At 38.3% G+C, this 144,179-nt stretch overlaps 1 protein-coding gene and 1 long non-coding RNA gene across 2 annotated transcripts in view; one reads left to right on the top strand and one right to left on the bottom strand.

Moving 5' to 3' along the window:
* Positions 1-5,770, top strand: part of TH (tyrosine hydroxylase) — a 66,892-nt gene extending 61,122 nt beyond the window's left edge. Inside the window, exon 12 of the mRNA XM_056798776.1 lies at positions 662-5,770. Coding sequence (XP_056654754.1) covers positions 662-821 — 160 coding nt within the window. The 3' untranslated portion in view covers positions 822-5,770. The remainder of the gene's footprint in view (positions 1-661) is intronic.
* A 33,467-nt stretch (positions 5,771-39,237) lies between these two features.
* On the bottom strand, positions 39,238-101,932 carry LOC103097173 (uncharacterized). The gene is made up of 3 exons (XR_472545.3): positions 101,835-101,932; positions 82,007-82,188; positions 39,238-40,154 (listed from the first exon to the last, which is right to left on the bottom strand). It is a non-coding gene; the product is annotated as an uncharacterized LOC103097173 (long non-coding RNA).
* Between the last annotated feature and the right edge of the window lie 42,247 nt (positions 101,933-144,179).

Genomic DNA, 144,179 nt, shown 5'->3' with positions numbered 1-144,179 from the left:
CCCAAGGTGAAGTCCTCCAACACTGAAGTCCAAAGAAAAAGATCCAGTAGCAGTCCTCCAAGAAGCAGTCCAAGAGCCAAGGTCCAAAGTCCCTGGACAGGAAGTTCAGGACTTTTTTTGGTCTTTTTCCCACATCACTTCCTGACCCTTCCTCCACTTTACAGGAATCAATTGCAATCTTTAAATTTGCCTAGCACTGCCCAGGAGCAGGGAAGTGGCCTCTGGAGTTGTCACCCACTTTAGTGAATAACTTGAGAACTTGCTTACTTAATGTTAAGTAGGGGTGTTTAAGTTACTGATTGATAGACAAAGAAAATTTGATTCACTCTTCACACTAAATAAGTTTCCTGGAACACGAAGAGGTTCCAAAACTTGCTCAGGGTCACACAGCCAGGATGTATTATGGGCAGGACTTGAACAGAGGTCTTCCTAACATTAAGGATAGCTTTCTATCCACCACAGCATATTACTCCTCAGTATCTGCTCAACTTTCCAAAAGGATACACAACTCAAATACTTCCAAAATATGTTATAAATATTATTATTTTATTATGAGAATCATCATCATCCTCATATCATCGCTATATGGGAACATAGTTTCTGTTTTTAGTTTCTGTTTGTTCATGGGAGACTGACCTTGAGCTTTCTTTTTTTCTGTTAGAAAATATGCTCAGAAGATCCAGAAACCCTTCTCAATCCACTATGATCCTTTCACTTGTCGTGTAGATGTTCTAAATTCAGTCCAGAAAATCAAGATGGTGTACCACCAAGTGAAAGAAGACTTGGAACATCTTTGTCATGCCCTGGAGAAAGTATCTTAAGTTTCCACTGTATTCCCTACTCAATCTAGCTCAGTACTACTTATGTATAGGTGGTTCTCTTGGGATTTTCTCAAGGGCCAAGCCAAATAGCTAAAAGATAGTTAGAAAAATCATAAAAGTATATTTGGATAATTCCATGTTCAAGGGTCAGATTATTTTCAAGGCAAATGATATATTATGCTTAGTTGTATACTTTCATTCTTTAAGTTTCATGTCAGAGGTATTGAACTAAAAAAGAAATTGGGGTCTTAGAATCAGAAAGACTTGAGTTCAAATCCAACCCCATATACTTACAAGCTATAAGACCCCAGGTAAGGTGCATAACTACTCTCTGATTCAGTTTCATTTGTAAAATGTAATGATAACAGCACTTACCTTCCAGAGTTGTAAGGATCAAATGAGATAATGTTTGTAAGGTACTTAGCACAACACATTACATAGTAAATCCTGTTTCCTTTCTTCCTTTTCTCATTCTTTCCTTTCTTTTTCTATCCTTTTTTCTTTCTCTCCTTCCTTCCTTCTTTCTTTCCTTTGTTTCTTCTTTCCACAGGTAACCCACTGTGTGGACAACAGATGGCATTTAATGTCTACTCTTTTAGTTTTCAGGGTTTTATTTAGATTTGGATTTTTAGACTTTGATATTTTAAAATGCTCATTTCACATGTGCAAAATTGGGGATATCTTGCTAGAGAACAGTTTGCCTAAAAAAGGTCTGAGAATCTTGGCTGATTATAAGCTCAAAATGAGTCAAAGAATGATATGGTGACCCAAATCTCATGTGATCTTGGGCTGAATTAAGAAGGACATGCCTTCTAAGAATGAAGAAATTCCAGTTCTCCCCTACTCTTCCCTAAACAGACCATATATCAAGTGGTGTGTTAAGTGCCAGGCAACACATTTGAGGAAGGATGTTGGTAAAATCAGATGAGATGGCCAGGGTAGGGAAGCATCTGAAGGTCATGCCATACATCTGGAAGAGAGAATAAACTTTCTCTGCTTTTCCCTGGAGTGCAGAATTAGGAATAATGATTAGAAAATGCAAAAAGGCAAGTTTTGACTCCATGTATAGAAAACTAACTCTTAATTAGAGCTGTCCTAAAGTAGGCAGCCTTAAGAGGTGGTGAGTTCTCTATCACTTGGAGGAACTCAAAAAGGACAAAATGATCATTTGTTGAATATATTGCAGAGAAGATAGTTTCTTTTTGTGAGAATCAAATGAAATAATGTTTATTACTTTGTAAAACTTGTTATAATACAAACATCAGTTATAATAATTTCCCCCAAACTATTTTGCGTCACTTCTCAGAGTCCAGGACAAGGTAGGAGGAGGGAGGTGTTGATGTCCCCTCCTTCCCCTCCTCTGTATTTTTACAAGCCTATTATTTTTTTTAAAGCCTGAAGGTAGTTTCTAAGAATAGGTTTGTTTAGGTTACTGATGAGGTCCTTTGCAACTTCAAAATTCTACAATTCTGGAAACAATGATAGAAAGTAGTCAGGCAACTTCTGGGACAACCCATCCTGCTTTTGAACAGCCTCAATTATTTGGAGGATCCCCTGTTCTCAAGCCTCTATATGCCCCTCATTACATCTTCCACTCAGTTCCTTCTGGAGCATCACCTTCTGAAGCAAATCAGAACAAGTCTCATCCTTCCTCTATATGTCAAACCTTTGAATACTCGAAGGAAAGTTAACATGTCCTCCATGAGTCTTCTCTTCCTCAGGCTAAATGACCAATTCCTTTAACTGACCATCATATGAGACCCTGCTTGCCTCTCTCTACCTCTTAGGGTATGATCCAACTTATCAATATCCTCCTCAAGGTTGAAACTGTATTGGCAGCTGGACTAAGCCAGGTGGAGGGTAGCTGATGGGCTTTAAACCTTTTGGGGATCTAGAAGATGTCTACCCCAGGCATGTGAAGGTTTCTCCCAGTGGAATGGGCAGGTGAGGATAGTTTGTTCCAATGGCCATGAAGGTGGTGAAAGCAACTCTTGTGGAGGGCTTAGAGCTTGGTGAGACATTGAAGATGTCAACGTCATCCCCTGCATCCTGGGCCATTGCCAGTCATCCTGATTTTTATCTTGCCACTGGATTTCAATGACTGGAAGAGAGAGTGAGACTGACAGTTTTGTGTAACTGCCTCCCTCATATCCAATTCACAAGCAAGTCAAGACAACATTCATCATGATGTCATTGGTCTTCTTTGAAAACAAAGAGTCAACAACAGTAATCCATCTAGAACTATGATGCTCAGAACTGAACACAATACTCCAGATGGGGTCTGATCAGAGCTGAGTACAGAGGGAATATTACCTCCCAGTTCCTGGAAGTTATGCCTCTCAACACAGCCCAAAATCTCATTAGCTGTTCTGGCTGAAGTATCACATTTCTGACTCATAACGACCCCCTGACAAGTGGATATCCAACCTATGTTTGAAGGCCTCCAACAGCGAGGAACTCACTACTTTCCTAATCTGACAATTTTCCTTTGTAAATCTCTATCTCCCATGATGGGAATGCTTTCTCTTCCCACCTCTGACTCTTAAAACCCCTAATTTCCTGCTAGGATCAGCACAAGCACCACCTCTTTCATGAGGTCTTTCCTAGGCCCTGGGGCTGTTGGTGCCAGCCTCCCTGAAGCTACCTTCCTTCTAGTTTTATTTTTATCTTGTAACTACACACACACACACACACACACACACACACAGAGTTTTATCCATTAGATTACAAGCTTTTGCAGGATGAGAATATTCTTGCTTTTTCCCTGTATCCCCAGGGTTTAGCACATTGCTTGACATGCAGCAAGGACTTAATAATTGTTCATTTTAATCATCAGAAGTTTTTTCATTATATAAGTACCTTAAATCTCTACCCCTTCCATCCCTCACTCCTAGTTTTGCCTTCTGGGACCAAATAAAACAACTCAAATCCTTTTTCTACATCACTCTAAAAAAAAAAAAACTCTTTAATCAAGAATGTCCCTTTCCCAATGCAGATCAGCCACTTTGGTATATCTAGTCTTAGAAAGTTGCTAACAGCATACTAATTTGTTACTTGCCCAAGGCCACTAAGCCAGTATGCAGCAGAGACAGCTCTGAAGACCATTGTTATGCCATAGCATCTCTCCTAGGTCCTTGGGATAGATAGACAAAGCACAACAAAAAAAATTCCTTGCCTCTGGAATTTATATTCCCCCCTCTCCCTCCTCTCTCTCTCCCTCTGCCTCTTCCTCCATCTCTGTCTTCCTCTGTCTCTGTCTCTCTCTGACTGTCTCTGTCTGTCTCTCTGTCTCTGTCTCTGTCTCTTTCTCTCTTGCCTTCTGACTTGACCTAAGATTTCACTGGTATAAGAAAAAATCTCTCTGCCAATGCAGGTTGGCACCCTCTCTGAAATTTATAGTCTTACAGAGTTATTTAGAGAACTAATTGGTTAACTGACTTGCCCAGGGTAGCATAGATAGTATGTTTCCAAGGAGGAACCTCCCTTTCTACAGTTTATTATTTTAGATAATATGTAGGGTTTCTCCTAACCCTAGTTCTCTGCTACTTAAAATAATACTTGTACCTGAATTTCATTTTCTGTCAATTATTAGTTCTGTGAACTTAGACTAAGTTCCATACTCTTCTAGGTCTCCATTTCCTCATCTGTATAATGGGGACAACTATAATAAACTTATCTTTCTATAGTGTTTTCAGGTTTACAAAAACACTTACCCCACAATAACTATCTGACAAGTGAAACCCTTTGGCTCTCTCTAACCTTTATAGAACCAGGGTTTAATCTGTTAAAAACACTGAGAATGAACTGGAGGAGGTTACTCATGGTATTTGGGTAAACTATCAGATGGCTTAGCTGACTTCTCTGGCTTTCTTTAAGTCCCAAATAAATCACCTCCTACAGGAAGCTTTTTCTTACCTCTCAACTCAAATAGAACCTTCCTTCTTTTAATTATTTTTTATTTATCCCGCATATAGCTTGTGCATATTTGTTTGTTGTCTTTTCTGTTAGATTATAAGCTCCTTGAGGGGTTGGGAATGTCTTTTGCTTTTCTTTGTATCTCCAGAACTTAGTACAATGTCTGACACATAGTAGGTGCTAAATAAACGTTTATTCACTGAGCATGTGAGGATGGATAGGTTGCTATGTTCCAACAGAACACTAGAGGACAGTCTAAGCTTGAGCACCAACAACTGACTACTGGAACCCATGTTAAAAAGCTGGATTTTGCCTGCTTGTTCTCTTCTCATGTTTTCCAGGGTTTTCTGTGTAGGGATGCAAATCCCTGTAATAATTCATAAATATCTCATGGCTCATACCTACTCTACAAATCTCTAATTTCTAGTGACCAGAAAACATTATTTGTTCAGAAGTATATTAAATGAACTCTTTATGACAGTGAAAATAAAATGAAACCTGTTAGCTTTAGAAGAAATTTCTGACCAATGGACACTTCAACAATTCTAGCAAAATGCAAAGTCTCAATTGCTCCCACCAAGTCTTTTCTGAATAGTAGCTTTTTGCCAATCTCCTATCCCTTACGCAACCATGTTGATAGAAGGTTGTTGGTACTCCTCTGCCCCTACCCCATAAAGGCATTTTGGCCTCCTAGTAAAGGATCTGGAAGAATTTTTTTTTAATTGGCTCACTATATTTGCCTACTATGCAACTGCTTTAGTAATGACCAACAACCAAGAACTTTATGGGCTTTTCATTATCCTTTTAGCTTCGACTAGCCTTCTTGCTTCTGGCATTAGCCTGGAGTTCTTATAAAGACTCAGAGAAGGGAATTCATTAGTCAAATATGCTAGGGAACATTCCCAAATTCTTACCCCTCAGAAAACAAGAGACTAATTCCAGAGAGAGAAAAGGAAGGAAGGAAGGAAACAAGGGAGGAAACAAAAAAAGAAGGAAAGTGGGATGAGGGAAGAAGGAAGGAAGGAAAGAAGGAAGAAGGGAAGGAGGGATGATAGGAGGGAGAGAGGGAGGGAGGAAGGAAGGAAACAAAGAAAAAAGAAGGAAAGGGTAATGAGGAAGGAAGGGAGGGAGGGAGGGAGAAAGGAAAGAGGGAGGGAAGGAAGGAGGGAAGGAAGGAAGAGGGAAGGAAGGAAAGAGGGAAGGAAGGAAGGAAAAGGAAGGAGGGAAGGAAGGAAGGAGGGAAGGAAGGAAGGAAGGAAGGAAGGAAGGAAGGAAGGAAGGAAGGAAGGAAGGAAGGAAGGAAGGAAGGAAGGAGGGAAGAAAGGAAGGAAGGAGGGAAGAAAGGAAGGAGGGAAGGAAGGAAGGAAGGAAGGAGGGAAGGAAGGAGGGAAGGAAGGAAGGAGGGAAGTACCCATGGTTAGAAAGATGATTGGCACCAACTATTGCTTTGTAATTCCTGCCATAGTTTCTATTCTTTTCTGAACCTCTGACTTGGTCCTCTCCTAAACACTTTCCTCCCTTCCTCTTCAATTTTATCTTTCCTTTAAATCTATAGAAAATGAAGGTGAAAATGATAGCTAGCAGCTGGAATGGGAGTAGCTTCAGATATAGGTTACAGAAGCTTGTTGTCAGAATCCCATAATATAAGTTGTATAAATCTCAACATAAATGTCAGCAATTATTATCCTAACTAGAACACACATATTTGGAAGAGATCAGAAAGGAGTGATTTCTCATGTCACCAGAAAACTAAATAGTCTCTCTTCAATTACTTGGTGGCAGCAAATTGGCAATGGTGGTTTAAAATATGATGTAACCAGAGTAATAAATGGGTAGTACAAGATTGAGGGGATGTGGAAAGGCAGGTACACTGATGCATTATTGATAGAGATATGAAGTGGGCCAAATATCCTGGAAAGTAACTCAAACATTATCTATTTTTGATTGAGAGAGGATGTCACATGCCAAAGAATTACTTTCAATCTCAAAGTATCTACAAATTTGTAGAAATGGCTGAAAGAACCGTTTAAGGTTCTGAGAGTTTAGAAAGTTTATCTAAAAGTTCATAACTGTTATCAGTATCAGCAGTATCAGAGGCTTCACTTAATCCACATCTTCCTTGAAGTTAGATGAATTAGAGGATAGAGTTGAACTTGGAGCTAGGAAGATCTGAGTTCCAATCCCGCCTCATATGCACACCAGCTGTGTGATTCTGGGTAAGTCATTTTAACCTCTCTAGGCCTTAGCTTTCTCATCTCTTGTACTCAATGGCCTCTAAGTTCAAGCTCTAAATATGTGATTTTATGACTCTAAGCCCAGCTCCCTAGCCATGTATGATCTTGACATTAACTTTTTATGTATTTCTTTATTTAACCCAGTCACTGGAAGGACAATATAACCTGTAAAGGACAAATTCCTCCACTATCTCAGAATCTGAACCAACTGAAAACCATGTCCAAAATTATAGTATCCAAGCTGTGACGCTTCAAGCAGTTTAACTTGAATTGGTTTCTCAAACCAATATTAGAGTTGTACTGTGTTCATGTCTGTCTGTCAGTATCTCTCTCTCTCTCTCTCTCTCTCTCTCTCTCTCTCTCTCTCTCTCTCCTTTTCTTTATCTCTCTCCCTCTCTACTCTATCTCATTTTCTCTGTTTCTTTACCTCTCTGTCTCTCTGTCTCTCCCTCTTTCCCTCTCTCTCTGTCTCTCTGTCTGTGTCTCTGTCTCTGTGTCTCTGTCTCTGTGTCTGTGTCTCTGTGTCTCTGTCTCTATCTCTCTGTCTGTGTCTGTCTCTCTCTGTCTATGTCTGTCTCTGTCTCTTTGTCTGTCTGTGTCTCTGTCTGTCTGTGTCTCTGTGTCTGTCTCTCTCTGTCTCTATGTCTCTGTGTCTCTGTCTGTCTCTCCCTCCCTCCCTCCCTCCCTCTCTCTCTCTGTCTCTGTCTCTCTGTCTCTCTGTCTCTCTTTCTCTCTCCCTCCCTCCCTCCCTCTCTCTCTCTCTCTCTCTCTCTCTCTCTCTCTCTCTCTCTCTCTCTCTGTCTGTCTCTCTCTCTCTCTCTGTCTGTCTCTCTCTCTCTCTCTGTCTCTCTCTGTCTCTCTCTCTCTGTCTCTCTCTCTCTCTCTCTCTCTCTCTCTCTCTCTCTCTCTCTCTCTCTCTCTCTCTGTCTGTCTCTCTCTCTCTCCCCCCTTCCCCCTCTGCCCTCTGGGTGTAAGGACCCATCTCACTTTTGAGCAGCTCATTTCCTCCCAGCTTGTAGCAATTTCTCCCTGAATTTCCTGCCAACTGGTTCACAGGCAAAACATGTTTGATGCAAAACAATGGATCACTTTGGGATAAATCAAACCCTTAATAAAGCCCGGCTGCACTTCGGCAAAGCATTCTGCTTCTGAGGGCCCTTTCATGGGTGCCAAATTATTAAGAGGGGGAGGGAGAAAAAGGTAGGCGCTTCAGCCTGTGAAAGGAGCAGACAGATGGAAAACATGTTTTCTTTGAGGCCAGATTACCTCCATCAAGGCCTCATGGTCTTTTCCCATGCAGTCCCTCTGAAATGCCTGCAGTTGGATGTGAGACTAGAGGTTGGCAAAAGTTCAGAGTAGACCTATGTTTGGAAGAAATGAGAGATCTATTTTGCCCAGAACCTCACACTTTCCTTGGAGAGGTGCCATGGCCGCCCACACACCCTTGTCTTTTCCAGTTCCTGTAGAGAGAAAGAAAATGAGAGGGAAATAGGGATGAAGAGAAGGAAGAAAGGGAAGGGGAAGGGGAAGGAGAGGGAAGGGAAGGAGAGGGAAGGGAAGGAGAGGGAAGGGAAGGGAAGGGAAGGGAAGGGAAGGGAAGGGAAGGGAAGGGAAGGGAAGGGAAGGGAAGGGAAGGGAAGGGAAGGGAAGGGAAGGGAAGGGAAGGGAAGGGAAGGGAAGGGAAGAACAAGGCCTTGTGCTAGTGCTGGCCATATAAGAACAAAAAAAATTGTCTCTACCTTCAAATATGTATTTTTAAATTTACTTTTCTGGATATAAGTTTATTTCTCCCAGTGAAAAGTAAGCCCCTTGAAGGCAGGGACTTTAATTCCTACCTCTTAGAATCTTTAGTTTCATTTAAAGCTTAATTTATGCTTTCCCTTTCACCTTTCCTGATACTCTAAGATCTAGTGCCTCTTTCTACACAAATTACCTCATATTTGTCTGATATACACTTATTTCCATGTATGTTATTTTCCCTCGTAGAGTATAAGTGCCTTGAGGGCAAGGACTGTTTTGTTCTTGCTTTTTTTGCTTATTTTAGTTTTAGCACCTCTTAAAGCTTCTAACAAATAGAAGACATTCATTTTTTCTTTTGGAAAATTGTGTTTAATTTATTCATTTAGAATATTCTTCCATGGTTACATGATTCATGTTCTTTCCCTCCCCTCTTCCCTCCCCCACCCCATAGCCAATGCTCAATTCCACTGGGTTTTACATGTGTCATTGATCAAGACCTATTTCCATATTATTGATATTTTCACTAGGGTGATCGTTTAGAATCTACATTCCCAATCATATCCCCATCGACCCATGTGATCAAGCAGTTGTTTTTTTCTGTGTTGGTATTCCCACAGTCAAATAGAAGACATTCAAAGAATGGCTATAAATTAGTTGATTGCTTGATTGAGAAGCACCATGGATTAATGAGTGGATAGAGAACTAGCCTCTAAGTTAGGAAGAATTGAATTTAAGTCCTACTTTTGGCTGTGTGATCCTGGGCAAGTCACTTCCTAGGCCCTCGGCAACTCTAAGCCTGTAAGCTAAAGGTCAGCCCCTATAATAGAAACTTCCTGCCTGGGAGTTCTTCCTATACCAACAAAATCACACTTCTGATACATATATATACATACACACACACCCATGTAAAGATCTTTTAGAATCACGACTGGAACAAAAAAGAACTCTAGAGGCCCTTGAGTCCATCGCTCTCATTTTACAGGAAATAAAGCTGATGTGTGGAAAGGTAGAGTAATTTGTCCAAGATCACATAGTTAGTAAGAGTCTAAGCCATTATTATGTTGGTGAGATCTGGCTAGAAAGGCAGGTGGAAGGCATATATCCATCACCCACATGCTTCACCCCATTTTACCCTGGTGTGGTCTGGACCCACCACCTGATGTCCCTCATTGGCCAAAGTTTCCTGAGCAATGCCAGCTTTCAGACCTTTCTTTCCATTCTCCTTTTTCCCAACTTCCTTACTTCAGTAGCTGAAAGATACCTCATAAACTCAGCCAGACTAAGCCATCAGATTTACCCTTCTCCTCTCACTAGGTCTATTTAAGTTTTTGGAGGGGCCAATATCCCCAATATAAGCCTAAATAATGGAACATTAAGAAAGGGTGTGAAGGGGTCAGGTTTCATCTCTTGGTTTAGAGGATACATATTTTTAGCCAGGCGAAGTTTCCTCATAATTCCTTAAATCATGCTTATAGAGTCTGAACCAAATTATCTAGGCTCATATGAATGACTCCACTTTGGATATAGGTGAAAGAAGAGAGGGTTACTTTATTCCAAAGAACACAGGACTATAGACTTCACTTGGTAGGATTGAGAACTCTTTTTTGGGGATTCCAGACAGCATCTTTTCTAGCCCCTTTCCCTGTGAGTCCAGCAGGATCTCCATAGGTAATAGAATAATGAAACTCAGGACCTGGAGGGTATATTATACGCCATTTGGTCCAGATCCCTTATTATATGGATGGAGAAACTGAGGTCTAAAGAGGAGAAGTGACCTATGACATATGATATCGAATTTCAAGGAGCCTAAGAAGCCATCTAGTCAAAGTTCTTTTGTTTTATAGACAAGTAATCCATTTATATTGAAAGAGGGGCACCAATCTTCTTAAGGTCAAACAGCTATTGGCAGAGGTAAATCTTAGCCCCTTGCTTCCTTCAGGACTAAGTCCCTTGATTCTCTATATTTATTTCAGTTTCATAAATTAAATGCTAAGAAGGATCTTCAAACCATGACTTTGGACCTGGAAAAGAACAGAAAAAAATATTGATTACAATCCCTTTATTTTGTTATTTCCTAATTATTAAAAGGAGGTTGGACAAGGAAACTTCTTAGAAACTTCTAGCTCTAAATCTAAAGGGTACAAATTATTTAAGATCTTTTTGCCTCAGTTTTCCAATGAACTTAATGAGGGGGTTGGATTAGATACACTGCAGGTCATCTCTTCCTGCTATAAATCAATGACTTAGAAATTGTTCAGTTCTATGTGCCTCGGTTTCCTCATCTGAAAAATGAAAGAGTTGGACTAGATGACCTATGAGAATCCTTGAAGTTCTACGAACTTGCCTATGAGAAAATGAAGCCTACCGAATTGAAGTAATTTACCCAAGATTACCAGCGCAGTAAGTGATAAAGCCAAGATTTGGACCCAGGACCTCTGACTCCAAATCCATCTTGCTTCTCACTGTACTACCCAGCACACCACTAACCAGCAAGAGAAAACTCTTGCAAAAAAACAACAAAAATGCAGTGCAAGCTGAAATTTGGCATGTGGCCATGTCCTCACTCCAGCTGTTTTTAATCAGCTTCAGACACCAGGACATATATATTCATTGAATAAAGAACTTGTAGTTAAAAACCGTTTTTCATTTTCATCTCGCTGATAGTTTCCCAAAGAGAGGAAAAGGAAAAAAACCCATTAAGCATCCACAAAGGTCATAACCCACCGATGTCTGAGGACATGACCGCAGCGACAGACTTTGAGGCCAGAGAATTGAAAAGATTATCAGAAGAGCTCATTAGAAGAATTTTCGTTAAGCTCTCCCAGCCTGTTTCACTCAGGTTAATGGAGAACGCAGAGTTTGGGTTTGGGGCAATGTGGGGGAAAGTCCAGAGCTTCTCGGCATGACACCATTCAAGATAGCTGAGTCTGGGTAAACAACTGATTCCACTAATCTCTGAGGCCTCCCTCTGGTGTCTTATAAGCACAAGCTTAAACCCAGAATTGGAGCCTTCATTCAGCTGAGCTCCCTTATGAAATGCGATGCTTGCTGTAGGGCTGGAAAGAGTATGGAACTGAGTAAGTGGGCTTTACGGTCCAGGGTTGTGCTCAAGCTTTTTTCAATTAGGCAAGTCTGCTCTTGACTTCTTTTGTCCAGTGTTTATGAGGGTTTTCTTCCAGTCACTAATGGCCTCAACAGTCTCTCTCAACCAGTTATTTCAGAGATGTGGTCCTGCTCTTCAAGTGGTTGGTGTTCATTACTTTAGTTCTTTGCAAGTCATTAAATGTGGCTTGCACATAGTAGGCTTGGAATAAATGTTGGTTGCGTCAAAATGAGTTTAGCTAAGATTGACTTCTGGTTTCCTCCACCTCTCCCTCAGATACAAATATAAAATGCACAACAGCCAGTAGTCTCAAAGAACCCATCTTTCATTAAAAATGATTTTAAAAATTCTCTCAAAGGTCTAGGCAACTCTCTAAATTGGTTGAAATTTGTACAGCGGCTGGCACATAATAGTTGCTTAATAAGTGCTTACTCTGTTCTCTATTCCCTAAATTGTTGAAAAAGTTTCAGCTGCTTTAGCAGAGGAAATTTTCTCATCTGGGAGTTCCTTCCAGTAATGAAATCACAAATCCAATTCCTATCCTTTATACTTACATGGATAAAATCATCTTACTGTATTTAGTAAATACAATAAGTTCCTCCAAAATTCTTCTTTGTCTTCTGTACCATTCTCAATTAGGATGACATTTAACAGAGATAAATCTATTTGAGATAAATATAAAATATTATGTATTGGCTCAAAAGCAACTTCACAAGTACAAGATGGGAGGAAGGACTATGGCTAGAATGCGTTTCATCTAAAAAAAATCTGAGGGTTTTAGTGAATTATAAACTCAATTTGAGTCATGTTATGGTAGTCAAGTAAGCTTAAGTAATGGAGACTGTATTGAGAAAAACCTAACCCATAGGACTAGAGAGGATGCCCTAATCCCACTATACTCTGCTCTGATCAGATCAAATCTATATCACTATGTTCAATATTGGGGCATCATCTTTTAGAAAACACTTTGACAAACTAGTGAATGGGGTCTTGAATTCATGCCATATAATAAAAGCTAGCATTTCTATTAAAGGACTCTTAAAGGTTTGCAAAGTATTTTACAAATATATTCTATCAACAGCCTGGAGTCATAGGTGTTCTCATTACTGTTGTTTACAGAGAAGGAAACTGAGGTAGACAAAAGTTTAAGTGATTTGCCAAGGGTTATGCAGCTCAGATGGGGCCTAAGGTCAAATTTGAACTCCAATCTTGTTTCCAGATTCGGTGCTTATCCTCTGTACCACCTAGCTTCCAAACAGGATTGTTTTAAGGAATTAGGACTATTTAGTTTGGCAGGACATGGCAGCTATCTTCAAATATCTGAAGAAATTTTGTAAGGAAGAGGGATTCGATTTATTCCAATTGGCCCCAGAGAGCAAAATTAGAAGAAATGAGTAGGTGTTACAGAGAAACAGATTTAGTGCCCATATTTGGGTGAAAAGCATTTCAGTGAATTGGGATAAGACATGATAACTGTAAAATTTTGAAAGGTTACCACAAGGAAGAAAGATTTGATTTGCTCTGCTTATCCCCTGAGGGCAGAAGTAGAAGCAATGGATGAAAACTACTGGGAAGTATTATCCGTTTATGGGGAAATCAACCATAATAACACCAACAAAAATTTAGAGTTGTCCAGAAATGGAGCGTACTGCCTCAAGAGGTGATGATGGATTTTCCTTCATTGAGGTCTTCAAGTAAACATTGGATAACCACTTATCAGGGGGATTTCTGTTCAGTAATGGATTGGATTTGACAGCTACTAGTGTTCCTTCCAATTTTCAGATGCTTTGTTCTTTAGATTTTCAATGACTGCCGTCCTCCATGGATAGCAATCAACTCTGACAGACCCCAATGTGTTAGATGTTGGATATTTCATTCTTCCTTCTTTGGTAAAGCACTGGGCTTTTCCCATTGGAAATTAGAAGGCTTGGGTTATCTGATCCTAGACTCAATTATATTACAGAATGACCATGTTAATGATCAAAGATGTCTTTTGACTATTTCCAAGTCTCATTTTTCTTCTCTGTGAAGTATTTACTCTTTCAAGTCTTATTGCTAATACAATAGGACATAATAGGTGCTCAATAAATGCTTCATGATTGTAGGAAACTGATTTCAAGTCCTATCTCTGATGCTTATTGCTTGTGTGCCTTTAGACAAGTCAATTAGCCTCCCTGAGCCTCAGTTTCCTCATTTGCAAAGTGATCAGGTTAGAATAGATGACCTTTGATTATATTCTAGCTCTCTATGATTGACTTAGTTGATTAGCATTGTAAAAAGAACTTCATTATCTCCTTTTCATCCTCTTATCCACCAAATGAAGTGACAGAAACACTACATTTCAGAGTTAGAAGAGAAGTAGCTTTTTGGTCCAACCCATATCCCAAAGGAATTCCCAACTATAACACAGCTGACAAGTGGTCCTCCAGGCTCTGCTTGAAGACTATTAGTGTGGGAGAAACTTATTGCCTCCTGAGGCAGCCTGTTCCAACACTTTTGGACAGCCCCAAATGATTAGGAAATTTCCCATGACATCAAACCTACATTTGCCCTTTTGCAACTTTCATCCGTTGCTCATTTCATTCCTTTAATTTATCCTTCATACCCCTCCCTCAGCATATTAGAGCCATTCCTTAAGGAATGCACTCAAAATGTCAGCAGAAAAATTAATGATAAAAGGCACTCCCTAAGGTTCTATCCTCCATCTTCTGCTCTCCTCTTACTGCAATTTCTCCCTCAAAGTCCCCCACCCCCACCCCAGCATAAAATATTTTCTCTATGTGGAAAGCTTCTTAAACTCTTTCCCAGACTCCAGACCCAAATTTCCAACTGCTTAATAGACATTTTCCTTTGGATGTCTTGGGGCTATTTCAAACTCAATGTATCTTCCACTTCCTATGCATGTGTCTTGAACAAACCTTCATATATATATATATATATAATATTATATTATATATGTATATAATATATACAAATAATAAGAATGTAAACTGTGAGGGCAGGAATTTTTTTTAAAAGTTGTTCATGGGAAGCATGTAAAAAATACTTGTTGATTGCTTACTCTAAAATTGTACAGTGTCTTTTCCCCAAACCTGCTTCTCTATTTCTAGTCTTTCATCTAGTGTTACAGTCTGCACTTTTTAGATTTCTTCCCTGTTTTAAGTTCCTGTTTTTACTCTTACTCCCAAAGACAATAAGAGTCTTTGAGTCTTCATTCATGCTCTCTGATTTGTGTTGATTTAAAAAAAAATTAAATATGTTTTCTGATTATGTGTAAAAGGAATTTAATATTTGTTTTCTTAAATTTTGAGTTCCAAATTCTCTCTCCCTTCCTCCTTGCCCCCTACACTAGGAAGGCAAGCAATTCAATATACATTATAGATGTTCAATTCATGGAAAATACTTTTCCATATTAGCTATATTGTAAAAGAAAACACTGACAAAAATTAAGTTGAAAAATGTATGCTTCAATTTGCATTCAGACACCATTAATTCTTTCTCTGGAGTCAGATAACATTTTTCATAAGAATTGTCTTGGATCACTGTACTGCAGAGATAGCTAAGTCACTCACAGTTGATCATTTTCCAATATTGCTGCTGTTGTGTATACTGTTTTTGTTCTACTTACTTCACTTTGCATCAGTTCATGTAAATTTTACTGAAATAATCATCATTTCTTACACCACAATAGTGTTCCATTACAATCACATACCACAACTTATAATCTGTCATTCCCCAATTGACTGGCATCTCCATAAATTTCCAATTCTTTGCCACCACAAAAAGAGCTGATGTAAATTTTTTGTATATAAATGTACTTTTCCTTTTAAAAAATCTCTTTGAGATACAGACCTAGCAGTGGTATTGCTAGGTCAAAGGGTATGCATAGTTTTACAGCCTCTTGGCCATAGTTCCATTGTTCTCTAGAATGGTTGAATAAGTTCACAACTCCACCAATAGCTCTATGGTGTCCCAGTTTTCCCATATCCCCTCCAACATTTGTCATTTTTCTGTTCTGTCATATTAGCTGATCTATGGTACCTCACAGTTGTTTTAATTTATATTTCTCTAATCAATAGTGGTCTAGAACATTTTTTTCATATGACTATAGAGAGCTTTAATTTCTTCATCTGAAAATTGTGTCTTCATAGCATCTGACCATTTATCAATTGGGGAATTTCTTGTATTCTTAGTTTAATTCAGTTCCCTAGATATTGTCAAAATGAGGCCTTTATCAGAGAAATTTACTGTAAAAATTATTTTAGTTATGATTATTGTGTATTTTCCTCCATCTTATATTCCTCTTCCTCTCCCTTCTCTCTCTTCCTCTCTCTCTCTCTCTCATCCCCCCTTCTTCTCACCCTGTAATTCAATTTAAACTAAACTATTTTGCTTCTGATCATTATCTCCACCAGTTTATGCTCTCTTCTATCAGCTTTACTCTTACTCTTATCCCCTTCCCATCCTACTTTTCTGTAAGTTAGGGCAGATTTCTATATCAAATTGAGTGTACATGTTATTCTCTCTTTAAGTCAATTTTGATGATAGTAAGGTTCAAGTGTTGTCTGCCACCTTTTCGTCTTCCCCTCCACTGTAAAAAATCTTTTATGTCTCTTTTATGTGAAATAATTTACCCTATTCTACCTCTTCCTTCTCTTCCCCCTTAATTGTACTTTTTTTAGATATCCTATCATAGTCAAGTCATATCCATGCCCTTTGTCTATATATACTCCTTCTAACTGCCCTCATAATGATAATGCTCTTAGGAGTTATAAGAATCATCTTTCTATGTAGGAATGTTAACAATGTAACCTTATTTCTTGTTTACATTTTTATGTTCTATTCAGTGGACTTTTGTGCCGCTTCTACTATTTTCTCTATTCTATTTTAACGGTGTTATTTCCTTCAGTATTTTTGGTGCCTCTTTTACCTAACTGTTGACTCTTCTTTCATGATTCCCTTGGCATCACTTTCATTTCTCCCCCAATTTTTTCCTTTACCCCACTCATTTGATTTTTAATATCCTTTATTTAGCTTCTCCAGGAATTTTGTTTTTTTGGGGGGGAGTCGTGAGATCAATTCACATTTTTCTTTTGGATTTTCATGTAGTGCTTTGATATTGTTGATTTCTTTTAAGAGTAGATTTCAAGCTTCCCTAGATTTATAGTAACTTTATATGGTTAGGTTCTTCTTTTGTTGTTTGCTCATTTTCCAGCCTATTTCTTGGCTTTTAATTTTATTTTAAAATTGTGCTCTGTGCCAAAGATAGAGGAAGCATTTCCCAAGCTTTGGATTTTTCATGCTACTGTTTCATGAATTAGTTCTGGAGCTCTATAACTTTTCTTTCTTCCAAAATGGTATAATCTAAAGAAAAGTTTGGTCCCTTTCTTCCTGGTCTGTGAGCAACCACAAACATTCTTTTCTGCTCTGGAACTGTGACCAGGGTCCTTATTCTTGCAACCATTATATTGCATAATCCTGCTCCATGCCCTGAGTCTGTAACTCAAAGCCATTTTTTGAGCAATGCAACAGAATCCTACACCTAATGCCAGCAAAGGATCCTTTGTAATCTCCTTCTGACCAGTTGCATGATTCCCTTACTACCCATGGGCTGAGAGCTCTAGAAACTACTACTATTAATTTAGTTACTTCCAGGCCTATTATTGACTTGCTGGGAGTTGGTCTATACTGGATGATTCTCCACCCTCACCCCAGTGAAACAGACCTTTCCTGTTGACTTTCTAAATTGTCTTGGAGAAGAAAATTATTTATCATCCATTTGACAGTTTTGCTACTCCAGAATTTGTATTGATTTGTTATAAAAAACAAAACAAAACAAAACACCTCACCTTTCATTTTAGAATCAATACTATATATTGGTTCTAAGGCAGAAGAGTAGTAAGGGCTAGGCAATGGAAGTTAAGTGACTTGCCCAGGGACACAGATTTGAACCCAGGACCTCCCATCTCTGGACCTGACTCTTAATCCACTGAGCCACCCAGCTGCCCCATAGTAATTCATTTTAATTTGGAGGAGTTATTTGGAGGAGAATTTGGGAAACCTCAAGCAAATCTCTGCCTTTACTTCACTATCTTGGCACCACCCCTCTAATTTTTATTACAAGACTTTGAAGGGGACATATTTTTTCTCAGTTTCTTCATCTTTAATATGTAGATGATAATAACACCTACCTCTCAGGGCTTCTGCAAGAATCAAATGAGATAATAATGGTAAAGTGCTTGGAAGTGTCTGATATATAGTAAGAAGCTATGTAAATGCTATTTGTTTATTATTATTATTTTGTTATATTGGAACAAAAGTTTAGAGAATATTCTTTATGGAATCATAGAATTGGAAGTCCTTGTTTCTGTTTGTTTCCTTCAGCCAAGTAGGATCTACCCTGTTCTCTTAAATTTTCATCTTCCATCTGGAATCACAAATGCTATTCATGGGATTGTAGATTTAGAGTACAAAGGAAAGAGTAATAGACTTGAAGTTGAAGGATTTGGGGTCAAATCCCCCTTCTTATGGTTATGACTTGTGTGACATTAGGCCTCTTGAGACTCAATTTCCACAGATGTGAGTTAAGAAAGTCAAAAGAAATGAGCTCTGAGATCCCTTCTCCACTAGACTTGCAATTCTGTGATTCTCACTGCCAGCCTACTAGTTTGAGTCCTTCATTTATGCATAGACTATTGATATATTTGTTTATCTACACATACATACATATCTATACCTGCACACACATATATGTGCATGTGTGTGTGTATGAGGTTATGACCAAAGACACTTACCTTCTCAGTGCTTTAGACAACTACGACAACACCTTAAAGAAAAGGTATTAGCCTGAATAATCAAAAGAGTTTACTTACCAAGGAAGTATCTATACCAATGTAATGATAGGTCCTTATGCTTATCCCTATATTAAGAATATCTACTTGTGTAAGGAAATCTAGGAATCAGGAAGGAAAACATGGTAGAAAGCAATTGGGTTAAGATCAATGGAGGCAGAAATAGAAGTGATATTTTTATTAGATTGTTCTACCAAATACCTAGACAGACCAGATAGTGGAGCTAGGAGCAGTGGGTATGAGAGAGATGTCAGCTTGAAATATTTCTAAAAATTATGATTGCCCAAAGGTACAATCATCTTTCTGGAAGGCTTTGGAGGTTTTTCAGAGACATTGGATAATCATTTTTCCAAGAAGTTAAGAAGGGATTCCTTCTCAGTCACTGATTGGATTAGATGACTCTCTGGCCCCAGTTTCCTCCTTTCTAAACTGAAGGGATTGGTAGATGATATCTAAGGGTATCTCCAACTTTCAGAGTCTCTGATTCTGTGAGATAGGGCCCTTGATGACAAGTAGCTTACCTATATAATCTAATGAATAGGACAATATTAGAGAAACAGTAAAACAGATGGAAGAAAACTGAGCTTAGAGCCAGCATATCTGGGTTTGTGTCTTGCCTCTGACGAGAGATCAGAATTTGGGCCTGTAAGATGACTCAAACTTTTCTGTTCCCTGTGATATTTATCATTTCTATCAATGACTTGTGCAACAGCTTGGATTTCAGTTTTATCAGATTTGCATATGACACCATGCTGGGAAGAATAGCTAATATTCTGGATGACAGGATCAGGATCCAAAAAAATGTGAGCAGACTAAAGCACTGAGCTGGACCAAGTAAAATGAAATTTGAGAGTGATAAATGTAGAGTCTGACACTTGAGTTCAAAGAATTAACTTCCAAGTACAAGATGGGGGAGGCATTACTAGACAGCAGTTCATCTGAAAAATATCTGGAGCTTTCCCAGACCGCAGACTCAAAGTGAGTCAACCGTGTGACATGGAAGCTAAGGAAACTAATGAAAACTTAGGCTTCTTTGAGAAGATTAGTTTCCAGCAAGATCAAAGTGACAGTCATACTCTTGTCTGCCCTGCTCAGGTCACAGCTAGAGTGTGGTGTGCAATTCTGGACACCAGATTTTAGGAAAGGTAGTTAATATGGAGAGTACCCCAAGGATGGCAATCAATGACTTCCAGTTCATGGATCAATTGAAGGAATCATGGATAATTCTACATTTTCCATTTACTGTTTGTGTTTTTTTTGTCTCCTATGAAAATGTAATATCTTTAAGAATAGAAGTTTTCTCATTTTCTTGTATTTGTATCCCTACTGCTTATCATCATTCCTGATACACAGTAATTGTTTAATGAATACTTTATTTATCAATCTTGTGCAATATTTACTTATACTGTTTATTAACCCAATTGCTCAAGGTTAGCAGGTCTTCCCATCTCTTTTAACAAAGCGCATAAGTTTTTGTCCCTTCACTTTTGCTCTCATTGTTCCCCATATCTAGAATACTCTATTCTTTATTTTCTACCTATTCAAAGACCTAACTAACTTCTTAGGTAAAGCTCAGATTTCCACTTCCCATGAAGCCTTCATTGTTGACTTCAACTTACAAGAAATTTCCTTCCTTTGACTTGTATAATACTTATTTATATATACTATTCATAACATAATAGTAACAATAGCTAGCTATTATTTATACTGAACATCTTGTGCTATCAGAGCTTAAAGTTGTCCTAAGACTTTTGGGATATTGTAAGTGATACTTTAAGGTTTGCAAAGCACTTTACAAATATTATCTCATTGGATCCTCAAAAGAACTTTAGGATGTAGCTAGTTATTATCACAGTTTTACAAATGAGGAAATACTTATCCAAGGTCACACAGATAGTAAGTGTGAGAAGCCAGATTTGAACTTAGGTCTTATTGTCTCTAGGTCCAGTGCTTTATCCATTGTGCCATCTTGGTATATCAGTGCCATACCCTTTCCACTTAACTTTATCTTGCCTGGTTCTTTTGATTGGCATTTCCTTTATCATGCACCATATCCAGAGTAACCTATACATTACATGAGGGCTACGATGGAGGCTTAAAATTCCTGGGGTCCCTTTCAGCACCCAGGACAGTGACTCAAACATAGTGGGTGCTTAAGCTATGAATTGTTTGTTGATCAACCCAAATATGTGGAAATGCTTCAAAAATTATCCAAACTTCTAAGCTAATGTAAGATATTGTCCTTATTGTTGTTATTATTTTAGCCGACACTATTGAACCTGTGACTTCCTCAATATGGGCACTACCAACAAAGTTGGAGTTATCAACTTCTCCATGTCTGCTCATTCTATGAAACTATCATCCTTTTCCTCTTTAACAGTTGTCTACAGTGCAGCTACCCAACATGCTGAAGGTTTTCCTCCCATTTTCTTGACAGTAAATCAATATCAAGGGGTCACATAGATTGTCCTTTGGTTAATCTTCATTCTTATTATTTTTAATGGTCCACCTTTCCACCTTTTTTCCATCCTGGTCATACAAACCTCCAATGATAAAGCTATAGTAACCAGCTTGCAAGCTCTAAGGGGAAGATATCATGCCTAGTGGAAAGAGAACTGAATTGGGACCTAAATTCAAAACTTAATTTCCAAGTTTTATAGCCTTGGGCAGATCCCAGAGGTCTCAGTTTCCTCCTTTATAAAACAAAGGGATGGTACTAGATAATCTTGAAGATCCTATATAGCTCATGAAATTATATGTCTGTCTAGCTGACCTCACTTTCCTTTCCCTCTTAGATTCCATAATGTTCTTATTTGCTTAATGCCTTTATATCTATGGCCTCTGCTCTCCATATACAGTATGCATGAGTTCCTTAAAAGTTAATTGAAAAAAAATTGCATATGTGTATACTCAGTCCTCTTTTTAATTTAACTTAAATTTTTTCTATTATTTTATTTATTTCTATTATTATAGAGAAATTAATATAGAAATGGGACCATCAAAATGGTCCCAAGTCATAATAAAAATAAGACTTGAGAAATGCAGAATGATACCTTAGATTCATAAAACAACTGACCATTTTGTTATAAAAATGTAATAAGGATTTTCAAAATAAGTGAATTAGAAAAGGTATTTTCTAAAAAGGTACTAGAAATGACATGGAACCATGAAATGAGAAGTAGCGGAGAGTAAATGTACTTCTAGATTTGAATGATTTTTCTCCCTCACCTCCAAATGTCTTATTGCTTCTCATTTCACTTCCAAAGCCAATTTTCTCTCTGGGTTTGCTCTTCACACTTCTTCAATCATTTCAGCTTGAGTATACTATGGTCCTATGGTTCATTTTCACTTGGTGGCCTCTTTCCAAATATCACTGGCCTTGAGTTGGAATTAAAATACCCAGAGGGGAAAAGCAGAGCAGGTCTCCTGTTTCCCCCTCTTCTTGTGGTTGTTTCAGTCCTTCAGACTTTTTAACCATTCCTTGCCTGTTTCTTCTCTGTAAGATAGAGGCACAGACCAGGATTCATCTGAAACATTTTAAAGAAAGGTAATGAAAAGATGGCAGTGTTGTTTTTGACCCTCACTTACCGCCTTTGTAAAGTCAAGTGCCAGAGACATAAGGAAGATCATTCATGACCAGGATTCCTTCCAAGTTCAGAGCAATTGTTAAAGCCTCAAAAACAGATGTAAATATGACCTAAAATTCCATTTGGATAAATTTTATCGAGATGAATGCCAAATATTGTTCACTGAATCATTACTCCAGAGCTAGAAAGGACCTGAGAAATCATCTTGTCCAATGCTCTAATTATATATGAAGAAACTAAAGCCCAGGTAGTAAGCAGCAAAGCCAAGATTTGAACCCAGGTCCTTTGATTCCAAACCCAACACACTTTCCATTGTGAATCCATCTTAAAAATTGTTTTATAGAAACATTCTGTATACTGACATATCTGAAATGATGAGATGACTGTTTCAGCATACTTTACCAATAGCCAAAAGGAATTAGTCTAGGTGTTATTATCCTTCTTTTTTAATGGTGGAAAAACTGAGGTACAGAAGGGTTATATCATTTGCCTATAATTAGTTAACCAGCACTAATGGAATATTTATTATGTTCTAGAGATATACTAAGGACTGAGGATGTAAAGAAAGCCAAAAACATAGCCCTTGCCCTCAAGGAACTCCATTCTAAAGAAGTAACTCACATTCCAAAGAAGTCACATTCCTCCAAGTTGAGCCCTCTGAAGCCAAGTAGAACAAGTATAATTCCTCTTCCATTCAATAATTCTTAAAATACTTAGATACCACGATCATCCCTATCTTCCTTCAAATCTTCATTTCTCCAGGCTAACACTGCCATTTTCTTTATCATATGGCCAGATATTTAGACCTTTCATCTTTTTGATTACTTTCTTCTGGTTATTCTCTGGTTTATCATTGACTTTTTGGAAATATCATGTTTAGAATCAAACATAATACTTTAGAAATAGTCTGACCAGAGTAGAGCATGTACTGCTACCATTTGTCTAATCCCAGATACGCTATCCCTTACTGCATACTTCCCCACCATATTCTACTGATTGTGACAGCTAGGTGGCATAGTGGATAGAGTGTCATTAGAAAGACTTATGACCCTGACTGTAAAGCTGGCCTAGGACACTAACTAGCTGTATGACTATGGACAAGTCACATAACCATGTCTGACTCAGCTTTCTCATCTGTAAAATGTGCTAATGCAGAAAATGGGAAACTACTCCATTATCGTTACCAAATCCCAAAATCCCAAATGGGGTCATGAAGAGGTGGGCATGATTGAAAATGATGGAACAACAACATCCATTTCTTTTCACATTTTCCTTTGCCTAAAAAAATAGGGCAATATTTGTAATCCAGTCCCACAGTCACTTTGTATCTTCCATGATTTTTTAAAGATGATGGATGGTAGATTAGCCATCATAACTATCTATCCTTTCAGAATCATGGCATGTGGCTTATTTGGTCTTTGCCACTCAAACTTATCAGTTGCCCATTCACTATCTCCTTACCTAGGTAAAAGTTACCTAGTAACAATTTTTGTTCTATGCTTTCCAGTTCAAAATTCATTCTTCTTGGGAAAAGAAAAGGGAAGCAAAATAAAATCTAGGCAGCTTTGTGTCCTCTTTTTTGCCAGTTATCATTCCATCCACCCCAAACAGCCATTAGTTCTCTAATTTATTTCTGTCCTTTTCTTTCTCCAATATAGCTAAACAAAGCCTTTTTTCCCTCTGTCCTTAATTTTCCCCATCAGACTCAGCTCATTTGGAGCTTTTACTCTCCTGGCCCTGTTCTTTCAGGATCATGAATTGCTTTTATATCCATCCTCTATTATTTGTACTTGTTTTTCTAGAAATGCTCTTTAATTCTTAAAACTATCTTTTTATTATTATCAACTTAACAAGTAACAAGTATTTCTTTATGTAAAGAACAAGAAAAAAAAGAGGTTCATAGCTTCATATATTTAAAACTGGAAGGGACCTTATAGGCCATCAAAACCAATCTCTTCATTTTAGAGATGAGGAAACAGACTCATGAAAGTTAAATGACTTGTCCAGGGACATAGAGCTAGTAAGTGTCTGAAATGGAACTTGATCCCTAGTTCTTGTGACTCCTACTTAACAGTCTAGTCACCATTCTGCATTGCATACAAAACTCATGAAGCTCCAATATGTATGACATGTTTATTATTATCATTTTTCCATATCTAACATTGTAGTTCCAAGTGTCTCACTTGCCAGCTTATGGCATATTCTCAGAGCTGTGGTTTCATGCAACTACGGGAAACTTGGGGATTCCTGCTTCTAATTATATATGACTCATCACTGAGGGGCTTGTCCCTTGAGATGATGAAAACCCCTTATTGGCTGGAGAGTCTGAAGAATTAATGGTTTAATTAATGTTAAAAAAAAAAGGAATTGCCTGACCTCATTCCTCTTTTCCTTTCAGGCTCAAAACAACAAGGTCAGAGCTGTTTGAAGTTGCTTCCAAAGAGGAAGGGGTGTGGGGTGAGGGACAGATGTCCTTTTCTTGCCTCCTACCCCAGCTTCCATGTGGCCATAAGCACATGGCATTTAAAGACCATATCTGCTTGTGTCCTTTCCAGAATTTCTTCTGTTTTTGTTTATTTTTCAGTAAACCATTGATGCTTATTTCTTACTTCATCATTTCAAAAGGCAGGCCCCTCAGTGATGAGTCACACATAATAAGAAGCAGAGATCCCAAAGGTTCTCCCATGAAGTAGCATGGAACCAGGACTCTAAGCATATACTATACATGGTTCCCTTTACCTTTTTTTAATGTCACCATCATTATTTCCTTCTTATACATCCATGTTCTTTTAAAATATCAGTTGATTCATTTCCTGTGGATCTGTGATAATTTCTTTAAACAAATCCCATCTACCCCCTTTCTTTCTCATATGAATTGTTTCTCTTTGGGTCTTCAGAATTTTAGTCTTGAGGGCTTACCAGACCTCCTAGACTGAATTTCTATATAGAATTTGAAAACAAAAATTCCAAACCCTTTGAAATTTCCTTTCATGAAATCTAGATTTTATTATATCCAGATTGAATAATATAATAGCTATGATATATATCACATCTAATAGACAAGATAAAATATCATACATTCAAAGTTGGATTCTTGTAACATTGTATCTTTTAAGAACAGGTCTGACTCAGTGAGCAGACAACATATCAAAATGTATGGGATATAGTCAAAGATGTTTGTAAGGAAAATTTTATATCTCTGAATAGTTATATCAATAAAATGGAAAAAAAAAGCAGATTGGGTATTGAGTATACAACTAAAAAAAGAGGAAAAGAACAAATTAAAGATCCCCAATTAAAAACTAAATAAAACTAAATTGTAAATGCTAAGAATCAACAGATAAACTAAGAAAACTGCAAGATAACTATTGAACTAATAAATAAGAGCAGGAGTTGCTTTTGTAAGAAAACAAATAAAATATATAGAACATTGGTTAATTTGATTTAAAAAAGGAAAGAGGAAAATCAAATTACCAGTATCAAAAATAAAAAGGGTGAATTTACCATCAAAGAAGGGAAACTTAAGCAATCATTAGGGACTATATTGTCCAATTATATGAATATAAATCTGAAAATCTAAATGAAATGGAGGACTATTTACAAAAATATAAATTACCCAGATTAACAAAAGGGGAAGTAGAATATATAAATAATCAGAAAAAGAAATTGAGGAAGTCATCAATGAACTCCCTAAGAAAAAATCCCCAGGTACAGATGGATTCACAAGTGATTTCTATCAAACATTTAAAGTACAATTAATCTAATTATTCTATAAACTGTTTGACAAAATAGACAAAGAAGGAGTCCTACAAAATTCTTTTCATGACAAAAATATGATGCTGATACCTATGCCAGGAAGACAAAAATCAGAGAAAGAAAATTACAGATCTTTTTTCTTAATGAACATTGATGCAAAAATCTCAAATAAAATACTAGTAAAGAGACTACAGCAATATATCACAAGGATTATCCAATGTGACTAGTTGGGATTTATAACAGGAATGCAAGACTGGTTTAATATTATGAAAACTATCAGCAAAACTGACCATATCATTAACCAAAATAACAGAAATCACATGATTATCTCAATAGATTCAGAAACAATCTTCAACAAAACACAATAGCCATTCCTATTAAAAACACTAGAAATATTAAGAACAAAGAGGTCTTTCCTTAAAATAATAAGTAGTATCAATCTAAAACCACTAGGAAGTATCATCTACATTGGGGATGTTCATAATCACCACTATTATTTAATGGCATGCTAGAAATGCTAGCGTTAGCAATAAGAAAACAAAAAGGAAGTGAGTTAAATTAGGCAATGAGGAAATGAAACTATCACTTTTTGAAAATAAAATGATAGTATACATAGAGAATCAACTAAAAAAACTATTTGAAATAATAACTTTAGCAAAGTAGAAGGATACAAAATAAACCCACACAAATCAGCATTTCTATATATTACCAACAAGGCCCAACAGCAAGCGATAAGAGAAATTCCATTTAAGATAACTCTAGATAATATAAAATACCTGGAAATCTATTTTTCAAGATGAACACGGGAATTTCAGGAACACGATTACAAAACACTTTTCACATAAATAAGATTAGATCTCAAAAACTGGAAAAACATTCATTTCTCATAGCTACACAAAACTAATATAACAGAACTAGAAAAAATAATAACAAAATTCATATGGAAGAATAAAAGATCAAGAATATCAATGGAATTAATGAAAAAAATGTGAAAGAAGGTAGCCTAGTTGTACCAGATCTCAAACTGTACTATAGAGTAGCAATCATCAAAACAACCTGGTAATGGCTAAGAGATAGAAGGGTAGACCAATGGAATACATTAGGGAAAAATGACTTTAGCAATCTAGTGTTTGATAAACTCAAAGATCCAAGTTTTTAGGATAAGAACTCCCTATTTGTCAAAAACTGCTGGGAAAACTGGAAAACAGTATGACACAAATTAGGTAGAGATTAGTATCTCACACCCTATATCAATATAAATCAAAATAGGTATTTGATTTAGATATAAAGGATGATAATGTAATAAAAGTAGGGGAACCTAGAAGAGTTTACCCAGCAGATCTATGGAAAAGGGAAGAATTTTTGACCAAACAAGAGATAGAGAACATTACCAGATATAAAATGAATAATTTTGACTATACTAAATTAAAACAGTTTTATACAAAGTAAACTAATATAATCAAGATTTGAAGGAAAACAATGACCTGGGAGAAATTTTTTCATAACAAATTTCTCTGATAAAGGTCTCTTTTCTTAAATATATAGAGAATTAATTAGTTTTATAAGAATACAAGTCATTTCCAAGTTGACAAATGGTCAAAGGATATGAATAAGCAGTTTTCAGATGAAGATGTCAAAGCTATCAGTAATCATGTAAAAATATTCTAAATCACTCTTGATTAGAAAAATTCAAATTAAAACAATTCCAAGGTACCATCTTATACCTATCAGATTGGTCAATATGATTGTAAAGGAAAGTGATAAATGTTGAAGGGGATGGGGCAAAATTGGGACAATAATACATTGCTGGTAGAGTTGTGGATTGATACAACTATTCTGTAGGGCAATTTGGAACTATACTCAAAGGGTTATAAAACAACTCCCACCCTTTGATCTAGTAAATACTAAGTCTTTATCCCAAAGAGATTTTTTAAGGGGGGGGGGCAAAATAGACCTATTTGTACAAAAAATTTTAATGTGTTTGCTTTCTTAGATGAGTTTGTTTAATTTTTCCCCTTTGTTTCTTTTTATTTCATTTTATTGTCATGCAAAACAGACTTCCATATTGGTTGTTATTGTAAGAGCAAAGTCATACATAAGTAAAACCCCCAAATAAAGCCAAAGATACCCTGATGTGAAAGATGACTCCAAGAATTCTTCTTTGGAGGCCAATAGCATTCCCCATCTTAATTCTTTCAGGATTGTCCCAGATCATTGCATTGCTAAGAGTAGTCAAGTTTCCACAGATAAGCATCACCTAATATTGCTGTTATTGTGTACAACATTTTCCCAGTTCTACTTATTTCATTCTGCCTTGGTTCCTGCAGATTTTTCCAGCTTTTTCTGAAATCATCTTGCTTATCATTTCTTATAGCACAAGAGTATTCTGTTACTAACATGGAACACAAATTTTTCAACCATTTCCCAATGGATGGACATTCCCTTAATTTCCAATTCTTTGCCACTACAAAAAGAACTGCTATAAGTATTTTTATAAAAATAGTTACTTTCTCCTTTTTTATTATCTCTTTGGGATATAGACCCAGTAGTGGTATTATCAGATCAAAGGGTAAGCACAGTTTTAAAGCCTTTTGGTTATCCTTCTGATAAATTTAAGTCATCAGAGGATGTTAATGTTAAAATTTATTCAGGCCCTTCTATGGCTGTTAGCTTTGCAGTGGCATCTGCTCGATCATTTCCCCTAGAGACAAGGTCATTGCCACCTGTATGAGCAGAGCAATGAACTACAGCTAGGCCTTCAGACAGCTGGAGAGCAGAAAGAACTTCATTAATAATTTCTGCATTAGCTATAGATTTTCCTGCTGAGGTTAAAAATCCTCTCTGGAGCCATAGCATTCCAACTGAGAAACAAATGCCAAAAGTATATCTAGAATCCATATAAATTGTTGCCTTTTCATCCTTGGTAATTATACAGGCATGTTTCAGAGCTATGAGTTCTGCACCTTGAGTGCTAATATTAGAGGGCAGTGAAGCTGACCACTCAGTGGCAAATTCTGTGACTACAGCATCTCCAGTGTAGCATATGCCAGCTCTCATAAAAGAGGAACCATAAGTAAATAAGACCAGATCTGTCTTGTCTAAGGGAGTGTCCAAGAGATTATCTCGAGGCTTTTCTGCCATGGACACTTGTGTTTCACAACTGTGTAATGGTTCTCCTGAAGTTGGTAAATCTGGAAGCAAGGTGGCAGGGTTATGGGTTGTACCGCATTTCAAGGTAATGTTTTCGCTATTTAACAAGGTTATTTCATACCTTGTAATTTGCTGATCTGAGAATGCCTGTGTTTTATGCCTTAGCAACAATGATTCTACCTCATGTGGGCACATAATTGTTAATATGCATCCCAATACTAGATCAACAATTTTTGTCACTAGTAAAGCTGTAGCAGCTACTCCTCTCAGACATAGTGGTGCTTTTGATACTATGAAATAGAGAAGGGTAGACTGATGGAAACTGATTCTTGTTGCTGTAAATGACTATGCTCTGACTGGCTGTGACTGAAGAACTGCTAGAGAGGAACCTGAAACTGCTTAGTTGTAATGGAGGTAGGAATGAGAAATGCTGAGGGATGCTAATACAGGGATGCTGCCCCACAGGGGAACTGTTACACAAGAATACTACTTTGGGGTTTGCCTAATAATCCCTATTGATGGCTGATGAATCAGTATATCTTTCTAACCTCCTCCCCCCTTCACTCCCTCCCTTCTCCAACCCTCTCGTTTCTGCCTCCCTCACCTCCCAGTTCTTCTTGAACCCTTTGGCTTCTTCCCTCCACCCTTGAATAAATTATAAATATACTCTTTTCTTTTCCTTTTTCAAGTCAAAGGGTTTATTGGGATAACAATATAGGAAACTGAGGTAAGAGGCATGAGGATGCTGCAAATCTAAAATGAGGATTATGAGGGCTTGGGAAGTCACAACTATGACAGAGATGGAGGACAACAGCTTTTAAAATCTTTCTTCTTCTTCTTCACAAAGTCAGCAAAGTCTCTTAGATTAACCACAGAGAGAAACAACTATTGGTCAATAAAATCTCAGAGAGAGACAGAATCAGATCCTCCTTTGGTCAAATAACTCAAAGTCCAGTCAAGCCCCGCCACAAAGGTCCTTCAGCCAGCTTCAACCCGAGAGAAAACAAAGTCCCAACGTTTCTCCCCTGGTCAGCTTCAACTGTCCAAAGCCAGAGAGACAGACCAAGTCAAAGCCAAGTTTTTTCTTCCTCTCCTCTGTGGCCAGAAACCCCCAACTGCCACTCCTGGGAACATTCTGTTTGGAACCTTCTCCTTGATTGACAGACAGGTCCCCATACTTGAATCTTGGATCTTGGTTTGTCCTGCAAAACCTCTCTCTCTTCATGTCTCTATCATAACTACTAGGTTCAATTGGGCATAATAATAAGCAATTGGGCACTGAGAAAGTCCCAAAGTCTGAGTTAAAACACCTGAAGCTACCCCTATTCACTCATGTACATACAAAGTAAATTGCTTGTTGTAGTAGGCCTACATTGGAAGAAGATGCAGCCCAAAGAGACTCTGGTATATCTGCACTTCTCTCAGAGAGCCAGGAGGCAAAAGAACCTCCCACCTTTGAAATACCTACAGATATACCAGAGTCTCTTTGTGCCACATCTTCTTCCAATGTAGGCCTACTTAAATCATCTATTCCTGTGCAGATAAAAACTAAATGTAACCAACCTCCTTCCATTCCTCAGTATCCCCTCTCAAAAGAGGCAATTGAGGGTATTACCCCAGTAATAAACTCATTAATTGTCAAGGGAATAATAATGCCTTATAAATATGAATACAACACCCCCATCCTGCCCATTAAAAAACCAAAAAGGGGGCCCAATGGCAAGCACCTCTACAGATTTGTACAGGATCTGAGGGCTGTGAACAACCATGTTATAAAGAGACACTCCGTAGTTTCCAACATACGTACAATTATTTCTTCTATTCCTAGCACAGATATCATACTTTACTGTAGTAGACTTTTGCTCAGCTTTCTTTTCCATACCAATACATGAGAACACCAAGCATATCTTTGCTTTCACCTAGAAGGGCTCTCAATTTACATGGAGTCATCTGCCAAAAGGGTTTGTGGAAAGTTTATTTGCACAAATTTTGAGCCAAGACACAGATAATATAACATTTAAAAATAGCAAATTAATCAAATGCATAGATGATCTACTCTTGGCTTCAACAGATGCAGAAGCATGTCAGGAAGATAGTAAACACCTTCTTTTGGAATTGCACAAAAGAGGGCATAAGATCTTGAAGGATAAAGTTCAGTGGAGTATCCCTAAAGTAGAATATTGGGGGTTCATCCTGACTATGGGTGCCCACTCTATTTCTCCCAAATGAAATGAAAATATTCAAAATTTAAGCACTCCTACCACTAAGAAAGAGTTGAGAGCAATTTTAGGAGCAACAGGGTTTTGTAGACAATGGAATCCTTGCTATGGGGAAATTACTAAATCCCTTATGGCACTAACAAGGGATTTAGTCCCTGAACCCCTCAAATTAGAGCCAGAACACTTGTCAGCTCTATCAAATCTAAAACAGGTTATGTCTTAGAGGAGTAGCTGCTATAGCTTTACTATTGACAAAAACTGTTGCTAAAGTTGTTGATTATTTCCACTAGCTTTTTAGTTGATTCTCTAGCATTCTTTAAGTAGACCATCATATCATCCACAAATTTTAATACCTTGAATTTCTTTTTCTTCTCTAATTGCTACTGCTAGTGTTTCTAGTACAATGTTAAATAATAGAGATGATAATGGGTATCCTTGTTTCACTCCTGATCTTATTGGACATGCTTCTAGTTTATCCCCATTGCAGATGATACTTGCTGATGGTTTTAGATATATACTGTTTATTATTCTTAGGAAAGACCCTTCTGTTCCTACACTTTCTAGTGTTTTCAATAGGAATGAGTGTTGTATTTTGTCAAAGGCTTTTTCTGCATCTATTGAGATAATCATGTGGTTTTTGTTGATTTGCTTATTGATCCAGGCAATTATGTGGATGGCTTTCCTAATATTGAACCATCCTTTCATTCCTGGTATAAATCCCACCTGATCATAATGAATAATGCTCGTGATCACTGGCTGGAGTCTTTTTGCTAGTATTCTATTTAAGATTTTTGCATCTATGTTTACATTTTCATGTTTTTCTTGATTTTTGTGTTTGAATAGCAAAATTTCTACTTAGTTCTGGTCTTTTCTTTGCAAATTCTAGTCTTGTGAGTATCTACCTGCCTCAGGTGTGTTTCTTGTAGACAACATATGATAGGATTTTGGATTCTAATCCATCCTCCTATTTGTTTTCATTTTATGGTTGAGTTCATCCTATTCACATTCAAAGTTATGATTGTCACTTGAGTATCCCTCAGCATTTTTATATCCTCACCTAGTTCTGTCCTTTCTTCTTTTGCTATATCCTTTCAAACCAGTGATTTACTTCTAATCAATCCCCCTAATACCCTCCCTTGATATGCTTCCCTTTCTGGCCCTTCCCTTTTTGTTCCCTTCTTGTTTTTTTTTTTAGGGTCTGTTAAATTCCTTCCCCCTCTCTTTCCCTCCCTTTTTGTACTCCTTTCCCCCTAACCCCCTTAGTTTTCCATTCTCACTTTCCCTGTAGAATAAGATAGAATTCAAGACCCCAAGATCTAGATGCTTTTCCCTCTCCCTCTGATTTCAATGAGGGTAAGGTTTAAGTATTACTTATTAGTACTCTCTTCCTCTCCTTCTTATAAGAGCATTCTTCCCCTCCCCTTCCCATGCATATCTTTGTGTGATAAAGATAATCCTATTTATGTTATTTCTTCAAGTATCTCTTGGTGCCATCTTTGATTCCTCCCTCCCTTTTTCTTTTTTTGCATATCATCTTATAGCACTTATTGTCCCAATCTCTTCCTGTGAATTATTCTTCTAATTACTATAATGGTGAATATAATTTTGAGAGTTACAAATAATATTTCCCCCATATATTAATATATATAATTTGATCTATTTGTAGCCCTTATAGAAGAAAGTTTGAATAAAAAAACCATTTTTTCCCTTTTCCCTCCCTTTCTTATTTACCTTTTTATGTTTCTCTTGATCTTTTTGTTTGGATATCAAACTTTCCACTTAGTTTTGGTCTTTTCTTTACAAATACTTGGAAATCTTCTATTTTGTTGAATGCCCATACTTTCCCCTGGAAGTATATAGTCAGTTTTGATGGATAGGCGATCCTTGGTTGAAGACCCAATTCTCATGCCTTTCTGACTATCATGTCCCAAGCCTTGCGTTCCTTTAGTGTGGAAGCTTCCAGATCTTGTGTGATCCTGATTGGTGCTTCTTGGTATCTGAATTGAACCTTTTTGGCTTCTGATAGAATCTTCTCCTTACCTTGAAAGCTCTGGAATTTGGCAATTACATTCCTGGGAATTGTCTTTTGAGGATTTAGTGTACAGTGTGTTCTATGAAATCTTTCAATGTCTATTTTGCCCCCTTGTTCAAGAACATCAGGGCAGTTTTCTTGGATGGTTTCTTGTAGTATGATGTCAAGATTTCCTGTTTATTTCTGGATTTTCAGATAGACTAATGATTCTCAAATTGTCTTGTCATGATCTGTTTTTCTGATCTGTCATCTTGTCAGTGAGATATTTTATGTTTTCTTCTATTTGTCAGTCTTTTGACTGCTTTATTAATTCTTGCTGTTTTGCAAGATCATTTTCTTCCAGTTGCCAGATTCTGGTCTTTAAGGACTGATTTTCCACTATAATCTTTTGATTTTCCTTTTTGGTTTAGTCTATTCTGTTTTTCGTGACTTCCACCTGTTTCTCCAATTGGGATTTCTTGTCCTTGAAACTGTTATTTTCTCTTTGAATTATTTCCCACTTTTCTTGCCAGAAGTTTCCATCTTTTTGATAAGCTCCAATTTAAATTCTTCAAAAGCTTATGGACAATTTCCATGTTTTTGGAAGGTTTGGGGTTTATTTGAATTTCCTCCTGTATTCCCTCTGTAGCCTGGGATTTTCCTCCATAAAAATTTTCCAGGGTCCAACCCTTCTTCCTGTTTTTCTTGGAGGGAGGTTGTTGCTCCTGGGCACACTTTGCATTAACTGTGGAGATTTTTCCTTTCCTTTTTAGTCAGAAATCTGAGTGAGATGGGCAGGTTCTCTGTGTATGGAGCTAAGGAGCAAGGATTTTGCCTGAGTCAAGCTCTCAAATCTCCACAGATTCTGCTGTTTTCTGCCCTTCTATGTGCTATTTCCCCACGAGTGCCCATGGTCTGTGCTCTTCAGACTGCTGGGGTTTCAGATGTGACTGCTCTCAGGGGTAGGTCTTTGGTGGTCTTAGTCAGCTCCCAAGGACTTAGAGATGCCCCTTACTCACTCTAGAGGTGCCCTTCACTCACTGATTTGGGCACATGGTGGCTCTAACTCTGGCTCCGTAGGTGTAGTGGGGGAGGGTAGTTCAGCTCATGGTTTTGGTGGGAGCTTTTTCAACGCCTTATAGTGTGGAAATGCCCAAATTCCATGTACCTTCAATGCTGTACCCTACTGTAGAGTCCCTTTGTTCTCATGAATTTGGTTTTTTTGGTCTTTTGAGGTAGTTTATATCAGTGGGTGTTGAGGAGAGGACGAGTCTTGCTTCTAGACTGCTGTCATGTTTACCCGGAAGCCACCTTGACTTTGCTTTATTAATTCTTGCTGTTTTGTGATATCATTGGCTTCCAAATGCCCAATTTTCATCTATCAAGACTGTTTCTTCCACTATAATGTTTTGATTTTCCTTTTCGGCTTGGTCTATCCTGCTTTTTGTGGCTTCGAGCTGTTTAATTGTGTTTTCCAACTTATCCATCATTTCATTTGATTTCTGAGCTTCTTTCTCCAATTGGGAGTTCCTGTCTTTTAGATGGTTATTTTCTTTTTTTAAACTATTTCTAACTTTTCTTGCCAAAACTCCCCCATTTTTCCTCAAAATCTCATATTTAATTTCTTTAAGAGCTTGTGACCAATTTCCATTGTTTTTGGAAGGTTTGGATGCATTTAATTGTTCATTGTCCTCTGCTGTTTCCTCTGTAGTCTGGATTTTTCTCCATAAAATTTATCTAGTCAAAGCCTTCTTCTTGATCTTCTTGGTGGTTGGAAGTTTTTTTCTGGGCATTGTTTGCCATCGTTAAGCTGGTTTTCCCTTCCCTTTCCAGTCAGGAGTCTAAGTGAGGAGGGCAGACTCTCTGTATGGAGCTCAGGAGAATGGTTTTTGCTTGAGGCCTCCTCTCATGTCTCCACAGCTTCTACTATATGCAGCCCCTCTCTGTGCTATCTCTGTGCCCAAGGCCTGTGCTCTTCAATCTGCTGGGGTCTCATGTCTAGCTGCTCTCAGATCTAGAGGAGCCTCTTGCTCCCCCACTGATTCTAATGAGCTGGCTCTGATCCTGGCTCTGTAGGTGGGGTAGGGGAGGTTTGATGAGCTTGCATTTTGGTAGGAGCTATTTCACCCCCTTATGGTATAGAAATGCCCAAATGCCACATATATTCAGTGCTGTGCCCTACTGTGGAGACTCTTCATTCATCTGAATTTTTTTTTGGCCTTTTTGAGGCAGTCTATATTGGTAAGTGATGAGGAGAGGAAGAGTCCTGCATCTAAACTGCATCCATGTTAACCTGGAAGTACCCATTCTAAAGGACTTATGACAAAGAAGGGCACCCACCTCTAGAGAAAGAAGTGTTGGAGTTGTAATGCAGATCAAAGCAAATGATTTTTCACTTTAGTTTACTTGGGGTTTTTTTGGGGGGGTTAGTTTTGTATGATTATTTTCTTACAAAAATGAATAATATGGAAATAGGTTTTGCATGATAATACATGTATATCCCAAATCACATTGCTTATCAGCTCCAGGAAGGGGAAAGGATAGGAGGGAAGGAAACAATATGGATCATATAACTTCAGAAAACTTATGTGGAAATTTATTTTTACATGTAATTGATAAATTAAAACATTTTTATTTTTTTAAAAGAATAGGTCTACTATGTCAGCTCCCTACTCAGTAAACTCCATTGGCTCTTATTACCTTCAATAGGAATTATAATGGGGACAGGTCAGTGGCACAGCAGATAGAATGCTGGGCATGAAGTAAGGAAAATTCATCTCCTTAAGTACAAATCTGATCTTAGATAATTATTCACTGTGTGATCCTGGGCTAGTCATTTAACTCTGTTTTCCTCAGTTTCTCCATATGTAAAATGAGCTGTAGGAGGAAATGACAAGGCACTCCATTTTCTCTGCAAAGAAAACCCCAAATGGGGTCATGAATATTTGTACATGACTGAAATGACTGAATATCAACAAACAAAAAATCAAATATGAAAGTCTCTATATGATTTTTAATACCCTTCACAACCTAGCCCCTTCCTACTTTTGTTAGACTTTTCTTTACATAGTTAACAATCCAGTGATACTAACCTCCTTGCTGCTTCTTGAACATTTGAGCACTCCACATCTTAATACCAAGTTTTTTCTTTGTCTGCCATGCCTAGAACGTTCTGACTCCCCTTTTCTGATAGCTTCCTTTGGGACACAGCTTAAATCTCACCTTCTGTTTGATGGAAACCTTTCCCAGCCTCCCTCATGCTATTGCCTTCTCTGTGAAATTTCCTTTTGTCTTTTCATTTCATCCTTTTATTTACTGTATCTACCTTGTTTGTACAGAGTTATTTGCATGTGGTCTCCCCAATTAGACTGTAAGCTTATTGAGGATAGGAACAATTTTTTGTCCTTCTTTGTATATACCTAATGTTTAGCACAATGCCTGCTGTGTGGCAGGCACTTAAATATTTATTTACTGATGGCATTGAAGTAAGATACCATTACAAGGACATATAGGAATTTTTCTTTCTTTTTAACATTGTTTGTAGCTTATTGAAAGCAAAATAAAGTGAACTCTTTAGGGAAAGAAGGATGAAGGCAAGAAGAAAAAATAGTTCTGATAATAATTCATAGTAATTGTGCATCTTCCATCTCTGGCTCTTAGGCCAATTTCTCTTTAGATACTTTCTATGATTCTTTGAAAAAAAATACTTTCAAACTCTTTCAGACTTTACAAGTAGGACCTTTATAATAACTGACATAGAAAGCCTAAAGGTCTAAAAGTCTAGCAAAGAATTTAATATGCATTACATCATCTTAGCCCAGCAAAACCTTGTGAGAACAGTATGACAAGGATTATTATCCCCATTTCACAGATGGGGTAGCTAAGGTTCAGTGGCTTGCAGAAAGTCACATGACTAGTAAATATCAAAGGTAGGATTTGAACCCAGGTCTTCTTGACTTCAAGTTCACTACTTTTCCCATTATCTAATGATCTTCTAGATTAGGTGACCATAGAGATTATCTAGCCCAACTCATTTTATAAATTGTATAATTAAGTTAAATTCTACTTATGCATATATATGTACAATAGATAAATATAGAACACATATATGTGTGTATATATCCATATATAATATTAAAGTAGTTTTTTCTGGATACTTATTCATCAAATAGAGCCAAGTATGGCAGAAAGAACCCTATATATCATATATGTATGTATGTCTCTATTTATACATATACATGCATATGCTATGTGCTTGACCCATGGTAGGTGTTTAATAACTTTTTTGAATGAATAAATGAGGGAAATGAATCCCAGAGAGATGAAGTTATAAGTCCCAAGTCACATAGACAGTAAGATAATTCAGATTTAAACCCATACTTTCTCATTTTAATTCTTATGACCTTCTGACTCTTGAGAGAGAGATGATAGATTCAAAATGAAGAGGCACATTTTAGAATATTGACATCGTAGGAATTAATTTTGTTTGCACATGTGTATTTTTGCTGTATAAATATTTCCTCCCAACCTCACCCCTAGTGGAGAAGGGGGAGGTGGGAAAGAGAGACAATAAATGCTTATTAATTAAGAATGGGATTGAGAAAGAAAAGGGGAAATAAATAAATCTAGTGTTCTTTCTGTCACACTTGGTTTTCTCTGATTAATAAATATCCAAAAAAGAAGTGCTATAATTTTCACATTATGTAAGACATTGAGATGAATATGGAACAAGTATAACTGTGGTTCTTACATTCAAGGATCTCTTTGTTACAGTTAATTTGTGATAAAGCAAAAGATGGGTTGCCACAGCTGTGACTTGCTGTGTCTTCATCTTGGCCGGAAAAGATGAACTAATCCGTGAAACAAGAGTGAATACAAGATAACACGTCGTCAAGTACTAAATTATTCCGTACAATCTGGGAGTTCTCTAGGAGTTCAAAGAAGAGAGAGAGGTCATGAAGATCTAGAATAGTCAAGAAAGAGGCTTACAGTAGGCTTTAAAGATTTTGTAATATTTTGATAGGTAGAGGGAAGAAGAGGCAGGGGATTTACAAAATAATCGATTTTTTAGAATTGGAAGATCATTGGTTTAAAGTTGGAAAGGATCTTAAGGGGCAATGAGTCCAACTTGTTCTTATTTTACAGATGAGCGAAACTGAGGGAGAAAAGTTAGATGCCTTGCCAAGGTCACATAGCTTATAAACATGTGAGGAAGAATATGGTCCCATATCTTACAGACTTCATATCCAATTCCCCATCCACCACGCCATGATATTGCCATGTTGGGTCTCAGCAGAGGGTCATTTAGATTAGTCTATTTTCCAAGTATTATTCTTACCATAATTTCCTTGGGAAGTGGAAGACTCCTAATAGAAGAAACGTGTATTGTCCTGAGACTGTCCATTGTACTCTGAACTGTTATAATTGTTAGAAAATGTTTTGTTTTGCTTTCCTCACATCAATCTTGAATTTTCCTATTTGCAAACTCCACCCACTGCTTTATGTTTGACCCTCTGGAGCTAAGCATATGATCCTTCTGGTTCTTGAGAGAGAGAGATGATTGACTCAAAATGAAGTGGCACATGTTTAGAAAATTGCCATTGTAGGAATTAATTTTGTTTGCACACATGGGTATGCTGTATGAACATTTCCTTCCTCCTCACCCGTAGTGGAGAAGGGGGAGGCGGGAAAGAGAGAAAATAAATGTTTGTTAACTGAGGGTGGGGTAGAGAAAGAATCATAGATATATGATTAGAAGGGACCTCAGAAGCCATCTATTCTAATCTCTTTATTTTATATAGGAGGAAACTGAAGTCTAGAGAGTAATGATCTTCTCTGTAAGTTGTCCTGGTTCCAGCTGAGGAATCTAACACTCATCCACTTACTTGAACAAAACTATCTATTCCCACCTCCTTTTCTCTTGACTAAACATTGTGAAGCTTCCGTTTATCTTCATATGACGTGTGTGTGTGTGTGTGTGTGTGTGTGTGTGTGTGTGTGTGTTGTGTGTATACCCTGGAATGTAGTTTGTTTGGGCTTGGTGACAAATTCACCAGTGTCCATTTTTGCTATCTCATTACTTCTCTTGAGTATCATCTCCCTACAAGTACTTTTTGTTTGGTCCAGTCCAGTCCAAAGTTCATTCTCCATGGTAGGGGGAAACTAGGAAATAGAAAAAAAGCAAAAGAAAAAAATAGAAAAAAAGAAGCAAAAATAGAGAAAAGAAGCAAAATCAAAGTCGAACAGCTCTGCTTCCTCTCTTTTGTCAGTGATCTACTCTCTATGCCACCTTCTTTCTTCCTACTTTTTTATTTTCTTTTTTTGTCCCCCACTATATTTAAACAAAGTCCATTCTCTGTCCTTCAAATCTATCTCCAGCCTACCTTTCTAGGATTTTCACAAATAACTCTTTTACAAGCTCTATGACACAGTCAAACTGTACTCACTGACTTCTGAACTCAGCATTCAATCTCTCACCTGTGTGTCTTTGCCCAAGATTCCCCTCATGTCTGAATAGACTTCCTTCTCATCTTGGGCTCTTCAAATTGTTAGTTTTCTTCAAGGGTAAAGTCAAATGCCTTCTGTTTCTTGGATTGGTCAAGTGCCTCCATGCTGAAATTACTCCATATTTACTTTCATATATAGTCTATATTTAGCTGTTCCCTCCAAAAGAAAGTTAAGTTCCTTGAGAGCAGAGATGGTTTTGTTTCTTCCTTTTTATCCTCAGGGTCTCACAGGATACCTGCCATGCGACAGATACTGTCAACCTGGAAAAACACAGAACTACTAAAGTAGTCAGCAAAACCAAGTCTTTAATCAGGAAAAAGATAGATCCAGTAATGTGCTGCTATCACAGAGGCAAGTGCCAAAAACTACACAGAGTCAAACCCCTGGGGTTCTGGGGACAGTATCTCTGGAGGGATCAATGCACTAGAAGACTCTCCAAAGAATAATAGAACGTGGGAATCTTAGATACTTTTTGGGAAACTCAGGACATCAAACCTACACCGACAGGTTGTAGCCAGGCTTAGGAAAGAGGCTGTAGCCAGGGGCTGGGGTGTCTAGGAATGGTCTGCTACAATGGTACTAAAAGGATGATTCCTGCACATGTGTTGGTCTTCTTGGGAACAGGTCTCTGATACAATGGGGGAAACTTCTAAGACTAAAAGGGTATGTAACATTTGATTAGATCTACTAGCCCCACCTAAGTTGGGATCATCAAGTACTTTAAGGATAGCTAAAATGGGTGAGTCTGGAACTTCCCTCGGGTGACTTCTTATGGGACAGAGACAAATTTGGGGCTCCCCCCAAAATCCCAGTTGACAATACTTAATTAGTGCTTACTGAATAAATGGAAAAGGTGGTAGGAAGTCATCTCAGATGTCCTTCAACAATATGAGTCCATATTTTGTTTCACTTAGTATATATTTACTTTTAATATAAGAGAAATCTGTGGTAAGTTATTGTAGATTCTACCTGATGGAGTTGGTAAACCCCAAAAGAATTGGGGTTAAAGAAAGCACTGAATGCTGGCCTCTCCCCCTCAACACACACAAAAAGCAAATCACACGAGTAATTCAGTGTGATCTATACTTTGGCCACAAGATGGTAGCGGAGGCTTACCATTTAATGTAAATTTGGCTAATATTTGCTTTCCAGTAAATCAGAAAACAAGTTATTGAACCAAAGTCGGCAGCTATGGTTATAAATCAGTGTCGTTGTTTATGATTAATTGTTGATTCAGAGTACATGGACCACTGGCGAATGGGAGCACTGCTTCATACTAAATAAAGACAACGCAAGAACCCACTGTTCATGATCCAGTTTCCTAAAGGGAACTGGGAAAATGGGACCACTTTGGTTATCTAAAAACTTAGTACTGAAGCATAGAAATGGACATTTCTCCAAAATACTCCCCCTCTACATCCCCACTTCTATGAATCCCCAGATTCCTTCAAGGTTCAACTTGTGTTTTCTTGTTATTGAACCCACTAATGTATGGTACCTTTATGATCACAAAATCAACTTGTACTTATAAAAGTAAATATTTTTATATTTATTAAAATGTGGATGTGTTGCCTCCCTTCTTTCTCTACCTGTATCTGTACCCCATGTGACCTCTTTGTCTACCTTTGTCTACCTCTCTCCACTAAGAGTATAAAGATCACATGAATGAGTTGGTCAAATGCCTTCCTAAAATCCAAGTATACGCCATGTATAACATTGTCACACTTTTCCCAGTCTAGTAATTGTGTCCTTAAAGAAAAGAAGACCTTAGCCTGAATTCTGAAAAGTACTGTAGAAGTCTTCTAGCCCATTTCTCTCATTTTACAAATGAAACAACTTAGGACCAAAGAGGTTGGCTACTAAGGAATAAGGGGATGGATTGGATTTGGGAGGATGAGGGTTGAAGTGTCAGAATTTGAAATCAGGTCCCAGGATTATCAGTTAACTAGTCTTTCCATTAAACTTCTGTTTCTCAAGGTTGGAGATATTCTTTGATGAACCAGAGAATGTTCTCCAGAACTGGTTTTGAATGTCCTTGTTTACTTCAAAGTACTACACAAGTATTGTATTCTAGACAAGGCCTCCCATGCCGGGTACTTAATGCTTTCTCCTTCTTGAAATTAGTTTGCATTATCTTATATGTTCTTTGTAGCTTATTTCTCTGGAACCAAAGAGCAGTAGAATACAAATTCCTTGATGATAGGGATTATTTCCTTCCTATCTTTATATCCCTAGGGGCAGGCAGGAAGGAAGGAAAAAAAAAGAGTTAGCTTATTGTTTTCGATGTTTTTCCCTCAATTCAGTTGGTCACTACCTCTTATCCAGTGTGGTAGAAAGGGTGCTAGATCTGTAATTGGAAAATCTAGCTTCAAATTCCAGCTGGACTATTTACTATGTCTGGGCAAAAAGACAAATCATATGCCCTCTTTGACTTCAGTTTCATCCCCTGTAAAGTGATGAGGTTGAACTGTTGTTGTTCAGTCATTTCACTCACGTCCAACTTTTTGTGACCCCATTTGAGGTCTTCTTGGCAAAGATGTTGGAATGGTTTGCCATTTCCTTCTCTATTTCATTTCACAGACGAGGAAACTGAGGGAAACAAGGTTAAGTGACTTGCCCAGTGTCACACAGGTAATAAGTGTCTGGGGCCAGATTTGAACCTATGAAGATGAGTCCTCCTGACTCCAGGTCTAGTGCTCTACCTACTGTGCCATCGAGATGATCATAGGGTTTGGACTAGATGTAGCATTTTCTTCTCAGATATAGATCCTCCAGTGTTCCTCTCCCAAGTACACACACACACACACACACACACACACACACACACACACACACACACAGAGACTTTGCCATCTGTGAGGTTTTAAAAAATTATTAAGATTTTTTGTCATTTTTTAATGACTATGAATACAATTTACAACCTTTCTTCTTCCCATAGCTCTTCGTATTCCTTTTAAGTAGGGCTTTGAAAGTCTGTGGTTCAACAAAAACTCTTGCCACAAAGGGTGAGAAAATCCAGAAAAAAGACCATTTCCAAAGGTTTCCTAGTGATAAAAAACAACTCTGTCCCAAAAGGCCATTAATTAGGAAAAGAATGTCATAGTGACCAGTTCCACCTCCTGTACTTTTCCCCAACAATGCTGAGATGAAGATAATAGTATCACTTTGCAAATATGACTCATCAGGAAAAGATGCAGCAATCTGTGCTGAAGGTCACCCAAGAAACAGAATGAGGACTCCCACTCAACCAGCACAGTTCACTGGCCTTTTTGGTAGACTAGCCTCACTTACCAAAATCGAAATTTAGAAAACATTGATTAAGTGCCTACTGCTTGCAAAGAGCACTGATAAGTATGAGGAAGTTTTGAAGTTGAGACCCAATAAATATTTATTAAATAGCAATTATGTGCAAGGCACTTTTCTCAGTGAAATAGACAATTTCAAGGAGATTTTATTTTTACAATTTTACAGTTTTAATTTATTTTTCCATATTCATTTTTGTAAGTAAATAATCTTATAGAACTAAAATCCTAAAAAACAGACAAGGGATAAATCCTGCTTTCATCTGCATTTCTGCTCCCACAGTTCTTTCTCTGGATGTGGATAGTGTTCTTTCTCATAAGTCCCTCAAAATTGTCCTGGATCATTGCATTGCTGCTGGTAGAGAAATGCATCACATTTGATCATTCCACAATATTGCAGTTGCTGTATGTAATGATCAAGGAGAAAGACTTTGATTTAGAATAAAGAAAAACTAATAATTAGAGTTGTCAAAGGCAAAGGTGACAAAGATTATCCATTGATTAGGAAATGGAGGAAAAGTGTGATATGTAAATATAATGAAACATTATTTTTGTTACAAAAATGAATACAGAGGAGCATGAGGACAGCTATATGAGCTGTTGCAAAGTGAAACCAAGCAACTAAGCAAAACCAAGGGAAGAATATACACGATGACTCCAACTATTTAAATGAAAAGTATAACAAGAACATAATCAAAACATAGTACTTTAAAATTATGATGACTTAAGCATGTACCTCCCCTGCCCCTTCAAAGAAAACTCAGCCACTTCTTTGCAGAGCTAGGGTCACAAAACTATATATAATAAGATTTTAAATAATCTTTTGGTTAGTCTTACTGTGGAAGAGAGAAATTGGGAAGCATACAAAGAGGCAGAAGCAGTGGCTGAGTGGTAACCTGTCAGTCAAATGAAGGTTCTATTTGGAATGTTACCAGGAAAAATAGTTGGAGGCAAAGCCAACTGCTGGCTGGACCCTGGTTACCTGGTTGCCTTGTATCAGGGAAGAAAGAAAGAATTTTCCTTTCTTGGACTTTGGAGATGGCCTGGTGACTTTGAAGGCAGAAGAAAGAAGGACAATAGTCCAGCTAGCTCTCTGACTTGCTCTGTTGATGATAGTGACTGAACTTCCAGACCTATCAGACATTTCTTTCAATTTGAACTATATTTCAACATCGTCCAATCAAAGACTCATTGTAAATTAGGGAAATCCCCAACCCTCTTACCTCCATTCTTTATCCTTGCCTGTCTTCCCCAAATAAACCCCTTACTTAAGATGAAGAAGAGAAAGAGTATTTCATGTGAAACATCATAAACTCACACTGAGTGATGTAGAAGAAGAAGGAAGGGATGAGGGGAGGAAAGGAAGGCTGAAGAGAGGGAGGAAATGGGAGGAAGAGAGGGTAGACAGAATAAAGAAGATAACTGCCTGATTTTTAGTTATCAATCACCAATCAATATACTCTATTATTATTACACCATCTGGTATTCCTTCTGATTCTGAGTCACTGAATTCTGTAAACCTTATGTTATTCATTGGATTTTGTTCAGTGCCATGTAAACTTGTGTCAGATGTTGTTAACTCTGGCTTTTTGTGTTGATCTAACCCTATGTCACCAGATTTTATATTTCCCAAATCTATTTCTGGTTGTTTCTCATTGCTAAGCTTTAGATTATTGTTTTGAGGTATTATCTTTGATGGTATTGGGTTAGTTTCTTCTTGCAGATATGCAGTGCTGTTACTAAAATTTATAGGTTCTACTCTATCATCAGCCTGAAGGTTTTGTTCATCTTCCTTCTCTTTTGACTGTGTAGAGATAGAAACCTCTCCCTTTATGATGTTATCTTCTGGGAATAAGTTTAATACATCAGCACTTTCCCCTGCATCCCTGGGATGTGTCCTTCATTCTTATACATTATACATTATGCATACACCCACTTATGGAGGTGATCACATATAATGCTTACTTCCATACATGAAGAATAACTAATGAATTAGAATGTTGGTTTCAAGTCTGCCATTTGAATCCTTGGGTGTTCTTTCAGTTAGTAAGTCTTCCATTCCATCCATCCGTTCAAATTTAACTGTTATTTCACCTCTGTTACTTTGAATATGACTATTATTTTCAAATGTAATGTCTGCTTTAGTTTCACTAAATTTTGTATTGTTTAAATCACTCAGTGCAGGATGGAAAGTTTTTGCTTCAGGATTCAGATTAGGTGTTTTTTTTCCTAAGGAGAACTGTGCCATATAGCTACTTGAAGAATTAACTGAGTTTTGTGGGATCTTGTACAAATCTGTGAATGTTTCCAAAGTATTTACATCTCCATTAACATTAACCTCATTGGTAATAGTAAATTTGTACTTTGATTTTCTGTTACAGTCATTTTGCTGCAGGGAATTGAAATTTTGTTTCTCTGTATCTCTCACTAACTCTTGTTGGAGTTTGTGACTTTTTCTGACTTTTTCTTTTACAAAATTCAATCACTGTGCCCAATCTGCACTAAAAAAATTATTCCAGGAATGTTTTGACTTGATTTGTACTTTTTTCATGTGTGGTTACTATACAGTTTTTCTCTAAGACTCTTATCTCTGTTGTTATTTGAGAAATGATGTTTTTAATTTCTGCATCAAGCTGTTTTACTTGTCAATGCCTGTCATGTGGTTTGCTACTTGGTTTATATTTCTCATTACTCACAGATTTAATTTCTTGTACCCCTTTTTCACTGTTTCTCATCTTTTTTCTCCTAAGTTTAACAGCAGTCTCTTTTTCACTATTTCTTCGATCTCCATGTACCAAACTACATACATTATAATCCTTGCTTCATAATTCTCTCCTAATCATATCTGAATATTTGGGTTTAGCTCCTGATTTTATAGCATCTTTCATTCCTTGCAAGTCAATTGCCTGTTGTGTGGATTTCAGTGTACAATGAGCATAGCACGTAGGGATTTTCTTATTGTATTTTACTTTTGCGCTTTTGTTATTACTAACTTCATATTTCGTTTTTAGGAAACAGTCTTTGATCAGATGTCCTGTCTTATGGCAGAAAAAAATATTGCCTAGTCTCTCTCTGCACTGTTCTTGGCTTATAAGCAGGTTTTGTGTATATCCTAACAGTATTAAACTTTTTAATTTCTTCAGTCTCCTTATCTCTTAAAAATTTCTGTGATTCTTCTAATTTTTCCTTTAAATCTTGCATCTGTTTACTCTGATCTATATGATTGTCATGAATGTAAGTTGTCATATCCTGTAATTCAATTGAACTCACTGTGTCCTATTTTGGAAAATAATGTCTAAAAAAGTTTTTTAAGTGTTGTGTGCATCCTTTCAAAAATCATTTCCTAACATGGGGAATAGATTCCTTGGTATCTCTTTCTACACCCATTATAGCTTCCTCTGTCTCTGAAAGGCGATCAATAAAGGAAGCTGGATGTTCTCTTTTATTTTGCACCAATCTGACAAATTTTCCCCATGCATTTGGTTTAGAACAATACATCTTAATGGCTTGAAGCAAATCCTCCCTGCATTTCCTCAGGTAGGTCATGCTGATGGGATTAGAGAAATCAAAGTCTTCCTTTTGTTCCTCCTTGGGCCAACTTGTCAGTGAAGTTTCTGACCTAGTCTTTTCAATGAATAGGTGATGCTCAAGGGGGCTAAAATGTTCTGACAAAAGAAATTCCACATCCTGAAAATTGGGTTCAAAATTTCAGAAAGCACATTTAAGCTCCTTCTGAGTTTTATAAGGCTGGTCAATAAACTTTGGGAACCGTTTCTTCAGGAAATCTAACTCCTGGGTAGTAAATTGCCTATGAACCTTTGAATGCAACACACCAGCTGTACTTGATATCTTGGTAACATCTTTGAGTGTAAACATTTTCTCAGCTTCACTATTTATCTTAGTGTCCTTGTCACTGTCATTGCCTTGTGCATTTTTTTTTCCTTGGCCTTTCTGTCTTTCTCTTTGGGTGCAGTATATGCATGACCATTTCCCTTATCCTTAATCTGATCTAGCCCTTTTGCCTTGAGAAATTCTTCAAACATGTCCTTAACAAGAGTCTCCCAGTTTGTATCCATTACCATAATCTTTGCTATATGTTTAGGGATCACAAATCTGTAAATTTTCTTAAGATATGTCAGTGTATTGTAGCCACAGAAATGATGTAGATCTGTGTCAGAATTTGCCAGAGAAGGGTTTCTTTTTGGAATGGCATTTGTAGTATAAACATCGTGGTATTGCTAATGTATTCCACTGAATCTACTATCATGTTAGTCATTTTACTATATAAGATGTTATAGATCCAATAGCCTGTATTGGCTGCCAGCACAATTACCCCACAGATCCCTTTTTAAAACATCTTTGCTGTTGTTTTAGGGATTGTGAATTCCAGTCAGAGTGCCAAATTGTAATAATAATAATAATAGACTATATTGATTGGTGATTGATAACTAAAGATCAGGCAGTTATCTTCTTTATTCTGTCTACCCTCCCTTCCTTCCATTTCCTCCCTCTCTTCAGCCTTCCTTTCCTTCCCTCCTCCCTTCCTTCTTCTTCTTCTTTCTTCTTCTTCTACATCACTCAGGGTGAGTTTATGATGTTTCACATGAAATACTCTTTCTCTTCTTCATCTTAAGTAAGGGGTTTATTTGGGGAAGACAGGCAAGGATAAAGAATGGAGGTAAGAGGGTTGGGGATTTCCCTAATATTACAATGAGTCTTTGATTGGACGATGTTGAAATATAGTTCAGATTGAAAGAAATGTCTGATAGGTCTGGAAGTTCAGTCACTATCATCAACAGAGCAAGTCAGAGAGCTAGCTGGACTATTGTCCTTCTTTCTTCTGCCTTCAAAGTCACCAGGCCATCTCCAACTTGAGTCTCCAAAGTCCAAGAGAGGAAAACTCTTTCTTTCTTCTCTGATACAAGGCAACAACTATTTTTCCTGGTAACATTCCAAATAGAACCTTCATTTGACTGACAGGTTACCACTCAGCCACTGCTTCTGCCTCTTTGCATGCTTCCCAATTTCTCTCTTCCACATTACTGATGTGTTCTTCCCCTCCCCCCCTTTTATTCTTTGTTAGGAGGAAGGCAAAGGTCTTTTTTATATCATTGGCAGTATGATGAAGCCTTTGAAACCATTCTCAGAATAATGTTTTGATACTGATATTTATTATTAAAAGAAATGCTAAATTTCAGTTAGAGGTTGCTAAAAATAAAAATGTAATTTTCTTTCCATTCAAATTCATTTGTTATTCAGTCATTTTTCAGTTGTATCTGATTCTTTGTGATCACATTTGGGGTTTTTTTTGGGGGGGGGGGGCAAAAACACTGCAGTGGTTTGCCATTTCCTTCTCCAGCCCATTTTATAGATAAGGAAACTGAGGCCAACAGGTTAAGTGACTTGCTGGGGTCATATAATTAAGTAAGTGTCTGAGGCTATATTTGAAATGAGAAAGATCAGTCTGCTGACTTTAGGTCTGGTGCTCTATCCTCTGTGCCACCTAGCTGCTCCCTAAAATCTATATATGGTCCCCTTTTTAAAAATATCTCTGCAATAAGAGATTGCTCTCTGGGAAGTAAAAAAGAATATTTTAGGTTATATGTGACATAAAAACTAAGGGTATCCATAAAATTTTGCTTAAAATAATTAGAACTTTGTATCAAAGTAGGTGCATCATGTAAGTCATGATAGAGCAGAATTTGAAGTCACAGGAGTCCCATTTGAATTCTACCTCTGCTAAGTCCTTCTTGTGTGACTTAAGGCAAGACCTTAGATAAGACCTTGGGCAAGACCCTTTTTGGGTCCCAGGAATGGGGTTGGACTAGATGACCTTTAAGATAGGTTCTTTCCTTATACAGACCAGACTGTGGAACATATTGAGAAGCCAGAGATTGTATTAAATTACCTCCATAGTTTTTTTCCTAATATGTCTATGAACCCATGAACATGATCCTTTATGCTTCTTGGGTACCACTTTTTAGTAAAATGAGTGTAGTGTGTTGGGGGTGGGGTAGGTGGGTAGCTCAGTAAATTGAGAGTCAGGCCTATATACAGGAGGTCCTGGGGTCAAATCTTGCCTCAGACACTTCCCAGCTGTGTGATCCTGGACAAGTCACTTAACCCCCATTGCCTAGCCCTTAGCACTCTTCTGTTTTGGAACCAATACATAGTATTTATTCTAAGGTGGAAGGTTAAGGTTTAAAAAAGCAATTCGTGTGTTTGGACTGAGTAATTATTAAGGTCCCTCCTAGCTCTAATTCCCTTCTGGATCTTGGATTTTTAACTGTAAAATTAAGTAAGGTTCAAGTAGAAGACCTCTATGGTCACTTCTACCTCTGAAGTCTATGAACCCAGGATGGCCATCAAACTATAATCCAAAAGGCTTTTGAGGGTTTCTGTGGTTAAAATTTCATCATAATCCTGGTATTTGATCTCTCCAAAATCAGCATTCTGGTCCTTGTACAATACATATTCAGCCCACTGTTACACCCGTATTCAAAAGTCTACTCACACCAAAAATAGAGGAATAAAAGCACCTTGCCAAACTCCTTCTAAAAATAAGCAAACCTAGAAGGGGTAAAATGGAAAAAATAAAATATAGACCTATATCACTAAGAATAGGGATGCAAAAATAGTACATAAAATGTTAATAAAAGCCTATAGAAATCTGTTTAAATGTATTCACCATGATCAGGTTGGATTTATACAAGGAAGATAAGAATGATTCAACATTAGGAAAAGTAAACATAAAATATCATACTATTAGCAAAAATAGCAGAAGTCACCTGATTATGTAAATAGATGCCTTGAACAAGAATAGTTTATTTATTTTTTTAATTTTTGATTAATTAATTTATTTTTGTCTAAGGTCTTGCCTTTGGATGAAAACTGGAACCTTTCCCAATAAGAGATACAAAAAGGGAGCCCACTGTTTCCACTGCTATTTGATAGGGTGTTATAAATCAATAATTGAAGAAGAAAAATTAAAAGTTTCAATATAGCACACAGTCCTGTCCATGGGTTTTAAGAAAGATTCTCAATATTCTAGGTATTTGGGGGTAAGTTTACTTTGCAAACCATAGTTCATAAGCCTTCAATGATATGTTGACTTTAATTTGTCAGTAATAGGATATAAAGTTTTTAAAAAAGTGTTTTTTGAAATACCATGATAATGAAAATAACAATAGAACAGGACATTCCCACTGTTCTCTAGCAGCAAAATCCTGGAGTTCACTGTTAGATGAAAAATAGATAGATGGATGGATAGATAGATAGATAGATAGATAGATGGATGGATGGATGGATAGATAGATAGATAGATAGATAGATAGATAGATAAGATAGATAGATAGACAGACAGACAGACATAGACAAGCAGATAGAGAGATAGACAGACAGACAGATAGATAGATAGATAGAAAGTATGAGAGACAGAAAGAGCCTCAATTGGAAGAGTGAGAATGCATAGTTCTGTATGACTATGGCCAGGACAAGAGATGGAAGTACCACTCATTTCTATAGTGCTATAGAGCTGCCAATGTCTTTTGATGATGTCAGTACATTGTTCTCTACTCAACTTGGTCCCTGCTGGGATCCCCACCAGGTAGTGCTCTTTCCAGCCCCCTTATAGGCATCACTTATCTGCTTCAGCTGGTTTTCATCTATCTCACTGTTCTCAGTGCCTGGAAAACTCTACCATATACTGGGGTGTTGCTGTGATTAGTAAGCCTCTTCTCCTTCACAGAAATCTGCAGGGTTTTTTTTTTTCCCAGTCAATGGCCAGAAGCTTTTTTACTTCATCATTTTGTACAACAGAATGTTGCAGATACCCAACCTCAGATGGTGTCTGTTCTCTGAGCTCCTCTCCTTTGCCTCAACTAAGATTCATGCAGTCAAAATGTCATTAGATGGAGTCAAAAATCTATTTTAGTTCTTAGTTTTCATCATTGACTACCAGATGACATAAGTATTGCTAGAGCCATGCTTCCCCAAATGGAAAAAGAGCAGAGAGAAAATATGTTAAGAAAATTGCCTTTAACTTCCCCTATTATGTTCTACTCTGTGGAAATTGCTACATCTGGACTGGTTAGAAAATATTGAAAAGTTGGGTGACCTTTGTTCTACTTTCTTCCAGTTACAAACTATAACTCAGTCTTCCTCTGCTCTCTCTAATCAAATAAATTAAATCTGTTTGCTGACATTATGGTGATTTACTTAAAGAATTCCAGAGCAACCAAAAAAAAAATTGGTCAACTATCATGTTAGTGCAAGAGGAAGACAGGACATAAATAAGTTTCATCAACCTTTCTACATTCAACTTGCAGGAGGAAGAGGTAGGAAGAGGGATTCTCTTTAACAAAATGCATTAGGTATATGAGAATTAACCTACCAAATAACAGAAGAAATTAATTTAAAAACAAGTATGATTGATATGATTCTTTTACATAAATTAAAACAAAAATAATTTGAAAAACATTCAATGTTCCTGGGTAAGCTATGACAAAATAGTAAATTAGATAATATTTAGTTGGAAAAGGAAACAGTCATGAGAGTATTATTTTTTAAAAATTGAATGGAGGTGAGTTTGATACTTTTGCAGATCAAAAAATACTATAAAACAGTAATTATAAAAACTTTCTGAATTACTCAAATTTTTTTAAAAAGTAGATTAATGGAATAGACTAGATAAGTAAGACCTAGAAGCAAATGTGCACAGCAGTTTTCAAGACCCAAGATGACAAATGACCACTAGAGTAACTACTTTTTTTTATAAGAACTTCTGAGAATAATGGAAAGCAGCTTGGCCAAAAAACGGTTTTAGATCAGTATCTTATATTTTATGCCAGTTATTTCTAAATAAGTAGATAATCAAAATAGAAAAGTATTAAATAAGAATGGAAAGTTACATCTTTTACAATTGAAGGGAGGTGGTAAATGGAAATAGACAAGGATCAGAAATAATGAAAGACAAAGCACACAATTTTAATCACATGATTATAAAACCTTTTGAACAAATAAAATCAATGCAGTTCACCTCAGAAGAAAAGTTGTGGATTAACAAAAAAAAAAAATATATATATATATCTTTGTATTGCATGCTTCTTATGCCAGTCTAAAACCTATAATTTATGAAAAAAAAAGTCTTGAATTTAGAGTGAAAGGACTTAGGTTAAAAGGCTAATTCTTTCATTTACTCCCATGCAACCTTGGACAATTCACTTAATCTTTCACTTATCAGGGCTGAATACAATAGAATCTCCCAGATCCTAGATTTGCTGGCTAAATTTATATTTGATTTCCATATGATTAGACTATACCAAAACTAGTTTTGTATATGGGCAATAACCTCAAGTTTTATTTTTAATAAAAAGTATAATAGGATCATAGATTTCTAGCTGGTAAGAACCTCTAAAGGTAAACTAGTTCAACCCTATCATTTAGCTTATTAACAAATGGGCCTGCATGCTTTGCCTGGGAAAGGGAAAGTTGGAAAGTGTAAAGATTTATAGATAGATATGGAAATATCTCACCCTATGATTCCTTTGGAATTCCTTGGTAGCTGTGGGTTGGGGGTGGGGAACAATCCTACCCACCACTTGAAGAGTAATAGCTTATTTCCAGCCAGCATAGCTTTCCCTCCCCACAAACCCATTACACAAAAGACAAAAATCAATAGAAGTAAATATATTTATCAAAGCTGATAAAGCATACATCCATGGGAATCCATACAAGTTAACCAGGAAACAGAATGCTCAAGCATTGAGATTATGCAACCCAGGGGCAAAATGAAATCTCAGCTCAACAAGGGAAAGAATGATTTCATACTATAAGGATTCTAGCACTTTTTGGAGTGAGTAGGCACTGGGAACCAAGGTACATATTGGAGGTACTGGCTCTTTTTTGCATGCCTGGAGCTGCCTATTGTGCTCTTGCTTTCTCTCTCTCTCTCTCTCTCTCTCTCTCTCTCTCTCTCTCTCTCTCTCTCTCAGTCTGTCTCTCTCTGTCTCTCTGTCTCTCTGTCTTTCTGTCTCTCTGTCTGTCTGTCTGTCTGTCTGTCTGTCTGTCTGTCTGTCTCTCTCTCTCTCTCTGTCCTGTCTCTGTCTCTGTCTCTCTCTCTGTCTCTCTCTCTCTCATATCTTCTGTCACTCAACAATGTCAGTCTTTCAAGAGTCACATTTCCCTTGAAATTTTCATCAGATTAACTAATGAATTTTCAGAACCTGACAGTCTCCATTCCTAGTTCTTCTACTAAAAGAAGAAAGTATGGGGGAACCTTCCTAACACTTAGTGAAACATGTCTATTAGCTGTTCACCACACCAACACACAAGAAACAAATTTAGAAAATAACTACTGTTCATCGCCCACTTGACTTAAGGGTCAAATCTGTTCAGGGCATGTATTTCAACCACATCCACTCCAACAAGCATTTATTAAAATATATGTGACCTCAACCCTTCCTTCTTCCTTTATTTTTCCTTCCTTCACTCCTTCCCTCTCTTATTTCCTTCCTCTGTTCCTCTCTTTCCTTTCTTCCTACCTTTTTTCCTTTCTTCTAATACACTCTCTCTCTCTGTTGATCTCTGTGTCTCTTTTTTAAAAATCTTTCTCCATGTCTCTCTAAATCTATTGTTCTAGATAAAATTCTTCTATGTGCAGGTCCTTCTAATATTTGAAGACTACTATTTTCCCTTTAGTTTTGGTTTTAGTTTACTGTACATGTGATTTCATAGATATAAAGAACTCTTGATGAAAATTTCCTCTACTGAGAAAGAATGTCATCTTCTTTCTAACATATAGTCATAGACAATTGTCTAGGGAAACTGGGAGGTTAATTGATTTGCTGAGGGTCATTCAAGCATTGATGAACATTGATGAACAAACAGATGAACTTGAATCTAAGGCTTCTTGACTGTGAGATCAGTTCTCTATCCAATATTTTACATTATCTCTCCTCTTATCTGTTATTACATTATCTCTTTATAGTTTCTTATCCATGCTAAATACACATATTTTACCAGTTTTTTCCAAGCAATTTGTAATATGATTTATAGATCAATTCCTCTCACCACCATCTTTGCAGTCCTCTTCTGGATACACTCTAGCTTGTCAAGCCCTCTCTTTTATATTACTATTAAGGTTTTGTTGATTCTTTTTTCTCTGAAGTTTTTTCCTATTGCACTATTTTACACATAAGTTCTTACTAATATTTCCTCACTTAGTCCTGTCCTTGTAAAAAAGAAAACAAGGTAAGCAAAATCAATGAACAAAATGATCTTGGCTGTCAACTGATACCACATTTTGAGCCTGCACCAAAGTCAGGTTTTATTGTTTGTTTTCCAAGGCCAAGATTACTTATTGTAATTAATCTAAACTTGGTTGCCCTTTTCCTCATGTTCATTTACATAAATTATAGTGCTTCTTATCATTTTTCTGGTTCTGTTTTCTTCACTCTGCATCAGTTCACACAATTCTTCCCATGCTTCTATGATGTTTCAAGGTCCCTCTTAACAAGTGGCACAAAGAATTGAACCTCACATGTGTGCTGGGAATGATGGGACTGTTACTCCCTACGAGCTGAATACCAGTAATGCACTTCAAGGTTATGTTAGCTTTATTAGCAGATGAATCATACTGTTGGCTCCCATGAAGTTTGTGGTTAAAGCAGCCTCTTTTATATCAACTGCTGCCAAGCTGGATCTCTCCTTTCCTGTATTTGTGCAATTGATTTTTTGGACTTTTAATGATTAATTACCTTTTTCTTTATTCTAACTTTTCACAGTCCTTCACATTTTCTTGTACAAATTCCAATAGAGAGACAAGCAAACTCATACAAATCCTTGTGTTTTCTTTTAAGAAATGTGATCTCAACTCTTCAATGCACCATGATGGATATCTCCTTTCTGAATTCTACATGAAACATAGAAAGGGCATCTTTTTGGATGAAGGCTCAGTAACCATTCAGAAGAAATGTTGTGCCAGAGGTCTGACTTCTATTCTTCTAGTGACCCAGAATAGAAGGAAGGGGAAATGGAGCAATGGTGTTAAAATGCCAACTGCTACTGCAGGAGAAACTCTTTCAAATGCTGAGATAGCAAATTCTCCAAAGTAATAAGGAGGTCTGCTGGGCAGTTAACTTGACAAACTAGAATAAGTTATTTTTTAAAAAAATTCAACTTACTGGAAATTTTTTCATTTGTATGATAAACTCTCAGGTCTGGGAACTACATGGGAATGTTCCATTATCAGAAAACACAATCCTTAAGCAACTTATGGTTCCAGAAAAACTTACCCTGTTTTTCCCAGAATCCTAAATTTTGTTATGATTCCTCTTTTCCAACGTCCATGTCTCTGGGCTATGCTTATTGGTCCAGGGGTCTCCTTTAGATCTGAGGACTGGAGAGGTCTCTATCACCTTGCTCCTGAGGCCAGGATTTAGAAATTCTGTGGCTAGGAATGTAACCAAAAGCCAATACTATAGTTCCTTTTTATGGGAGCCTACCTGGTCCTGTAAATAATAGGATAGAAAATATCATAATACCAATAACTGTAGGAGTTCCCTTACCAAGAAATCTGATTCTGAATAGATGGACTGTTCTTGGGCCTGGACGATAGCCTTGAAACACAGCTTGCTTATTCAATAGAAATAGACCCCCAAATGAGCATCATACTGAGCAGAGAAGGAAAACCTTAGGAAGTAATGCTACCATCTAAAACTTTTCAATGAAACCACAGCTCTTAGAGATTCTTCTGCCATCCAACACCCAGGCAGCCAATCATAGCAAATCCTCTAACAAAGAGGCTGGTAGGTGGAGCCCAATGTCCCCCAACACCGGAGTTCACAAAGATATCGGAATATTTAAAAAATCATAGCTCATGGCTACCCCACTGCCATTACTGGTGGCAGATGGGCTGTGTGTCTACAATCACCAATTGCTTCAATGAATCCAGTAGGGGGAAAAAGAAAGAGAGAAGATTAGAAGAATTACCTCAAATGATTAAAAAAAACAAACAGCCTTACTTTCCCATTTTAGAATCAATACTTTGTATTGGTTCCAAGGCAGGAGAAAAATGAAGACTAGGTAACAGGGGTTAAGCCACTTGTCCAAGGTCACACAGCCAAGGAAGTTTCTGAGGCTATATTTGAACACAGGACCTACTGTCTTTAGTCCTAGTTCTCAATCTGAGCCACCTAGCTGCCCATGGACAATTCAAATAACTTTTTAAAAATTACTACATAATATAAAATAATCAGTTGGATTAATTTATAACTTACTTTCCAATCACTTGTTCCGATTACAAAAGGCAACCCTGATCTATGCTATGAAATATTCCTGCCAGAGAAGAGACTCCCTCACCTCACTAATATATTAATATATAGACAAACACATAAACACAATACAATATTACATGTTATATATACTTATGTGTATATGCGTATATATATGTAGTTGGGGGAAGAGGAATAAATATTTATATAGTGCCTATGATGTGTCAGATTCTGTCCTAAGTACTTTCAAATATCAATTCATTTGATATTTGATCACTTAAATCATGAACCCCCAAAATGGGAGCCACTGGCCTAGGGCACTGAAGGGTAGGCGATATTTTCAAGGATCACTCAGCCAATCTGTATAAGTTTTGGACCTTGAACCCTTCTTCCTGTCTTTGAATTCTGTTTTCTATCTATTATGCCATGTGTTAATAGCCACATACACACATATATATTTGATACACATGTATATATGTCCATGTATGTGAGTATATATTGCATAGAGATAATATACATATGTGTATGTATGTATATTTGTCCAAAACTGTGATGTCATCGGCACAGGGAATTCCCAGTGAGTAAACTCCCTCCAGTACAATGTACAGATAGTATAAAAGATACAAACACAATTCTATCCTTCATCTCTATTGATGTTTAGACTGGAATCTAGATTTGTGGGAGTCCCAGTCACTGCTTTCAAGTATTTGAAGAGTTGACATCTTAATGAGAGATTACATTTGTTTTACTTGGTCTGGTCTTTGTTAAGAGATAGGTTTCATCAAAATATAAGGAAATCTTCCCAAGTAAAGCCATACCAAATTGGAATGGGCTGCCTTTGTGGGATATTGAGTTCTCCATCTTCAAATTGAGGCTGTTTGTCCACTTGTAGGAGCTTGAAGGAAGGACTAGATTAGTTGGTCTCTGAGGTGTCTTGCAAATTTGATCTATAAAATATGTCTCTGGGGGGGCAGCTGGGTGGCTCAGTGGATTGAGAGCCATGCCTAGAGATGGGAGGTCCTGGGTTCAAATCTGACCTTAGATACTTCCCAGCTGTATGATGCTGGGCAAGTCGATTAACCCCATTGCCTAGCCCTTACCACTCTTCTGCCTTGGAAGCAATACACAGTATTCATTCCAAGATGGAAGGTAAGGAATTTGAAATAAATAAATAAATAAAATAAAATCTGTCCCTACTTTTTTTGAACGACAAATTTATCCAATTTAACAGCAAAATGTTTATCAGAGAAGGTATACATATGAAAATATATACCAGATAATACAGAGTGGAGGAGCTCTCCTGTGATTTAGGTACTACTCTGATAAATGAAAGAACTTCCTTCTATTCTACTGAATCCTCTATTCAAGTGACATCTTCTTCATGAAATCATTCCTCATCCTTCCTAGCAACTAATGCCACCCCAAATTCCTGTAAAGTATTCCAAAGACTGGGAAGTAACAGCTCACTTAAGAGTGAATGCATGTCCTTGCTGTCCTCTGGGTTCTCAAATTGGAAAGCTCATTAAAATGGAAGTTGGGAAACTAATTCTAAATTATTGACTTAGGCTCATGGGCTAGGTCCCAAGTGCCCCTTCCCCTGGAGCATTTTGATCTCATCATGGAATTGTTAGGAAAGTGATAGATTTGGATCAATCCATAGCCAGGCTTTGTCACTTATTACCTACATGGAATTACTCCAGTCATCTTTCTGGACCTCAGTTTCTTCACCTGCAAAATGAGAAAGTCAGACTAGATCACCTCTAATATTACTGCAAGCCCTAAGTCTCACATTCTGACTCTACTGTTTAAGTGAACAGGAAAAGAGTGTAGCATCTCAGAGTTTGGACTTCCTTCATAATACAAATCATGTTCATCCTAGACAAGTTGTAGACCTTATTTTATACTTTGAAATAAAGAGCGAATAGCTAGAAATCTGATGTTATTAAAGAGATTGAATCCTTGCTCAAAGAAATAAGTCATGATTTTACAATTAGGTATCATACTGAAGAAAGCACTACTTCTCAGTAAGCAATTATTAAGGTACTTGGAAGGGTATTTGCTTTGTTGCTTGGGGGGTAACCTGTGGCTTACATAGTTTTCCAAGAAAGAGAAAGGTAGAGGTAGAAGTCAGAGAAGCCCTTCAACTAGAAATTTCCCATTATAGTAATTTTTACAGAAGTTCATTGTGAGGGGAGTTCAAATTCTGGGGACTGGGGCAAACTATCATGCCTGGTTTTTCTAGTTCTCCCTCTATCGCTTCTCCTCAGAATTCTGATTGAACCATAAGCTGCCCAAGAAACCACTGATTATTCCTTCAAAATGCAGTCCACTCTCATATTAAATTTTATTTTGCTATATAGGAAATGGAAATTTTCAGTTGGAGGAAAGATAAAAAGGATGATATGTGAATGATGAGAAAGGAAAGTAATGACAAACCTATACCACACTAAGCTCCTGTTCCTTTTTGACAGGGTAACTCTATTGGTACGTTGGGAGAAAAAACATTTATTCCTGCTGAATTTCAGCAAGTCATTTGAGGAGTCAGATGACCTAAGTCAAATCCAAGCTCTGTCTCTTATTACCTGCGTGATACTTGCCAAGTTAATTCATCTTTATATTCCTCAGTTTCCTCATCTATAAAATGAGAAAGTCTGTATCAAAATATCCTTGTGGACAAATTGTAAAGATAAATATTAGTTTTTGTTGTTGATGTTCTTCAATTGTTTTTCATTCAATTCTGGTTCTTTGTGACCCCATTAGGGGTTTTCTTAGCAAAGACACTGGAGTGGTTTGTCATTTCTTTCTCCAGCTCAGTTTATGAATGAAGCAACTGAGGTAGTCAGAGGTTGAGTGACTTGCCCAGGGTCACATAGTTAATAAGTATTGAACTCAGGTCTTCCTGACTCCAGGCTCTTGGGTACATACTGGGCAGCTGTGTCAGTTTCTAACTAGTTGAATGACCTTCAGGAAAGGATGTAGCTCATGTGAATAGTGTATGCTTTGCATGTATGAGACACCATACATGCAGTTTTAATTATTGGGAGTTGAACCTTAGGTTAGAAGATAATTTCCTTATCTAAGTGCCCCAAATGACACTGAATAACTCTTGGCTAATAGCCATGTTGATGATACACAAAATGGGACTTGGATGAAAGGAAACTTTGAAGTGCTGGATAGAGCACTGAACTTGGGGTTGGGAAGACCTGGTTCATACCACACTAATCTTGGGCTCCTTTTATTGACAGGTTAACTAGACTGATTGGGGAAAATGCCATTTATAGTATATTACTAAGTGTGGATTTCAGCAAGCCATTTGGGGCCAAATCACTATATCCTTTTGAACAAATTGGAGAGATCAGTCCCTTAAAGCCCTAACACCATGATACCATGCTCTTCTCTGAACCTCAGTTTCTTCATTTGTAAAATGAGAAGTCTGACTACATGGTCACAGAGATGCCTTTCAACTGTGGCCTCTGTTTACTCAACTGTAAAATAAGGGGCAACACTAGATAACCTCTGAGATCATTTCCAGGTTTAATTCTACGATGACTTAAAGGGATGTAAGGCTTATGGTGGACTCTTGCCTCCAAATTACAGCAAAGGAGACAAAATAAATTTCTGACTCATTTCAAAAGAAGATGGTCTCTAGGCGAACCCAGAGATACCTGTTTATTTGATGAACTAAGTTACTAAACAGTTTTCCAGAGCCTTTGAAAAGTGATTTGGCTTCCCCTGGGGTCCATCTGACTCACAGCGACATGTCTCCCTTTTATAGGACAAGGCCCCCTCTTCCTTCAGGGAAATCCGAAGCCCATCCACAAATAATGAAGCCAAAATGGGCCACTTGAAAGTGCACAAGAGCTCAAACACACGGGTCTTCAAAGGAAGCCAGCCAGAAACAGATGCTCATTTGAGCTACGATGAACTAGTGCTTTGTTGGCCCGGCAGTGAGAAAGGATTTCAAAGGCAAGGGCTCTCCTTGGGAAATGCTTTCCTGATGACCTCTCAGAATGAAATGGCTGTTTCTCATAATACAATTAGGCTGTAATCCGCCTGCCCTCCGCTGTGAATTCCTCCTGAGCCCCTCAGCCTGGCAAGGTATGGCTGGTGGAGAAAGAATATTAGGAAGGGATGAATGACCACATCTCTCAGGCCAGAACAGCCTTTCACTAATTAACCTTGTGCCCTGAAACCCTTACTGCAGAAGAGACCAGTCTTCTTCTGCGAGCATCTAAGCGCTGGGCGATCGTTCTGCTGTCTTCTAGACACATCTTTCATTTTGAGAGAGTCTAACTAAGTCTGAACTCCTAAGTAGTTGCTGGGGGTTCTTCAGGTCTGAGCCCCAATGTCTGCTTCAGTAGCTTGGAGAGTTTGTTAAATGTCTATTATATTAACTCCTTTTGAAGTCTTTGAGCTAAACAAGGCAGGCGTCCAATAAATGAAGACGCCACTCACCTTGTTTTAGGCTAATATTCTATGAAATGTGGGAAATGTTCTTTGTACCAAGGGCTTCACATGTCTTTAAGAGGGGGGGAAGACCAGCTGTATTTTATCAATGTAGGGAATACCCAGAGTGGGAAAGGCTGAAACTCTTTAGCAACTGGTCTGTAAGTATTGCTTTACCAAATCAGGCTAGCCATTGAGAGCGTAAGTGACTTGACTGGGATCCTCTAGTTAGGGGTATGTCAGAGACCACATCTAGATCCAGTGTGGCACCCGACTGTGGAAAGGCTTTGAAAGTCAGAAGACCTGGTTCTGCTACTGACTGCCTGTCACAGCTCTTGAGACCTTGGGTCCCACTTCTCTAAAAATTAGGGGATTGGGGGCAGCTGGGTGTCTCAGTGGATGGAGATCCAGGTCTAGAGATTGGAGGTCCTGGGTTCAAATGTGGCTTCAGACATTTCCTAGCTGTGTGACCCTGGGCAAGTCACTTAATACCCACTGCCTAGCTCTTACCACTCTACTGCCTTGGAACCAATAGATGGCATTGATTCTAAGACAGAAGGTAAGGATTTAAAAAAACAAAATAACAAGGGATTGAAGGACAGGTAGGTGGTTTACTGAAGAGAAAGCCACGTCAGGAGTTGGAAGGAACTGGGTTCCAATCTGACCTCAGAAATTTCCTAGCTGTAGAACTCTGGGCCTTTGCACTTAACCCCAATTGTCTAGCCCTTCCCACTTTTCTGACTTGGAACCTATACTTAGTATTGATTCTAAGTCAGAAGGTAAGGGTTTAAAAAGAGGGTGTGGTTGGACTGGATGATTTCTCACATTTCTTCCAGCTCTAAGTTCATAATCCAGATGTTCCAGACTGGAAAACCACCTTGCTGTCAATGCTATCTCTTCACATCTCAATGTAGGATCCTAGATTTAGAACCAGAAGGGACAGGGGAGGCCACTGAGGTCAACTCTTTCATTTTACAAATGAAGAAACTGAGGCTCAGTAAGCTTAAGTGGCTTTTCAAGGGCAATGCAAAAAGAAAAGGGAATTATAAGAGAAGAGCATCCTTATCCCTAGACTTTGTAACCATGCTAAACTTTGAGCTAAATATATCAACAAGGGCTTAGAAAATCCACAGACATTTGAGAGATTTTATAGGTAGAAAAGGGCACCTAAAATAAGGAGTTTTTTGTTTTTTCTTAATAAAAATATATTTTTTCTTTCTGAAGATTACTCTGAGCCCTTCCCTTTTCAGGGTCTCCTCAGACATTTTATGTTGTTTTTTTTGCCTTTGTGTTTTATTTTTTATTGTTTTTATTTTAATAACACATTTCCACATACGTTTTCCAAAGTTATATAATCCAAATTGTTTCCCTCCTTTGTTCCTTCCCCCCTCCCAGAGCTGACAAGCAATTCAATCTGGTTATACATGTATTATCAAGCAAAACAAATCAATATTGTTCATTTTTGTGAGTGAATAAGCTTATAAAATCCAAACCCCAAACATATACCCAAGTAATATGTTTTTTCTTTCTAAACAGGTATTCTTTGGTAACATTGGTCTCATAACTAGAGACAGCATCCTTTGCTTGAATTGTGACTTAACATAGTTTGAATGTGACCAGATCGTAGAAAACTCTACCATGTTATTGCCTATTGCTGCCTTGGAAAACAGTGGGGGATTATCTTTGTTCACTAGCATTCAATTTGGAGTCATAAGATCTGGGCTCAGATCCCTGCTCTGGAACCAGGGCAGCCTCAGTTTCCTTATCTGTAAGAATGAGGAATTTGGACTAGATTGCCTCTCATGTCTATTCCAGCCCTAGATCTATGATTCTGTCACCTCACAAGTCTTTGCAGTCTGAGTTTTTCAATCCCAGATGGCACGATCAGATAGATGATTCACTAGTCTAGGGATGAGTTCAGGAACTGGCCCATGAATGCTGGGCAAATTAAAACATGAATTCTGCTATATTCTAACTTGCCCTGGTTCTTAAACTGTTTTAATACCACCTCTTAAGAAGATCTGAGTTCAAGGCCAGTTATCCATTGCCCCCATACCAACTTCCTAACAACTTATATTTATATATTCTTTAATTTTTAAAAATAATTGTTTCTGACATCTTATTTGATCTTCCTTGCTAATTTCTGAAAGAGAGGAAGCATGGCTTGGAGGATAGTATCCTGGATATAATACTGAGAAAAATTGGGTTCCAATACTGCCCCCAAACAGTTATGTGATTTGGATAGGTTATTTAAACTCAATCAGCCTCAGTTTCTTTATCTGTAAAATGGGCATAATGATAAAACACATAGTACTCACCTCACAGGGATATTGCAAGGCTTAAATATTTGATGAAAGAAGATACATAAAAAGCACTTGTAAATATTGAAGCATAAGTTAAATATCAGTTATTATTATTAAATAAGGTACCCATTTTGTTGATTCCCATTTCACACATGATAAAACCAAAGCTCAGGAAAATTAATGACTGTCCTAAAATAGATGTATGTGGAGGTCAGGGGCTGCCTCATTTTTGCCTTTATATCCCCAGTACCTATTATAATGCTTGGCACACAAAAGTGAGACAGCCTCTGACCTCAAAGCTGCTTACATTCTATCAGACACAGCTAAGAAGAATCATATGATTGTAGATTTATAGCAGGAAAGAAATTTAGAGACCTTTTATTCAACCCCCCCTCATTTTAAAAATAAGGAAACCAAAGTAAGATTACCCAGAGTACCACCAGAAATCAGTGGCAGATATAGAATCCAAACCTAGAGCCTTTAACTGAATAACTAATTTTGCTCATTCCATAATGTCTCAGAAATGTAGAATGTTCTGCCTGGGAATGAGTATAATGACCCAGGCATAACCTGAACTTTAGAAGCCATCTATTCCAATATCTTAATTTTACAGATGAAGAAACTGAGGTCTAGAGAAGTAATTTGACTTGCCCAATGTCCAGGTAAGTAGCATAAGAGGTAGAATATGGCCCCAGGTCTGCCATTGGTAGAAGAGGTGCTCTTTCTCTACCTTCCTAACAAATAACTTCGATTATCTTAGAGGCCCAGAGAGATAGCAGGATTGGTCCAGTATCATACAGTTACTTAGAGCCAGGGCTAGGGTGCCAACATAAATCATCTGATCCCTCATCCAGTCCTCCTACCATTGACACCACCATAATTCATCTATTGAGTCAGAGAAAAAGGAAAACATCATCTATGTGTTAAGTTAGCCACCAGAGGGAGTGTATGCTACCCCTGAGTAATAGAAACATTGACATTGGCAAAGACAAGTGACAGAAAAAAAAAAAATATATATATATATAACTGGACCAAATGCATTCTCCAGCTTATACCAAGTGAGATTTCATGAAACTTTTGGCAAGAGCACAACAGGGTCTTTGTTACGCCTTCAGGAGAGCCATCTGTCCATGTGACTCAGCTGTGGACAGCTTCCTGAGTGAGCGCTCTCCGGCCTTCGGGAAAGAAAGTAGTCCCTCCAAAGTAAAGTGGAATCAAATGGACGGAGAAACATTTCCTGACACTCTTCGAACTGTACATGGCTGAACAAAAGACTTCTTAGTTTTTTCCGCCCAACCCTGCTGTTTTGAATTTCCTTGAACTTGCTTCAAAAGTAAGGTTTGGGATGAAAAAAAGTAGGAAAAAAAAGAAAGAAAAGTTAATGCCTTGAGCGAGAAAAGGAGCCAACATGGCTAGGGAGTCTACCTGTTGAATGACAGTGGCCCTGAGCAAAATGTTTAAGGGGAGCCAACAGAACAACTGTAGTGCATGCAAAGGATTCTGGGAGAAAAAAAACCCAACATGGCGGTCATGGTGGAATTCAGCAAACTGATCATTCTCTTTTTTATTCCTTGAAAAGGCTGGATTTTGTCTATCATTTGTTTGACCAAAGTTGACAATGGTTCTGTTTGTCATTAAATCAACGTATTTTTGAGACGCTTGTTCTACTATATTTTTGTACTAGTGGTCCCATTTGTCTGAAAGGCTCTCCTCCTCACTTTGACCTTTTGGAAACCCTGCCTTCCCTCAAAGCACAACCTTCCCCTCCAGAAGGCCTTTCCTGCTCTGCCTTCACTCACTTTCTTCATCTTGAAATGACTGCATCACTATAAATAAACTTTGGGGAGTGTATGAAGTGATACCTCTAGTGTGATCACTTGCCAAGCCCTTTATAGGACTGCTGATCCACCTTAGGAGTCTACCTTTCACTAAACTCTCATCTGTGGCTCCAAAAAGTGGTAGCATGCATAGTGGCCATAACTTGGTGAAACCATCTTGGCATATGAACTAAACCTAACTGAGGTAATCAACAGGTATCAAACCCATTGGTGAGTTGGGTGAGAAGCTACTACAAACGTATGAAGACTTCCCCTGTTGAGAATAAGCTGTTCTAATGGCCACAAAGGTGGCTAAATAGAGCTTCGTCAGACATTGAAGATGCCAACATTATCCACTGTATCCCAGGCCATTATAATGCTGCCTCACTTAAATCTAAGTCATGTGCAAAGCAAGACATCATTCATCATCCACTATAGTCTTCTAGGCTTGTATTGGACTGATAAGCTAGTCATTCACATTATATCTTGATCTCAACACTGTGATGTCATTGGTCCTCTTTGAGTGTGAGGGATGAATGACAACAATAAAATTTGAATTTAATTATCTATGTATATGCAATTTCCCAGTGGTGAAAAGAGCTCCTTGAGGGCATGGAATATTTTCTTTTTGTTTTTGTATCCCCTGCATCAGGGCAGTGACATCAAGAAAAGCTTTTCATTCAGTCTTGTCTTATACCCCCATAATTAAACACAGTGCCTGACACATAGTGGACACTTCATAAAGACTTTCATTCATTCATTCATTCAAATTCATTAATTGAAGTGAAAATAACTCATTTATTTTAGTTAAATATTAATTGGCGTGATGATTTTTTAAAAAATTCTCGATTGGATGGTTCACATAATGTAGTCAATTCAATTAAACAAATGTATCAATAAACAGTTATTAAGCACCAACTTTATGCCAGGCACTGTGATAAGTGCTGAGGATACAAAAAAGAAGCAAGAGACAGTTTTTGCCCTCAAGAAGCTTACAATCTAATGGAGGAGACAACATGCAAATAAATGAATACAAAGTAAAGTATATGTAGGATAAATAGGAAATAATTAGCAGAGGGAAGGCACTATAATTAAGAGGGGATGAGAAAGACTTCCAATAAAGATAGGATTTTAGTTGGGACTTAAAGGAAGCCAGGATGGTCAATATGCAGAGCAGAGGAAGAAGGACAAACCAGGCTTGGGGGACATCTAGAGAAAATATATATTGAATACTTCCTATGGCCTTGATACTGTATTTAATGATCTAAAGAGAAAACAGTAGTAGAAGGGATGGTCACACACTCAATAGGTCAATGATCTTTCTGGTGGGCTAATTGTTTTTTTAATACTTCATATTTATCTTCATGGCCCAAACACTTCAGTAATTTGTGATCTAACACGGATCATTTTATGACTTTTAATTACAACTAGGTCTTCATTAGTGCTACTAATGGATCTGCTAAATGGTTGTATGCATTTGAATTTACCTCATTTGAAGTTATAGTTATATAAAATATGTTCACTAGATCTGGCTTAGGGGAAATAGGCACTATGAATTCAAACCATTTGACTACTTCAGGAGATTCATTAGTCCCACTAATTTGAAGTTGACTATATTTTTTTCTTTTCCCATATTCCATCAAGGTCTTGAGCACCAGGACACAATAGTAAGAACCTTAGTTCTTCTATGTTTATCAGATAAATATCAGATACCATGCATATTTTCACATTACCTTAAATGGTGTCAATTTTTCTCTTTTCTATTAGAACAGATCTGTCATTTGCAATCAGATTAATAAGAAGCTTTTCCTTTTTTCTCTTTAATTTAATTTTTTAAGACTCTTACTAATAGTGTGTATTAGTTCCAAGGCAGAAAGTTACTAAGAGGTAGGTATTTGGGGTTAAGTGTCATACACCTAGGAAGTGTCTGAGACAAAATTTGAACCCAGGACCTACCATCTTTAGACCCAGCTCTCTATTTACTGAGCCACCTAGCTGTCCCAATAAGGGGTTCTTCAAAACCATCCAATTCACCTTTCTTATATTAAAGACAAGAAACTTGAATCCCAGAGAGGAAAACCCAATCTGATCAAAGCTACAGAGAGTAAGGAGTGAATAAATAAGATTATAGATCTGTCTTTTTGTCTTATATTTCTAAATCTGACATTACTGCAAAAAGCAATGGATAAATCGGGGAATGCTGTCCTTGAGGACCATAGGAAAGTGCTCTTGCATGAGAAACTTCTTGTCTCCGGGCAGAGCAATAGAAAGTACCTCCTTTACTTGCTATAATCAATTATCCATTAATAGGTAAGTTTCTTCTCAGAATACTCCCCACCCCCTCCTCCACTTGGCTGTTGTGTCTCACTGACTCTCATTTGTACGCCTTCACTCATCTCACAGTTTTGTGGACTTTCATTTATCTTGCCTACATTGTACTTGCCTTGTTTGTATTCTTCTTTTTCAAAGATTACAAAAATATTAGCTTACACAGCTTGGCCAGAAATGTCTACATGACATTTAGACTCTGCATCTGTATTGAATATTTTCTCTTGTGTCCTCAAGAAATGAAAAACAATAACAATACCAAGATGGAGCAGTGGATAAAATGCTAGTCAAGAAGTTCTGTGTTCAAATGTGGCTTTGACCAAGTCACCTAACCATTTTTTGCCTGAGTTTCTTTTACTTTGTTTTTTTTTTAAACCCTTACTTTCTATCTTAGTAACAACTCTAAGACCAAAGGGCTAGGTAATTGGGGTGAAGTGACTTGCCCAGGGTCACAGACCAGAAAGTGTCTGAGGTCACATTTGATCCCAGGTCCTCCCAACTCTAGGCCTGGTGCTCTATTCACTATGCCACCTAGCTGCCCCCTGTTTGTCTCAGTTTCCTCAACTGTAAAATGGGGATAATGATAGCACTTACTTTCCAAGGTTGTTGTAAGGATTAAATGAGGCATTTGTAAAGTATCCAGCACATAATAGGCATTAAATAAGTGTTGGCAATTATTAATAGCAACAATTTTCTTAGCCATGCAAAAAAAATGCAGGGTACTGAGACAATTCTAGGTAGCAGTGATCTAGTAAGTGGTAGTCATCAACCTACTAGCCCCTTCCTATTTTTGAAACCTTTACCTTCTGAGCAGAAACAGGAGCAACTTATACACAGAGACAGATACACTGTGGCACAAACAAATGTAATGACCTTCTCTACTAGCATCAATGCAGTGATCCAGGACAATTCTGAGGGAATTATGAGAAAGATGCTCTCCACATGCAGAGGAAGAACTGTAGGAGTAGAAATATAGAAGAAAAACAACTGCTTGATCACATGGGTCGATGGGGATATGATTGGGTATATAGACTCTAAACGATCACCCCAGTGCAAATATCAATAATATGGAAATAGATCCTGATCAATGACACATGTAAAACCCAGTGGAATTGCTCCTTGGCTATGGGAGGGGGTGGGGAAGGAGGGGAGGGAAAGAACATGAATCATGTAACCATGGGAAAATATTCTAAATTAATTAAATAAAAAATTTCAAACAAAAATAATAAATAAACCTTTACCTTCTGTCTTAGAATCCACACTCAAGTAGTGATTCCAAGGCAGAAGAAGGGCAAGGGTTAGGCAAACAGGGTTAAGTGACTCTATCCATTGTTCTACTTAGCTGCTTCCACTCCTCTCTTCTAACACTTTTACCTTTCCTGTCTTCTTACTCCTAAATTCTCTCCATGTGCTCTGGGATCCAGGGATACTGGCCTCCTTGCCTTTTCTCTAACAAGGCCCTCCATTAATGATTTGGAACCTTTACATTGTCTGTCCCCCAAGCTTTGAACTCTCTCCCTCCTCATCTCTACCTCCTGGCCTCTCTAGCTTCTTCCAGTCCCATCTAAAATCTAACTTTTCTAAGAAATCTTTCCCAATCTCCCTTAATGTTATAGCCTTTCCTCTGAGATAAGTTCCAACTTATCCCATATATAGCTCATTTGTACATAGTTGTATTTGCATTGCCTCTCCTCAAGGCTGAGAGCTCCTTGAGAGCAGTGACTGGGTTTTTCCCCATCATCTCGGTATTCCCAGTGTCTGGCACATAATAGGTGGTTAATTAATGTTATTGACTGACTGACTGACTGACTATACATGGTAGCATCCTATTAAATTAAGCTAGAGAAGGAAATGCAAACCACTCCAGTATCTTTGCCAAGAAAACTCCAAATGGGACCATGGAGAGTTGGACACAACTGAAAAAAACTGAACAGGGCAAAGTGGAAAGAATTGGGACTTAAAATTGGAAAACTGATATCTGAGTCCTAGTGTGGCCTTGGCTAACTCATTGACTCTCAGTTTCATCATCCTTAAATTGAGAATAATAACTTTTATAAAAAAGAACCCAACTCTCAGGGTTGTCACAAGGGTCCAACGTGTGTGCCAATTTTTATTGTTAGTCTAGTATTTTTATTATTTTACTAATTAAATATTATTAATTTAAAAAATTATTGTTGTTCTAATAATAAGCTTTCTTCTTAGTGAAATGGATGAGTAAAACCATTACTTAGCCAGATGATCTAATGGTCTTAATTGTCTATTATAAACCTTAAAATGCCATATAAATATTTCTATTACTATTTATTGCTATTACTATTATTACTGAGGGATGCTACATGCAATGGGTAGAGTACCAGGCCTGGAGTTAGGAATATTCATCTTCCTGAGTTCAAATCTGGCCTCTAACATGTACTAGCTGTGTGACCTTGGACCCTGTGTTAACCTTTTCACCTCAGTTTCTTCATCTATAAGATGAGCTAGAGAAAGAAATGGCAAACCATTTCTTTGCCATTTCTCCATTTTTCCAGTATCTTTGCCCAAAAAATCCCAAGTAGGGTCATGAAAAGTTAGACCTGACTGAAACAACTCAACAATATACTTTATAAATGTGTAAGTTTTCCCTCCATTAGAATATCAGCCTCTGGGACAAATTGGAGGCTCATTGGATAGAGAGCCAGGCCTGGAAGTAAGAGGTTCTGGATTCAAATTTAGCCCCAGATACTTCCTAGCTATATGACCCTACTGTATAGCCACAATTGCCTAGCCCTACACTGCTTTTCTGCCTTTGAACTAATTCTTAATTTTACTTCTAAGATAGAAGGTAAGGCTAAAAAAAAAGAATATCAGCCTCTTGAGGGAAAGGACTGCTTTGATTTTATTCTTTTAATTCTAAGGGAGTTCCAAGAAGGAGGGAAGAGTCAATGGTTCTAGATGTTATAGGAGTGAAGAAGGTGGAAAAAATATCAATTTGGACTTCCTAAGAGGATCTTTGGGATACTTGAATCTCTGTGGGATTCTTTCAAAGCCAAGGTGTGTGCACCATCCAGAGCAGTCCCTGATACTAAGACCATGCTCCTCAAAACAGAATAAAGTAAGGAAAAAGGGGGGAGAGAGAAGGAAGGAAGGAAGGAAGGAAGGAAGGAAGGAAGGAAGGAAGGAAGGAAGGAAGGAAGGAAGGAAGGAAGGAAGGAAGGAAGGAAGGAAGGAAGGAAGGAAGGAAGGAAGGAGAGAGGCAAGAACCAGAGATGAAGAGAAGGCAAGAGACAGAAATAGACAAAAAGAGGGGAGGCAGAGATAGAGTTGTAAGGAAGGAGACAGAGGCAGAAAGAGATAGAGAATGGAGAGAAGAATGGAAGGGAAGGGAAGGAAAAAGGAAAGGAAAAAAGGAGAGGACAAATGAGGAAATAGTGCTGAAGAGAGGAGAGAGAATGGGAGATAGTAGGGAGAGGTACAGAGACAAAGACAAACACATCCAAAGAATCTGCTTCAGCTGGACAGACTATCCTCACCACTCACTGTGTTAAAACACTGGAGCATGGATTTCCTTTTGGAATGACAGTGGAGTAAATATCAAAATATGGAGATCCTCAAAAGCACATTGAAGGATCGAGTGCAAATAATTCTAACTTTAATCATTTTTGAATATTTTTAAAGCCTATGCTTCCAGGGATAAGGTAAGCAGTCCCATTTCTCTGGGCTGTTTGATTAAATTCCAAACATATCAATGTTCCCCGGGTGTGCCCAGCAACTCTGATACTACAGGGAGAGCTTGCCAAGAAAATACAAACGGGAGCCTGGCTGCTGTCAAACAGGCAGGCCATTCTCCTGGGCGGCAGGCTGTGCATCCCTGCAAGCAAGGAATGTTCAGACACTTGTCTCCCCAGTCAAGGGGAGATTAGAATGGAATAAATTAGAAGGGTGGACAAGAGCTCTTGTTATGTAACAATAATACTTTCTGCTTGCCAGCTGGAGGTTGCTTCGGGAACTTAAGGAAAGAGCGTTGGATTTGAAAGTCAGAGGACTTGGGTTCAAGTCTGGAATTTGCCAATTACTACCTGGGTAATATTAATCAGTCCTGTTCATCTCTCCTAAGCCTCACTTGTAAAAGGAGGCCTAAATAGATTTCATCAGGATCTCTGAACTTACTCTTATATGGCAACACTGGCTATATCTTTCCTTTAGGGTTCTAAGGGGTGCTCCTAAAAGGTCAGGGAATCTCTTCTCTAATGTAGTTCTCCTATAGTTAACTTCCAATGACTAGCTTCACAGCTCCATTTAGTCAATTATAGCAGTTAGCTTTCATTTGAAAATGTAGGAAGGACAGAAGTATAACCATTGCCCTACCACCTCCAACAGGTGGGGAACCAAAATCTCTACTACACTAATAGTCTTGGTCCCTGATAAGAGTAGTTTCAGACTTCGTTTCACTGGTTCTGCCAAGTTCACGTCCAAATGCTGGATGACTCAGGTACCAGCAGGCTCAATCCAAAAAGGTTGATTCATGGAGAATCAAAGATCAACCAGCTGGCTAAAAACCTGTCAGAGACTACTCACAAATCCCCGGGTGACTTGTTCTCCTGACCTTTTGAAACTCACAACCTTACATCTTCAAATCTCCTTCTCCTAAAACAATTAAAAAAAATGATAAGGCCAAAAGCTGAGGTCTATGGTCATGGTGGATATGCCATCCTTGGAAGGGGAGAGCCCAAGACCTCACTCTTGTAGCATTATCTGTCTTCTCTCATCAGAATGCTGGTTAAGCAAGAAGGATGACATCAAGAGAAGAAAGGTGTTCTGGTTGATCTAGGACTGGTGAATCATCAGTCCTAGATACACGGTCAATCAAAAGGGTTCATTTCCATCATTTGGTTGGCAGATTGGAACTGGTTACAGAATATTTCTATACATGCTCCAAGAGGATGTAAATTTTCAGTGTATTTACACCATGGAATTAGCCAAACACTATAAATGAGATCTGGATTTATTGTTTTATGGATTGTCTAGGCTCTTAAAAATAATGAAGAAAGTGCAAGATATGCAGATTATACTTGAGTGTGTTGTACATACTTTTTTTTTTGGAGAACCTATATTTAAACCCTTGGCTGGGCTCATTGGCTAGGCTCTCATTATACTATGAGCCTGTCAACCCAACTAAGCTTTAGTTTCTTCATGTATGAAATAATAGGATTGAATTAGATGTGCTCTTCATTCCTCCTACTTTCAAAACTATGATCCTCCATTTTGTTGTATGTAAAATGAAGGCATTGGATTAGATGGCCTATAAGCTTCCTTCTAGGCCCAAAATATATGATTCTATCCTCCTAAGACAGAACTTTTGGCTTCCCTTTGAGTTGATGGAAACATCAGCTGCTTCTTCCCTGGAGAATTTCTTATATTCTCTGGAAACTTAACTCTAACCAGGCCAATCTGCCTAATACAAAGGCAAATAGGCTTTGTAGCATTTTTGCTTTAATAATCTTTTCAGTTAACAAAGATCTATTAGGAAGGCAGCTAGGTAACCCAATGGATAGAGTGCCAGACCTAGAGTAAGGAGGATCTGGGTTCAAACGTGGCCTCATACACTTCCTAGCCACTTACTCTTTACTAGTCTTCTGATTCTTAGTATCAATTCTAAGACAGAAAATAAGGGTTTTTAAAAATCTGTTAACATGCATTTATTTTTATCTTCCTCTATCTAGCCCACATCAGTGAAAAAAAAAGAAAAACCTTTGTAACAAATATACATAGTCAAAGAAAACAAATTACCTTCTTGTCTACATCCAAACCTATGGATCTCATTCTGCTTCCTACATCCATCACCCCTCTGTCAACAGGTGGGAAGTGTGCTTCATTATTGAACTTCAGGAATCATGGTTGGTCGTTGTTAGAAATATGAAATTTAGAGATGGAAAGGATTTCAGGGCACAAATAGTCCTAGCCCCTCATTTTTCTGAGAAATGGAGGCTTACCCACATAAAGTATTTTTCCCAGGGTCACACAGCTAGTAAGTTTCTGAGGCAGGATTCAAATTCAGGTTTTCTTGATTCTAGGATTACATCTACATATGGATAATATATGGAAGAAACTGGAAATATTGACACAAAGGAAGGGAAGAATAAGAACTAGAACATAGAGGTAGAGATAGAATAGACCTCAGAAGGTATCCTTTTACAGATGAGGCAACAGAGTCATATGGCATTTAAGTGATTTGTTCAAAGTCACACATATAGTCTCAGAGGTAGGATTCAAACCCAAGTTTTTTGACTTATATAGTCATTCAAAGTGACTGATCTCCATCATTTACTTAGCAGATGGGAACCAGTTACAGACTATCTACTCATGCTTCAAGAATCTGAAGGCTTCCCATCCAACAGAAGAGGGGTTACATTTGTTTGGTCTGGCCCCAAAGATGAGAATGAGAAGCAATGGATGGTACTTGCAAAGTGACAACAAGAAGCCCACTGTCAGACCAAAAAAGATTCCTAATAATTTGACCTCTTTCAAAACAAAATGGGCAGCCTCAGAAGGTAGTGGATTTCCTGTCTCTAAAGGGCTTCAAGGAGTCTCTAGGTAACTAGGAGTTGGCTAAGATGATGTAAAAGAAATTTGTGTTGAAGGATGGGTTGGGCTAACCAGCCACTAAAGACAGTGTAGACAGAACACTGGACTTGGAATCAGGAAAACTAGATTCAAACCTTGCCTCAAACACATTGACTGTGTGATATCCAATAAGTCACTTAATTTCTCTGGATCTGTTTCCTTATCAGTAAAATGAAAGAGGGTTGAAACTGAAGACCTTTGAAATCCTTTCCATCCTCAGAGGTCGAATTTGAACCAAGGCTTTCTGAATCCAGAGCTAATATTAGCTCCACTGCTATGGGTATGGAGGACGGGCAGCTAGGATCATGGGAACTAGAGCTGGAAAAGACATCAGCAGCCCCATTTAAATTTTTTACAGGTGACAAATCTGAGGCTCAAGGAGGAAGTGTGCCCTAATACAATGTAAATAGTTTTCTACAACCTTATAGATCCTGGGAAAACATTCTAATCATGTTAGCCTCATTACTGTTCTTGCTGAATCACATGAAACTGAATGTCCCTTCAGGCTCCAAATCAAGCTGTTAACTGGAAGATATAGGATTTGTACTCAGGACTCCAAACTTTGGGAATGCTTGGTATGACAGCATCAGGAGAAGAAAGTGTGTCCTGGGATTGTGTTGGTAGTGTCTTATATATTTTGGAACCCTAAGAAAAGCCCTAATCACACATTCCTTGTCATGGCTCTGTTTGAATGGGATAATTCCAAAGGTCCTTTGGGGTTCCATATTCTATGATGAGAGGACCAGAGCATCCTAGATCTAGACTTGGAGACCTCCGCAGTCATCTAATCCCTCCCCCCATCTATTACAAATGAGAAAACCTTTGCTCTAAGCCTAGGCTCCCATCCAGCTCTGAATTTCTGGGATAGTATTTATAGAAGATCACTAGTAGTTTTGAGTAACATATGAGGGTTTCTTTCCCCAAAGTGAACATATAAAGTTATCCTACAGATTGTAATTCTTCATATTCAAAGACATGGACCTTGGCAGCTGCTGCTGAGTACAGCAACACCTCAATGAACCAGGAAGCTTGGGGAATGGAGTGTTACAGTAAGCCAACCATATGAAGGAGAACTCATTTCTAAAGAGAAACTTCCCAACTTGAGGATCTTTATCTCCCTTTCTTCTTCCCTCTCTTTTTCTCTTCTCCCTTCCTCCTTCCTTTCCTCCTTTCTCCCTTCCCATCTCCCTCTTTCTGTGTGTGTCTCTCTCTACCTTTCTGTCTCTCTCCCCACCATTTCTCTCCACCTTTCTCTCAATGATGTGTTTTAAGAAGTACCAGACCACCATCACCAGGTTTTAAGTTTTAAGTTGCTTTCAGTGAAATGACCCAAGAACAAGTCCAGAGGGACTCTAAAGCCTTTCTCCAGACTTCTCACAGGTGGAAGCAGAAAACTTCAGGAGCCAATGATAAAGGATATGCACATGTTCCCAAAGTGATGTCTGGTGAACATGCAGGAAGTTGGAGGTGGTTCTGAGAAATAGCAACACACTTGGAGAGGCAGAGAGGGCACTTTGAGACTGCCTAGTCTTACCATTTCATTTTAGAGAAGGGACGCAAGGTTCCCAAAAAGGAGCCATGTGGTAGAGTAAAAAGATCCTTGAATATGGAATCTCAAGATGAAATTCCAGGTCTTCCATTTAATTACTGGGTGGTCATGAGTAAGTCACTTTATATCCTGTACCTCAATTTTTTCCTCTATAAAATGCTGCCTGGCCTCAGACATTTCTTCAATCCATAGCTCCATGATTTCATGATCTTTGATTATTGGATTTGCAATCAAAAGGGGCATTCAGAATCATCAGATTCAGACAGGACCCTAATGATAAAATAGGATAAGAGCTTTTCTCATGGTGCCCAAATTTGTAGGAAACTTGCAGCATTGTATGAGGGCTCCCCAAAGTAGTTTCATACCCAGAATTCCCAGCACAATCTGCTACCAAGATCTCTATACCTTCAGCAGAATACTGGATCTGAAGTCAGACAACCTGAATTCAAATGCTTCCTCTAATTATTATTACTTATGTGATCTTAGGAAAGTCATTTAACTTCCTTAGACTTCAATTTCCTTACCTGAAAAGATTGGTCTAGTACAAAAAAAAATCCTTAGAATGAAATACAATGTACAGACTTATTCTGAATTTAAATGTTTGTAGAATTGCATTGGATTACCCTATATTTATTAACGTTGATGGTTGATGAGGGAGCTATTGTACTGTAGTGATTAGGTTATCAGACCTGGAATTAGGAAGACTTGGGTTCAAATTCCATCTCATACAGCTGTATGTCCCTGAGTAAGTTGCTTAACTTGTCTTAGCTTCAGTTTCTCTTTCTAAAATTAGGAAAATGATAGTGCCTACTTAACAGTTTTGTTTTGAGGCTCAAATAATATATGCAAAGTATTTTGCAATCTTTCAATGCTATGAAAAAGTTATCATTATGTGTTAAATTGAATTGGATTATGCTCCATTTATTAACTTTGTTAGGGGATATATTGTGATATAGTAGAATGGGACAGTGATGTGGCACAGTGCATAGAGCTATAGGCCTAAAAATAGAACTAGGGAGTTCAAATCCAGCCTCAGACATTTACAAGCTGTGTGACCCTGGCCAAGGCACTTCACCCTGTTTACTTCAGTTTCTTTATCTATAAAATGAGCTGGAGAAGGAAATGGCAAGCCATTTCAGTATCTCTGCCAATAAAACCCCAAATAATATCACAAAGGGTCATACATGACTGAAATGACAATAGCAAAGGAGGCTTGGAATTAGGAAGTTCTGGGTTAGAAGTTTACTTTGGACCCTTAGCTGTGTAACCCTGGAGAAGTCACTTAGCCTTTCTGTGACTCAGTATTCTCATCTGTAAAAAGGAGGTGGAGTAGATTAGCTAATTCCCCAAATCCTTTACAACTCAAAACATTTTGAGCTGCCTAAACTAAATCTCTAGATCATAAGTAGTCAATCAATCAAGAAGCAATTACTAAGCCCTGTCTATACCATGATAAATGATAGAAATATAAAGAAAAAAGTGGCACAGTTCTTGCCTTCAGGAAGTTCACATTCTACTGGAACAATGATTTTAATCAAGAAAATTGGGCACAAAGATGTAAGGGAGTATAGATAATTAAGTGGGTGATGTGGATAAATAGAAGAATGGCTTGCTTAGAAGACAACCAAAAATCAGAGAAGTTGAGTGTGGATGCTCTCCTTGTTCTCCTTTGAGGACATCCAAGGGATGTTTGATGGAGCTCCATTTTGCCAATACCACAATGCTAAAGTAAAGCCCTGAATTTGAATCCCAGCTTGGTCACCAATGTGACCTTGGCCAAGTCATTTATATTATATTCGGCAGAGCTCAGATTCTAATCTTAAAACGAGATGGTTGGGCTAGATGACCATAAGATTCCCTCCAGTTCTAGATATTCGCTACTATGCCCTGATCTGTGATGAGTACATGAGAAGATTGACATAACAGGGTTCTAACCAAGAATTCCTTGACTAAGGCTGGACTAGACACAAAAATCTTTGTTATTCTTGGCTTTAGGCAGTGTTAACTTCAATGTTCATGGTTAAAATAGACATATATGCATTTCCCCATTGACTAGGGGGAGAAAAGGCCAAAGTCCACACACTGGATAAATAATAATAATAATCAATAAATCAGACCAACAAGATTACAGTATGATTTTTCCTATATAGTAAATGAAGCTTGAGATAATTCAGGGAGAGACAGTAGAAGTCACAGAGAAAAACAGAATCCAGAATGTCAGATCTGGGAAAGACCTTAAAAAACAGAGATGCAAAGCTGGAAAGATCCCTGAAACATGGAATATCAGAGTTTGAAAGGCTTTTGGGACAAAGAACATCAGAGCAAGAACATTCTTTAGAACAAAGAATGGTAGAATTGGGATGCGTCCTTAGAACACAGACTAATAGATCTAGGGAGAACCAAAGAATGTAGAACTGTCAGAGTTGGGAGAAGTCTTTGAACAGAGCAAGTCAAAGCTTGGATGGACCTTAGATCATAGGATTTCAGAAGCTAGAATAATGAAATTTAAGATTTACGGAGTGTTTTATATTTCCTAGCAATCAGAAAGGACCTTAGAATTCTTTCTGGGAAAATTAGAAGGTATTTTAGAGGTTATCTAGTCTAACCAGATGAGGTTATGTGAGTTGGCCAACCACAGAATCCAAAATGTTAGAGATTAGAAGGATTGCAGAACATACAATTTTAGAACAAAAAATAGCAAAGTCAGAAAGATCCTTAGAACATGGAATGTCAAAGTTGGAAAGGACTTTTGAACACAGGTCTTTACAATAGCACATCAGAACTGGGAGAATCCTTAGAAGAGGAAGGTACCTTTGGTGGCAGGATGTTAGCTCAAGGGAATTTGGACCATAGAACTTCAGAGGAAAGCGTGTTCAAACACCAGCTCTTAATATCTTCAGTATGAGCCTTTACACCTCAGAAATCAGCAAATAACTGCAAATCTCATGACTTGAATGATTACTTTGTTGACTTAAGAAACTGATGGTGAAAATGTGAATGCAAATTAAAGTGAAAGCCTGTCTGGCTTACATTTTGGGGGTTGCTAAACATTTATGAGGATACTCCTGTTAAGAGTGACCCTAGAACATACAATGTAAGAAATAGAAGCCATATTGAGGATCAGCTGGTTCAGTCCCCTCCTTTATCAATGAGGAAACTTAGGCACAACCAGGCAAAGGAGCTTACCCCAAGGCCATATAGCTAGTAAGTGGAGGAGGCAAAATTTTCAGCTCTTCATTTAACAGATTAGAAAACTGAGGCCAAAAGCTAGTGGCAGAACTGAGAAGAGACTGAGATGAGAATTCAATTCTCTTGACACCCTCCTCCACCCTCTAGGTGGTCTCAGCATTACAACACCAAAGTTCAAACACCTGTATCTAAAGAATCTTATTGTGTTTCTCTCTTTAGCTGTCCTACCCAAATACTCATTCGAGAAAATCAATTGAATGCTATATTGGTCAATCAATCAATCAGCAATCACTCATTAAGTGCCAACTATGTGCTATGGAGACCCCAAGATGATGACTGAAAAAATCCCTCACAACGATATAACCTTCTCATATTGTCTCATCTGAGGCTCTCAACAACCTTGTGAGCTAGTTGATGGGTGTTATCATCTCTATTTTACAAGACTGGAAAATGACTCAGACTCAAAAGAATATAGCCAAGGACATACAGTTCTTTAATGACTTGTCTGGATTTGAACTCAGGACTTCTGACTCTTAACCAGTGCTCTTTTCCCTCCAGCACACTGCACCCCTGCTCTCTTTGGCCTGCCTCCTTCACGGACATATCTGCTCACTTGAGAGCAATACAGTTGAAGACTCTTGCCTGGTGAGCTCCCAGTGCCCATAGACCATACAGCCCTGGAGTGAACCAAGGACACGGGCCACTTGCCAACTCTCTGTCAAAGCCCCAGGAGATCTTTGATGTCTGCCCATTGCAGACTGGGGCCCTTGCTTTCAAAACTTTATCTGAAAGACCCAGACTTCGTAAACTCACATTATGTACCTTGGACAAAATTACAGCTGAGTCAATCCTGGTAGGAGTCCTGGAGCTTCAGCTGAAAAAGCTGTTTATAGCTGACTTCCCCTGGCAAAGTGTTATCGGATGCAAAAAATAGAATTATCTGTTTGGCACATCGAGGCAGCTTCTTAGCCCTTGCTTGCATCAGGTGGGCAAATGGTGTAACCCCACATAGGCAGAGAGCAGATATCATGAGGGAACCTAGCTCTCCTGTCTCCATGTCTGTCCTCCCCCACAGACAGGAATATTTTCCCACTTGGGAGCAAAGTGAAAATATGCAAAGAGTAGGAGGGCATGTCTTCACCATCCAGGCTTCATTGCAAATTTTCAGAAAAATAAGAGCCTGACTGATTTCTTTGTTTCCAAGGCCTGCCATATTTTTGTCTTTTCCAGGGTTTGGCAGTGCCATCTTTCTAGCATATATAGGAGGTGCTCAATAAATGTTTCCTAACTGATTGACCAACTCATTGAGAGTACTAGATTGGTGGTCTTTAGAACCAAAGGCTCATTGCTAGAGTAAAATGAGTACCAGGCTTGGATTCAGAAGTCAGATTCAGCACTTAGGATATCTACCAGGTGGGTAGTCCTGGGTTAATCAGTTTATCCTGTAGGCTATAGGACCTGAGATATAGCACTAGAAGGGACTTTGGAGGTTATATAATCATCTTATTTTGCATTTGAGGAAACTGAGGCCAATGGAGATTAAGTAACTTTCCCAAGTTTGTACAGATAGTTTGTGGGATTTGAACCCAGGTCAGTGTTCCATACTTTGTATGTCATTGTACCATACTTCTTCTCCAAGGTACCTTAAAGCGATGGTGTCAAGTTCACATCAAAATGGACCAAAAAATAAAATTCTCTATACTACATTGTATTTTAAAATTTATTATTAAATATTTTACAAGTACATTTTAATCTGGTTCTGATAGTTCTCGGGGATTTTCTAGGAGTGTTATACCTTTGTCTTAGAGATCATCTCATCCAATACCCATCATTTCACAGGTGAGGAAACTGAGTCACAGGACTGTCACAGATTTTCCCCAGGTTACCCAGCTGACCACTGACTGATGCAGAATTTGAGCCCAGATTTCCTTGACTCCAAGTCCAGTGCTGTACCCATTATGTGCTTTGTACATGATCTCATTTGAGACTCCCAATTAGTTTCATTCTCCTTGGCTTTAAAATGAGAATAGTAATGCCTACTCTGCCTGCCTCAGAGGGGGTACAGCAAGAAAAGCACATTAGAAATGCAAGAAAGAACAAAAATCATTAGCTCTATAATCAGATGATTTGGATTCAAATTTCACCTCTGGGTGACCTTTATATATATACATATATGTATATGTATATATATATGAAATAATATAAAGGATTGCAAAGGAAACTGATTAGATTGAAATTTGTTTACAAAAAAAATAATAATTCAGTTCTCAGACCTCCATGGTAGAAGCTCCTGTTCTCCTTGACTTATGATCTCATCATCAATGTTTGTCATCCCTCCATTGATAAAGATTACAACCCATCCTCAGAAACCCTTGTCCATTGCTACAAGAAGTCCACTCAAAATGCTAGGGCCTTCCTCAATGGGTCTCGATATCACAAGGATAGCAGTGGAGCACATGGGTGTTACTGTCATGCGGTCAACCCATATTAAAACTGAAATTCAATTCAAGTTTTTGAATAGAAAAAAATCTTTAAAACACTCCTTATGTGCAGTGTCCTTTGTTACATACTGGTGCTGATATCAAATATATAGTACTGTGCCTGGGCATCTTTTCTTTGTATCCCCAATGCCTAGTGTGTAGCAACAGCTTACTAAATGCTTGTAGACTGACTAGCAGGAAGATAAGATATATATTACAAAATAAATCATAACAACAGATAGGCATGATACAAAATAACTTGAACTAGCCTGTGCATGAACACAAAATAGCAGATGAACACAATGAGCTCCTAAAGATGGCAAAAACATACTTTGTAGGACCCTTCTGCATTTACATGCCTCTCTCTTTTCTCTAAAGCTTTGTTTTTAATCTTTGTACTCTAGGGGAGAGGGGGAGAGACTTAGCAGGATTAAATGTGTATCCCTTGGTTTTGTTTTCTTTTCCATACTGATTTTATTTTTCATTTATGGAGTTTGAATCATATGGGGGCAGAGGGCTTAGGAAAACAGATTTAAAAAGGAGTCTAACCACTCTACATTCCCCTGGCTTTCCACGCATCAGGTGAGTTTCCCTTGATTCATGGAGACCTGGTTTTGGTTCCTCTTGATCTTCATTTGTGTTGGAGAATATAGATTGTTAGAGTTTGGTATTATGCTTTATGGAGGGGTGGGGGGAAGAGTGTTCTCGGTAAGCTTGGCCTTGCGGTTTGGCAGCCCTGCAAGAAAATGATTTTATCCCCAAACCAGATGTTCAAGTTGTTTTAATAATATCTTCTGGTCCCTCCTTTTAGTAAAACAAAAACTCACTGTATCAGAATGTTCTGCTGAATCGGGATGGCTCAATCTCTGCTGTCTGGGCTTTGCCCACCAGATGGTAGCAACAAGATGAGCCTGGAAGGATACCTTGGCACAACCCAGATCCTGGTGTTCGGAGGAGTGAAGACAACTCACTTGGCAAAACTTCCCATGGCTCAATGTTGAGAAGGCACCTAAGGACAAATGAGGTTAAACCTTGGAATGCATCATAAAAATTCTAAGAAGACCCTGGTCTCTATTTGCTTCCAGTGATACGATTGGGCCATGTGGAGAGTCAACAGTACACAGAGACTGATTATTGTCTCTCCCTTGCACAATCAAGTGGCTCCAAGGGAGAGCCATAGGTCAGATTCCTTAACATAGGTTTTTGCTGATTAAGAAAATGGTATGAAAGGCTTTATGTAACTTGGATCTGTCTATATGGTGCTTTCTGGGAACTTTCCTATCATGTCAAATCAAGACCATATCATCTCTAACCTCTTCCTTGAGCACATGCTAAGGAAAGAGAATGGTCTCATGATGGATTTATCCATCTAGACAAACAACAAAAACTAGATCTTAGCACACCCACCTAAGTAATAACAATAGCCTGCATTTATAGAGCATTTTAATGTTGAAGCATTGCAAACTGCTTCACATATATCATTTAATTTGATCCTCAGAAACCACATTATAAGATAGGTGCTATGATTATCCCAATTTTACAGATGAGCAGACTGAGGTTGAGGGAGATTAAATGATTTGTCAAAGGTTAAACAGCTAATAAGTATTTCAAACAAGATTTGAGCTTGGGTCATCTTGACTCCTCGAGACGCACTTTATTTTGTCAAGCTGAGTTTCTACTGGTACTTTATATGCCTAGGTCTCAGAAAGCTCCCCAATGTGTATTCTTTCATTTATTCTTCCTTCCTTCCTTCCTTCCTTCCTTCCTTCCTTCCTTCCTTCCTTCCTTCCTTCCTTCCTTCCTTCCTTCCTTCCTTCCTTCCTTCCTTCCTTCCTTCCTTCCTTCCTTCCTTCCTCTCTTCCTTCCTTCCTTCTTTCCTTCCTCTCTTCCTTCCTTCCTCTCTTCCTCTCTCCCTTCTTCCCTTCCTTCCTTCATCCCTCCTTTCCTCCTTCCCTTTCTCCCTTCCTCCCTCCCTTCTTTTCTTTCTTTCTTCCTTCCTCTCTCCCTCCCACCCTTCCTCTTTTCTTTCCTTCCTTACTTTCTTCCTTCCTCCCTTCCTCCCTCCCTCCCTCTTTTCCTTCTTTTCTTCTCCCATTCTTCTTCTCTACCTCCCTCCTTCTTTCCTTCAATTCTTTACTTTCCCTCCTTCCTTCCTATATTTTCCTTCTTTTCTTCTTTTCCTTTCATTTTTCCTTCCTTTATCTTCCTTTCTTCCTCCCTCCATCCCTCTTTTTTTCCTTCTTTTTTCCCTCCTTCATTTACTTTCCTTCCTTCTTCCTCCTTCCCTTCCTCCTTCCTTCTCTTCTTCACTTTTCTTTCTTCCTTCTCCTCCCTTCCTCACTCCTTCCTTCCTTCTTTCTTTCTTCCACTCAACAACATTCAACCCCATGTTAGATGATGGGGAATGAAAGAGGTTTGTTGGTATTATTTTGTCTTTTCAATGATACACTCTTTCCACTCAAGGAGGTTATAGTCTCCTTATAGATGTGTTATATACTCAGATGAGAATAAACATAGGAATACATTAGGGAAATTGGAGGTCAGAGAGAACAGCCTCATCTGACCTGGGGTGGGAGGTGGGGGAGACAGGGAAGATTTCATGGAACAGGTTGCACCTGAGATCACCTTTGAAGGAGAAAAAAGATACTGAAAGGCAGAGATAGAGTAATACCTTCCAGGAATGGGGGACAACTTGTGCAAATGCTCAACAATGGGGATGTAACATCAAATTCATGGATCTTCTCAAAGTCTAGTCTGCCTGTACAGTAGTGATGAAGGGGCAGCCAAAATGTCACTTGCAAAAGACACACATGGGGAAAGGATCTCATTTCAAAACCTAACTCTGGTACCTACTGGCAATATGACCTTGAAGAAAGAGCTAGGGGGTGCCATGGTGCAAAGAGTGGTTGGGTCTGGAATCAGGAAGACCTGAGTTCGAATGTGACCTCAGACACTTACCAACTATGAGCAAGTTATTTAATTGTCCATCTTGACTTCCTTAACTGTAAAATGGGTTTAATAATATTATCTGCCTATCGGAAATTTTTCTGAGGATTAAATGAGATGAAAAACTCTTAGCACAGTGCTTGGCACATAGTAGGCACTTAAATACACATTTCCTTCCTTCCTCATCCATAAAATGAGGAGGTTGAACTAGATAACTAATGCCTAAATACTCAGAGTCTATGATCTAACCAGGCACACTCTCTTGTTCATTTTTTGCAGATGAGAGATATACCAACAGAATGTAAACCATATAACAAAGACATTTGTGTGATATATGTGTATACTCACACAAACATACATATAAGTATATAGGCATGTTTGTGTGTGTTGGCATCACAATTGTACTGCTGCCCTATGTCAATGTCTTTCCTTGTTCCTTCTCTGTTCTCCATGTGGCTATATACCATACATGGACAGAATTAGGGAATACCAACATCTTTTAGTTGCCCCTCATTCCCTCAAATTTTTGTTGCTCAATTTTTTCAGTCATGTTTGACTTTTCTTGACCCAATTTGGGATAAGAAACTAGAGAGGTTTGCCATTTCCTTCTCCAGATCATTTGACAGATGAGGCAAACAGGGTTAAGTTATCTGTCCAGTGTCATACAACTAGTAAGAGTGTGAGGCCATATTTGAACTTCTTCATGATAGTATTAGCCTATTTCTATGAGAAATAGAGTCCTTTCTGGCCAGAGTTCTTACCCTTTCTTCTCCTAAGCTCAGCTTCACTATATAAATGGCTCCAAAAGATCAAGGTTCTTAAGTCTAGTTTGTAATTCAATGCTATATTCTGACAAGGCTTACACTAAAGTACTAATTGCATGATGGGAAAAAGACAGTGGGTTTTTCAAGGCTAGACCAATGGGATCCATGATCTGTCAGGACCTATAGATTATAGGATCCTGGATCTAAAACTGGAAGGGACTTCAAGTCTGTCTAGTTTAATGTCATCATATTAGAGATGGAGAAACTGAAGCACAGAAAGGAAAGATGACTTGGGCTATGAAAGATGATAGGATCATAAATATAAAGCTAGAAGGGAACACAAAAGCCTTCTAGTCTAACCCCCTCATTTTAAAGATTGAAAATTAAGGCACAGGGAGGTGAAATGATTTGGGGTATAAAAGATGATAGTTGGAAATGACCGCAGAGACTATCTAGTCCAACTGCCTCATTTTTCAAATGAGGAAACCGAGACTGAAAAATTAACTGATTTGACCATGGTCTAACAGGTAGTAGAGATGGAATTTGAACCAAGATTCTTTAACTTCAAGACTAGTTCTTTCCCTTCTTGGCCAAAAGGTAATGGGCTAAATGTAGGAAATACCTATGCAGTCCCTCCCCCATCTGAAAAAGGTATTAAGAAAAAATAGCCATAAATATGAAGCCTAGCGATGGACTGTGTTTCATCTAAGAACCAGACCAGCTCTGTTCAGAAGGGCTGATCTCCAGCTTGGATGCCAGGTAATGGATGTCATACCCACTTGTTGCTGCTCTCAAAAGCTGTCTTCAAAGAGGTGGAAGACTCACGATCTGCTTCGATGGAGAGTGGTACCTGATTCTTGAATCCCAGATTCTTGAAGCATTGGCATGATGTCACCTGGTTAGGATACCTTTATTTTCTTCCTCCTGTCCTGACCCTTCTCACCTCTTATTTCATTGACTAATTCATTCACTCCTAAGTCAAATGAGATCCTATTTATAAAGTACTTAGTACAGTGCCTGGACTTATAGTAAGTACTATATGGGACATAGTAGGTGTGACAGAAATGTTTATTCCCTTCCTTTTTTTCTTCCTTTCTTTTTCCTATGGATGTGGGTATTTGACAAAGCTTCTAGAAATAGGCAATTCAATTCAAGTCAGTACAATAATACAAAAATAGCATTTATACAGTGTTTCAAGGTTTGCATAATCTTATTTGATCTTCATTATGACCCTGGGAGGTAGGTTTTACAGATGAATAAATGGAGGCAAATGGAGAGAAAGATATCTGCCCAGAGTCATTTAGCTAGGGAGTATCTGGGGATAAATTTGAACTCAAGACTTCCTGATTCCAAGTCTGGTTCACTATCTATTACAAAACATATTTGGCTAGAGTAAAGGGAGATAGATAAGTTCAAATTCTACCTGTTTATACTTAGTTCTTTTGTGACCCTGGGCAGGTTATTTTGTCTCCCTAGGCCATGGCTTTTTTCATCTATAAAATGAATAGCTGGCTTCTGAGGTCATTTTCAAATATAGATCTATATTTCTTTTTTTTTAAGGTACAAGTCTAGAAAGATATAAATCTCTATAAAAGGGCACTGTAATGAAGGAGGAAAATGTAGGCCTTCAAGTCATATCAGTGCTGACTTTGAATCCTACCTTTTATACATGGTAGCTGTGTGATATTGAACAAATCACTAAACTTCTCTGGTCCTGTTTCCTTATCAATATAATGGCTATAACAATAGTACTTCTTCACAATGTCACTATGAAAATAAAATTATATAACAAAATTATTTTAAGAAAAGGCAAGCTATTATTGGACAGTAAGTGAGATAGAGGATAGAATATTGGGCGTGATGTCAGGAAGACTCATCTTCCTGAGTTTGAATCCAGCCTCAGCTACTTACTAGCTGTGTGACCTTAGAAAAGTCACTTAGCCTTATTTGCCTCATTTTCCTCATCTGTAAAATTAACTGGAGAAGGATGGCAAATTATTCCAGCCACTTAACCTTGTTCACCTTAATCCACCGGAAGAGGGAATGGCAAACTACTCCAGTATCATTGCAAAGAAAAGTTAGTGAACAGTATAGCCCATGAGGAAATGAAGATTCATACCCAAAGGAATGAGAGAATAATGACAACAATAAAAAATTATTATCAATAGGCATTTTCTAAGAGCCTATTCATTTTAGACAAAACACTCAAGGAGATATGAAGATGAGTAGATATGATCCCTTTCTTCATAAGCTCATAGGATTTGGAAATGGGTAGGAACTTAGAAACCATATAATCCATCCAGAAGAGGAAGTAGGTCTAGAGGTAAGAGTGGCTTAGTGCCCAAAGTCACATGGGTAGTAGGGAGCAAAGAGTCACAATTTGAATCCAAATCACTGACTCTGATTCTTCTGATGTTTTCCCGTATCCCCACTGCTTCCTGGGTCACTAGAAGAAATAATAGGAAGATTATTTTGAACACAAAGGCTTAGTAAGAGATGGACAGAGAAAGACATTCATCATAATAACTATCATCATTATTCTGTCTTTCATTATCCTGATCTCACATGGTGCTCCAAGTTCTCATAGCATTAGATATCCCCCAAATCTTTGTGAAGTAGACAGAACAAATAGGTGAAGAATCTGGGGATATTTAGGATCAAGAAGGGGGTGGGGTGGGGAGAAGACGAGACGAGAGAACAGGATGAAGACATGAAAAAATAAAGATCTGGTCTTCTTGGCCTCAGAGGAAAGACCTGAGAAGAAAGTGAAGCACTCAGACATGATAGAAAGATAACAAAAACAAAACTTCTAACATTTAGAGCTGTCCAAAAGTGGAATGGAATGTTTTGGGAGATTATAGAATTATAGATCTAGGGTTGGCTCAGACCAACCAAGATCAACTCTTCCATTTTACAGGTGTGGAAAATGAAGCTTATAGAAATGTCAGGCCCAAGACTACCAAATTAGTAAGCAGAACCTAGGACAAGCACTCAATTTATTATACCATCCTATCATTGACAGAGTCTGACACTCTCATTGAATATACACAGGGAAATTAAGACCTAGGGAGCCTAAGTATCTTGCCTGAGGTAGTAGATCCTCATAGACAGAAGATAGATGCATAGATGTTGAATGAAATGGATAGATAGAAGACAGATGAATAGATGATAGATAGTGAACATATAGATGCATAGATGATAATTGATAGAAAGACACAGATAAGTAGGAAAGTAGAGAGATGATGGGCAAAAGATAGATGAATAGATGATAGAAGACATGAATAAATGATGGATGAAAAGAGATGATTAGATAGATAAGGGATAGAAAAGTTTTTACATATTTTCTATGTGCTAGGAACAATTTTAAGCACTAAGACTATAAATACAAGCAAAAACAAGAAAGACCTTGATAACTTTATATTTTAATGGGAAAGGCAACACATAAGTAAAACAAGGGAAGTAAGAAGAGGTATAAGGTAGTCTGGGAAGTCATGGGATGAACGAGGTTTGGAAAAAGCATGGCTGGCATTGGTGTTTCCTCAAAAGGCAGTTCTACAAATTCATCACCACTGTAAGGGTTAAAAATTAAAGGTTGGACTAAATATATGAGTGTGTTTGCTGAAATTAATATATCTCAAGTCAGAATGACTTTTTATGGTAATTTATTTACAAAAAGGTAAAAAGTGAAAGTAAGGGGTAATGAGAGAGAGTAATTACTCTGGCCTGGTCCAAACCATGCAGGGCTTCAGAGGCCTCAGCAAAGGGGCTCCAGAGGTAAATTAAACAAGGGTTTTAGTCACAAGGCCTCCTCCAAGAGGAAGGGCTTCTCCAGATGCTAGTACCTCTAGAAAAGTCAGGAAAGGGAGTCAGCCTTTCCATTCACCCATGTGGTAGTTCTAAGGGAAAATCAAAGAGCAGTCTGAGGTGCCAAGCCTGAGCTCCTTCAAGGTCAAGTTCCAAGGTGAAAGAGCTGGTTACAGGAAGTTCTTGCCACTTTTAAAGACCCCTCCTTTTGTCCCTTCCTGTGCCTTCCTTCCAATTTATGTGGACCAATTGCAGCTATAGCTTTGCTTACAACTGTCCAGGGGGCAGTCAGGGGGTTTGTCACTCATTATAGCACATGTGGGTCACAGACCTCCCCATACCTAAGGATAAGTGGGGTGTATATGCTTCTGGTGATTAAATCTAAAATTGGGTAGGGGAGAGTTAATCCTATCTTCACACTACAGAAGGAAATTATAGAGGTAAAGACATTGCCCATATGAAGAATGGCCGCTGCAATGGAGGCCCACAAGGAGTCCTAGAAGTCATGGAAGACTTCAAGATAAGGGAGGTTGATTATATGTAGCAGAATTCTTTTTTTTCCTTTTTTATTTAGAATATTTTCCCACGGTTACATAATTCATGATTCCTGTGCCCCCCCCCCCCCAATCCCGCTCTTTCCTCCCCCCCTTCCAAAGCTGAGAAGTAGTTCCACTGAGTTATACATGTATCATTGTGTAGGAATTTTTTTTAGCATTCATTACACTATATGGCCATTAAGCCCTGCCCCCCCCCCAGCTCTGCAATCCTCTGATCCTCTTCTCTTCCTTTACAAGTGAAGAAATTGACAGTATGACAAAGTAGAAAGAGCTCTAGAGATGGAATTAGAAAACTTGGGTTCAGATGTTGCTTTGCTGTTTACTATTTTAAATGACCTTGGGACAATGGAATCCCCTGTCTGGAACTGTTTCATCACTTCTCAAATAATAACATCATATTATTTGATCTCTAAGTTTGCCTAGCTTTGAATCTATGCCCCTATAACATGCAAAAGTCATACCATTGGTCTGTGTCTTAGCCACTAAATTATGATCTGAATATTCTGACCTTCTTCTGCCATAATCTATCAATCAGCCAACCAAATAATACTTCCTTAAGCTCTTACCTACTACAATATGCAAGATGTTGTTCTTTTTTTTGGGGGGGGTGCATATACAATAAGTAGATAATCCCTGCACTCAAGGAGCTTCCATTCTTCTGGCTATTTCCTGAAATGATTGTTCTTTTCTTTACATTATGATCTCTTTGACTGCTTGGGGTGATGAAATGGAAAGGAGAAGGACAAGTTTTCATAATCATCCTTTGGATTCCCCATTACCAACCACAACTTCATCTTCCCATCCTTTATTCAATCCTTAAGGGACCCTCATAGCAGATGGCCAGAAAGTGTAGTGAATAGAGAATTGTACTTGGAGTCAGATAGACCCAAGGCTACACCCTCTTTAGATACTTAAAGCTGTATAACCCTAGGCATGTCACTTAATCTCAGTGCCTTAGTTTCCTCCTCTGTAAAATAAAGGAATTGGATTCAAAGGTCTATCTGTTCCCTTATAGCTCTCAATCCATGAATCAATGATTCTCCTGGATTAAGGTAGTATTTCCATTTACTGCTAGTAGCCTCTGAGAAGCTTTCAAAAGCTCGCTTGATTGCTCAACCCCTGCAGGTGTCCTGATCAAGGCATGAAAACATGTAACATCTAAATCACTTTCATCCCATGACAGAAGAGAAGCCCTCCTACTAACTCCACACTGGAAAATATAAGCAAAGCAATGTCTTAAGAAGTGCAGCATGTTCTATATAACCACTGTAAATAACCATGCCACAGCTCAACTTGCAATTCCCTTGAAGAGCCCAGCAGAAAATAGCGGGAGGTCTGTTGAGCCTCCTGATCACATCCACCATGGAGCATAGGATCCCTAGCAGTGTTGGAGTGCTGGCATTGAGAATACTATAAGTGGGAGGCTGGCAACACCTTTCTCCTTCACAGAATCAGTTGAGCTGCAGGTCACATCACCACCTAATCAGGAACCAGGTGACCCTGGACACCTCTCACAGCAAGGAGACTCTAGTGGAACAAGGCTCACACAGCTGCAGGTAATGTAATTCCCATCTCCATGACAAGCTCCACTTCCTTTCCAGATTCTACTTTGAGCCAGCCCTGTCCCCTCTCAACAACATAAACACCCAGATTTTAATTCTCAGCACAAGACAGCCAACAGTCCAAAAAGACTTCCAAATAAAAACACATTTTCTGCTCTCTTTTCCTTGGCTTTTTCATCTTTTCAACCCCAGAGCAGTGAGTTTTTCCAAACCACGCAGCCGTGTAGCTCCTCGCAAATCAGTGGTTTAATTGACGTGAAAGAGGACTTTGTTTAGATGACTACAATACCCAGACCTTCATACCACCCATTCTCTCCAAACGGACAGCAAATCTGCCTGGTCCATAGTTTGAAGGTTGGCTTTTATTTAGGTTTTTTTCCCTTTCTCTTTCCCTAGGAACTTTGCAACTCCTACAGTCTGGAGGAAGATCAAGTGCTTAAGTTGGAGTCTTCTCCCCAAACACCATTGGTATGTTCCCCTAAGAAGACTCTCCAACATTATCTGTATTTTGGAGAGCAATGAAATCTTTTGTGGTCTCTTTGCATCAGGATGGGGTTGAAAGTTTGAGTGCTAGGTTGCTTCGCCTCCACATTGCAGTCAGCACTGGGCAGAAAACCACAGGATTTAGGGTTGGAAGAGACCTTAGAGACCTAGTAGTCCATGGGTTCTTAACCTGTTTTGTGCCATGGTGCCTTTTTGCAGTCTACTGAAGTCTACGAACCCCATTTCACAATCATGTTTTTACATACAGAAAATAAAATCCTTAAGGTTGCAAAGGAAACCAATTATATTAAAATAGTTATCAGGATGTTTTTTTTAAATTTAAATAAGTTCATGGGTCCCTGGGTTAAGAACCTCTGATCTAGAAAAATTCCCTCATTTTATATTTATGTGTTCCCAAGAGATTCAGTGAAGTATCTTTCTTGTCACTGACCTCCTACAGAATTTAGGATCATAAACTGGACTCTAGAATGCATCTTAGAGGCTATGGAGTTCAATCCCTTCATCTTATAGATGAGGAAATTAGGAATGAAAAAGTTAAAGAGACTTCCTCAGGGTCTCACAGGTAGTAAGTGACAGAGGCAGGTCTTTGAACATAGATCTTCCTGACTCCAAGCCCAGTACTCTATCCATGGTGCTACCCACATATCTTCAGTATGTGCCATAGGTTGCTTTTTTCTTCTTTTTTATGATTTACCTTTTCTATATGTATTCTTTGGAACAAGGAATGAGGATATATGTTCTAATGGCAGGTAGCTATTTATCTTGCTCTATTTCTGCCTTGAACTCAGCTACTATCCCTGTCATTTAGGTTTATAACTTTTGGTTCTCTTTGATTTGTTTTTGTCTATGACCTCTTATATCCAGTCTTGTCAATTCCGCCTCCGTAACACCTCTAGCATCCATTCTCATAGTTTCACTCACATGGCCACCATCAGAGTTCAGGCTTCCATGACCTCTATCCTGGACTGCTGTGATTGCCAGGTCATAACTGGTCTTCCTGCTTCCATTCTCTCCAATGACTCTCCGCCCTGCTAGCAAACTAATCTTTCTAAAGGGTCAGGAGGTAGAGTAGCATGGTTGGGATTTGGTGGGAGGTGGAAACTCCCTGGATTCAAATCTCACTTCTGCTACCACATATGTGATCTAGGATAAGTAATCTAACCTCAGTTTCATCATCTGTGAGATGAAAGGGAACGGTAAGTGTCATTTGTGGTCCTTTTCAGCTATAGCTTCCTTATTAAATAGGAGTTAGATCAAGTCTGAGATTTTTTGCTCTGCAACTAAGTCTTAGAGAATTACCTGGAGAAACTGAGAAAGTAAGAAACTTGCGCAGAGACACACATATATAGCAGCAGAGGGACTAGATTCCTAGACCTCTTGACACCAAAGCTAGACACTGGGTTGGATAAAAGAAGAAAGAAAAAAGTAACTTGTTTATGCTTGAAAGACTGTCACACAGAAGAAATGGGCATATTCTGCTCAGTTCCACAAGACCAAATAAGGCTCAATGGGTAGGAGATGTCAAAAGGTAAGTTAAGGCTGGATGTGAGGGGCATGTGTGAGAATCCTAATAAATGGAGCTATCCAAATGTAACATGCATTGGCCAGGAAGGGATTAGATTCTATTCACTAGAAGCTTACATCAAAGACGATGATTATCCATGGAGTATTAGACTGAGGAATCTTGTCAGACTAAGGGTTTAGATAGACATGGGTTGACATCACTTTCCAACTCTAAAACTCTAAGATTGCTGTCACATGAGACATAGAACTTGTGATTGTGACTAAAATTCGAATTCTGAATCCATTCTTATCCAACTGTAATCTTGATGCCTCACTTTCCCCATTTATAAAATTTGAAATAATAGTTGTCTCCCCAGAGAGAATAAAATTAGATAACAAAAGATGTTGGGTAATTAAGGCTTTAGTATTATTGTTTCTACTCCCTAAAAATCCTTATGGGCAGGATTCCCATAAAAATATGAAGATAAGGGGCAGCTAGGTAGCTCAGTGGATTGAGAGCCAGGCCTAGAAATGGGAGGTCCTAGGTTCAAATCTCGCCTCAGACACTTCCCAGTTGTGTGACCCTGGGCAAGTCACTTAACCTCCATTCCCTAGCCTTTACCACTCTTTCTGCCTTGGAACCAATATACGGTATTGCTATGGAAGTTAAGGATAAAAAAAAAAAAGACGAAGTTACATGATCCCTCTCTGATGATCTCCTGGCCCAGACAAGGGACTCCAACTTGCTTCAATTATAGAAACTAAACTTTAATCAATGTGTAGTGATTATGGAGCTAACGAGAAATGTCTATCTTGTAGGGAGGGTCTGTGAAGTGAGCCTTTAGATTGTGAGTTCCTTTGGATCAGGGTATTTTAACTTTCTCCGTATCCTCAATGCTTAGAAGTGCCTGGCACATAATAGGTGCCTAACAAATCCTGCTTGATTTGACTCCACTTCAGAACTTCTCAGAAAATCTCTTCTTTACTAGGTTGGGCATCCTGAACACAAAGGAAAAAATCTAAAATTAAATGGAAGTAGTTTGGGTAAGTGGAAAGAATATTGAACCTAGGCTCATATCCCTGCTTGATTTTTGCTCCTTGTCTGTCTTCACTTCTCTGGGCCACAGGTTACCCATCTGTAAATTGGGGAAATTAAATTAGATGGACTCCAAAATACTTTCTAGAGATAGATTTAAGATTCCATTAAATCAGCTGGCCCAGACTAAAAAAGTACAGTATTAACATAATTAACAGAAGAGAGGGGAGCCTAGAAATCACTAAAACACCTTTCAAGCTGACTATCTATGCCATTTGTCAGTGTCCTTTCCTCTCCTCTCCCTTCTTTCTTTTGGCCATATCTTGTCACCAATGCCTTAGGTCTAGGACAGAAGGGAGAGAAGTACTTGATAATTAACAAGCACTTATTAAATCTATTACCAGATTTTTCTGCTAATTACTGGGGATATAAAGAAAGGCAAAAGATGGTCCCTGTCATCAAGTAATTTACATTTATCTAAAAATGCTTATATAATAGAGTGAAGGGACTTGTAGAGGATGATGAGTACTAGAAGTTAGCGTGGAGATGGAGTGACTAGGAGAGACTTCCTGCAGAAAGTGCTATGGGAGCTGAGCCGTGAAGAAAGCCAGGGACTCAATGAGGTCGTGTTATGAAGGGAGAGCAAGCTGGTGCAAAGACAATCATCCCTTTTTATTGCTTGTTAACACATCTGGTAAACCATTTAGTAGGGGAGGGAGTGAACACTATTGACCAAGAGCCATTTCTTAGTTATTTGTAGATTTCAAATATCCATGTTCAAAAGCATCATGGTGTGTGGAAATAATAAAGAAAGGGAAGAAAGGAATGAAGTGGACAAAGACAGAGAGAAAGAGACAGAGACAGAAAGAGATAAGTAGTTACTGTGTACTAGGAAAACATATACAAGCAAACAAACTAGTTCCTGCCCTGAAAGAGTTTAAATTTTAGTAGAAAAATAACATATAAGAGGAAGTTCTAAGACAGAGCAGAGGGTATCAGCAATTGACTGATAAATTGAACTTAGAGGGAAGCGAGCATAACTGAGACCTCTCATGAAATGGTGATCTAAGCTAAAGAATCACCAATCAGGAGACTATGTCTTGGGGAGGAAGCAAATCCCTGGCAGAAAGGCTGATGGTGGAGAAATGGAGAATGTCATAGATTCAGTGAATACATAAAGGAAGAATCAGAGTTATGCCCCCTACTAATTGTATGACCATTAGTAAGTCACTTAGCTCTTCTGAGCTTTCATTCTTATGCCATGGTACCAAAAAATCATGATGAACTTAGATCCAGAGCTCTTCCACTTACTACTGGTTGTGACCTTGGGCAAGTTACTTCCCTCTTAGGCCTCAGGTTCCTCACCTTGAAATGAACGCAGAGTCCTCACAAACAATTCTGGTCAGTGCTACTGAATCTTAATTTTAATCAGTGTATTAACTCAAAACAAGAGAGAGAAATTAATTCAAAGGCAGAAGAGTGTTTGATGCATATATTACTAGCTCTCTCTGTGTGTCTTAGTCTCTCTCTGGCACCTGTTTGAGAAGGAAAGAATAAGGATTCAGGGCCTCTCATCGACTCAAAATTGGCCATCAGGTAATGAATCAAAATAACTGATCAAAACAGAGTGGCATTGTGGATAGAGCTCTGGATTCTGGGTTCAAATCTTGCCTCAGATACTTACTAGCTCTATAACACTGGGCAAATAATTTAATCCGTCTCAAATCTCTCATCTACAAAAGAATAAGGGGTTTGGATTGAATTGCTTTTAAGGTCCCTCCAAGTTCTGGATCTATGATCCTATGATTTCTTGGCATAAATGAGGTGGCTATCTACATTGGTGAAGAGATACACTGGTAAAATCATGTATTCTTAAATGCTAGGTTCTCTCTCCAGCTCAGAAGTTGGGTAAGGGCTTATAATATTAAGCTTCTTAAGAATTGAGATTATTCAAAACAACTCTGAGGTATCACCTCACACCTAGCAGATTAGCTAACATGACAGCTATGGAAAGTAATGAATGCTGGAGGGGATGTGGCAAAGTTGGGACACTAATTCATTGCTGGTGGAGTTGTGAATTGATCCAACCATTCTAGAGGGCAATTTGGAACTATGCCCAAAGGGCGATAAAAGACTGTCTACCCTTTGATCCAGCCATAGCACTGCTGGGTCTGTACCCCAAAGAGATAATGGACAAAAAGACTTGTACAAAAATATTCATAGCTGCACTCTTTGTGGTGGCCAAAAACTGGAAAACGAGGGGATGCTCATCAATTGGGGAATGGCTGAACAAACTGTGGTATCTGTTGGTGATGGAATATTATTGTGCAAAAAGGAATAATAAAGTGGAGGAATTCCATGGAGACTGGAACAACCTCCAGGAAGTGATGCAGAGCAAGAGGAGCAGAACCAGGAGAACATTGTACACAGAGACAAACACACTGTGGTATAATCGAACGTAATGGACTTCTCCATTAGTGGCGGTGTAATGTCCCTGAACAATCTGCAGGAATCTAGGAGAAAAAACACTATCCATAAGCAGAGGACAAACTGTGGGAGTAGAAACACCGAGGAAAAGCAACTGCCTGACTACAGCGGTTGAGGGGACATGACAGAGGAGAGACTCTAAACGAACACTCTAATGCAAATATTAACAACATGGCAATGGGTTCGAATCAAGAACACATGTGATATCCAGTGGAATCATGCGTCGGCTATGGGGGGTGGGGGAGAAGGAAAAGAAAATGATCTTTGTCTTTAATGAATAATGCATGGAAATGATCAAATAAAATACTATAAAATTAAAAAAAAAGAATTGAGATTATTTTACTCCTTAGATTTGTATTCTCAGCAACTAACACAATGACTGACACAATCTTGCTGATGGGTTGATTTAGAAATTGAAAAGGAAGCAGCTAGAAGATAGAAAACCAGGCCTAGAAATGAAGGTTCTGGATTTAAATATGGTCTTTGATCCTTCCTAGATGTGTGGCCTTGGGCAAATCACTTAACTCCCATTGCCTAGCCCTTACCACTCTTCTGCCTTGGAACAAATGATTGACTGTAAGATGGAAGGTAAGGGTTTTTTAAAAATAATAAAATGAAATGAAATAAAAAATAAAAGTTGGTTAAATTGAATAAATACCAGAATGAGAACAATGGAGAATTCTCCAAGTAGTGTAATTTGATGGTGTCTGAGGTTTGGTTTTCACCATTTTTAAAAGGTTTGAAAAAACCATAAGACATAATCCTCTTCCTGAAGTGTTAACTTCCTCAATAAAGGCTAAATTCTTTTGAGATCTGGAAGCTTCACCAGTACTCTCTACATGAGAAGAGGGAAGAAAAATAATTTTTAAAGTATATAGTTTTCCTGGAACTTTGGAGACAATGGGCTGACCTTAGATGGTCTCCTCCTGGGGGCTTCTGGGAAAATCTTTCAGCTGCCATTTTAGTTCCTTGCAGATGATATCCTGTGTCTTTTTTTTTTTAATGGTTTCAATGAGTAAAATCAAATATATCTCCTTTATGACCATGCCAGGTCCTGCATTTTGCTAAAGTACTAAAGATTTTCTTGGGTCTTAAAACAAGTGTCAGGGGTTTTAATTCCTATTAAAAAAAAAAAAAGAACTGGATGTTCCGAGAGCAGACCACATGGTCACTACTTTAAAGTTCTGGTTTACAGCAAATGGCTGTAACTTTCTAGTAATGCTGAAATGATTTTTCTCCTTTTTGTTGGTAGAAGAGCAGGGTTTCCAACTATTTTCTCCAGATTCATTTGGGAATGATTAAGCTAATGTTACATCTTTTCAGCATTATGAAAAAAAAAAGATGACTTCCAATCAGTGAGATTTCAGCAGATCACTGAGGAAATAAAAGTACTTTAGTCCTCTTCTCCTGTGGTATGCAGAGGGGGGGCGGGGCTGGTCCTAGGGCACTTCAGGACATCCTGGGCTCTGTCTGAGTTCAGCATCCAAGGGGATGGGGAGTCTGTGCCCTTTGGAGCTCCCCAGTGGGGGGCCAGGACTAGAGCAGACTTCTTAGCTATCATAGGGGATTGCTAGCGTGCCCATGACAACCTTGGAATTCTCAGAAGGATTGCCACCAATTTGATTTGCAGAAAGAGCTAAGATGTGCTTCATTGCATTATGTAAATATACAAGCCCAATGAAGAGGACTAGACCGTTCTGCCTGGGAACAGGTCAAGGGAGGAATCTGCAACAGGATGGCTAGCCAACAGCTGAATGGGTGCTGTGAGGACATTGCGATATCGGGGGGTGGACTCCTGCATGGAGTTGGACCATTCTGTGCTGACACTGAAGTCTCCGGGATATTTTATGTCCGGAAAGACAGCCAGAAAGTTAATGCTAAGCCTGTTAAGTTAATGCTAAGCCGGATTCATCCATCAAGGAAAAAGACAATGGCTTAACTAAGGTAGGGGTTGTGAGAAGCAAAACAGGAGAGAAACAAAGACCTCGACCATCACAGGAGAGAGCAGTTCCTAGCACTCATGCATCAGCCTTTCCCTCTGCTCCAAGGGGGCTTGTCCAGAACTGCTAGCCAACCATTACAGACACATCTAATGACTTTAGCAAGCCAGCACCATCTTAATGTAACAATATATGTTCTCCCCAAATCTCCCAAGAAGAGCTACTTCTTATTCCTATGAAGTGAACGATTCCTAAGGCACTGGATTCCACAAGCCTTTCGTTTCCTAGATGGCCACACATAGCCATTATACACTGAAGTCGATGTCCAGGTTTCGGTTTTCTTTTTTTTTTCATCATCAAACTCTTCTAGTCTCCTAGTGCCTATAAAGTGGTTAATGGGGCTAAAATAGGGAACCATGGCTCAACAAGCAAGAAAACACATGGTCCAAATGTCAAACAGACCAATAAGTAGGTCAGCTGTATGATAGGCTGCTGTTTCCTATTCAGTACAGAAGAACATAAGCCCTTGGAGGTAGGAGCCACATTTTTTCTTGTCTTCATATTACCCAGTCCACAATATCTAGCACATTCTAAGACCCTAATCAGTGTTTGTTTTGATTGAATTGAATCTGGCCTCAAATCATCCCTAGTCTTTCCTTAGGTTTCTTTGCCAATTGTTTATAAAAGGCAGAGAGGGTAGAAGGCAGCAGGCGAGCCAGCCACAAATATGGTAGAGAGAAGAGGGATAAAGGTAACTGTGTAGGTGTGAACAATTAGCCCATACCTTTAACCCTAAAAATCCTGGGGCTTATTTTATAATGCCTTTTTAATGACTTAGAGACACTGAGATGTAAAATAATAATGATACTAATAACAGAAAAAAATTTTCTATAACTTTTTATGGTTTATAACTGGGTGGCTAGGTGCTGAAGTGGATAGAGTCTGGAGACAGGAAGAACTGAGTTCAAATATGACCTCAGACATTTCCTAGCTGTGTGATCTTGGACAAGTCACTTCACCCTGTTTGCCTCACTTACCTTATCTATGAGCTAGAGAAGGAGATGGCAAACCATTCCAATATCTTTGCCAAGAAAATCCCAAATAGGATCATGAAGTCAGACATAATTGATTTACATAGCACTTATATATATGCCCCATAACATTTGAATTTTCCTTAATAGCTTAATATCCATAATTGTAAAAACCTTTTTTTAAAGTTTTTACTTTCTGTCTTATTCACAACTCTTAAGTAAGAAGGGCAAGATCTAGGCAAATAAGGTTAAGTGATTTGCCCAGTGTCACACAGTTAGAAAGTGTCTGAGGCCACATTTGAACCCAGATCTTTCTGACTCCAGACCTAGCACTGTGCCCACTATAACACTTAGCTACCTTTAGAAACTATTTTAAATAGAGTTCATATTGGATCTCTGGAATGTCTAAGAACCTGAATTCAAATCCTGGGACCTTTCCCTTTTTCCTTTGTCATTCTAGGCAATTTATTACACTGCTCTGAGCTGCTGAATCATTTCATTCAGCACTAGTATCCTGTATACTTCTAACTTAGAAAGGCACATTCTGTGGATGATCAAAACTCTGCCTACTGTGGTCCTTTCTTGGGTCTGATCCCTATTCAGTACTTTTGGACTTCAAGAGCTTCCCACTCATTCTAGATTTGGTTTCTGAGATTTGGTGAACAAATCCACTTCACTTTTTCCCCTATTCCACTGAGAGTTGAAATTTCAGTTGCATCTCAGCTCAGCCTTTGTTTTCTCAGCTTCTCATCTCCATGAACATCTTAGGTCCCTTTCCCTGGACTGTCTTTTTGGCAGTTCCAAGAAAGAGAGGCAACATGGAAAAGGGAAAGACTGCTAGATTTGGAAGCTGGGGAACCCTACCTACTCACTGTGTGACTTTGATCTGGCCATTCAGTGCCTCTGGGTCTCAGATTCCTCATCAGTAAAAAAAGATGGTTAGACTGGATGGTCTCCAATAGCAAGGAGTGTAATCCATAGAGCTCTGGGACTGAAGAAAGGAAGTGCTGAATTCAAATCAAGTCTCAGAAACCAACTAGCCATGTTGTCTTGGGCGAGTCACTTAATCTCTACCTATTTCAGTTTCCTCATCTATAAAATGGAGAAAATAAGGAATAGTATAATATTTGTAAAAAGTGCCTTGCACATAGTAGACTATGTACTTAATTTCTCCCCCTTACCTTTCCTTCTGATGTCCCTTCAAGATTTAAGCGTATGGTTCTAGGATATCAAAATTACATAAAGTGGCAACTAGGTGACTCAATGGATAGAGAGCCAATTCTAGAGATGGGAGGTTCTGGGTTCAAATTTGGCCTTGGAAACTTCCTAGCTATATGACCTTGTGCAAGTCACTCAACACCCCCACCTCCATTGCCTAGTTCTTACTGCTCTTTTGCCTTGGAACCAATGCTTAGTATTGATTCTAAGATGGAAGGAAAGAAATTTTTTAAAGCTGCATACAGGATTTCTCCCAATTCTTATTACAAAGCTTTTGGAATACCCTGCACCCTGTTGTTTAGCCATTTCAGTCATGTCTCACTGTGTGACCTCTTTGGGGGTGCTCTTGGCAAAGACACTAGAATGGTTGGCCATTTCCTTCTCTAGCTGATTTTACAGATGAGGAAACTGAGGCAAGCAGGGTGAAATGACTTGCCCAGGTTCACACAGCTAGGAAGTGTCTAAGGCTAGATTTGAACTCAGGAAGATGAGTCTGCCAGACTCCAGACCTGACACTCTATCTATTGTACCACAGAGCTGCCCCTATACCTGATATTGGTCTGATTTTGAACTACACTCTCCCCCTCACATCTCCCCCAATCTGCCCTAAATGAAACCTGAATGCAGCCTGTTATTGGTAGGAATTTTATTTGGGGTCTGAATTTTATATGGGGAACTCTTGAAATAAAAATACCTTCCACCTACTACATCTTAGCAATTTTTTCAAAGTTTAGAGTCTCTGAGAGTTCCCTGGGTCGCTGAGATTAAGTGATTTGTCCAACAGTCCATAGCTAGTATGTTTCAGAAGTAGCATTTGCACCCAGATCTGCCTAATGCTGAATCTGTTAGCCTTCTATTTCCTAGATTATTCTGCCTCTCTGACCAAGTGCTGTAATATTTATTGGGAAATGAAATAGGATTGGAAAAATGGGGATAATGGGAGGTCTGTATGGGGTATGAAGGAGAGAGGGTAGAGAGGGTATATTGCTTGGAGAGGCAAGGGAGGGAGATGCCCCCTGCTGAGAGGAAACAGCAGGGGTCCAATAAGGACGGTTTGTCTTTGAATAACTGAAACTGAAGTTCAGCTCCCTCTATGACCAGAAAAGATAGTCCACTTATCTGACTGCGAATTCAAATAATATAAGGTTTAATAATCCAGTTGGAATTGGAGTTTTTCCTTAGCTTCAGAGTATAGGGCCAGGCCCTAGAGGCTGGTGAAGGGTTTGTCCCACTCCCGCCTACTCTCGTTGTTCTAATTCAGAATCTTAGCAATAGACAGAAAGCAAACAAGAACAATTCTAACCTTTAGAAGCCTGTGTCTTTGGGCTGAACCAAGAAGAGCATGCCACTCCTGACTGGGCTGAACAAGCTCCCCTCTCCTCCAACACCAGGACGCAAGTCCCACCGGGCAGGAAGGAAGTGCTAGTCACAAGACCCAACTGCCACTCCCAGTTGGGCCCTTCCCCCACAAACTGTCAGTCTTGTTTCCTTTCCACAGTGCCAGTAACAGTGCTGGTGAGCTCCATTAAATTGTAAACATCTTGGGGTCAAGGACTCCCTTTTGTATCTTTTTGCATCCCCAATGTTTAGCACAGGTCCTGACACACAGGAGGTGCTTGATCAATATTGAGTAACTGATTGACTGGCTGGTAGTAGGTGAACACCTTGTAGGAGGCAGAAAATAGAGAGCTGGCAGGAGACTTGGAGTCAGCTGCTCACTCTGACCTATATTGACTGTGTGACTCTGGGTAAGTCACTTTTATTTCTCAGTATCTCAACTCTTTTAAGCTATAAGTAGTAGGGGGGAAGGAATGCCAGTTTGTATTGGGAGAATGGGGTTCCTTATTTGGGAGTTCTCTTTGCTAATGAAGTCAAAGGTCTAGCCCCTCTCTCTCTTTCATGAAGCTGCCATTGTAAAGGGGTAGTCTATATCTAAGAGAGCTTAGAATTGGAATCTCAGAATTTCAAAATGAGAAAGGAGCTAACCAGTTCAACCTATATCTAAATGAGAATCCTGACAATAACAGATGTGACAAGTCTTCATCCAGCCTCTGCCTGAGGACTGCCAAGGAGGAAGAATTCACCATCAATTTGGAGCAGCTTTAATTGTTAGGAAGTTTTTCCTGGCATTAAGCCTAAATTGTCCTCTCTGCAATGACTTTTGTTTATTTGTTTGTTTGTTTGTTTTGGCCACAGTAACTCACAGAGATCTTTGGCTAAGTCAAGGCATAGAAGGATCGCAGCCTACACTGGTGAAAGAAGAGTCCATCTTGATAAAATTACAGGCACTTGAAACATTGAAGTAAATAGTACACTGTACATTTATGCTAATGGTTAAACTAATAAATCCTGTAAATTTGTATAACATAATCATTAATAAGAGAGGGTGAATTTTAAGACCCATTGCCTTAGTCCAACTGAATATCCCCAAGTATTCATTCAAAGCCAGTCTGTAAGAAACAGTCTTTCATTTCTCATTTTCCTCTGAAGGAACAAAGGATGGATGAGCCAGATGATAAAATTGGCCAATGACAAGACTGAAGTCACTGACTGAAGTCAGTGGTCCTCCAGAAAGCTTGGCCTCAGGGGAACTTTATAGGTTTAAGAGAGATTGCCAAACCATATACTACAGGCTACTACAAATACTAATTTATTTTAGTTTTAGTAGTGTGCTACTAAAACAAACAACTTTTTTTTGAAACCCTTATCTATTCTTTATTAGAATTGATACTAAGTATTGGTTCCAAGGCAGAAGAGCCGTAATGGCTAGGCAACCAGAATTAAGTGACTTGCCCAGGCTCATACAGCTACATATAAAATGTTTGAGGTCTGTTTTGAACCCAGGACCTCCCATCTCCAGCTCTGGTTCTTTATCTATTGAGCTAGCTCTCTCCACACCATAGAATGTCATGGAATTTTAGAGCTGAAAGGAACCAAATGAAAATCAAGTATATTTTACTTAATTAGTTAATATGAGATTGAAATTAACTTATTTCCTCATAAAACTCTGTATTGTTTTTCATATCACATCAGAGAGGGTAGAAAGGGTCTTTAGAAATCATCTAGGTTCAAGCCACTCATTTTACACATGAGGGAATTGATATCTAGGGAAGGAAAGGGAAGCAATTTGCCCAAGATCGCACAGATAATACATAGCAGACCCAGAGTCTAAAGATAGACTTTTTAAAACAGTAAGTATTCTTCCCTCTTGGAAAAGCCTCTAAGCCATGACCCTCCCCCCCCATTAGAATGGAAGTTCCTTGAGGGCAGGAGCTCTTTTGCTTTTTCTGTCTATCTCCAGGTCTTAGCACAGAGTCTGCTGACAGATTCTAATAAGACTCTAATAAATAATAAGAATAACTGACATTGATCTCAATGTTCTTTGTGAAAGGCAGTGTTACACAGTAGAGAAAAAGACACAGGATACCAGCTTTGTAGCCCTGGGCAAGTCACTTAACCATAAGTGCCCCCCAGAAGTCCTCTAAGACTATAAATCACAGAATAGGCATCCATCTGCATTGGTGAGGATAGATTCCTTGCTTAAGTTTCCTACCAAGCACCAATAAAACTACTGGTCCAGATCAAGCCACCCTCTGCTCCCACATATGCTTTCCAAAGCAAGCTAAAATATTGGGTAATCTGATCCTCACAATTGTTGTTTGTCCTTCATTCTCAAAGAGGGCCAGTGCCTTAAAAAGGGATATCTTAAATTGTAAATGAATTAGATTTAAGTGAAGCAGAGTTGCACAAAGTCATTAGCTTCACTCTCTTTCAGTCATTGAAGTCCAGTGGCAGGACAAAATTCAAGACAAGATGGTTGGGGATGTAGTAGATTTCTTTAGCATCTTTAGTGGCTGGCCAGGTTCTAAGCACTCTACATCATCTGCTTTGGCTGCCTTTATGGCTATCAGAATAAGGTGTCCTGATCCTCACCTTCTGTTGGTTCCAACTCTATCCTCATGATAACCCTCTGTGATAAATATTATTATACCCACTTCAGAGATGAGGAAATGGAGGTACAGAGAGTTTGACAGAATTTCCCAATGTTACCTAGCTCATAAGTCCAGGAACCAGAATATGAACACATGCCTCCCTGACTGCAATTTCAGCATTTTACTTGTCACATCATATTATTCAATATTCAATTATAATTCAATGCTTCCTCGGGATTATTAGTGTGACAAGGAAATCACTTTAAAAGACTGATATATATTGATTTAAGGTCGCCAAGGAATTTAGCTATGTAATTCCTAAATGAAAACTCAAGTCAGCCGTCAACCTTTTATAGAGTTTAATTACAAACAGGAGGAAGAAAGGAATTAGAGAGAGAGAGAGAGAGAGAGAGAGAGAGAGAGAGAGAGAGAGAGAGAGAGAGAAAGGGTAGAGAAGGGAATAGGGCTTAAATACCCCTTCTGTTTAGGCTGGACCAAAAGGCCCAAGCCCTTAGATAGCTGGGGCAAAGAAAGGAGATCAGTCCCTATTACTCACATGACCAAAATGGAGAAACAGTCTCAGGGGCCTCCACCTCCAGCTTCCTTCAGAGCAAGCTTCTCAGAGCACCTCTCCAACCACTCAGAGCCAAAACTCTCCAACCAACCCCTCAGTCCTCAGACCCCTCTATCTTTAAGGAAACCATCCAAGTTCCCTCCCCTCAGTTCTCACATCTACCAATCACTGTCCATCATTTTCCCTGTGCCAATGGTGGCTCTAGCTTAACCCAGGACCGCCCAGAGGTCTGTGGCTTTGCACATGTCTGTTGAAGGTCATATTCTCAAATAATTAAATCTTGATCTTTTGCTACAGCCCTTCCTAAATCCTGTTAGGACTGAGTAGGGTGGAGATTGCAATTTCCAAGAGCTGGTTCTGTCATTCCAAGTATCTCCATTGTATCAATTCTAAAATCAATCATGACTCAAAGAAATTCCTGTTCTATGCTTAAGCATAGGTCAAAGCCCTTTCCATTGTTCAGCAAAAGGTTTCTGTCCTAAAGTAATCTTAAGAAGGGAGGAGGAGGAACCTCCCATGCCAATGGGGTTCACATTCCAATAGAGTTCCCACTCTCAATAGAAAATTTTTCAAGTATGAAATTTCCCAATGGTGAAATTTCCAACATTTATAAGTCTAAGAAATTTTAAGATTTACATTAGGATGACAGAAAAGGGTGGAGAGTCCTTCTTGTCATGAGAGTACATCTCCATCTCATCTGAATAAGCATTTGAACCTTCCCACAGAGAAGGGAACTAAGAAGGTCCCCATTTGGCTATGTGCATATGAAGACTTATTAGGAAGAGATCTTAGAGATCATTTAATCCAACCTGCTCATTTTGCAGATAAGGAAACCAAAGCTCAGAAGAGTGACATTTAAGTTAGTATCAGAAGCAGATTTTGAACTCAGATCTTCCTGATTCCAGCCAGCATTCTGTTTGCTATGCCACACTGCCTCTGGTGAACAGAGAACGATCATCAAAGAAGCTCAAGAGCTATCCAAGTGTTTGGTTCCATCTCCAATAAATGTGTCTATTTTGTTCTTAGATCTACAGCAATCAGCTAATCCATCTCCTTCATTCTACACTCAAGGACCTTGAGACTCCATGTTCAATGACTTGTCCAAATTCACACTGATAATAGATAATCAAGACAGCAATCTTTCCATTGCACCCTGTAAGTAACTGCAGTTAACCCAGAACTCTTCCGGGGGCTTATTAGGTTGACAGAAAGGGGCTGAGGGTCCTTCTTGTCATGAGAGCACATCTCCAGCTCATCTGAATAAGCTTTTGAACCTTCCCACAGAGAGGGGAATTAAATGGACCCTATTTGGCAATGTGAATGAGAAATGACACCCCACTACCTGCAGAGTGTCTTGTTTACTTAAGTCCTAAGTAGCAGATCATGGGTAATAAATTCCCTAAATGATTCAAATCTGTAAGGGCTCTAGAAGGGGGAAATAGCCCTCCAGCAGACACTCCCATTTGGCAGCCCTGAACTTGGCCTACTGAGCAAAGAATACACTTAGCATCCAGGAAGCTCTACAGTCCCATGTCATAACTCCTTACTCTGCTGCTAATCAGAGCTCCATCCAAAACACACAATCCCAGGGTTCACATCCTTTCAATCTTCTCCACCCAGTCTTCACTAACTCAGAGACAACAAAGGAGAAAAAATAGGCAAGGGGAGGATTTGCAGGTAGAGCCCGGAGTCTTGTTAGCTCACTGTGAAGCTCCATGCAGATTGCTGTTCTGACAGCCTTGAGGGAAGGAGAGTCCAGACAGACATGCTGAAAGGGGCCAAGCCTGGTTTTACTGGGTGTGTTCCAACAGGCAGCACCACACCACCCATCTCTGTAACTGCTTATGTACCACACAGCAGTACTTGGCAGGTACCAAAAGAGATAGCGGATTGGCCTGGGACAGGCTGGGGCTGTGACTTGACTTAAAACTCAAGTACCTACCCAATGGGGGGAAATCTTTTGCATTCAAGGGATAAGGTTTTTGTTTTTTTTTTTTTAACGTGATAACAGCTATCAGGCAACTAAAAGAGTAAGATGTCTGCAGTTGCCGGATATCTCTGTCTCTTTCAGCTTCATGCAACTCAACAAAAAATCCATTCATAATAGCCCAGCCCTGGGCTAGGCACTGAGAAGAGTCCAGAGCTAAGAGACATTGAGCTGACAGTTTAGGTGGACGGCAACAATGTCCAAGGAGGCAGCAGAGATTTGAATGTATCTTCTAGACAGCTGCCAAAGTGATTTCTCACCTTCCTCCTCACAGACTAACTTAGCTGGCCTCCTAGTTGTTTTTCTTCACTCATAAAACTCTGTCTCTGTCTCTGTCTCTGTCTCTGTCTCTCTCTGTCTCTGTCTCTGTCTCTCTCTCTCTCTTTCTCTCTCTCTGTCTCTCTCTCTGTCTCTGTCTCTGTCTCTGTCTCTGTCTCTGTCTCTCTCTGTCTCTCTCTCTCTGTCTCTCTGTCTCTGTCTCTGTCTCTCTCTGTCTCTCTGTCTCTCTCTGTCTCTCTCTGTCTCTCTCTCTCTCTCTCTCTCTCTCTCTCTCTCTCTCTCTCTCTCTCTCTCTCATTTCTCTGCCTTTGCATTGAGATACACTCCCTTCTCACCTCTATCAGATAGAATCCCTTCATTCCTCCATGACAGAGCTCAAACATCACCCATGATCAACGTTATTTGATTCAGTCCCCACTAATACCCTCTCAACCACAAAACCACCTTTGTCTATGGAGATGGGTGCATTGTATCTCCTCCCTCTTCATGCCCCAGGATTGTCTAAGCTTCTTGAGGGTAGGGTATTTTTTTCTCTTTTGTCTTGGTATCTTTCAGTGGCTAGCATAGTACAGGCACACAACAGGTGATTAATACATGCTTCTTCATTGATTATTGCCACTGACTGGCTTAGTTTCTATAAGGGAAATCTACCAGGTTTCTTTTAGAACAATTTGTTGTTAAGTCATCTTCCAGTCATTTCTGATTCTTCATGACCCTTTTTGGGTTTTTTTTTTTTGGGGGGGTTTTTTTGGCAGAGATCCTGGAGTGGTTTGTCACTTCCTTCTCCAGCTCATGTCACAGATGACAAAATTGAGGTAGAGTGACCAGGGTCAAAGAGCTAGCATCTGAGGGCAGATTTGAACTCAGGAAAATGAGTCTTCCTGACTCTGTGTACTATGGCACCACCTAGCTGCCCAATAGTAGAGCAGATAAACACAATGCCTGGCACATAACAAGTACCTAACAAATGCGTATTGATTGAGCAGTGAGAGTCCCAATCTGGGCTCTGCCACTTAATGTGGGACCTTTGATGAATCTCTTCACCTCCCTGTCCTTCAGACTCTTCAGCTGAAAAGTGAAGGGGCATTGGACGAGATGGCGGCCAAGGTTCCTTTCTTCTCCAGATATATGTCCTTGGTCTCCACAAATAATAATAATACAAAGCTATACATGGCAAGTGCATCAAATGATAAAGCTTGGCATTGATATCTCTCTAGAGGAGGGTGTAAAATGAAGGATTAGATCAGATAACCTTAGGTCTTTGAAAGTAGGGGTTTAAAAAAATTATTTATTTAATTAATTTAGACTATTTTTCCATGGTTACATGATGCTGTTAGTTTTTTTTCCTCCCTCCCCCCTTCCAGAATCAATGCTCAATTCCACTTGGTTTTACATGTGTCATTGATCAAGAACTATTTCCATATTATTGATATTTGCACTAGGGTGATCGCTTAGAGTCTACATCCCCGATCATATCCCGGTCAACCCATGTGATCAAGCAGTTGTTTTTTCTTCTGTTTGAAAGTAGGAATTTTTAAATGAATATAATACACTTTCCACTGTACCAGTGAGGAAAGAGAAAGACTTTGACTACATGGTCATGATTATAAATTGATAGATCTGAAATCCTCAAGCCTTCCCAGAAAACAATCTATACTTCCAGCAAAATGGTTTTTCACAGTTGTGGCTAGTCCTTCTAGTCGCCCATTCCTATAGTTCCTTGCTCCAAATTTTGAGGCCTGAGACAAGAGGAAAGTTTGTCCCCTTTTCCCCCAGTTCTGATCCTTCCTAACCATGACCTAAGAATTCCCTTCACTTCCTAGGGTATGGTAAATGCTTCCTTGAAAGACAGAGTCCAGAACATGTAATAGAAACAGGTAAGGGGCCTGACTCTACCTTGTCAGGTGACTTTCAGCAAGTAAATACCCTCTTCTGGTATATTACTGTCCCTATCTGAAAAAATCAGGGGCTTGGCCAAAGTCTATCTTTTCCCTTTTTTCTTCTATGTTTTATTGATGCCTATTATTTATTCTGCCACAGAAATTCCTCGGGGACCTCATTCCCCCTGCCATAATAATTTCCCTTCGAATAAAAAACATTAAGCAAAACCAACTAACAGCGTAAGCCAATGTGACTATGTTTGCAGCATTCTGAAGCCATGGTCCATCACTTCTTGACCAAAAGGAGGGTAATTTGTTTCATCACTAGTCCTCTGGGCAGTTAGATTGGTCACTGTATTTATCTGAAACCTAATGTATTTTAGGGTAGTTTTCATTTGCATCACTGTAGTATTTTCTGTTATTTTCCTGGATTTGCTTACCTCAAATGATATCCATTTAATCAAGTATTTGGGGGAGGTTAGTTGGTCTCTAAAGTCCTAGCCATCTCTAAGATTCTATTAGTCCATCTCTAACATCCTATTAGTCTATGCAGTCAATGGTAACACAACAACGGTCATTGGGTCCTGCCTCAAGTGCATCCAGGTTTATCCCAAGACTAGGTAGGGTTCAAAACATGAAAAATAATGCAGAGAATCTCCATTGCCCCCCGCAAAACATTGTTTTCAGGAGAAACTGATTTATCATAAATAGGGAAAAAATATAGGAGTTAGGAGGGACTCAAGTTCAAACCTTGCCCCTCACATTTACCAGGTGTGTGTCCATGGACTGTTCATTTACTCTCTCTGAGCCTCAGTTTCCTCATGTGTAAAATGAACATGATCCTTCTGTGGCTGACATTCACATAAAATTTAAAAGTTTACAATGTGTTTTAGTATAGCACGATTGCATCTGATACTATGAACAAGCTTAAAGAAACCTCAGAGGTCATCTGGTCCATCATCTTTATTTTAAAGATAAGGAAATAGAGGCTCAGAGAATTTCTATTCCTTATCCAAGGCCACACAAGTATTAAATGCCAAAGGTGGGATTAGAATCCAGGTTTTTTTTTCAGACTTCTAGGGACAACTAGCACAGTGTATAGATTGGACATGGAATCAGGAAGACTAATTTTTTAGTTCAAATCCGGTCTCAGACACATTGACTAGCTGTGGGACCCTGACCAAGTCACTTATCCCTATTTGTCTCAGTTTCCTAGGCTGTAAAATGAGTTGGAAAAGGAAATGGCAAACCTCTCCAGTATCCTTGCCAAGAAAACATCAAATGGGGTCATGAAGAGTCAGACATGACTGATTAAATTTTTGCCTCCTGAATCTGTGGTCTTTCTATCATCCTATGATGTCTCCCTTCATCTCCTGCAAATGAAATGCCAAGTTAACCTCATTTTATAGATATTCATCTCATTGGATTGAGGTGAAGATCAAAGGATTAGTATCAAATATTCTAATCTTTTAAAGGAGAAAAGGAAGCCAAAATCTGTGATCAAATCCATTGGGGAAGGGGAAAGAGAGAAAAATTTAGCATCACAAAGATCACAGTTCCAACCCTCATTCTGTTCATTTTGTAAATTTAGGTACTCACTGCACTTAATTGTTCTGGGCCTAAATTTTCCAATCTGTAAAATGGACTCTATGATCCCTACTGCAGGATCAAAAGGTTAGCTGTTATTATTGCTGGCTGGGTATCGCCCATCCTTTCCACCTAGCTGTTCAGTCCCTTTGAGAGCAAGTGCAAACTGATGGACCTTGACATTGAAAAGAAGGGCTTCCTAGGTTATATTCCAATGCCTGTCTTAGAAACAAAGGAGTTTTGTCTTTTACATGAGGAGTTTTACAGCCACTCAATCAGAACACTTCCGTTTTTGTTATGAAACAAGCCAGTTTTATAACACATTACAATGAAAGTTCTCAGGCAAAGCAGGGAATGAAATTGTGAATGAATTTTTTAATTTGAATTTGCTTTATATCCCTAGAACAACATTGTTTTGGTATCTGAGAGGAAGCAGCAGTCAGATTTGCAAGTGCAGCACATAATCCCAATTCTGACCTGATCTCCCTCTCCCAGTTCACACTTAACTGGCAGGCTGGGGCCCCAGAGAATGATTACTATGCCCCAGGATTATCAGGTTAGTCATTCTTGAGGGGCGTGGGGTGGGGGGTTTCTGATACTACAGCTCATGAAGCTCCATCCAATGTACCATCTAACTAATGACCAGTTAACATCTCTCCAATATCATGTATCCAGTTGCCCAACTGATTTATCTTCAATACCGATTAATCAATTACCTTTTACAAAGGAATATTTAATGAGGAAATATAGCAAGAACAAAAACATTCTCTCAAAGCAGGGAGTATTCTCCCCTTTACATAGCTACTTGGTCCTTGGGGAAAGTTCGTGTTCCATCGTTCAGTTGTATTTGATTCTTCTTGACCCCATTTGGGATTTTCTTGGCAGCGATACTGGAGTGGTTGGCCATTTCCTTTTCCAGATCATATTGCAGATGAGGAAACTGAGGAAAACAAGATTAAGTGACTTGCCCAGGGTCATACACCAGTAAGTAATATGTATAATTTGTGGTTATTCAGTTGTTTCAGTTGTGCCCAACTCCTTGTGACCCTATTTGGGTTTTTTTTTGGCAGAGAGAGTGGAGTAGTTGGTCATTTCCTTCTCCAGGTCATATTACAGATAAGGAAATGGAGGCAAAGAGGATTAAGTCACCTGAGGCAAATGGTAGGAAGTGGCTTGCTAGTTAAGTGTCTGAGGCCCAGATGTGAAGTCAGAAAGATGAGTTTTCCTGACCCCAAACCCAGCACTAAGCACAGCACCACCTAGCTGCCCCAGATAAAGTAGACTCTCACTTAAACTGGAGAGGAGAAGAGGGAAGGAAGGGAAGGGGAGAGGAAAGGAGAGGAGGGGAGGAGAGCAGAGCAGAGCTGCAACACTGATTCTAAAAGGAAGAGAGGAACAGGGAAAGCATTCCAGGTATGGAGTAGAGCCTGTCCAATGTGTAGCAGCAGCAGGAGGTAGACTGGTGAGTGGGACAGCCTGGCTAGAAATGGAGATGTGTGAGGGATGGAATGCTAAATCAATCGTGAAAGAGAGCTTGGAGCCAGGCTCTGCGGTGCTTTCAATGCCAAACAGACAACTTTGTATTTTATCTTAGCATGCCTTTGCCGGGTCAGCTGTTTGAGAAAAATGAGTGTGAACAGAGCTATAACGAAGACCGGACGATCAGGGCTTTGCCCAGACTGTCTAGGTTTCCAGGACACTGAGGACACTCGTCACCTTTCAGCCTCTGAGCTCAACACCTTAAAAAAGGAGTGACCAAATGCTTCTTCCCTTGGTGGCCAGATCCTAGGCAAGCTGCCCTAACCTATGTGTCCTAAGGTTTCTCCAACTCTGCCTCGGAGAAAAGATCTCAAACTTTAGAGCCCAGGAGGGACCTTAGAGGTCATCTAGTCATACCAAGTGGCACAGGGGATAGAGCACCAGGCATGGAATCAGGAATCTTTGTGAGTTCAAATACAGCCTCAGACACATTCTAGCTTTTGATATAACTATGTTATATTATATATTATATATGCCCTTGCTTCTGCCCTGTAGGATCTCCTGCTCCTACTTTGTAGCAAAGAGCTAATCCTATATTCTTGCAACACTGTGTGACCCTGAGAAAGTCTCTTAACTTTTTCTATCTCAGTTTCCTCATCTGTAAATGAGATGGAGAAGGCAAACCACTCTAGTATCTCTGCCAAAAAAAACCAAATGGGGTCAACAAAGATTTGGACATGACTGAAAAATGCCTGAATAACAATAAAAATGACTTCAAGAGTCAAATAGAACAGGAGTTTACTGAACAGAGAGTGACCTTAATCAGAAGCTAGCTGGAGCAGTGAATGGAGTTCTGGGCTTGGAGTCAGGAAGACCTGAGTTCAAATATGACTTCAGACACATCCTAACTACATGGCCCTAAGCAAGTCACTTCACCCTGTTTGCCTCCGTTTCCTTATCTGTAAAACAAGCTTGAGAAGAAATGGCAAGCCACTAGAGAATCTTTGCCAAGAAAACCCCAAATGGGATCACAGAGAGTCAGACGTGACTGAAAAACGACTCAACAACAATCATAGAATTGGAGATCTCAGGCTGAAATGAACCTCTGAGACCATGTAGTCCAACAGTCTCATTTTACATTTAAAGAAGCTGAGGCCCAACAGAGTTTGTTAAAAGACTTACCAAAGTGACTTGAGTAGTAAGTGGCAAAGTCAGGAGATCAAACTGGCCAAGGATGAGTTTGCAAGATCTAAAGTGCTGTCATTCTTATCAACATGCCCAGATCACCTCTTTTGTTTGTTGGAATCAGCTGAGTGGAATGGAGGGTAGAGGGAATGCATTTCTCCCACCACCACCCCACCCCACCATCAGTCAGTAAATATCCCCACAAAGATCGTGGCCTTTTGATCCCATTTTCATATAAATTCTTTGATTTTCGCAGCCTTCCTGTAAAATGTTTTAGGACTTTGCTATGATGTATTTAGGGAACTGTCAAAACATGAATTGATGCTGTTTGAGCACTTCAGCAATGGGTCCCTATGTGGTAGTAAAAGGCATTTTCATGGCTTAACTGTCAGAAATTCAGAATAACGTTATGCAACACGCCTTGTAAACCTTAAAAAGCCTTTCACCATTTTTTAAAACACAACCTTATGGTCTTGTAATGCTCCTATACAATCCCCCAAAGAAATCATAACTATCGTAGGCTTCCTCTTCAGCTGATGAGATTTCCACTGCCCCTTCCCCGAGCTCTGGGCCATGCAAGGTTTCCCAGGGCTGTTTATCACTGCCTGCTCTCCTCATTTACAGTTGGGAGGAGAGCACCAATCTCATCTCCATTCCCACCAGGAGCTGTCTTTAGTTAGGAACAACACAATGTGGCCTGGGTTTAACTTCAATGGAAGTATTCCCAGTGTGTTTCTTCCCAGCTGTGTTCACAGCTTAGAGGTGGAAAGGAATTCACTGTCAGCCTTACCCTTCTTTCCCCATCCCCAGATGTATCCACTCGGAGGCCCATTCAGCTGATTGGGAAGATGCTTGGCCAGGGAGCCAAATCACAGGGGGCCCTGGTCATGCTCGCTTCACTCCCAGCTCAGGTAACTCTCCAGATCACCCCAAATTCCTCATGAATAACTCTCCCTGCCATTAACTCCCCATTCCTCTCAGTTTTCCAAATCTCCTTCGTGGTCCATCTTCCCCATAAGCTTCTCGAGGGCAAAGACTATCTCCATGGCTGGTACCTGTATTCCCCAGAATTGAGCACATTGCTGGGGAATCAATTAGCATTAGATAAAATCTCTTTATTTTTCTATCTAACCCAAAAAGAGTAGAATCACCAAATCAGCATCCTTCATGTTCTAGCTGGACCTAAGCGGGAAGAATCATGCTGAAAAGGAATTAGTGCTTTCCCTCTGACTTTACCCTCAGCTGACTCTGTATATAGCTGGTTTATGTAGAGTTCTGCCATTTTGTCTCCCCTAAGAAACTATAAAGAACAGATCATGGTGTGCCCCCCATTTTTATCTTCAGCACTTAATGTTATATCTGAAACATAGGAAGCACTTAAATGCTTATTGATTGATTGTTTGACTAAAGAGCTCTATTAACAGAGAACCCACTACCCCAGGAGATAGACAGTTACTCTACTTTGGGAAAGCTCTAATGGTTAGATAGTTTTTCCTTACATGGAGTTGAAATCTAGGTTATGCAGAGGGTAGAGAGCCAGACCTTGAATCAGGAAGACCTGAGTTCACACCTGGCCTCAGATACTTACTGCATGACCTTGGACAAATTCCTTAACTTCAGTTTCCTCAAATCTCAAATGGGGATGATTATAGCATCTGTCTCCTAAGATTGTTGTGAGGATCAAATAAAATAAATGTTAAGTAACCAACTTAGTGCCTGACACACAAATATAAATGTTAGCTGTTATTATTATAGCTATAGTGAATAAGATACAATAGCTGTGTGACCCTAGGCAAGTCATTTAACCCCTGTTTGCAAAGGAGGCAGCTAGGTGCTTCAGTGGATAGATCTCTTAGCCTAGAGTCAGGAAGAACTGAGTTCCAATATGCCCTCAGAAACTTACTAGCTGTATGACCTTGGACAAGTCACTTAACCTCTGTTAGTCTTAATCCATTGAAAAAGCAAATGGCAAACTACTCTAGTATCTTTGCCAAGACAACCCCATGGATGGAATTGGCATGCTATGGTCCATAAGATCATGAAGAGATGGACATGGTTGTACAACAACAATGACAATAATAATTATTGTAGTTATTATTAAATCTGCCTTACTGAAACTTCTACCCATTTTTGGTAGTGTTGTTCTCTGGGGTAAAAGCAGTACAAGTCTATTCTTTACTTTCAAAGAGTTCTAATATTTGAAAACATCTAAGATGTTTCTCCCATTTCCTTTCTTCTTCAGACAAAAATTTCAATTCCTTCAACCAGCCTTTGTCCAAGAAGGTCTCCCTTTGACATTTTGTTCATCCTGATCTGTAGTACACTAGTTTTTCAATGTTCTTATAAAGAGGTCGGGCACAAATTTGAATGCATTATTCCAAATACGGCAGGATCAAGGCAAGTTTCAGTGGTATGGTTACCTTTCTTATTTAGGACACCACATTACCCTTGGGCATTTCATCTTTGGGGACTGCCAGAGCATTTTTTGTGACCATGAGTGACAAAATGGTGAGGACTTCTCCTTTACTTGAATTTCTGAAGTTCCCTCCAATGAATAGTTCTCTTGGGTGGTGTCTATACTTGGCAACTTATTGTTTAGCCATTGGCCCAAAAGGCTTTTACCTAGAAAAAATCAGAGAGTGGAAAGAAATGAGAATAGAAAATCATCATGGTCTCTCCTCCTTGTTCCATCCTCATCAGTAGCCCCGGACATCACATGTAGCATTCCCAACATCTCTGGGGAAATTTTCTGCCACACTGATGACTAATCAAGGATAAGCTGAGCATATTGGTTCTGATACAGAATTCTTTGAAAGGAAGAAAAGACTTCAGGAAATGTCACAGATGTATATCATTAATCACTGAATCTGAAAGAGATCTTGGAGGCCATTTAGCCCAGTGCTCACAGATTACAAGTGAGGATGTTGAGACTAAAAAGGAGGAAGTCACTTGTTCAAGGTAATATAGTAGGAGATTAGAATTCAAGTTTTGTCTTCAGTATCTTAATCAAGTACTATTTCTAATTAATCACTTAAGAATGTACTAAGCACCTGCAGCAGGTACTGTGTGAGATGCTAGGGATGCAAATAAAATGAATGAAATAATCTCTTTTCTTGAAAAGTTTGCATTCTAATGGGAAAGACAATAAATACATACATGTATTCATTCATACATATACACACTATGTATGCACATCTCAAATCATATGTAGACTAAATATAAAGAGAAAAATACAAGTATATTCAAACTAATTAAGCATAAAGTAGTTTAGTAGGGCACTAGCAGTTAAGAGAGATCAGAAAGGGCTTCATGTAGATTGTGCACTTGAACTGTGTCTTAAAAGAAAAGAGAGATTCTCTGAAGTAGAGGTGAGGAGGGAGAATATTCACGGAAGGAGAATGTCCAGTACAAAGATCCAGGCTTGGGAAATGGAGTGTTATGTGTGACAAATGGAAATTCTAGCTCTGGATATCTCCTCAAGATGGCAGAATAAACTGGAACAGAAAACCTATCTCTAACAACGAGTCCAGTAAAGAAGAAAAATGGAGTACCAGAATGAATAATGATTGGGAAATCTCCGGAGAAATTGTGTTAAATGATTTTTTCCAGCTTACATCTCTACAGAGACAGCAAGGAGCCTACAGGATTTAGGGAAAGGGTCTGGTGAGAAAAGTCTGACCTGAAAGCAGAGTGCATTAATGATTTCCCCGGCATAGAATCCAAGGACAACCCAGAAAAGTCATGAACATTCAGCTATGTACCTATGAGGAGTTGGGTACCTAGATTAGGAACCAGTCAAAAATGACTGAAGACTGAAGCTGTGTTTCTTATATCTTGGACTAACCTGTGAAGGTCCAAACAGTAGGGAAATTATTAGGTTGTGCCCTGGATCAGTGGCACAATTCACCGGTCTACAATTTCTTTGACACCATAGAAGAACACAATATTCAATACAAAGGGGAAGCAGTGACAGAACCTTAAACAACACAGATCAGGACCAAATAAGTCCCCAGCATTCCTTAAAGCAGTGTGTAGAACCTGGTCCTGACCTATATCCCCAATTCAGAAAGTAAAATTGGGGAAATGAGTAAATAATAGAAAATACCCATGATAAATAAATATTATGGATCCAGTGAACCTCACATCACAAACACAGATGGAGGGAATAATTCCATAACATCTACAAGCAAAGTGTCAAAAACAGTTTTGCCACAAGCTCCTGAAAGAAATCAAGTAAGAGTTTAAAATGGTATTATAACTGAAATGAGGATCATAGAGACAGTAAATAAGGTAGAAGAGCTTGGGAAATGTGGGAAAGAATAAGAAGATAAGATAGAGGAGAATATACAGAATATACCATAATTATGAATGTGAATGAGATGAACACATCCTTAAAACAGAGTAGCAGAAGGAATTAGAAAGCAGCATCCAAAAGATATCATTTACTAGAAATATACTCGACACAGAAAGATTCAGAGTTTTTAGATTAATTTATTTTGTATCATAACTTTAAGCATAATGCAATTTTCCTGTTTATCTTGTTTAATCAAGTCTACACATACTGTTGCTTTCTCAGATCAAAATTACTACTCTGGCTTTTTTGAGTTCATCCAAAACATAATGAATTTTCCTCCAAACCTTATTTTAGCTTTGTGTAAAAGAAAGGGCTCTAAATACAATAGAAGTTAATGGATTTGTAGGAAGAAATAGACAAGTTAAGTCACTCTCCTAGGGTTATGTGGGTAAAGAATGTCAGAGGCAAATTTTAACTGCTGATCATCTCAATCCCAAGGCCAGCATACTTCCTCTTCTACAATATTGTCTCTATAATTCATTTCAATCTAGAATAAGTATCTGTTAATTAATATCTATTAAGGTATGAGCAAGCAAGCTGGAAAAATTGAGCCATAAAATGCAACTGTGCTTATTTAAAACAATCAAAACAGAATCCTAGAACCTGAGTCATTAGTGATCTCAAAAGAATATGATGCAATTATGTGATAACCAGTGGAATCATGCGTCGGCTATGGGAGAGGGAAAGGCGGGGGGGGGGGGGGGGGGGAGGAGAGGAAAAGAAAACGATCTTTGTTTCCAGTGAATAATGTATGAAAACGACCAAATAAAATAATATTAAAATTAAAAAAAAAAAAGAATATGATGCAATTCAGTGTTTAGAAAGTTGTTCTTGGAACCATTTATACCTGGGTTCATGTCCCACCTTTGTCAGATCCTGGTTGTATGATCTTGAGCAATTCATTTAATCTCTGAGTGCTACAGGTAACTCTCTAAGACTAGAAGTTGAAGAGAGTGTCCCTACCTGAATCTATAGAAAATTATTTTTGTTTTGCTGACTGGAAGTTCTCTTTACACTGAGGAAATCACACATCTGGTTCCCCCTCGTACCCCTCTGCAAAAAAAGGAACATGGAAAATTATTTATCCCAAACTTCTACCTGATCTTCGCTCTTGGCATTTTTCAAGGTATTTGGGATACTTTCTCTGCCTTGCCCCTTGCCATATTTCTTTCTCAGCAGATTATCACCAACACAACATGATCATTGCCTCTGGAAAGAATGTGTCCATGAACTGTCCTATTCTTCCACCCAGAGTCTGTGATTTCCCAGATCAAGACACTGGTCATTGTCCCATCACTTTCTGGTGCATTCTGTAAACCTTTTTGCATAAAAACTCCTTGACTCTAGCTGGCACTCTCCTTTTTATCCTTAGTCTTATAGGCAGCAGAGTAGATACAGTTAGGCCAGGAATCAGGAGGAGCTGAGTTCAAATTCTCCCTCAGACATCTACTAGTTGTGTAACTCTCTTGGACAAGTACCTTAAGCTTTGTTTGCCTCAGTTTCTCATATATAAAATGAAGATAATAAGAGCAACAACCTCACAGGATAGTTGTGAGAATCAAAGGAAAGAACATCTGTTAAGTGTTTGGTAAAATTTGCTAATAAGATCTGAAAGTAATCAGAATCGAATCCTAGAAACAGAGTCATCAATATAGAGCTGGCCTCAGAATTAGTAAGATGTATAAGTCCTCTACTTACCATATATGTAAAGTGCTTTGTAAGCTTAAAAGCATTATATATATATGCTAACTATAATTATAATTATTAATTAGGTGCTTAACATAACATCTGGAACCTCATACTTCATAAATGTCTTCATTTATTCATTCATTCGATCCCTCACTCACTCATTCATGATACAAAACCCCCCAACCTCTAGTGATAGGGAACCTACTCTTTGGTTTCTTTTTAGGGACAACTGTATCAGTTGAGAAGCTCCTAATGGCAATTATATGCAGCCTGCTTCCTTGTAACATCCACCCACTGGTCCTGGTTTTGCCTTCTGGGGCCAAGCAGAAGAATCTGTTCTACTAAAGTCATAAAACATTAGAGCTGGAAGAAATCTTAGAAATAATTCAGTCCAGCCCCCTCCTTTTACATGACCTTCACTGAAACTATTGAAGACAGCAATTATTGCCTCTCTAAATCTTGCTTTCCCTAGGCTAAATATCTCCCCCCACCCCAACTTTTGTTGAACCAATCTTCATGTGGCTTGGTTCCTAATCCTCTTAACATCAGGGTCATCCTCTGGATATACTCTGGCTTGCTCATGTCCTTCCCAAAGTGTGGTGCCCAGAACTGAGCACAGCCCTCCAGATGTAGAGTCTTGACAGCAGAGTACAGTGGGACCATCACCTCCCTTGTTCTGGACACTGAGTCTATTTATTAATGCAGGCTAAGGTCTGATAATTAAGTGAATCTTCCTCTTATGTTAACCAAGGACATTCTGAGGTTCCTTTTCTTCAAGTTTATAAAAAAAAAAAAAGATGCTCTCTCTTGAAACTGAATGCAATTCTCATGGGTTCTATGTGATCCCACCCCTTTGAGGCCTGCCAGCAGGAATGTGGGGTGCGAGAATGAATAATGAATCCTGTAGGTCAGAACCAGCTGGCAGAAGGGGCTGGGGGTTTTCATGGAACTAAAAGCTTATTATACATCAACAATATGACATAGCAGCCAAAAAGCTCATGCAATACCAAGATACATTGATAGAAGAAGCACATTGTCCAGAACAAGGGAGGCAATGGGCTCATTTATCTTTGCCCTAGTCAGACCACATCTGGAGCACTGTGTTCAGGTCTGAGTGTCACAGTTTTGGAAGGATCAATTTTAAGTGCCTAGAAAATATGAAAGCCAAAATGGTAATAGTGGGGGGGAGAGAGGGTGAGGGAAAGAGAAAGAGATACAGACAGACAGACAGATGGCAGAGATAGTTAGGGAAAGAGATACTCTTAGATGTGCAGATATGGAGAGATAAATGCCTACCTATAAAATATGTATATATTTACCAATATGATTTTTATATATCAATATGATTGGTCAGGCAGAGCAACTAGAGAAGAAGAGACATTAGAAGGAGGTGAGAGCTATTCTCAAGTATTTGAAGGTTGCCATGGAAGAAGGCTTAGACATTTTGTCTGTTTGATCCCTGAAGGCAGAATTAGGAATAATATGATGGAAGGGAAGGAACATTGCTCCTGGAGTCAAAGGATCTGGATCCAAATCTTAGTTCTGTCAATTACTACCCATATAACCTTAAGCAAATAACTTAAACTCCCGAGACCTCTGTTTCCTTAATTATAAAATGAAGAGGTTATACAAGATTGTGTCTTGAGTCTTTTCTGTTCCTAAATAAATGAGTCTATGATCTAATAGCTAAAAGTTGTGGAGAGGTATATTTCTGGTAAGATAAAGGAAAATTTTCTAACAGCTTAGAGCTATCTCAAAGTAAAATAGATTACATTTCAGATGTATATAAGTGAGACCTAGATGTGTAGAAGAATTCTGAGCTCATTCTCCCCTTAAAAAGGAGAGATTGTGGCAAGGAAACCAAGGACAAGATTACTTTAGTAGTCCAGGTGAGGAATGATGACTGTCTGAATTAAAGTGGTGGCTACATGAATCATAACAAAGGGTTGGATGTGAAAAATGAAGAGGTAGAAAGGACAAGATGTGGTCTTTTAATCCCTGGCACCTAGCAGAGTGCCCAGAAGTTTGTAGGTATAAGTACATACTTAATGATGGAATGATTCCAAATCTTGAGTTCTGTGAAGAAAAAGAATTGGGGTGAGATTTTTTGGACATGTTGCTGCAATGTTGAAAAATAGCCTATTTTAGGAATTATGATCAAGTAATTAAATAGTTTGGGAACCTGTTGACTTTTTTTATCCTATAATTTTTTAAAGGTTCTGGCCTGTGGAAATAATAGAAGTCAGCCTCTTATACTATTAACATACTGGTTGATATACTTAGAGGTATAACAGTAGCAATTTAACATCCCAAAAGATGATGAAGATTAACTTTAAGATTAAGGATTACTTATTGATTTATCTCTGCTTTTCTGTTTTATTTAGTGCTTCAGAAATAAAAAAGTAACTTGATTTAGGCATTTTAATGATTTCTGGAATGGGAATTTTGAGCGTTTTTGAATTTTCCTATTGGAATCTACTAGACTGTGCAATTATTTTGGTTGTGCATTGTATGTTTAGAAATGCCACAAAAATGAGAGAGAAGGAGAGAGTCAGAGACAGACAGGAGAGAAGAGAGGGAAAGAGCCACAGAGATAGAGACAAGGACAGAGACATGAATAAGATAGAGAGAGAAGAAGAGGGAGAGAAAAGGAGAAACTAGAAGAGGAGAAGGAAAAGGAAGGGAAGGGGAAGGAAAAGAAAAGAAGGAAAGGAAAGAGTAGGGAAAATGAGAGGAGAGGAGGGAAAGAAAGACCTATTATCCAGTCTTTTTATAATTATAGATATAGATAAAGATATCCAAGGACATAACAACAGTGTCAAGGGAAAGATGGCAAGGGTCTAACTAAATCTTTGATTCTCAGAGATGTAAGGATATAGTCACATTCCAAAGAGACAATGCAATTGTCACTCAGCTGGAGGAGGAGGAGGTATACCCAAGTTTAGGTAGAGATGATATACATAAGAGGCAGCTTGGTATAATGGACAGAGCATTAAGCTTTGAATTCTATAAGAAAGCTTGAATTTGAATCCCTTTACAGACACTTACCAACTATGTGACTCAAGACAAATTCTTCATCTCTTTCAGATCTCATCTCTAAAATGAGGATAATAATAGTACAAATTGCACAAGATTGTTGTGAAGACCAAATGAGATAATGAATGTAAAATAATTTGTAAATCTTAAGGTATTATATGAATGCCAACTATTGGCATTATTGCTATAGACTGATGAGATTACTAGAAACCATGTCATATGGGAATGGGTTGAAAGAACTGGAGATGTTTATATTGAATAAGGAGATACTAGGGGAGGGAACAGGTAAATTACCATCAAGTATCAGAAGGGAGAAATAAAGAAGGACAAAAGTAAGGGAGGAAGGGAGGGAGGGAAGAAGAGAAGGAAGGAAGGAAGGAAGGAAGGAAGGAGGGACATAGGCTAGACTTATTCTACTTGGTTCCAGAGGACAAGTGGAGCAATGGATAGAAGTTGAAGAGTGGCAATTCAGGGCTTGGTGAAAGGCAAAACCACTTCATAATTAGAGCTATTCAAAACAGTAATGGTAATAGGTTCCATATCAGTAGAGGTCGTTAAGTAAAAGGCTTGATGGGTATTTCTCAGAGGTGTTGCTGAGAAGATTCTTGTTCAGTATTAGGTTTGATTTGGTGATTTCTGGTGTTCAACACTTCCAGCTCTGAGATTCTGTGTTCATTGTTCATATTATCACATATCTCCTTCATGATGGAGAAGCCAACAGGAATAAGTCCATATCCTTCTCTTGGCTGTGCACACATGAAAACCCAACAAACAACCATCAAATATTTATTAAGTGTCTGTTATATGCCAGGCACCATACTAAGTTCTAGAGACACAAGTATAAAGAATGAAATAATACCTACTAGCAAGGAATTTACATTCTCTTAAGATTTTTTTTTTCACTTTAAACATTATTTTATTTGGTCATTTCCAAACATTATTCATTGGAAACAAAGATCATTTTCTTTTCCTCCCTCCCACCCCCTTCCCACCACCTCTCCCATAGCCGACGCACGATTCCACTGGGTATCACATGTGTTCTTGGTTCGAACCCATTTCCCAGTTGTTGGTATTTGCATTAGTGTTCATTTAGAGTCTCTCCTCAGTCATATCCCCTTCCCCCCTGTAGTCAAGCAGTTGCTTTTCCTTGGTGTTTTTACTCCCATAGTTTATCCTCTGTTTGTGGATAGGAATTTACATTCTAATGAGAGAAACAAGTACATCTAAAAACATATACAGCATAAATGTAAAGTTAACAAACACAAATATATATTAAACAATTAAATACAAGGCAGCATGGGAGGGAGGGCAATAGCAACTGGAAAAATCAAGAAAGACTTCACACAGAAGATGGTATGGTGACTGAACTACATCTTAAAGTTAGAAGCAGAAGAAAGAAGGAATTTCAGAGGGCAACTTGGTGGCTCAGCGGATTGAAAGACAGACCTAAAGAGAGGAGGTACTGGGTTCATCTCTGGCCTTAAACACTTCCTACCTGTGAGACCCTGGGAAACTCACTTAACCCCCATTGCCAATCCCTTACCATTCTTCTGCCTTAAAAAAAACATTACATACATTCTGCCATACATACATTCTGCCTTAAAAAAACATCAATACATAGTATTGATTCTAAGGTGGAAGGTAAGGGTTTAAAAGAAAAAAAAATCATGAATTCCAAGCATCAGGGATGACCATTTCAAAGGCATGGAAATGGGAGGTGGAGTTTTCTGAGTGAAGAACAAAGAGAATATCAATATGATTGCATTGAGGAGTGTGGTTGTAAGGGAGTGTAGTATCCAGTAAGACTATCCAGTCTATTCAATGGATCCCATAGATGGAGAAAAAAAGTAAAGACAAAACACCTCTTTGACTAGTTTTTCCTCATCTTTAAAAACTAAGACTAGTCAAAGAAAATTTAAGAAATCATATATGAAAGATCCACTAATAGAGAAAATAAAAGCAAACCAGGTAGCATATTTGAAAAAGAAAATGTCTTCTATGTGTGGACAATAATCCCACTGTTTGTTGTCAATATTGTTCACCATATTCCTTGACTTGATTCAATAGGTCCTGCCAGTTGAATTGATATTTCAGCCCAGTCTACAAAAATAATAGTAGTTTCTCATCCCAATCATCATTTCTAGCCTTCTCTTATCTTGACAATTAGTTCAAAACCACTGAATTTAAATTATCTTGTCACAGAAAAATCAACAAGATGCTTATTCTTTATTATAGATTCTGTCTACATATACACGAAAAAGAAACAACTTTCCAATCATTCCTTAATTATAATGTTTCTTTGGTGACAACTTGCATAAAGGATAAGGAAGGCAATTGATAGTTATTTCTGCTTTCTGAGTAAAGTGCTACTGTGAGGTCTAAGAGCATAAATGGCATGGTAATGCCACTTGAAGTGGCATAAAAATATAGAGCAGTTTCATGACTGATTAAAGTGCAACACCCTACCTTAGATTTTGTCAACACATGAATGAAAAGTGAGGGAAGTCATTCTTTAGTAGGTTGGTGGAAAGTTGGTATGCAAGTGCAATGTATTAAATTATCATCTTTGAATGAAATATTTCCTATTAAGTGAAGACTAGATTTGTACTGGCCACTAAATGAAATGATGAAGCAAGTATTGCTCTATTCTTACATTTAGGAAATCTGGGGTTGGGTTCCATGAAAGATAGGACCTGTGTGATCATCTCTCTATAAGTCACGTCATCTCTCAGCATTTCCCTTTTCTGTTCTGTAAATTGGGAGAATAATATGTGTACTTCCTGCTCTATGGGGTCATTATGAAGAAAGTGATTTGTAAACATTAATATAAGAGATGACATAATCCAGTGTAAAGAATTCTAGCTCTGGTAGCAAAGTTCAAATTTTGCTTCTAACATTGACTGTCCATACACTCATGGGCAAATGTCTTCACTTTCCTGGTTCTCTTTCTTCATCTTTAAAATGAAGGGGTTGGACTAGACCATCTGTAAGATCCTTTCAAACTTTAGCTTTGTGATCCCTTGATCTATGCTACATAAACATAGTTTTAGTTAGTCAATTGATAAATGTTCATGAAGTACCTACTCTGTGCCAGGCACTAAGATAAGTGTTAGGGATGACAATAATAATAATAAAGCAATAATTGCATTTCTATTGAATTCAGTGGCTTGCAATGTGCTTTACAAATATTCCATTTTTTCCTCACAACTCCAGCAGGTAGGTATTAATCATTATCCTCATTTTATAAATGAATAAACTGAGGCAAACAGAGCATCACACAGTTGTAATGTATCCTAGGTCAGACTTAAACTCGGGTCTTCCTAATACCAGGTCCAGCATTCTATTTACTGTACCACTTAGCTTCCTCAAAGGAAAGCAAAAATCATATTTGCTGTCAAGGAGCTTGTAGTCTAACAACACAAAATCTCAGCTTTAGGCCTATAAGGAATAGCCAAAGTCCTGGCTACCTTCATTTGATAGTTGAGGAAACTGAGACTAGGAGGGACATAAACACATACTTGCCCAAAGTTGAACTGAAAACTCAGATCCTCTTAACTCCAAAGCACATTGAATGTATCATTTACAGTGCAGTTCCCTCATAACATTCTAAGATAATTTATGTCAAAAAGCTTTGCAAACCTTAAAATGTTATATAAATTCTAGTGATGATGATGATGAAGTAGTTAATACAAACATTATCTTTCCAACTTTAGAAATGGGGAACACCAAGGCTCCTAGAAGATTACTTACTTATTCAAGGTCAGATAGCTAGTATTTGAGTTCTGTTCTCGCTCCCATGGCAGTCTTCCCACTGTGCCACATTGCTCCCCAACACACATCCATGCAATTGTCAACAGACTTTAAGTTAGAAAAGGGACAAGTTGAGACTGAATTCATAGGCTAGAAAATGAATGGGGGAGAGGGATCAGAAAAGGCTCACTTAAAAGACATGGTCCAGGAGGTTTGACAGAAGAGGGTGAAGGAAGTTGAAAGTGCATAACAACTCAGAAAGTCCTTATATAGACTTATGGTAACCTGCTTCCATTCATGCACCTGGGGAATCTGGCAAACAGTATTCTTTTTAAAAATAATGTAGATGGTTCAGGAAACAGCAGTTAGCTTTTGCTTTTAAAAATGCATTGCATGACACCAGAAATCAATCACCACTTTAAAAACAGATCTTTCTTGTTATTTTCTGTTTTTATATCTGTATTCCTTTGCCTGTTTCTATCCTCCAACCCCCTCCTAGAGAGTCACCCTTTTAACAGAGGGAAAAAAAAGGTGATCCAAAAGAATACATATGTGAAAGGAAAAGAGAGTATTTAATAGAGAGCTATTCTGGAAGTCAGGAATCTCTTAATTCAAGACCTAAATTCAAATCTGTACTTTGATAAATACTGGCTATGTGACTCTGGACAAGTTCCTTAACCTTTCACTGCCCCTAGGCAGCAATTTCACACTATAAATTGCAGTGCAGCTATTAATTTGGATTATATTGCTAGATAGAGTTTCCTCTCCAGGAATTCCTTGGTGAAATCACTAATCTGATCAAAAGCATTTTTTTTAGTTGTCAGCTACAAGTTTGCCCTTGCACTCTCATCTTTTGTGGGGAAATGAGTTCAGTGTCTTCATTTATATAATATATATATAAATATAATATATAATAATATATATATAATATATAAATAAAATATAAAAATATTTTCATTTAGCTTTCAGCTGATATAAAAAAGTGTTCTGTTCATGATCTAGAACTCTCTTAGAAATTCTCTAGGGAATTATGCTATTGGAATCCAGAGAACTTGAACCAAAAGAAGGAAATTGAAGTAATGAAAAGTTCTTCTAAATATTGGGAGGGGGGGATATATTTAGAACTATTCCAAAATGGAATGGGTTGCCTTGTGTGATGATTATCTCCCCACCATAGAACTCTTTGAGCCTAAATGGATGACTGCTTGTTAGAAATGTTGTAGCAAGAATTCCTGCTTCAGGTATGGACCTGACTATATGACCTCAAAGGTCCCTTTCAACTCTCAGGTTCTATCGTTTGTTGATCAATTTAATTCAAGGCATTTTGGCTGCATACTTCCTCTTCTCCATAGAGTAAAAGCATATTTATCCAAAATTCTACCAAGCAAAACTCTCTCTTCATGAGCATTTTCAAATATCCTCAGTATGGTTTAATTCTTAAAGTATTTGGCAAGTACCTACTACATTCCATTTCTGGGTTGGGTGGAGAAAGGAAGAAAAAGAAAGGATTGAGGAGAAAGAGATTTGGAGGATGTTTGAAACGAGAAGAAAAGTTTAGGAAGAAGAAGCTTGGGAGTCCTTAAGAAGGAGGAGAAGAATTCAAGCTAAAGTAGGAGGATCCAAACAAAAGAAAAGCTTAAGGGAAAAGATCTGTGGAGAAGAAATAAGGAGGAAGAGAATAAGATATTTTAGGAAGTAATAAAACAAAATTATCCCAAAATATTAGAAAAAGAAAACATACAAGTTGATAGGGGTCACTTTATAGAAGCATATGAATAGGGAAACCCCATGTGCTCAGGGAAGCGTAAGACTGGAACTATAAACTTCAATGTCCCCTTTTGTCTTAGGAATATCCCATGAGAATTCCTGGAGAAATACAGGTTCTGCGTAGATTAGATGTTTCTACTTGCAAGCTGAGTCGATCTATGTCATTCTATACTGACACATCATTAGGCACAACATTTCGCTAAAAACTAGTTGATAACACTAGGTGATTTCTCTGATTCTTTGCTTCTGGAGTGTTCCTCTGCCCCATTAGACTTTCTCAACAACTATAATAGAGACCACTTGTAACTTCAAAAAGAGGTCTTTTGACCTCTTTTTCTTCTCCTATCTTTCTAGATCCATTCTACACCCATATCCTCTTTGCAAATGATCCTACCTTAGGTCATGATTAATAATCAAATTTCAATCTTATATCTATAATCAGGTAAATTTAAATTTCTCTCACCATAAGGCAAAAGTTCTGGTGGAGTACATAACACCTTGTCACATTCAAAATCAGTAGCTGTTCTATGACTGAGTCAGAGAGAGAAATATTTCACTAATTGTCTCTCAGAATCTCTCTTAGTACACTTTTGTTGTTGTTCAGTCATTTTTCAATTGTAGCTGACTCTTCATGATCCCATTTGGGATTATCTTGGCAAAGATAGTGGAATGGTTTGCCATTTCCTTCTCCAGATCATTTTATAGATGATGAAACTGAGGCAAATGGGGTTAAGTGATTTGCCCAGGGTCACACAGCTGTTAAGTGTCTGAGACCAGATTTGAATTCACAGAGTTGAGTCTTCCTGACTCCAGGCCCAGCACTCTATCCATTGCCCCAAACCTTAAAGAGACTCTAATGACATAGGAAACTCTTGTATAAGGAAATACTCTATCAATACAGATCATCACCTCTCTGAAACTTATAGTCTTAAAAGTGTTGACTGGAGGACTGAGATGTTAAGTGATGTGCCCAGGTTTACACAACTAGGATATGTCTTGAACTAGGATATGAACTTTAACCCAGATGTTCTTGGCTCCACAACCAGTTCTTCTCCATAGTCAAGATTGTGGAGGGGAAGGAAAGGAGGCATGAGCATTGAGAGAAGGATCAGGGAAGGTTGAGCCTTGAAGAAATCCAAGAGTTCTAAGAGGCAGAGGTAAGAAGGGGTACCAATTATGCTTTGGAGGATCTAATAATCTCCTAGAAGATGCATTATTTATACAGATAGGTGTACTACAAAGTAGTGTATGATATGGGGAGGGAGATCTAAAGTTCAATATGTAAATTAGAGGCTCCTTCAAGGTCTTTCTTCCAGCTCATTCATTCTACGTAGAGATAGAAAAATGAAGTTTAGAAACTTGTCTACAACTCAAAACAAAGACCAAGTAACATCAATGAAAGTTGAACCAGAGCCCTCTGAAACCAGAACCATCTCTTTCCACTCTGCCCGCATTTGCCAGTTTCCTCTTATCTGAAAAAGGAAATTAGGACCTAGGGAGGACTTGCTCAAAGTTATATAAGTAATGAAAATCAGAGGTGAAATCTGAACTAGGTCTTCTGAACCAAGAATCAGTCCTCCCAGTGATCCCAAATGGCCACAAATGTGAGCTAATCCCAATCCATCTCTGTCTTTTCTCCTTCTATTATCAGGGTAAGTAGAGGCAAGGTGCCGAAGAAGAAAGGAAGCTGAAGTTCAGCCCATCCAAAGAAGGGGTAATAAACAAGTTCTAAGTCCAAAAAATAGGGTCAGGTAGGGGAAGGGGTAGATGGAGAAAGCTACCTATGGCTATACAGCAGGTTTTAGTATGAAGTCTTCTCCTAGAGAGACTTGCTAAGCAGAGACAGAACCAAACTCCAAAATGAGGTAAAGGGGACAGATTGTATCAGAAGATTCAGGGATGCCAGAGTGATCTTGGGCAATATCAAAATGCAATCAACCAAAAGAATGGGAGTATGTGTTGGAGAGAGGATGAGGGAGATTAGGCTAAAGAGAATAAGGGCCAGGAAAAAACATCTGCTCAGAGTTCTAGAGGGGAAGGAGGCTGGGAGGGAAGCCCACACCCAGGGGCTCCACTGCCAAGCAGCTTGAACAAAGCAGGGAATGATCAGTGTGGGATTCTCTCTCTCCTTTTCCCCACACCCCTCCTTGGATCCCTGTGCTTTCTCACTTGCCCACTCTATCAAAAAAGAGAGCAGCAGAGCAATCTGGGCAGGAAAAAAAAAAGGTTTCAGCAGTGGGAAGGAGGGTGCATGAACTAGAACATCTGTTCTATGGAGCCACTTGAAAAGTAATCATCTAAAGAGCATGGGGAAAACATCTGGGGTGTAATGCACTAGACCACCAATGGTGTAGTAAGTGGAGAAAGAGGGCGGGGGAGGGGGAGAGGATGCGGGGAAGGAACTCAAGAGAAAGCTGCAAGCTGCTCTGGGAAAAGGGACAAGATCAGGGACAATTACCCCAGAGAGTGATGTGACCTCCCCACAGAGGTCATAGTTTAGCATCTCTCTCCTCATTATCAGAGGCAGATGATTCTCTCACCCACTGAGCTTTCTTCTCTGGGAAACACTGACTTGATGTTGGGCATTTAATCAACAGTCCCCAAATCCTGGGTCTTCTCTTAGGGAACTAATAAGGTACTTTCCAAAGGGCCTAACTCATTATTGGAGTAGAGGCACTGGGAAACAGAAACAGGAGAGCCTGGCAGTGGTGGGTTTGCTGGACATAGACTCAAGAATATTCAGGTTCTAATTTCACCACGGATCTATATAAATCTATAGAAGTGAAAGGCACCACAAAGACCATTGAGTTGAACCTTCTGAGAGTTGAAGCTCTGGAAGATGAAGTTATTTCACAGGACTAGTAGATTCAGAGCTAGAAGGAACTTTAGGGGCCATTGAGACTTTATTTTATAGAGAAGGAAACTGAGGTCCATGGAGTTGGGGTGGGAACTGCAGTGACTTTTCAAAATCACACAGTTGCTCTAACAAATAAAGTGGGAAATAAAGCATGGATCACTGCCTCCAAGTATAGTACTTTAGAAATTATCTCATTTTGGAATCAGGAGGTCCAGACATTTCAATATTTTGAAATTCTCATAACTGAATTGTTTTCTAGCCCACATCCCCCTGTCCCCTTCATAAAGACACGATAAGAAGTGTTTAGACATTTCCCTGATTAACCAATCTAGTAAATCTGTCAAAAAAAAAAGAAAATGTCTTTTGTTTGGTATAACAAATTTGATTTTCTTGATAAATTCATTCTGATTTAGGGGTCATTTCTTCCTATTCTAAATGTCTGTGATCCATCCCTTTAAACTAGGCATAACCAGGTGGCATGAGAAGGACCTGAGTTTAAATCTAGCCTTAAACACTTAATAGCTGTGCAACATGGGCAAGTCATTCAATCTGTCTGTCTATAAAAGAGTGCTACTATAATAATAGTACCTACCTTACAAGATTGATGTGAGGATAAAAGTTAGATAATATCTGGAAGTGCTCTGTGAACTTGAAGGTTTTATATCAATGCGAGTAATAGAGTAGGAATAGGACTAGTAAAAACATTTTTCCAGGAATCCAAGTAACTGGCTTATTGTTTAGAGAATCAACCCATTTCTTTCATGGTTATTTGCTCATTACATCCACTAGTTTTACTAGTAAATTGTAGGTTACTATATCATTTATATAAAGCCATAAAAAACCATAGAAATCTCTTAGTCTACCCCCTATTTTCATTTTATATAAAAGAGAATTGAGCCAGAACTGAAGTGACTTGCCCAAGATGACACAGGTAGCAGGGGTGGAGCTTAAACCCAGACCCAGCTGACTAAATCCAGTATTCTTCCTACTGTATACTTTATATAGATCTGATAAACTGAATTAAATGAAGATAAGAAATCTCTACCTTGTCTTGCCTTTCAATTCCCCATTAACTATTTTTGTTCTATTCTTCCCTGGATGAACTTTCCTTAGAATAAAAAAATATAATAATTGAACCCTCCCACTTTTTCTCCTTTGTCTTTTATAATTGTTCAATATACTCCCCAAAAGAAGTCCAATCTCTTCTTTGATCTATCTCTTTCCCACATATAGTCTAAAACCCATTCTTTTTGACATTAGCATCAATTGACAACTTCACCTTCACAGAATTCCAGAGATGGAAGGAATGTCTGCTATCTACTCCAACCCATCTCTGAAAGCAATTTTTATTTTAATATTTCTGGCAAGTGGTCATCCAGCCTCTACTTGAAGATATACAAAGTTGGAAAACTCACCTTGAAACAACCCATTCCCTTTTTGCCCAGTTCTAATTCTTAGGAAGTTTTCCCTGACACGAAGTCTAAACTGGCCTCAACAATTTCCACCATTTCCTCATGGTTTACCCTGCTAGGACCAAATAGAAGAAGCCTAATCCCTGTTCCACAAGACAGCCCTTCAAATACTTGAAGTCAACCATCATGTTCTCTCAGTTTTCTCTTTTCCAGGCTAAACATTCTTGGTTTCTTCAACTAGTTATCATATTATATAGACAGAAGGCCTTTCATCATCTTGGCTGCTCTCTCTTAGACTTTCTCCAACCTTTCTCCAGTTCATTAGTGTCCTCCTTAAACTATGTCCTCCAGAATTAAACACCCCCCTACCATTCTCTATGTAAATATTTCCATTGAGTGGTATGGAGAACTTCTAAGTTGTCCAGTTCACATTCTGTTGCTGGACAGCTCTAACTGTTAGGAGATTCTTCCCTATACTGAGTGCTGTAAATGAAGATATGGCAATACAAAATGGATCTGCAGAAAAAGCAAGAAGCTCAGAACTCTTGGAAAGCTAATCATCAGAGGAGGGGTAGAGGAGGAGAAACTGTGTTCCAATGGAATCTTGAAGGGAGTAGTTAGGAAAGACCAGCTGCTTGAGATTCACTTCCTTCTCTGGCTGTTGGACAAGAAGGTGAAAGACAAACTCTTTCTCTAGTCATTGCTCATCCGTAAGACTGTGTGCTGAAAAGACTTTTGGGTTTTAGCACAGAAGAAACCTGTCAGCATTGCTGTAAACATCTCCCCTTAAGAAAGATAACTTTGTTTCCTGAATTTGAATATATCTTGACATCTTCAATCAACAGGGATAACTTAGAAATTCAGGGAGACCCAATTTCCTCTCACCTTTCCCCTCTCCTTCCCTCCTTTACCCAAAGAATAAAAAGAACTCGTAGTGGAATGATTTAACTATGGGATTTGGTTATTAGGGGAAATCTTCAAGTTTACCATCAGTGAAGAAGAATATTTCTGAGTCAGTTGAAAGGGAACAGGAAGTAGTATAGGAGGAGGGGCTCAAGATCCAGTCTTTCCCTGGCTTGCTTCCTGTTGTTATATCTCTGAAATTTCCCATTACCATAATTCCCCTAGTAGCAATATCTACTACAATTTGGCACCCCAAGAATAGTCTGACCCACCCCAGGCTAAGGGATATAGATTAAAGTGGAAAAGATGATGCTACAAATAGTGTGTGGAGTTATGGTATTGGCTGCTTTTGCCTGCTACTGGATTTATAATATTTTATACAGTGCAACCACTGGTGTGGTTACAGACACTATAGGAATGATAGTTAATTCAACTGCTTTCATAACAATTATGCCATTCACTAATAACACAATGCTGTGGCAAATAATCACACAAGCATATGTATTTGCCAAGGTAGCAATCCATACATTAACATCCATCAGTAACATCATTAAATTCACGACACCTAAAAAGGCAGCCCAGATTCTAGTAATAGATACCAACCTGGAACAACTGGCCAGGTAAATGTGTGAGGAATATTTAGATGAGCAAGAAAAAGGACAGGCTCAAAATGGGAATGGGAAAAAGACAACAGTGCTTATAGATAAAGAGAACAAAGACAAAGACAAGAAATCAAAGAACCAGAATAAGAAAAGGGCAGAGGGAAAAGCTAAGGAAGATGCAGAGACCAAAAAGATCCTGCCTCTTAGGGATATTGCTAAGATTCCTGACTCAGCTGGTATTGTGCACTCCAAAATCCACAAACAAATTTTCACTCAGGAATTGGATTCAATAAAACACAGATTTCCAAAGTTTATAAATGATCCTTACTGAGCACTTAAGGAGCTAAAAAGGTTGTTTTTTTTAAGTTTTTAAAGGTTTTGAGCTGGATTTCAGGATTCACATTTTCTTTTATCCAAATTATTTAACCCCCATGAGCACAGACAGTTCATTGAAAAGACCAGGAAGGATAATTCCCTGATTAGTTGGCCCACAGAAGAGGAAAGAGAAGATTTTGATTTTGTCAATCACACTAGTTTGGCATACCTGAGGAAGTGCAGGGAAGATTTCCTGCAAGCAATAAAGTCCTTTTGTTCCAAGCCCAATGCTTGGAGCAAATTTGATAGGCTAAGTCAGGAAAAAGAAGAGCATCCTGCAGTTTTTATTGATAGACTAGCTGAGACAGTTGAATTGATCATGAGTATAAATCAGGACTCAGTAGAATCTGTGGCACACATTGGAAGACAATTCCTGAGAGGTTGTAACTCTCATCTAAAGAACTTCTTTAGGGATTATTTTCCTAAATATGATAACATAACAATTAATAATACAAACAATACAATTAATACGACATGCAGCCACTTATTTATTTGACAGTCATAAAGAATAGGAGCAGGAAAAAAGTTATTAAGACAAAAATTAGAAAATACAGAACACTCTCTTAAACAAAAGGAGATTGAACAGATCAGGAACTTAAAAACTATTAAAAGTTACTCTAGACCCTCAGACTAGCAACAGAGAGGTCAGAGAGAAATAAGCAAATGTTTTTTATGCCACAAAGTGGATCATTTGATTAAAGATTGTTATCTTAAAAAGAAATATGAACAAAACAACAAAAGCAACAGAACACAGGGGAGAACATATTATATATCCAGATCAAATTCATGCTGTGAGCATTGCAATTTGAAACAAGAAACACCAGACCTTGACACCATGAAATTGGTTATAAAAACAGGTGTGAAACCCAAATTTTCAGAGGTTTTATCCAAGGAAAGACACCCTTTATGAAGCCAGGATTTTAAGATATTTGGAAATAAGCAAGGGCATGGCAGAAAGGAATGGCAGAGTGCTACAATTAATAAAGAACTTGAAGGAGTGAAACATAAAACTATAAATGGAGAAGAAATTACATGGGTGGTGCCTAAAATGAATTTATAGGGTCTCTGAGTAGTTATGATGAAAAAACAAATCAAAACTTAAGTGAAAAGCAGAGACAAGTAAAGGAGTTAGATCAAGAGATTAAAAAGTATGATAGCACAGATGAGAAAAGATATTGGAGACTCATACAGAAGGTACATAGTAACCAGTCAAGAGAAAAGCAAAGAACTGATCAAAATATATCTAGAAAACTTCTTTGGGTGCAGATTAGGTTCAGGGATTGAAATGAAGAGAAAGAAAATTCATGAAAACTTACATAAACATAATAATAAATTGTTGGAAGAAACAGAAATACAAAATTTCAATTCCCTGCAACAAAATAACCAAATAAAAGCACAGGCTAAGGTTACTATGGCAGATTTATCTATAAGAGCTATAAACAATGTAACTAATCTCACAGACATGGATAAAACCCCACTTGGACCAATTAATATTCAAAAAGCTATTTGGTACAGATTTCCTTAGAGAAAATATCTAACTTGAACACAGAAGCTGAAGATTTTCACCCAATACAAAACAACTTGGAAAATTCAAATCTAAAGGGAAATGAAGTTAAGAATACAATTGATATTGATAACAATATTCAAAATATTGTAAGTGTAATATCAGTTAGATTTGAAAACACAGATAGGATGCAAGGCACAACAACTGCCATGATGGCCAAGGGTTCAAGAAACTTCCATGAAGCCAACATTCTTAATGGAGGGGGGAGGTCTGACCAGATCAAAGTATATGAACTAACAAATAGCTATGGTTTGAATTCATATTCCATAGAAGGAGAAGACAATATAGACTCAAATGTAAATGCAGATCAGTCAGGAAATTAATTAAGCCAAGAAAATTTAACTGGTCCAGCCATACAAATAGCAGAGGATGGAAGTGCAGTGCAAAGTGACAAATTGACAATTCAATATCCACAGAAAAACCAGAACAATATATATGGATTATGGTGGGGGAAAAAACAATACAAATCTCTCATGAATACTGGTGCTTCAAAATCAGTCCTAAAGACATTTCCAGGAGATACCACTATAGGGTGGTATGGTTTCAGTAGCTATAGCTACTGGGGAAATACAGCAAGTCCCAGAGTTCAAAAGAACAATGGTTAAGCTAGGTCCTCTCACCTCACTCCTCCTAATTCCTAGATATCCAGATAATCTTTTACGATGAGATTTTTTATGTAAAGATTGGGGCAACCCTGCAATGTGAACAATCAGGGAATATATACCTTCATTTAACCAAACATTCTTTAAAACATTATCCATTGCTATATCTGGAGCAATTGGAGAGAAAACTGGAGCAAATACATACATTAACATCATTGTATGACATACCAGATGACAAGGGGTTTTTGGTAAACATCAGAACGATGTGGGTAGAATAAAATCAGCTGCACCAGTAAAGATAGAAGTCAGGGATGGTGTACCTCTTAAGATACCTCAATACAAACTGAGCAAAGAAGCTATTGAAGGCATAACACCAATTATCAACAGCTTGCTAGAACAATTTTAAGACCTACAGTGTCTGAATTTAATAGTCCAATTTGGCTATGAAGAAAAACAAGCTAAATGCAGACAGGGCACAATGCTGGTGATTTGTACAGGATCTTAGGGCAGTAAACAACTTTATAAAGAAAATAAACACCGTGACACCTTCTCCAAATGATATTATCACACAGATTCCACCAGATGCCCAGTGGTACACAGTGATAGATCTGAGCAATGCATATTTCACCATACCATTGCACCCTGAATCCCAAAATATTTTTGCTTTCCAATGGGGACAAAATTAGCTATGCTATATGAGGCTTTTTCAGGGATGTTGTGAGTCAGCTTCTATATTTTATCAATTACTTCAGAGAGACCTAGAAAATATCAGTTTCAAGCACAGCAAGTTAGTGCACTATGTGGACAATTTACTTTTAGCATCACCCAATCCAAAGATGTGCTTGGAAGATTCAAAAAAGGTTACTGATAGAGCTTCATAAGAGAGGACACAAGGTCTCTAGGAAGAAGATTCAGTGGGTACTCCCAAAAGTAGAATATCTTGGATTTATCCTGAAAGAGGGCACCAGAAAAATTTCAAGTAAAAGAATAGCTGATATACAAAAGCTAGGCATTCCTAGTACCAAGAAACAACTCAAGGTATTCCTAGGGGTTGCTGGTTTCTCAAGACAGTATATCATAGGGTATTCCCATATTTCAAAGTGTTTGACTGAGTTGACAAAGAATGGGGTTAAAGAACCCTTGCAATTAACTAAGGAACATCTACACACTTTGTCAAAGTTGAAACAAGCTATTCTAACAGCTCCAACTTTAGAGATACCAAACTACAAAAAGAAGTTCTACTTACATGTACATGAATCTAAGGGCATCGCTTCAGGGGTTTTGACACAATATTTTGGGTTGAATTTAAGACCTATTGTATTTTACAATTCTATCCTAGATCCAATTGCACAAGGAATGGTACATTGCCTAGAAGCATTGTTGCAGCTGCTCTCATGGTAAAGAAAGCAAATGATATTGTACTGGATGCAAGCTACATGTGTATTCTGCACATCAAATTGAAAAACTATTACAATTGCAGAATATGCATTCTTTTACAAATGCAAAAATATCTCAGTATGAAATCATTTTGCTGGGTAATGACAACATAACCATTTATAGGTGTGCTCTGTTGAATCCAGCTACTCTGATTCCAGATTTGCCAATAGGTGGAGAACCACTACATGATTGTAACCAAGAGGTATAAATGATGTATAAGTCTAGAGATCTCAAAGACACACCTCTTAGTGATCCTGATATGGAGTTATACACTGATGGATCCTCATACATCTATAGATATATAAATATACATATCTATCTATATCTATCTATCTATCTATCTATGGTCACAGGGGCAGCAGTAGTAAATAATGACAAAACACTTTGGCATTCATCATTAACAAGTCATGTTAGTGCCTGGGGCACAGAGTTAAAAGCTTTGCTCAAAGCCATGGAAATGGCAAAAGGCAAAAGAGCAAATATATTCACCAATTCCCTTTATCTTTTCTCCATGATACATGCCATGGGTTTTATTTGGAAGACCAGAGGTTTCATAACAACAGCTGGAAAATCAATTGCATATAGCAAACTTATTCACAGTCTCATAGAAGCTGTAGAATTTTCAAAAGAAATGGCAGTGATCCATTGCAAGGCACATACTCATGGCAAAGACAGGATATCCCTTAGAAACAAAAGAGCAGATATAACAGCCAAATATGCAGCAATATTTGATCCCTACCATGTGCTGAATCTTTCCCTGGTGGAAAAGTATGATATTACTGAATGTTACCAAGGGGATGAGGTTCAGTCATGGAAAAAACAGCTAGGGGCCAGGTTAGTTAAAGGCATCTGGGTAGCTCAAGGAGGAAAATCAATTATCCCCCCCAAAATACCAACATCTATGCAATGTGATTCATTTCAAAGGTCATTATGGAGTGCAATCCATTCTAGATGTGGAACAAAGATTCTGGACTGCTCCAGGGATTTCAACAAAAGCCATCAGAATTTGTCAAACATGTGACATATGTAGGAAACTTAATAAAGGACATTTTTAAGAACATAGCATTGGGAGGCAGACTTCTAAGTTATATTCCTTTCCAATGTCTATAAATAGACTACATAAACATGCCTAAAAACAAAGGATTCAAATATGCATTGGTTATTGTGGATAGACTGATAAGATGGGTTGAGGCATATCCAGCTAAAACAAATGACACCGCCACAGTAGTGAGATCTCCACTGAAAGACATAATTCCTAGGTATGGCATTCCTGATTCCATAGACTCGGATAGAGGGACTCATTTCACTTCTCAAATTTTGCAAGAAGTATATAAGAACCTGGGTATTAAAAGCAGTTTCTATGATGTATATAGACCACAGAGTTCAGACCAAGTTGAATGAATGAATAAAGAATTGAAAACATCAATAGGAAAACTCTGTTCAGAAACCCATTTGAAATGAACAGATGTTATTCCATTAGCATTGTTTCAATTAAGAACAAGACCCAGAGGTGACTTGTATCCCCATTCGAGATGTTATATGGTCAACCTTTATGGCATGGTAGGACTACAAAACCATCATATTTATCTATGCAAAAAGGAGAATGTTTACTTCATCAATACCTAGTTGAAATACAAAATAGATTGAAACAACTAAGGAAGCTAGGATTGTTAGTACAAAGGGTACCACTGGATTTCTCATTGCATAAAATAAAACTGGGAGATAAATTATATGTGAAAAATTTTAATAGAGAAACATCTAAAGAACCAAGATGGATAGGTCCTTTAGATGTGATTATGGTTACTCCCACATCAGTCAAAGTGTTGGGGAAAGATCCATGGTATCATGCCTTACATGTAAAACAACATTATTCCCATAATATTGCCAGCAATGTAGAAGAACAAGAAGTTACAAGATAAAGAAAATGCATAAGAAAAATCTGAAGTATTGTCAATAGCCCCCAAAACAACAATATTTTAACAAGTGTCCCTATAAATGGAAATCATTACAGGAGAGTAGAAGAAGAATAAAAATGTAAGCACTGCATACAACAACAAAAGAACAACTACACAAATGAGAGACACAAAAGTACAAAAAAAAGTTAAAACAGAATATAATAAGCACTGGGAAAAGTAATAATGAAATTGACCCAAATGTGAAGATATTAGCTCCAATAAGAAAATATCTCTGCTTACAACAACACTAAAAATGTAAGAAGGTTACTTAACTAAGAAGACACATCTCTGCAAAACACATTACATCATGCATAATTCTATCTGTACCAACAAGAAAATAAGAACCATAGAGTAAAGAAAAATCCTATCTCGAAGAAAAATTCAAAAGTCAAAATAATCTCCTAATATAAACATATCAAGGAAGCCAAATCTACATGAAATAAAACCCTTTGAAAAATTAAACATCAAATGATATCAGATAACATCACATTTCAAAATCATAAAATACATCTTAAGAATCTACTCAGTACAATATACTACATACACCCACACATGAAGATTATCACATGGAAAAGCATACATCTGTATGTGAAGAATCAAACTATTAAAGACTGACAGGCACGCATGAAGAATTTAAACTTACTTCCATGCATAAGCAAACAAGGAAAAATCAATTTTACACACAGGCATACAATTTTACACACATGCATGTTCCTGTATGTTAAAGAACATGGGACTTCAATCTAGGTGAGATGACAGAAAACATGTGTAAGCTGCACAGATGAATTACCCAAGACATGTATGTTTTCTACAATCAACACCAAAGACATGGAAAGACTTTGAAATCTAGAACTGATGGTGACGAAGTCACATAAAATTCATCATGCATGTTAACTTCACACATAAGTACATGCACATATACAATCACACATAAACACAATGTGGAAAGGAATCTCATGGATTGGGTAAGTATGTAACAACTCATAATTAGAACACACACAAAATTCATACTGATATGATTGTGAGTTTCTGTGGAAAATTCAAACAAAGGAAATTTTCTCATCTGCATGAGTTTGAACAGAACTCACATACAAAATGTATCATAATTGTACAGATGTAAAATGTGTACAAACAAAACTATGTACATTTGTAAAATACTAATGGAACTAACATTCTAACAATACAATTTTAAGTTACTGACATTCTAACAACTAGCACACAAAGCAAGATTAGGTAAATTATTTAAAATTCTAGATAGATTAAGGACAGATGGATAACATATTTCATATAAATTAAGCTACATAGTAATTTTAGGAACAGATATTGTTTCTAAAAAACTTTTTCCTTAGAACAAGCTATAGTCATTAGGAAATAAGGAAGCTATATTGTTATTAACAAACTATCTAAATTGTTGCATTGGTTACTATTATTTTCAAAACCATATTTCTGTATTGTACTTCTATGACCTACTCCATTCTCCTTAATCCCAAATCTTAGAATAGGGTTAGAGATATTAGAATGGCAAAAATAGACTAGGATTTTTATTTTGGGGGTTGTGGAATACTTTAAAATAGCATAGTATCATAGCTTAGACAGTTAAGAAATAGTAATACATTAAAATGTAAGTATGGAAAAGACAATTGCAGAATTACTGGTTGTAATTTCTGCTAAAAACAGAAAAAGGGGATTTGTAAATGAAGATATGGCAATACAAAATGGATCTGCAGAAAAAGCAAGAAGCTCAGAACTCTTGGAACACGAATCATCAGAGGAGGGGTAGAGGAGGAGAAACTGTGTTCCAATGGAATCTTGAAGGGAGTAGTTAGGAAAGACCAGCTGCTTGAGATTCACTTCCTTCTCTGGCTTGTTGGACAAGAAGGTGAAAGACAAACTCTTTCTCTAGTCATTGCTCATCCGTAAGACTGTGTGCTGAAAAGACTTTTGGGTTTTAGCACAGAAGAAACCTGTCAGCATTGCTGTAAACATCTCCCCTTAAGAAAGATAACTTTGTTTCCTGAATTTGAATATATCTTGACATCTTCAATCAACAGGGATAACTTAGAAATTCAGGGAGACCCAATTTCCTCTCACCTTTCCCCTCTCCTTCCCTCCTTTACCCAAAGAATAAAAAGACCTCGTAGTGGAATGATTTGACTATGGGATTTGGTTATTAGGGGAAATCTTCAAGTTTACCATCAGTGAAGAAGAATATTTCTGAGTCAGTTGAAAGGGAACAGGAAGTAGTGTAGGAGGAGGGGCTCAAGATCCAGTCTTTCCCTGGCTTGCTTCCTGTTGTTACATCTCTGTTATTTCCCATTACCATAATTCCCCTAGAAGCAATATCTACTACACTGAAAATCTCTTTTCTTGTCACTTTGATACAATTAATGTTCCTAATTGTTCTTTGGGAGTATTTTGAACAAATCTAATCATTCTTCCCACATGGCCCATTTCAATATTCAATTCAGTTCTCTAAAAGGCAAAATGATTTTCAGTTTTAATTTAAAACAATTTGCTTAATTTTTATTTTTAACTATTCTAACAATTCTTCAGATTTCTCTTAATCAATTAATATTTGTTAAGCTACCTTTAACTACATGCCAAGAACTAGAAGAAACACTTGGAGAAATAAAAGAAAGGTAGAAGACATACAGAGAGAGAGAGAGAGAGAGAGAGAGAGAGAGAGAGAGAGAGAGAGAGAGAGAGAGAGAGAGAGAGATGGATAGAGTTTACCATATATTGGTCAATGTGCTAAGTAGTAAAGATACAAATATAATCAAGAAGGGCAATCCCTGTCCTCAAAGAGCATACATTCTTTGTTGTTGTTGAATTGATTTTTAAAAGTTGATTTGTTTATTTTAACATACTTTTCTTTTTAAATTTTGGGTTCCCATCCCTCTACCACCCACTTTGAAGGTAAGCAAAATAGAAATTATAAATGTAAAGAGAAGCCAAACATATTCCTATAAGTCATATTGCAAAAAAAACATGCAAAAATAATCTGAGAAAATTATACTTCAATTTGCACCCACAGTTTGTTAGTTCTCTTTCTGGAGGTGGTTAGCATTTTTTTCATGATTGATTCCTTTGGAATTGTCTTGGATCTAACCCTGTTTTCCCCCCTGAAACCACTCTCCTTGTCAGTTCTTATAGTATGATAATGCTACATCACAATCATATACCCCAAATTGTTTAGCCATTCCCTAACTCATGAGTATCCCCTCAATTTCCAATTATTTGTTATTACAAAAAGAGCTGCTACAAATACTTTTATATTTATAGTTCTTTTTCTTTTATACCTTTGGGATACAGACCTAGTCATAGTATTGTTGGATCAAAGGGTATACACAGTTTTATAGCCCCTTGGGTATGGCCCCAAATCATTCTCTAGAATGTTTGGATCAGTTCAGAATTCCACCTACAATTTATTAGTGTACCTATTTTTTCTCATTCCTAACAGTCTCTGTCATTTCTAGTAGGCATAAGGTGGTAACTCAGAGATCTTTAATTTGCCTTTCTCTCATCAGTAGTGGTTTAGAGCATTTTTATATGACTATAGATAGCTTTTTATTTCTTCTTCTGAAAACTTTGTCATACTCTTTAACCATTTATCAATTGATGAATGACCCTTATTTTTATAAATTTCACTCCATTCTATACTCAGTATATATTTGAGAAATGAGACTTTTATCAGAACCTTGCTGTAAAAATGTTTGATATTGCTTCATTGTCTATGGTACCTTTTAGCTTAATATATTTTCCCTAATTATTTCTTTTAATTAGATCTAATTTTGATTTTGCATTATCTGAGATCATGATTATTCCCCCTGCCCTTTTTACTTCAGCTGAAACACTTCAGGTTGTGCTCCAGCTCTTTATTTTAATTATGTATGTGTCTGGTTTAAGTGTGTCTCTTTTAAACAACATATTGTTGGAGTTTGGCTTTTAATGCTTTTTACTATCTGTTTCCATTTTATGGGTGAATGCATCCCATTTATATTCACAGCTATGATTACTAACTGTATATTTCTCTCCATCTTATTTTCTTCTGTTTATCCTTCTCTTTCTCTGCTGTACCATCTATCTTCCTGGTTTTCTTTATATCTATGAGACTACTCATTAGTCTTTTTTGCCAACTCTTTTATGAGGCAATTAGGTGGTGTACCAGATAGGGGCTGTACTTGGAATCAGAGAAACTTGACTTTGAATTCTGCCTCAGATATTGTATGACCTTGGACAAATAGCATAATATACCTTATTTTCCTCATCTGTAAATTTGGGATGATGATGATGATGATGATGTTAGCATCTACCACAAAGTCATGTGTTAACATATTTAAAATGACTTTACAAACTTTTAATTACTTTATTATTATTATTATTGTGTCATTAAAAACTCAATAAGGAGATGATATGTAGAAGCAGGGATTGGTCAAGTGCAT

The sequence above is a fragment of the Monodelphis domestica genome, chromosome 5, assembly GCF_027887165.1.
Source record: "Monodelphis domestica isolate mMonDom1 chromosome 5, mMonDom1.pri, whole genome shotgun sequence".
Lineage (NCBI taxonomy): Eukaryota > Metazoa > Chordata > Mammalia > Didelphimorphia > Didelphidae > Monodelphis > Monodelphis domestica.
This window is presented reverse-complemented; position numbering and strand designations above follow the sequence as displayed.